General features: G+C 32.1%; 7 protein-coding genes and 1 long non-coding RNA gene across 16 annotated transcripts; 5 read left to right on the top strand and 3 right to left on the bottom strand.

Moving 5' to 3' along the window:
• Nucleotides 1-10,911: 10,911 nt before the first annotated feature.
• On the top strand, nt 10,912-11,370 carry LOC109183388. The gene has a single exon (XM_019333468.1). The coding sequence runs from the start codon at nt 10,912-10,914 to the stop codon at nt 11,368-11,370; it is 459 nt and encodes a 152-aa protein (XP_019189013.1).
• Nucleotides 11,371-12,771: 1,401 nt separating this feature from the next.
• On the top strand, nt 12,772-13,635 carry LOC109183387. The gene has a single exon (XM_019333467.1). It carries the CDS (start codon nt 12,772-12,774, stop codon nt 13,633-13,635), a length of 864 nt encoding a protein of 287 aa, XP_019189012.1.
• Nucleotides 13,636-26,661: 13,026 nt separating this feature from the next.
• On the top strand, nt 26,662-35,438 carry LOC109183376 (O-acyltransferase WSD1-like). The gene is made up of 8 exons (XM_019333457.1): nt 26,662-27,010; nt 27,400-27,969; nt 28,985-29,051; nt 30,100-30,203; nt 30,785-30,994; nt 33,084-33,221; nt 34,521-34,723; nt 35,345-35,438. Exons 1-7 carry the CDS (start codon nt 26,795-26,797, stop codon nt 34,686-34,688), a joined length of 1,473 nt encoding a protein of 490 aa, XP_019189002.1. The 5' UTR covers nt 26,662-26,794; the 3' UTR covers nt 34,689-34,723; nt 35,345-35,438.
• Nucleotides 35,439-46,953: 11,515 nt separating this feature from the next.
• On the bottom strand, nt 46,954-73,630 carry LOC109183433 (NADPH-dependent diflavin oxidoreductase 1). 6 transcript variants are annotated; one of them, XM_019333523.1, is made up of 14 exons: nt 56,255-56,507; nt 53,123-53,196; nt 52,513-52,677; nt 52,300-52,377; nt 52,054-52,158; nt 51,643-51,734; nt 51,169-51,362; nt 50,390-50,490; nt 50,071-50,145; nt 49,873-49,983; nt 49,413-49,547; nt 48,281-48,400; nt 47,943-48,159; nt 46,954-47,845 (listed from the first exon to the last, which is right to left on the bottom strand). In XM_019333523.1, the coding sequence occupies exons 3-14, from the start codon at nt 52,657-52,659 to the stop codon at nt 47,316-47,318; spliced, it is 1,905 nt and encodes a 634-aa protein (XP_019189068.1). In that variant the 5' UTR covers nt 52,660-52,677; nt 53,123-53,196; nt 56,255-56,507; the 3' UTR covers nt 46,954-47,315. The 6 variants fall into 6 exon arrangements, with proteins under 6 accessions (XP_019189068.1, XP_019189066.1, XP_019189065.1 ...); XM_019333521.1 differs by lacking the exon at nt 56,255-56,507 and adding an exon at nt 53,850-53,909; XM_019333520.1 differs by lacking the exons at nt 53,123-53,196; nt 56,255-56,507 and adding an exon at nt 73,589-73,630 and having other exon boundaries at nt 52,513-52,657.
• Nucleotides 69,091-72,118, bottom strand: LOC109183434. 2 transcript variants are annotated; one of them, XR_002054544.1, is made up of 3 exons: nt 71,790-72,118; nt 70,938-71,028; nt 69,091-69,358 (listed from the first exon to the last, which is right to left on the bottom strand). It is a non-coding gene; the product is annotated as an uncharacterized LOC109183434 (long non-coding RNA). The 2 variants fall into 2 exon arrangements; XR_002054543.1 differs by lacking the exon at nt 69,091-69,358 and adding an exon at nt 69,367-69,479 and having other exon boundaries at nt 71,790-72,117.
• Nucleotides 73,631-88,637: 15,007 nt separating the features above from the next.
• LOC109183374 (uncharacterized protein DDB_G0275933) lies at nt 88,638-91,100 on the top strand. Its single transcript, XM_019333452.1, has 3 exons — nt 88,638-88,848; nt 89,620-89,767; nt 90,810-91,100. Exons 1-3 carry the CDS (start codon nt 88,794-88,796, stop codon nt 90,892-90,894), a joined length of 288 nt encoding a protein of 95 aa, XP_019188997.1. The 5' UTR covers nt 88,638-88,793; the 3' UTR covers nt 90,895-91,100.
• A 16,679-nt stretch (nt 91,101-107,779) lies between these two features.
• LOC109183449 (protein BOBBER 1) lies at nt 107,780-111,558 on the top strand. 3 transcript variants are annotated; one of them, XM_019333543.1, is made up of 7 exons: nt 107,780-108,300; nt 109,332-109,504; nt 109,597-109,645; nt 109,776-109,942; nt 110,930-111,013; nt 111,241-111,310; nt 111,342-111,558. In XM_019333543.1, the coding sequence occupies exons 1-6, from the start codon at nt 107,895-107,897 to the stop codon at nt 111,277-111,279; spliced, it is 918 nt and encodes a 305-aa protein (XP_019189088.1). In that variant the 5' UTR covers nt 107,780-107,894; the 3' UTR covers nt 111,280-111,310; nt 111,342-111,558. The 3 variants fall into 3 exon arrangements, with proteins under 3 accessions (XP_019189088.1, XP_019189086.1, XP_019189089.1); XM_019333541.1 differs by having other exon boundaries at nt 111,241-111,558; XM_019333544.1 differs by lacking the exons at nt 110,930-111,013; nt 111,241-111,310; nt 111,342-111,558 and adding an exon at nt 110,106-110,376 and having other exon boundaries at nt 109,776-109,994.
• Nucleotides 111,559-130,505: 18,947 nt separating this feature from the next.
• Nucleotides 130,506-133,356, bottom strand: LOC109183385. The gene is made up of 4 exons (XM_019333466.1): nt 131,957-133,356; nt 131,591-131,851; nt 131,372-131,450; nt 130,506-131,282 (listed from the first exon to the last, which is right to left on the bottom strand). Exons 1-4 carry the CDS (start codon nt 133,354-133,356, stop codon nt 130,506-130,508), a joined length of 2,517 nt encoding a protein of 838 aa, XP_019189011.1.
• Between the last annotated feature and the right edge of the window lie 10,823 nt (nt 133,357-144,179).

Raw genomic sequence — 144,179 nt, 5'->3', positions numbered from 1 at the left:
TAAAAAAAACTCGTGATGCATGAGTATTCATGGTTGGTTAAAAGTGAAAGCCAAATACATGTACTAAATAAATAGTGTGACCTACTTTGTTCACTCTAACGATAGCATGAGAAGATTGCAAAATTAATGATTGGGCAGCTAGTCAGGGGAGGACCCATGATTTTATTTAAGTGGGGGTGAAGACACGAAATTAAATGAATTCAAAAATGTCCATGAAAATATATTAAACACCAATAAGATTTTTCAAATGCAAAATACAAAAGTGTCCTTCCCGGTATCCTCCTACAACTCGATCCTACGCGAGATTGAGGAATTCTCAGGTAACCAAGCGGAGTCAACAGGAGCCCTTGAGGGTCGGGCTGAGCAACGTCCCTCTGCGCCGCAACGAGCTGATCAAGAAGCGGGAACGTTTGGTCAAGAAACCTCCTCCTGGGTTCCTTCTAGCCCTTCTTTTCTGTTGGTCCCGGTTGGGTGGCGAAAAGTCTGGAGGGGGGAGGGATGAATAGACTTTTCAAACTTTTTCTAAAAAAATAACAGTTTGGTAATTTCAACTCCATGTAACAAGAAAATAGCAAGATAAGCAACTTGAAGTGCAAAACGGAATAAGTAATCGGTAAAGTGTTATGCTTGATTGTGTGGTGCTCGTGATGAATGCTTTACATGCAAGACGTTGGAAAGTCTTGAAATAAATCAAATCAGATGTATGCAAAGTTTGGTTCGCATGCAAACGTGGGAACTATCAAACCCAGACAGTTAAAGATAAGCGATGAATAGTAATCGAGTTAGTTCGCAGTGATAGGCATGCACAAATAAACGAGTAGTAAGTAAAGTAAAGAGAGAGCGATTTATAGTGGTTCAGAGGTGGTGTAATCCTCCTAAGCCACTCTTCTCTTTTCACTCTATGGAGGGAATTCACTATCTTCGATCACCCAAATACAGTAGTGAACAAGTGCCGGCTAACACTACTCGAGTGCTACGCACAAAGCTACACTCCGCCTATAAGATTTTTCACAAGCTCCTCTTGTTATTCCGCCTTCCCGAGTACTTCGCACAAAGCTATACTCCTACACCATGAGTGCTACGTGGTGGGTGTCGAATCCAACAAATTATAAATTACTTACTCTATAAATTGCAATAGTGATGAGTAAGGTCGTACCCACAGAGATTGGTTCAATTTAATTTTATACCAAAATTAAAATAAAGATAGTTCAAGTTCAAAAAGCATTAATAAAATGACAAAGAATATCAAGTAGCAAATAAAATGAATCAATGGAAAAAACTAATATCCAACCCAAGGCATAATATCAGACTTGATCCAAAGAATTGATCATTGAAATAAAGTGTAAATCATTTTATCCTACAACAAATTGGTTACGGTTATTAACAAGCTCTAACAACATATCTCTCCTTACTTTATCGGTAATCAAAACGGGCTCTTCAATTACTTCCCTAGATAATTAACAACCCTAAACAAACTCTTAGGATTTAATTAACTATCAGCATTAAGAATTAGAAAGACTACCAATTCTAGCCAACAGACTCGCAAGCTCGGTCAATTTAAACTAGATCATACATCTCCATAACATATATTGAAAATCTATTTTATAATCAACTATACTATTTTACCACTAAGGTTTAGAGCACTTGAACAATTACGGATTCAAGAATTCTAAATGGTAATTTACTGGATTGAAATTTGAACAACGGATCCTTATTGTACAATTAATCAAAGCAGTAATATCAAGATAATAGAAGACATATAAATTGTATAGCATAAAAGAAAATCAAATTAGATCTCACAATTCTAAAAGAACCAAAACTTCAATTATTCTTGAGTTGGAAAATAAACTTAGCAACACATCATAATGAAATGTTTACAGTGAAATAAAATTGTTCTAAAAACTAACTATCCTCTATTGAAAAATTCAACCCTTTTTATAATAATTTAGGCTCAAAATAACCCTAATTTCTCTAACATTCACAAATTAAATTCATATCTTAAACGACATAAAATCTATAAAATAAATAATCTTTATTTTTCTAACTAGAGGGAATTAACAAAGTAGGCTCCAATCAATGTTGCAAAAAACGTTAGGCGCCCCCTATGCGCCAAGGGGGCGCCTAGACGCTGATTTTTTATTTTTTTATTTTTATTTTTTTTAATTTTTTTTATTTTTTTTTAATTAAAAAAAAAAATTTTAAAATTAAAAATTTTTAAAATTTAGTACTAAAACATAAGGTTTCCATAGTTATTTCTTAGAAACTATTTACAAAAATGGTTGTAAAATTGTTCAAAAGATTGTTTAAACCATCTAAATACATAAAAAACTAAAATTAAGAGCTAAAGAAGCATTTTTTGATAAATTAGTGGACCAAACCGCCTTTTTCAAAAAAAAAAAAAAAAAAAAAAAATTCGCCGAACCGCCGAACCGGCCAGCTAGGCGGCCGGCCGCGGAGGAGGCCGCCGAGGCCATTCCTCGTGGCGGCCTCCTAGCGCCTAGCGCCTAAGCGCGATTTTTGCAACACTGGCTCCAATTACTCTTTGCCTCAATCTGATTTCGTTCGTTCGTAACAATTCGTAGATGAAGTTCGTAGAAACTGTCTCAACCGCGGAGTCCTTCATCACAGCAGTTTTCGGAATCCGCTCGCCCACGGATGTTGTCATAGTCGTCGATCGAGTTGTACGTTGCAGCAAATGTCGTAGTAGCAGTACACGGAAGAATTCGTATGATTGGGGGCACATTACTCAATGAGTATGGCATAAACATCACACTTCATAGGCAACATACCAAACCCAATTCTATATATTCAGAGAACATGGTGGAAGCATCATCATTGCACAATAATACTTATACAGCTATATAGATACCTACTAAGAAGTCAGAACTAAGAACAAATCACTACTGATTACTGCATAGTGAATACTTATACTGATACCTGAGCTCAATGGCAGAAACATTTAAAATGTTACCTAGCCATGAGGACTTTCCAGTTTTTCAGTTCCCATCCTCATGAGGGACATTGATTTCAATCATTGACACACATACATGATACACTGATACAGAGAGTCATAAATTTATCATGAAATCAAATAAGTAATCACAAGAATATCCCTTGTATACACTAATACAGAGAGTCATAAATTTTGGAACAGCTAGAATATCCCTTGCCATTTCAGATAAGACAGGGAACCTTTCAGATTGCTGCTTCCACCATCTTAGAATGTCAAAAGAATCCTCCTCATCCACAATAACTTCAGAGAGATACACTTCCAACTCAGTTTTTTTCCTAGACAAATCTCCACTCTCCAATTTTTGCTTCTTAATCTAAGATTTCAATAATGATTGAGGTCTCCCAACAGAAACAGAATCAGATATTGTTATTGAGGGAGAAGATTTGTCAGATTGTTCAACAGACTGGACAGGGAAACATGCAACATAATCTTGAACAACTCCTTAAGGCCAACAATAACCTTATCAAACATTGCTTTACCTTTGTCCTCACCATATAACTGGTTAAACTGAATGGGCATATACTCAATTTTATCCTTGGGGTCTAAGATATTTGCATAGAATATCAAAAAATTCATTTTTTCAGGCTCACCCCAATACTTATCAAATTTTGCCCTCATATTTTTACCCATCAGTTTAACATTATCTTCTATAACTCCCTCCGTATTTTTCAACAAGCAAGACAGATCAAAAACCTCAGAGAAGAAGGTATTAGAAGTCACATACAATGAACCAGAAATCCTAACAGTCATTTCATAAAAAGATTTTAGAATCTTAACCAAAGATTGAATGGATTCCCAATCCATGAAATCAGGTACACTTTCACCCAAATCAGATTTAAATGAACTGTCATGATCTTCATAGGCTCAAATACCTTCTGAAACAATAATGCAGTATTAAGTATCATATATGTGGAATTCCACCTTGTAGGAACATCTAGACACAGAGAATTCTTAGCTTCCACCCCAATTAGATAAGCTAGATCCCTAAACTTTTGTAACCAAGCAGGTGAGCTCCTCACATACCTAACAACATCCCTAACTTTCTTAACAGAACTGTCACATTCTTTCAACCCATCCTGTACCACCAAGTTAAGGATGTGAGTAATGCACCTCATGTGCAAATACTTACACCTAACAGTAGTACAACCCCAAGAGACCAACTTCTTCTTCAAGAATCCTAGGACAGTGTCACTGGAAGCATTATCTATTGTCACACTAAACACTAATTTTAGACCCCAGTCCAAGAGGCAACTTTCTAAAGCCTTTGCAATACTTTCCCCCTTGTGGGAATAAATAGGAACAAATGAAATGATTTTCTTTTGTAGCTTCCACTCACTATCAATGAAATGTGCAGTTATGCACATGTAGTTTATTCTCTGGACCGAGGTCCAAGTATCAGTTGTGATACTTACCTTCTGACTGCTAGTCCTAAAAAACTTCTTCAAGTTCACCATCTCATCAGAAAATATCTTGAAAATGTCCCTACTGATAGTCCATCTTGAAGGGATTTTAAACCTAGGACAGCAAACTAAAACAAACTTTCTAAAGCCTTGTCCCTCAACAATCCTAAAAGGAAGTTCATCTAAAATAATCATCTCAGATAAGGCTCTCCTTATCAAGTCTTGATCAAACACCCAAGTACCCAACACCCCTTCAGTTCCTTCACTACTTTGAGTTCCAGCAGAAGAAGGTGCAGGTTGGAATGTAAGCAGGGACTGCCTTGTCTCCTTAGAGTGAGGATTTTTAAGGCAACTTACAATGTGATTCCTTAGAGAAAAAGTCCCATGTTTCTTGGTCTCACATGCATACATTTTTGCAGAATATATACATTTTCCTTTGACGACAATGCCATCAAGGGGTGTTTGGTTCACGGAATCTTGGATTACCCCAGGTAATAAGATTACATCCAGGAAGGTAATGTGAGATTACCGAAATGTAAGATTACATTATGTGTTTGGTTTGGATTGTGGAATATAATATTACTGTGTTTGGTTAAGGATTATATTTTAAGTTATATGAATCAATTTACAATAATGTCCTCAATAATATATATATATATATATATATATATATATATATATATATATATATATATATATGTGTGTGTGTGTGTGTGTGTGTGTGTGTGTGTGTGTGTGTGTGTGTGTGTGTGTGTGTGTGTGTGTATTTATTTTTTTTATTTATATGTATGAATGTATGAATGTATGAATGTATATCAATGTTCAAATATTAAAAAACTAAATATATAAATATACACATGTATATTTTATAGTATAATAATAATAATAATAATAATAATAATAATAATAATAATAATAATAATAATATTATTATTATTATTATTATTATTATTATTATTATTATTATTATTATTATTATTATTATTATTATTATTATTATTATTATTATAAGGGTAAGGATTAATTAACAAGGGCAAAGTTGGAATAATTCAAGGTAATCCAAGATTACCTAAAAAAAATGGGGGTAATCACATTACCGCCACATCAGCTTTCATGTAATATAACATTACCAGGTAATCTCATAACTTAAACCAAACAAGGTAATGTAACATTACCAGACTCAGATTACTTAGGTAATCAAAGATGACCTGAACCAAACGCCCCCTCAGAGTCTTTGATCTTTTCAAAGTGATCCCAAATTGGAGATCTGGTGGTTTCAACCCCTTTCCTTTTCTTTGGAACAGGTGGAGGCAAAGGCTGCAGAGACTGAGGAGTAACAGTCTCTACAACTGGTGCTTCCAACTCAGGTTGGGTTCCAGTTCCAGATAGACCACTAACACTTTCCATCTAAAAATTAAAGAGGAAAGTATCAGTGACAGTGAATGGGAAATCACTCATGGAAAATCATCAACAGTGAATGGGCTTTGTCACATGTATCAATTACTTAAAGTCTTAAACAGGCAAAATTCAGTTAATTGAACATTTCATCATGTATGCAGAATTGCACATAAATGATTTAAGGGTCACATATCCATAAACTTATAATTTCACATTTTCACAATTACAAATTACAATTTACAAATTACAATGAAATCCATAATCAGGCATTCAAGCTAAGTAGATGTATGTTACTTTATATGCTCATCATTTATATGGATTTCAGTCACACACTCACACATTTATATGGATTCCACAAGAATACCAGCATGCCTAACATTGCCACAATGGCTAGGGGCTAGGGCAGTAGGGCTTCCACCACAGATTAGGTTACAAATTAGAAACCCTAATCAAAGTATCAGAAATTCACACTCAAAGGACTAGTGACATGCAATCCGGAACTTCTCAACAGATTGACAAGTATCACAGTCCACATAATCATAACAAATTAGAAACCCTAATCAATAAGACAAATAGACAATAATCTATAACAAAAATTTAAATAGGGTTTAGCAATTACTTCGTTTCTCAAAATTAATCCCTCGAGAACAAAGGGCTTCGATTCCAGCGTTCCACAGTTCCACCGGTGACCGGACTAGGGCTTCCACCACTCCACCAGACTACAAATCTACAACTGTGAGTGTCTAAAACTGAGAAGTGAGAACTCAGACACTCAGAGTCTCACTATCTCAGAGAGTAAGACTCAAAGACCAGAGCGAAAGAGAGAAGTAGAGAGAACTCAAATGAAATGAGAGCTCGGCTGCGCTGAACAAACATTCAATATATATATATATATATATATATATATATATATATATATATATATATATATATATATATATATATATATATATATATAACAACCACACAACGTCGTATTACATAGGGTAAAAAATCCTAGGGTTATTTCGGATATTCGGGCGGGTTCGGGTGGCATTTATTGCCTCCAACCCGAACCCTCTTCATCCGCCATTAAACGCATCATCGGGTCGTATCTGGGAGTTCGGATACGGTCAACTCCACGGGTTCATCCGTCGGGTTTCGGATCGGTCGGGTGGGTCGGATGATTCGGATATTGCACACCCCTACTCCTACTCTATGTTCTATGTATCTAATCTAGTCTAGCCTATTAAATAGCTTCCTACCACCAGGATTATGTGGTTTAATGGTATCCGGGTTGGACTTCCATTTGGAAGATTATGAGTTCAAGCCTCAGTGGAGGCGTTATTGGTTCTTTGTGTTTCAGTAGGTTGAGAAAGTATATGAACAGATATTACAAAAAAAAAATAGCTTCCTACCACATTTGGCCTTCAAAAATCCACCAAGGCAGTAGGTCCAACGCTCTGGCCAATCACTTATCTCTTTCACGTTGCTATCGTGAGACTTTTTGTTTCTCTTCCATGCTTGGCCTCCTAGTCTCGACTCTGATCCGCTCCATTTGCCTTGTAATGCTCCCAAGTGTGCCACCATGCCTCTTTTGAGCTCAAACCTTCCAATTCTCACAAATGCATAAAGTGTGGTGACAGTTTATAGCACAATACACATTATGGCTCAGATGGTCTAAAATGGTGCACAAAATATCATAGTTAAGCTTAAACTACACCCCTAATAGACCTTAAAACTAAGTGCCTTTGGCACTTATCACCTAGCAACCTTCGCGTCTGGTCATGGTCAGAACTCCAAAAAATGATCCAAGCAAGATTCAAACTATGGATCATATAACTAATATACCCATAAAACTTCATCCAACTTTGCTATCTTTTCCTTTGGTACATCTTGTGTTTCAAAATATTTTAAGCAAACTTCCCGCTTAATTCTTCTTAACCAAAATATAATCTTGGCCTTGACATGAACAAAAAAACTTGACTCAATCAAAATAAAATTGGGGAGTTCTAATTTTTCAAAATACATTTTGCCTCATCAAAATCTTTCAATAAATTCTTAACAATTTCCACATTTTTATGATGCCAAAACCCATACCCAAGTCATTTGGCTTCGTCAAAATTTTGAAAATAATATTTTTGACGAATTTTATTGCGACTAGCCATTTGACGGGTTTGACAAAATATTAGACTTAAAAGATAATCATAATCGCATATTGAGACTAAAACGAGAGGTTTGCTAGAATTTTATTTTATCTTGATTTTTCATCCCCTTAATATTATTTGCTCAAACATACGACATACACATATGATACTAATTTGTCCAAATAAAATCTTAGACCACAACAACCAACAAAAAAAGACAATATAAAACAAAAATAACACGGCAAAATAACTAGCAAAGTATATGAGCAATGACCGTGTACATGTAATAGAATAGATGCACAAAAATATAGCAAATGATCTAGCAAGTAGTTTACCTTCCTTTTGCTAGCATGCCATTGACGTGCTCCCTCATCTTTACAAAATCATTTTCGTAGTCAACGTTGAAGTAGTGTTCCTTGATCTGTCCGGTTACGTAAAAACCATAAGCTTCTTGAATTGTAATTCCTGGCTTCAAACCATAGGATGCACTCTTCGAAGGTTCTCCCATCACTCATTTCTTCAATTCATCGGTGTTCGGAAAATTCTTGTAGCTCTCACAACATCTGTATCTTGGCATTCTGACTAGAACCATTCCATCATTTTGCTACCACTTCCTTGACCTCATCCTTGACTTGGGGTTCTCATAGGAGATGTTCGAACAACTGGACATCGACACTCCAAGGAATTTGTACCACTTAAGTTCAATGTAACCTGAGTGCTTGGCGCACATACTCCTTCATGAGTTGATTCGGTAATCTCCGTGGCTGTGTGAGGATAAAATGAATTAAGGCTCAAGTTGTCATCTCCCATGGAAGAAGGGTACGGTTCTAAATCTACAATGCAATCAATTTCGGCACTCCGTAAATTTGAACCTTCTTGTGGAGCCCTACGAGTCTCAAGCGTAGAATTGTGTAGATCAGAGCTTGGTTGATCTCGGCTTGATCAAAGTCTCCCGATTGATCAACTAATTTAAGACACCTTCAGTACACACTCCTTTTTTGGTCATCCTGCACGCTGCAACTTTAGACATAAAAGTAGAGTTAACAAATGATAACCTCGTGGCCTTTGCGAGGTCACGAGTCCCCAACCAACTTAGTGCAAAATCCTACTTGTTCTTTGCATCTTGCCCAATTCTAGATGTCATAGTGTCATATTCGGCAAGCCTCCAATTCCTCCAACTCTTAACTCGTGCAAGTTCATCAAGCAACAAATTGTTTACTCCAACAATGGATTGTCTTCAACCTTCACACCTAGCAAAAAAAAAAAAAAAAAAAACAAAACAAAACAAACAAACAAAAAACAAAACAAACAAAAAAAACAAAGCAAACAAAAAATACAAAAATAAAAGAAAAGCTAAAATAATTTTTAAAAAAAAAAAAATTGCTATATTAATAAAACTAAGGGTGGTGTGTTTGGTTGACAGGTTTAGCTCTAAGGAATTGTTTGGTTGATAGGTTTTTAGAACACTACTATGTGTTTCAAATACCCCCTTAATTGAAAAATCCCTACCCAAATAAAATAAGAGTGTCGTCCGCTTTCATTCCCTTATTCCTTCTCATCCCCTTTGATTAGTGCTTTTAGATTTTTGTTTTTATTTTTTTTGTTCATATTGGTGTTTTGGATATCTTTATATTAGAATCAATTGTCTTGATTTTGTGCTTTTGTATTTTTAAAATCTTTATTCCCATTATTGGATCATACATAACCAAGCAGCATTATTGATAATCATTCTCATTCCACCCTACTAACAAACATGAAAAATACTTTCACTAAAACCCATTACCATTACCAAGTATTTGATACTCATTCTAATTCTGATTCCCATATGTGAACCAAACATACCATAAGTGTTCCTAATATCGAAGTCTTTGGCAACGCTGCCAAAAAAACTTGATACCTAATTTCAAACTATACTTGAAACTGCGACATACACCTCCTAATTTATGCTAATATCTTTGTCAAGAGTATTAACAACTAATTACATTGATTATCGTAATCTCTTCTAAATGATTTGTCTCAAACACAAAGGATTGATGTCATCCTATCTTTAGGGTTGCAATCCACCCCTTCCAATCGTGTGAGGTCTACACATACAAAAGATATCTCTATCACAAAATGCGTGTATCAATCAAGAATTTAATAATCCGGAATTATTAATTCAAGAACGATATAGATCAACATTGAATTAAAGGAAAAACAACATTATTATGGCAAGAAAAAAAAAAACACACAAGGTATCATCTTTGGGTTCATAGTAAATTCAAGTGCTACAACATTTAGCTTCTAAACATGGAGGCAAATACACAAGAAATCAAAGAAACTATTTGAAGAACATAGAAAATTCTATTTAATCCGCGAAGAAATCTTGATTCCTAGCCTTCTTGAGATGTAAAAATATCTTCCCAAGAGCATATGAAGACCCCAAAAGTGTCTTGGAACATTTTCTTGAAGTCTAGGGTCAAAACGTCACACCAAATAGTTAAAAACGCGTCTTAAATAGATTACCAACAATTGACACGACTGTGAAGTATGCGGCCGTGTCAAAATCTGATATGCCAAGCAAACTCTACCCACATTTTCACCCTAATTTTTCCTGAATATGTAAAAACTATTAGCATGAAAGTTATAGAAGATTGTCTTAACTTTCCAGGGACGACACTTGAATCACCTCAATTGAATTTCATATGAGAGATATGATAAAAAAATACTCTCAACATATTATAAATTGCATGTTCAGAAATTCAATAAAAAAAAAAAACAAATATTAATGAATTGAGTATCATATTCCAAAAAAAAAAAAAAAAAAAAAAAAAAGATACAAATAAAATCATTATAAATGTGATACTTAAAAATAAGTTTAGTTAAGTACTATTCAATTGCAATGGTCCGTGGTGAGTTTGTTTAGTTGGAGGGAAACGGCTTGCATGATGTTAATAATGACGAAGCTAAATGGTCACCACCGGAGGCGGGAAGGATGAAGCTAAACACCGACGCCGCTTTTGACTCTGTTCACAACATAATGGGGTTGGGGTGGGTGTTGCGTGACGATGGAGGGCATTTCTTGGCTGCAAAGAGTATTCGGATTCAAGGGCAGTACACGATTGTTGAAGCCGAGGCGCTGTGTATGCGTGAGGCGCTATCTTGGTTACGTGATACGGGTATGGACGAAGTAGATGTAGAAACAGATTCCCAATTGTATTTTAATACGCTGAGGTCTGAGTCTTTCGTTTCTACGTTTGGTTTTTTAACTGATGATGTAAAACAAGTTGCCTCAATGCTAAACAGGGTTAACTTTGCATATGTTAAGCGATCTGCGAATCGTGCGGTCCATGCACTAACTAGAGAAGCGGTTTCTATGTCAGGTCCCGAGGAGTGGTTAGATGTACCACCCAACTATTTGGTTCCAATTCTTGACTATGATTTAATGAATTGAGTTATGTTTTCCAAAAACAAAAAAAAAAAAAAAAAAAAAAAAAAAAAAAAAAAACTCATTGAGAAAACAAATAAATAAATAAATTATTGTCATCAATTAAGGACAAAAAGGAAAAAGATAAATCACTACCTAATATATTAAAATTAATACATAAATAGACATCATATGACTAATTTCGTTTACTAATTATTGTCGTTGATGTTGCTCTTGCCAACAATTAGTGAGATCATGTTGTCATGCTTCAACAAATAAATAAACTAACCCATCTATCTACTCGAATTCAGTCCATTATTTCATCCATTTATGAGGTGTGTGTTGTCATGATACTTGTCTCATCTTTATATGGAAAAAGAAATTGAAACTGATTCAAAAACAATACGTTTAATCATCTATTTTTATATTCGAAAATAATATGCTTAATACTTTTTAACATCAATTTAAGTATCAAGCTTTCTCCCACATTGCTTGTGTATCTCACTATTTCTCACTATTTAAATTACCACTCAATTTAGAAGGTTTCAAGTGTTATGAAGAGGAAACAAGGGGAGAGACCGTGCGCACCGGGCGGCGTGACACGGTGTGGTCAAAGTTTTGTCCCGCACATCTTTCCTTTTTAACTCCTAATTTTAAGGAGTTTTGACCACCTTGTCCGCACACTATTCACAAACCGTGAACGTGCATGGGACATGAGTGATTCTCCTTCACTTGCTCTCCTTCTTTGTAGCATTTCACTGGATGGGGTGGTTTTATTCTCAGTATATATAACACACTCCATCTCAGCTAATAATACACGCTGAGAACCTTCCTCCCACCTGAAAAATCCTAAACTTCCATGTTCATAGTGAATCTGTGTCTTCCTATCGAGAGCATGCGATACCCTGGTCGCAAATGCTTTTAAGGGAGTGATTTATATACACGCCACAGATATAAGTTTCCTACTTTTTCCCTATCCATTTTCAGCGCCTATTTGCAGAATTCGAAGATCATTATTACTGCATATTTCGACGCTTATATAAAGTTGGTGGATCGGAACTGCTGTTGCATTCTCCAATTTTCTGCTGCTGCTAATTTCGAAGCATATATATTGCATATATATATATATATATATATATATATATATATATATATATATATATTCGACACTGCTGAAGCTACTAGTGTTATTATTATTGTTGGTGTTCGAAATTGAAGCTGCCACACTGCTTCATTCATGCTTCATTGTTAATTATTATTGTTATGCCAAATTAAGGCTTCACGCTAATTGCAAATTTATTGCTGCTATTCGAAACCGAAGTTGCTACTCATTTTATTGCGTTTGTTCGACTCACTGTTGCTGTCCAGGTTGGTTCGCATACACGCAAACAACTTTCAACAATTTAAAAGCATTTTCTTTAATCAACAATGTCGAACACTCACTCCGACATAACGCCGGTTGAACCTCTCACTGGGGGCTTGAACTACAAGCGATGGGCTGGTAAGGTGATGATGATTCTCGAATCTAAAGATATAGACTATGTCATCTTTGAGGATTCTGAGAAGAGTACGGAGACAGTGGCGCAAGTTCCTGCTCAAACTGACAAAACGGTTGCAACAGAAAAGCAAGCATCCTCTGCAGACTCAACAGCTGAAAAAACGACTCAGGTTCAGGCCACTGCAGCGCTACAGACAACTCGAACAAAATTCGAGAAAGATAATAAAACTGCACGGGCAGAAATTCTTCAACGAGTAAGTAATCCGCTTTTTGACATTTACTTGCCGTACCGGTCTGCTAAAGTGATATGGGAGCTAATGAAAGCCAAGTTTGGCGTGGATGATGTTGGAAGGCGAAAATATGCTGTGCACAGATGGCTGCACTTCGTGATGACGGACGACAAAACCGTTACTGAACAGGTACACGACTTTGAAAACCTGGTAGCTGACATGAAATCTGAAGGAGCCCTGGTCAATGATGCATTTCTGTTGGACGCATTGGTTGATAAGCTGCCCGATTCGTGGTTAGACTTCAAGAACAAATCGAAGCACGAACTGAAGAATCAGACTCTGGAGCAGCTAATCAACACTATCAATATAGAAGAAGAGAACCGATTGGTTCAAAAATCTAGTAATTTTTCTGATAGTATTAAAGTTAATGTCGTTGAATCAGGTGGAGGTTTTGACAGGTCTAAAACTGGGGAAGGTGCCAGAAACCAAAGGAAGAGTTCAAAACCAAACAACAATAACCGTGTGAAAAACGGTAAAGTTCAGAAAAAAAGGAAAAAACAATAAAGAGTGTTATGTTTGTGGGAAACGTGGCCACAAGGCTGCTCAATGCTATCACCGAAAGGGTTCAACGAACCAGACAGGTCCAAAACCTACTGGTGAAGGGCAAAAGAATCAAGCAAACGTAGTGGAAAATTCAGGAGATACCAAAATGGTAGCTGCAGTGATAACTGAAGCAAACATGGTAGGAGATCCAGATGAGTGGGTTGTGGACACGGGAGCTACTCGTCATTTCTGCAACAACAAAGACCTGTTCAAGGTGCTCGAGCTCAACACCGGAGACGAACAAGTCTTTATGGGTAACTCCAGCATCTCTAAGGTAAGTGGTAGAGGAACAATTGAGCTAACACTTTTTTCTGGAAAGCTTCTGTTATTGAAAAATGTGCTTTATGTTCCTTCCCTGCGTAGAAACCTAATTTCCGGAGGCCTATTGAATAAGGTTGGAATAAAAATGGTTTTTGAGTCTGACCGCATGGTTCTGACTCGCTGTGGAAAATACCTGGGAAAGGGATATTTTCGTGCTGGCCTTTTTGTGTTAGATGCTTCTGTAGCTAGAAATCAGGTTGCTCTTGTAGGCTCATCTAAATGTGATCTCCTTTCTGACAATGTTGCCAATAATAAAGTTTCATCTTCTGCGTATATGGTTGTTTCTTTAAATCTTTGGCATGATAGATTAGGACACGTTGGCACTAAATGCTTAAACAGACTAAAAAGCATGAATTTACTGCCAAAATTGTCAAATGAAGCATGCACACAATGTGAAATTTGCGTTGAATCTAAATTTGCTAGAAGTTCGTTTTCTACAGTATGTAAAAGAAAGACATCTGTTTTAGAACTAATTCACACGGACTTAGCTGATTTCAAAACCACTGAAAGTAGAGGTGGAAAGCGTTATTACATCACGTTTATAGATGATTTTTCGCGTTTCACTAAACTTTATTTATTGAGATCAAAAGACGAAGCAGAACAAAAGTTTGTGGTTTTTAAAAATGAAGTTGAAAACCAGTTAGACAAAAAGATAAAAAGGCTTCGATCTGATAGAGGCGGAGAATATGAATCTAATTCTCTTAAATCTTTGTGTGAAATCTCTGGGATTATTCATGAAGTAACAGCACCATACACTCCTCAACAAAATGACATTGCTGAGAGGAAAAATAGAACTCTCAAGGAGATGATTAATGCAATGTTAATCAGCTCAGGTGCACCGGACTCTTTGTGGGGGGAAGCTGCTATAACAGCAAACCACATTCTAAATAGAGTACCGCACAAAGGGTTTGATAAAACACCCTATGAACTGTGGAAGGGGCATGCCCCAAACCTTAATTACCTGAGAGTATGGGGTTGCTTAGCTAAAGTAGGGCTGCCGTCCTTCAAAAGGCCCAATTTGGGACCTAAAACCTTAGACGCCATTTTTGTTGGGTATGCTGAAAACAGTGCTGCATATAGGTTCATGTATTTGGAAAATCGTACAATGGGTGAAGCAAGAGATGTCGTTTTCTTTGAAACAGTCTTTCCCTTGAAAACACCTTGTCCCTCATCCGATGTTAGCCTTCAACAAAATTCTACTAACTCTTTTCCGAGTTTCTCAAACACTTCAGAGGAACCAAGAAGAAGTAAAAGAGCTAGAATAGAGAAAAGTTTTGGTTCTGAGTTCATAACATACTTAACAGAACTGAAAGACATAAATGAAATTTGTGATCAATTCATCTGCCAATTGGTCCTAGAAGAAGAACCAAAAACCTTTCAAGAAGCTATGCGCTCGGTAGATTCCACATTGTGGAAAGAGGCTGTTAAAAATGAGTTAGACTCTATACAGTCAAATCACACGTGGGAGTTAGTTAATCTACCAAGAGGCTGCAAACCTATCGGTTGCAAATGGATCTTTAAAAGGAAATTGAGACCAGATGGCTCAATTGAAAGGTTCAAAGCCAGACTAGTGGCAAAAGGCTACACTCAGAAATTCGGTGAGGACTATTTCTTTACTTATTCACCAGTAACAAAAATAGCAACCATTCGTGTTCTATTTGCTTTGGCCTCTTTACACAGGTTGTTAGTTCACCAAATGGATGTGAAGACTGCGTTTCTCAATGGTGAACTAGAAGAAGAAATCTATATGGAACAACCTCCCGGATGCGTAGATCCTGGCCAAGAAGGGAAAGTATGCAGACTTAAGAGATCTTTGTATGGCTTGAAACAAGCTCCCAAGCAGTGGTATGAAAAATTTCATAAAACTTTATTAGACCTGGGTTATACTACAAACCGGTCAGATGCCTGCTTATATACTAAAGAGATAAAGTCTAGCATTGTGATCATCTGTCTCTATGTAGATGACATGTTGATTTTTAGCCCTAATATTGAGGCTATAAACGACACAAAAAGAAATCTATGTGACAAATTTGACATGAAAGATCTAGGGGAAGCCGATGTAATACTTGGGATAAAAGTCACAAAAACCAAAGAGGGTTACCTCTTATCTCAAGGTCATTACACGGAGAAACTTCTAAAGAAGTTTGGGAGCTATGATGTAACTCCAGCCAAAACCCCGTACGATCCCAGTGTAAAATTGTCAAAGAACATGGAGAACAGTGTGTCACAAGAAGAGTATGCAAAAATAATCGGTAGTCTGATGTTTCTAATGAACTACACTAGACCCGACATTGCATACGTAGTAAACAAACTCAGTCGCTATACCCACAGCCCAGGTGTCTTACATTGGGATGCACTAAAACGGGTACTGAGATACCTGAGAGGCACAGTAGACTGGGGCCTAGATTATAAAGGGTCTCCAGCTGTGCTAGAAGGGTATTGTGATGCGAACTGGGTAAACGGTGGTGATGATGCAAGCTCAACTAGTGGATATGTATTCACTATGTGTGGAGCCCCTGTATCGTGGAAATCGTCAAAACAATCCTGCATTGCCAGATCAACGATGGAAGCTGAGTTTATAGCTTTAGATCTAGCAAGTCAGGAAGCAGAGTGGCTGAGAAACCTATTGGCAGACGTGCCGTTGTGGGGGTATCCAGCACCTGCTGTGCCTATACACTGTGACTCACAAACTGCCATCAGTGTTGCGCAAAACAGTGTCTACAATGGCAAGAGAAGACACATAAGAGTCAGACATGAGTCTGTGAGGCAGTTAATGCTGAATGGGGTAATCACAATGGAATTTGTGAGATCTGAAAAGAATATAGCAGACCCCTTCACGAAAGGTCTGAATCGAAAGACCGTCCTTGATACGTCAAGGGAGATGGGCTTGAAACCCAATGTGGTAAGAAATTCGTGATGCACCATATATGTTGGGCATATGAGATCACGGAAAGACTTACAAAACTGGGAAAACCGGTGACAAATCTGTAGCCTGTTACAGGTAGTCTATGCAGAGATAGACTTGACAGATTGAAAAGTCTACATGTAGAGGTAGACGAAGCAGGGATTATCACAAAGTTAATGAGTGCAACTAAGTTCAAAACTCGAATGACCAATGAGTTCAAGATCTAATTCACTCTCGGGAAAGGGTTACTTAGTTCCACTACATGTCAGTTCAAGTTTTATACACTGATATGGAAATTAACTCTGGTGTAAACTCAGGTTGGTACGGTATAACAATGCCATCTTAAATGTGTGGGGGATTGTTGGGAACATTTAAGTATCAAGCTTTGTCCCACATTGCTTGTGTATCTCACTATTTCTCACTATTTAAATTACCACTCAATTTAGAAGGCTTGAAGTGTTATGAAGAGGAAACAAGGGGAGAGACCGTGCGCGCCGGGCGGCGTGACACGGTGTGGTCAAAGTTTTGTCCCGCACATCTTTCCTTTTTAACTCCTAATTTTAAGGAGTTTTGACCACCTTGTCCGCACACTATTCACAAACTGTGAACGTGCATGGGACATGAGTGATTCTCCTTCACTTGCTCTCCTTCTTTGTAGCATTTCACTGGATGGGGTGGTTTTATTCTCAGTATATATAACACACTCCATCTCAGCTAATAATACACGCTGAGAACCTTCCTCCCACTTGAAAAATCCTAAACTTCCATGTTCATAGTGAATCTGTGTTTTCCTGTCGAGAGCATGCGATACCCTGGTCGCAAATGCTTTTAAGGGAGTGATTTATATACACGCCACAGATATAAGTTTCCTACTTTTTCCCTATCCATTTTCAGCGCCTATTTGCAGAATTCGAAGATCATTATTACTGCATATTTCGACGCTTATATAAAGTTGGTGGATCGGAACTGCTGTTGCATTCTCCAATTTTCTGCTGCTGCTAATTTCGAAGCATATATATTGCATATATATATATATATATATATATATATATATATATATATATATATATATATATATATATTCGACACTGCTGAAGCTACTAGTGTTATTATTATTGTTGGTGTTCGAAATTGAAGCTGCCACATAATCCACATTGAAGCTGCCACACTGCTTCATTCATGCTTCATTGTTAATTATTATTGTTATGCCAAATTAAGGCTTCACGCTAATTGCAAATTTATTGCTGCTATTCGAAACCAAAGCTGCTACTCATTTTATTGCGTTTGTTCGACTCACTGTTGCTGTCCAGGTTGGTTCGCATACACGCAAACAACTTTCAACATTTTTATATTCGAAAATAATATGCTTAATACTTTTTAACATCAATTTATTAACAAGATGTACATTATGCAAATACTATAGGTGATCAACTCAAATTCTGGTTCCTTGAACATGCACGATTCCAATCATATATGTGGGACAAACAGTTCAACATATATTGGGTGGGGGCTTAAAGGATCAAATACAGTATTTTATCATTGAAATATAACATTATAAGAAAATAAAATCGTGCATTCATTATATTTTTGACATAATAATAAGTGTTTTACTAATTGTGTTTTTAACATAATGATAAGTGTTTGATATCAAAGTAGGTCACGGGTTCATATTCCAAAAGCTGAGAGAAGAACTAGAGGATAAGTCATGTTTTTAAAAAGTGGTTGGCCCGACACATACTATCTCTAATAATTATTATACAACGAACCATGGGCCACATGGACCATGGCCAAAACAGAGTCGTTTCTTTTAATAAAAAGAAATGGCAACCATTACGTCTATTATTTTCAGCAATGGGTTGAGTTTTTTTTTTTTGTTTTTTTTTTTAATGATGTAATGAAACTACAGTGTATATAAAATAAAACTGAATAACATATCTCACAAACTGAGTGCATATTGTCAGATAAACTGTAGTTAAATATGAATGATACTTTAGTGGTGTCGTAATTAAACTACATTATGCTTAAATTGAACTGAAAAACAAATATCACATATTAAATGTGTTGGTGATGAATAAGTCGATTTACAAAATTATATATATATATATATATATATATATATATATATATATATATATATATATATATAGGGGGATGGTTCAAATGATAACATACTTGCAAGTATAAAGCGAAGAATGATAAGATCCATTCTTTTGGGTAAATTAATAATTGAGGGGTGAAATAAATAATGGAAATATGGGCGGAGTCAATTTTATAAATATTGCAAAGTTGAAAGTTTACAATAATTATTAAAGCTTATTATTTTTTTCAACTTATTATTAAATTTTATTAAAAATGATTAAAAAATGTCCACTTAGCTGCCACGTAAGTAGGTAACCTGCTAAAATTGATGATAACATGTTATCAGGTGAAATTGCATATATTTGGAGTGTTCAGTGGCCTAATTGTACTTTTTTAAAGTGTTCAGTGGTCTAATTGCACTTTTTCTTCGTTTAGTAGCCTAATTGAATTTGTAAGTTACGTTCAGTGGCCAATTTAGACCTTATTTCTAAAAAAAGTGACAAATAAACCTTTAAAGTTTAAAATATATATATATTATTGAGTTTTATCAAACCTCTTAAATTCATAAAAATTAAAGAAAAAAAAAAAGAGACAAATTTATTATTAATTACTTCCTTTGTCACATTTTATATGTCTTGTTCGATTAACCAAACTTTATTAAAGTTATTTAAAATTTATTTTTATAATATTAAATTTATTTTTTGTGCAAAAAATTATATATTTAGAACTATATTAAAGTACTATTAAAAAAACAAAATTTTGAAAATTATTAAAAAATATATATTTAAGAAAAAAAAAATCAAAGAATGAAGAGTTAGACTGACCAATGAATAATAATAAGATTGATAAAATGCAATTGGGAGAGTAATAATTACATTAAGGGTGTGTTTGGAAACCAGGAAAATGATTTCTGGAAATCATTTTCCGGGTTTTCAATGTTTGGAAAGAAGGAAAATTTGAAGTCAACTGAAAATGAGGTACTGGTCAATGGAAAATGAGCCTACTTTTAAGGAAAACAACTTCCGCTTTAAAAAAGGGGAAGTCATTTTTCAGATGTTGACTTCTTCATTTCTTCACTTCAAGAGCAGTTGACTTTCTTCATTTTCATTGGCTTCTTCATCCTTTGGCTTTTGGGCTCACTGGTTTCCGACAAGTTTCCGCGGGAAACCTGAGCACTGGTTTCCTAAGCTTTGATTTCCGGCGGAAATCTGGTTTCCGCCGGAAACCAAAGGTTTTTAAAAATAAAAAATAAAAAAATATAGTAAACAACCCATCTGGTTTCCGCACAGAAACCAGATCTTGGTTTCCGGCGCGGAAACCAGATGGTTTCCTGCCGGAAGTCATGGTTTCCGACGGAAACCATGAATATTATGTTTGTTTTTTTAAAAAAAATAAATAATATTATTTGATTTTAAAAATAAATATTATTATTTATAATATTATTATAAATTTTATATATTTTAAACAAAATAATTTATTATATAAAATGTTTAATTATACAATTTTACATCATTTCCGAAAAATGAGCCAAACACCAAAAGACATTTTTCCATTGTGCAGCCAAACACAGGAAAAGAAAATGACTTCTGGAAAATGACTTATTTTCCAAAAGTCATTTTTCAGAAGTCATTTTCCTGTTTCCCAAACGGACTCTAAGACTTGAATGTTGAAGACATGAAAGTTTTAGACAAAGCAGCAGGCCAGAATTAGAAAGAAACAATAAAATTATGAAGAAAAGAAAGCAACAGCAGAATTTCGTAGAAGAAGAAAGAAGCAACAAAGTGTATCTACAACATAATTCTAGAGCTTGATTATATTTCCGAGAAGCGAAGGTTAAAAAAAAAAAAAAAAACAAAAAACAAAAAATAAAAACAAAACAAATTGATTAGAGAGCAAGTTAGAGATTCTCACACGTGAAAAATCTTGCTGTATAACTTTCATATATTTCATGCATGCCAAATATTGAAAGGCACTAAAAGGCAATAAAGTATGTTCTTAAAAGAAGTAGCGGGATTAATTTTTCAACATATCAAATCAAGGTACAAATTCAAATCAAAACTATCACTCTCCAACAAAAAGAATTTTGATCATCTATAAAGGCATGAAGAGTTGAAGAATAAAGAGTGACGGGGGATATAAGTACAAGAGATTTATTGAGAAAAATCTTCAAAATTTATTTCATTCTTATAAGCTTCATAGATACATTAGTCAGAATCATATATAGATACGCAATGATGGACGTAATTATAAACGATACTAGGTGATTTGAATTGAAATCAAATTACCTAATTCGTAATCAAAATACCTAATGTATAATTAAAGTATACCTAACTCATCATCCAATTTTATACCTAACTTATCCAATTTTATACCTAACTCATCAAAAAATTCAATCTAATTCATCAAACTAATTAATTCATATTCAATAAATAAATAAATAAATAAATAAATAAATATATATATATATATATATATATATATATATATAGAGAGAGAGAGAGAGAGAGAGAGAAAAAAAAAATTTCAATTTTGGTCATATGACTATAGGGGCTTGTTAATTTCAGCACCTGACTTTTAAAAGTGTTAATTTAGTACCTTGACTATGCAATTTTTATCAATTTTGGTCACTCTGGTCAAATTGTCGATCAAATTTTGCTGAAAAATTTTAACACTTAAAATAATGAGGGTATTTTAGTCATTTCACATCTCTACCTTCTTCTCCGGCGAATTCATTTTTTCCTGCGAATCCATCGCAGCAGCACACCTTCCAAAGCATACTTAAACTCATTCGTCCAAGCCGTCGCCAGCGATTTATTAGGGTTCAGATGGCCAAAATTCCGGTTGAAAACATCTCGCCATTTGTGTAAGGGGAGCTTGAGATATCAGCGGACCTAGAAATCTCCAAACTGCACTTCTCTTCGTGCTCGTTCAGCACACCTCTGCCAAAATTCCGGTTGAAAGCTTTTCCAGCAAAAAACATGCTTGCTCGAAGAAGAAAGCAAAATGCTAAAACTGATGGTGGTGCCTATTTATTCTAAAACTTATCTATATCAACATTATGCTAAAAATTGATGTTGAATAAATACTTCTCTTTTTAGATAATGTTGAATAAATACTTCTATTTTTGGGTAATGTTGAAAGCATCGTAGCGCACCTCATCCTCGGATTCGCCGAAAAAGATGAATTCGCTGGAGAAGAAAGAAAGAGATGTGAAATAACTAAAATACCCTTATTATTTAACTATTAAAATTTTCTGGCGAAATTTGACTGACAATTTGACCGGAGTGACCAAAATTGAAAAATTTCATAGTCAGGGTACTAAATTGACACTTTTAAAAGTCAAGTGCTGAAATTAACAAAGCATCTATAGTCATATGACCAAAATTGAAATTTTCTCTCTCTATATATATATATATATATATATATATATATATATATATATATATATATATACACGCATATATATACCTAACTAATCAAATATCTAATTATTTCATCTAACAACCTAATTTATAATTAAAGAAATATTGAAGGGAATATACTTGAGAATATAATATACCCAAGACAAGAAATTCGACCATTGAAGGAAAATAAGAGAAGGAGCCACAAGTATATTAGATAATATTAATATTATCCATAAATATATTCAAAGATACTAATATTGATAAATAATCAATATTTATCAAAATTTAAGTGTTTACAACCACATTTTATCAAAATAATAATAAAACACAAATATATTATTAACCATTAAAAAAACGTACCTGCAGCAGATTGGAGCCGGCGGCTGTGGCGTCACAAGGCACCTGTCGTCGTCGCAGGGCAAGGGAGGGGTGCAGATCGACTGCGTGGTGGTGGGTGTGCGACGACGGTGGTGTACTTGTGTGTGCGACGTCGCGGTGGGTGTGCGACGTGAAGCAGTGATGGCCGGTGTGCGATGGGTTGACAATAGATCTGAAGTTGAAGCAGTGAATGGTCGTGCGTGGGAGATTATCATATCTGAATGGGTTGACAATAGGCAACAGTTTCTCTTAAAAATAGTTGCCTATTATAAAGCAATTTTTTATGGCAACCATTTCTCTTAGAAACGGTTGCCTAGTATAAAGCTATTTTTTTATTTTTTATAAATACATAAAAAAAATACAATCCGCATCTGTTTCAGCTAACAACAGTGGCAGATTATTGATCACTTATTTACAAAATTGTCAACGCGAATTTTGGGTTAAGAATAGACAATTGTTCTTTCAACAATAGTTGCTAAATGTCAGTCTTCTATATTCAATTTTGTACTAGTGAATCAATTTCTCATTCACCCATTATCCGTTTTGAGCGTACAATATATCAATCTCTTCGTCTCACTGCGAAGAACTCGAATCCACTTTGATCCTACCCAAATTGGAAGTGGGCCCCAAATATATGTGTACCACAAAATAGCCTCTTACAATGCCATTTTATTAAAATTTTAACAAAATGTATATTGTTAAATGAAATTGTAGTTTAATTTGAATAATACTTTGATGGTGCAGTAATAAAACTACCGTGTGTATGAAATGAAACTAAATAACATGTCTTACATATTGAGTATATATATATATATATATATATATATATATATATATATATATTGTTAAATGAAATTTTAATTGAATAATAATGATATTTTAGTGCTGTTGTAATGAAAGTATATTGTGTATAAAATGCAACTGAATAGCAGGTTTTATATATTCAGTGCATATTGTCAAATAAAACTGTTGTTGAATTAAAATGATATTAAAATAGTGTTATAATGAAACTGTAGTGTATATAAAATGAACCATAACAGAATTTGTCGTCTATCATTATAAATAAAAAAAAAACAAAAAACAAAAAACTCCGTTTTGGCCACGGTTAACAATAGAATTTGCCATACAAACTCATAGCAAACACTATTTCCCAAAATGGATGGATCTCCACCTTATACTTGAAGGGTATCCAAAAAAAAAAAAAAAAAAAAAAAAAAAAAAAAAAGTACAATATTCTTCTCCCAGAAAAAAAAGTACAATATTCTTCAATAGACTGAACCCCAACTCTAAGGGTCCTCACATCCCGACTCAACAGAGTATTTGAGAGGATGTAAATCATGGTAACTCAATTGAATATAAACTACAGAGGTTAGACCTTTACTCACTGCGCATAAGGAAAAAAAATACAATATTATATTTAGTATATGTAGAGAGAGACTATTCTTCCAGAAAATTAAAATAAAATAAAAACGTATCATACTATCATGTTACTGGCCGGGACAGTTGCATGAGTAGTTAACTCATATATGAAGGTGTTGATCCCAAGAGAGTTGAACCAGAATGGCGAGACTGTAAGCGGTAAGCTTATACGCGTCAGTTCGATTCCTCAGATTTAGAAACATTACAGTTGGCCTCTATTGATTGATTGCTTAGTTTGGATAAACAAATTGATTGCTAAAAAAAAGGTGAAATTTGAATTTTTTTATTTTTTTTATTTTTTTTAAAAAACATAAACTTAATTCATTTCTAATGATAAAACATTACTGATGATAGACGGAGAATTTATCAATTACTCTGAATAATCTAACATAGAAATAAACTGTCTAGCTAACAAGTGAGCAGCTTGATTCGTATATTGTCTAACTAACAAAAGATAAACTTACATGAAAGAAGTTACCTATCAAGTTAAAGAGAATCAACATTATTTTATTAATTGAACTTTGCTAAAAAAATGTGAACTTGAATATATTAATTTAATTGCCTCAAATTCTAGTTAAAGAGAACCAAGTTCTAAGTAGAATGGTCACGGAAAGTGTATTTTAATTATTTTAATTCTGCAGTTTTTGTGATATTTCTAAGTGGAACGGTCGCGAAAATTATCAGCGTATTTTTTCAAATCGCGACTGTTTTTCTTAGAAACGGTCGTAGATTCTTATTCAAATATTTACAATTTTGTCACCGTAAGTTTTTTTAAGAATACATCACCCTTCGTTTTAGAATGATTGCGAAAAATTAGTCTCCTTTGTTCATTTTTGTACTAGTGACATAGAGTAATATACTTCAAGCGAGCAATCAATGAATCACATGTTGATACATGCTTGGCCATGATTATTTAAGAAATCGATCTTAGCTTATTACTATTACATTACATAGTTTAGATATTTATAAATTAGAAATTACTAAATAGTTATTTAACTTATTATTACTGGTCTTCGAATTAGTTTAGGTAGTTTAATTATTTACAAAATACTAAATAATTAATCATTCTTAGTTTAGGAATCTTTGTAATCAACCCTATAAAAAGGGATTATTATTCAGAATAATGGCAGGCAGAAATTTAATCCTAAAAAAGGTCTAAGGGAGTTTTGGGTCTCAAACAAACCAGTGTCTTCTTTTTTTCTTTTCCAAATGTTATTCTTTGTTCAATTTTTCTTATGCTTTCATGCCCGTGAAGGGAGAACATAACATTGGTTCCGTTGCCGACGTTATGGGCATCACTCAGTCGGAGTTTGAAGTTCTCATAGAAATAGCGACTATGCTGAAACACTTAGACAAAGTTTTACGCAGACTTGCCGATGACATGAAGGATTGGCATCCGCCGATTTTCTCCAAAATTCAGCAAATAGAGGATGAGGCTACTTCACTTGAACCATCAACAATCTTTGTTGACCATCCACATGTGGAGATAGCGCTGATGCAAGCCAATGTTTAAGCCGATCAGCCTCATGTCGATTCAGCACAAAAGGTTGCTGACTCTACTGAAATTGAGGTGGTGCCCTTTCCAAAAATCGTCCTATGTGTGGAAGTGTTATTTCACCACTCTACAACCCCATCTTATTTCCTGGTTGTGTTGTATGGTATTGGTTAGTCCTATCTTTGGTGTCTCCCTCATCATCCAACATTGATATTCCAACTAATGCCTTCAAAGGATGTCCAAGTTTGGAGTCCTCCTCACCACTATTCGCTCCTCCATTAATCCTTAAAATGTCACTTTTGGTTCTTCCATTTGCACTTCCTTTGAAGAGGCCATTTGATCGTGCAGTGGGAGGTGTTGGCAAAGCTTGAGGTCTAAGAGGGGAGTAATGATACATGTTTGGGCCATGATTATTTAGGAAATTGATCTTATTTTATTACTATTATTATATTACATAGTTTAGATATTTAGAAACTACTAAATAGTTGTTTAGAAATTACTAAATAGTTATTTAACTTATTACTCTTGGTCTTGGAATTAGTTTAGGTAGTTTAATTATTTAGAAATTATCAAATAATTAATCATTCTTAAGAATCTTTGTAATCATCCTATAAAAAATGAGTTATTCAGGATAATAGCAGGCAGAAATTTAATATAATCCCAGAAGAGGGGTCTAAGGCACTTTTGAATCTCAAGAAAACCCCTTCTTTTTCTTTTCCTTTCCAACTGTTATTCTTTGTTCAATTTTCCTTATATTTTCATGCCCGTGACCGGGATAACATAACACATGCATAACCCACTTGTTAGTTATATTACTTAATACTGCATTATTTTCAGTCGGATCCGAAGGTAGGTACGCATCCTTTTATGAGGGAAGTTTTAATTTCCTATATATAAAAACAATCAAAATAGTAAAATATTTTTTATAAATCAAATATACTTTATTGACTTCAAGCCTTTGAAGGTGTCATAAATAAAGACAGATGGACAAGGAAGAAGGCCACGATAAATATTTAAGGAATGGAAGAGGGTAATGAATCGACTCAAGCAGTGGCCCCTTCTCCCATATTTGGTCTCAAAACTCTTTTCTAGCTAGCTAGTTTAGCTTCATCATCACCAATGGCAAACCCCATCGCCATAAATGGCGAGAAACAGAACCGCCGCAACCGGGAGGCGGAGGTGCCGGCTAGCCCCGCCACCCAATTGTTTCACACAACAACTCTCAATTGCTGCATCATCGCCATTGTCGGGTGCACCACTAAAATCAACGTGGATGTAATCAAGACGGGTCTCGAGTGTACTTTAGTTAATCACCCTCGCTTTTCTAGCATCCTCGTAAGTTTCTTTTATGTCTCGTTTTACATATATGTTGGGCGGTGATCGATAAAGGTCAAGTTTAGCACCGGGTTGTTGGGACCTTGGGGGATTATTAGGAGTTGGTCGGACTTAAAAGGTCAAGTCCAACACTCATTGTCTTGGAAACGTAGAATAAAATTGGGTATTTGTAATAAGTGTTTAATCCTAATAAGTGATATTAGGGCTGGTTAATATTGGAGGGGGCCGGGAAAAGGATGGATGCAGTAAAGCCTTTAAATGGCCAAGTCCAACACATTCTTTTTTGCTACTAGCTATAACTTTTAGCATGCTAAACTTTTATTCTAGATAATATAAAATAATACAATTTGAGTAGTTAGTTTTGCAACTTTTGTGTTGTTTTATTAAAGGCAATGGACGACAAGAGAGGGAAGAAAAGGTGGGTTCCGACCAAGGTTAACGTGGACGACCATATTATATGCCTGGATTTGGAGCCGGACATGCAGTCGGCCGACGAGTTCGTGGAAAACTATGCCTCAAGTTTGACAACAAAATCGTTGGACATTTCGAAGCCATTGTGGGAAATCCACATTCTAAACATCAAAACCTCCGAAGCAAACTCCATAGCAATCCTTAAGATACACCATTCACTCGGGGACGGTATTTCTATCATCTCTCTAGTCCTTGCTTGTACCCGAAAGGCTTCGGATCCGAATTCCCTGCCCACAATTCCATCCAGCAACAGAACCCGCCCCAAAATCGGGTTTTTCCGACAGCTTCTTTTGTCGGCTTGGCTATGTTTGATGTTCATTCTTAACACCGTCGTGGATATAACGTTGTTCTTGGCTACGATACTGTTTCTCAAGGATACCGATACTCCGTTGAAAGCCAAAAATGGGGATACTTTCAACCCCCGAAGACTCGTGCATCGTACTGTTAGTTTAGATGACATAAAGCTAGTCAAAAATGCAATGAATGCGGTACGTACAAATTAAATATGTCTACAACTTTGATTATTTTTCATTAAAAGAATTTTATAATTTCTTTATATATATATATATATATATATATATATATATATATATATATATATATATAATTAAGTTCCCTTGCGGTTGAGTGTCTCCCGTGCGGTTGTGCGATGATTTAAGTGCGTGAGTTTTGTACTAAAGGTGCGTGAGGTTTGTGTTTAAGGTGTGTGGTGTACTTAATATGAGTAGTTGTTGAAACTTAAGCGGCATGAGTTTTGTACTTAAGGTGCGTGAGTTTTGTACTTAAGATGCGTGAGTCTTGTGCTTAAGGTACGTGAGTTTTGTGCTTAAGGTGTGTGGGTGTGTACTTAATGTAAGTAGTTGTTGAAACTTAAGGTGCATGAGTTTTGTGGTTAAGGTGCGTGGGTTTATGCTTAAGGTGCGTGAGTTTTGTGCTTAAAATGCGTGAGTTTTGTGCTTAAAGTGCGTGAATTTATGCTTACGGTGCGTGATTTGTGTTCTTAAAGGTGTTTTGTTTTTGTGCTTAATGTGCGTGTGTTGTGTACTTAAAGTGCGTCAGTTTAATGCTTAAGGTGTGTTCTTTCGCACAACCGCACGGGAAGCCCTTCCCTATATATATATATATATATATATATATATATATATATATATATATATATATATATATATATAAAGAAATAAGAAAAATCAATATAATGATATTATTGATTTTTTTAAACTCATGATTCTTTATATTACAAGGTATTATATGTTTTATACTTTCTCAATCTTTTTTATCCATGGACGGTCCATTTAGAATGGAAATAAATGTGTCATCGTCATATCGCATAGTAGTTGGCATATTATTGATTTTTTATTCTGATAAAATTAATAATTTGAACTCCATTATTTGTAAATAATAATAATAATAATAATAATAATAAAAGAAATATATTGTATTATTTTCTCAAATTCTAACATTTTAAAATAATTAAATATATGATCACTCTTTTTGCAATTTTAGACAATAAACGATGTAATGATGGGGATGTTACAAGCTGGAATGTCACGTTATCTCAACAGAAAATATGGTAAGTTTTCAATGAATCTTTTATTTGAATCAAAAAATTTCTACCAAAATTATTCACTACTATTTAATGTGGTAATATAAATAAGTTAAATTATTTTTTTAATCCGGGAAAGAGTAGACTAATTTATAGTAATCAATATATAAAAAGAATTTTATTACTACGTAGATTATTAAAATATTTGGTCTATGCTTTACCTATTTAATATCCAACGCATTAACCCATGGGTTGTAGATGAATTGGAGTGGGTCTTCTCATTCTTCTTCCTAAAAGGTTGAAGTCTCAATCCTGAGGGCCCTTATACTCCAACCCGACAGAACATCTAAAATGATATAAATCATGATAACTCAACTGAATCACAGAGGCTAGACATTTGCTTACTGCGCACAAGGAGCCCCTCACTTTGAGAGGTTGCTCCCACACTGCCGCTGGTAAATCATGGGTCTTCTCATTCTTCTCCCAAAAGGTTGAATCCCCAACCCCAAGAGCCCCCTACACTCCGAACCGACAGAGCATGTGGAGGGTCTTCTCATTCTTAACTATAGGTATGCTTAAAAAGCTAAATGAAAAATTCATATTTTTAAGTTAAACAAGGATTTTATACAAATAATTAATTAAATACATTTTCCTTAATATAAATTATCTTAATTGGTTTAATTTACTAAAATAATATTAATGTTGTTGTTGTTAAGAAAATCATCATTTTTGTCCCTCAATTGTTTTTCAACTGTTAATATAGTTCCTAATTTTCAATTTCAACTAATTTGATCATTGTATTGTTTACAATTTTGTCAATTAAATCCTTCAAAGGGATGAAAATGGTGATTTCTCCATTTCTAAAATTTTGTCAAATTGATCCTCGAACGATTTAATTGTTGAAATTTTAAATAATTTGATGATTAAATTAGTTGAAATTAAAAATTATAGACTACATTGACCGTTGGAAACAGTGATTTTCCATTATTTTATTATTATTATTATTATTATTATTATTATTATTATTATTATTATTATTATTATTATTATTTGATTTTTAATTATTTGTTTATAGGTATCATAAAAGGGAGTGCAACCAATAACAAAAATAATCTGCCCAAGAATGTTCGTCTTAGAGGGGCAATCATGTTCAACATCAGACCATCCACAGGAATAAAGGTCTCAATATAATTATATTATTGATTAAATATTGAATCACATTTCCTTATCTTCTTTTCTCTTTTTCTTCTTTCGTATTCTAATTAAATATTGATTAAATATTCACAAATTGTTTTAAATATCTATTTATATGCCACTAGACCACCAGGTCATTGGCTAAAAAACTAGTACTCCGTAGTTAATAAGTTAACTAATTAAAATTAAAGTGTTTGGTAAAATTAATTGTTTTATTATTAGCTGATAAATGTAAACAAAAACATAAATGAATAAACTAACATATTATAATTTTGATTAATGACGGGTAGATGGCGTCATTTTCTATTTTAGTAAAGATTTAAAAAAAAAAAAAAAAAAAAAAAAAAAAAAAAAAAACTTATTTTGAAACATTACTTGAGTTAGCGTTTCAGAATAACCATATTTTACCAAACAGTGCTTAGCTTATTTGTAACTTAAAATAAATTATAAACTCTACCCATGTGAGTTCACGAGCTGTAATGGCAATATCAATATATTATATTAAATAAAGTTCCAATTAAGTCATAATACATATAACTTTATTTTGTGGCCTGCATCATACCCAGGCTTTAGCTGAGATGATGGAGAAGAAATCAAAAGCAAAATGGGGCAATAAGATTGGATATGCCTTAGCCCCATTATTCATTGGATTTCAAGATAACCCTTTGGATTATATCAGAAAAGCAAAAGCCACCATTGATCGAAAGAAGCTCTCCATGGAGTCCAAACTTTCTTTCAGTGCTGCTCATATCGTACTCAAGCTTTTTGGGGTTAAGGTAAATACATTTTTTATTATCTCAAGCAATAACACTAATCAACATACCCTCCGTTAGGACCTATTTAAGTTTGTTTTCTTTGCTTCATGCTTAAAATTAAAAATTTAAAATTAAATTAATAAACATATCACCAAAGATAATAATCTTATTATCTTTCTTTATCATCCATCGAAGTTTGAACCTATAACCACCCATTTTAAATAATAATCGAGATGAACTTATTAGTACGACATTGTAAACATTGTTATTTACCTATATTAAGAATAACAAAAAAAAAAAAAAAAAAAAAAAAAAAAAAAAAAGAAAGATACTTTTGATCAAGTGTAAATAATTGTTATTTATTATTTAGTTTTGATAATTCAATATTTTTCAATTGTGAGACTTCCTAATAAGATTATTTTAAGGGCCAACCTCCACATAGAATAATCTTGATTAAAATATTATTTTTATTACAATATAAAAATTATTATTATTATTATTATTATTATTATTATTATTATTATTATTATTATTATATAGTATCCTTACCAATATATATATATATATATATATATATATATATATATACACACACACACACACACACACACATATATATAGGGACGGAGCCAGAAATTCAGTTGAGGGGGGGCGAAGCAGTAGGGACAGATTTAGAAATTTTTTCAAGTAAAAGCGAAATATTAAAACAAAAGAGATAATTTAAAAAAATAAATAAATTACCTAAGAAATATAGTTGTAAATATTGTTGGATATAGGTGAAAAATAAAACACATCAAAACTTTATAAAAATATTCATAACAAAATATGAAACATAATTAATTTGATAAAAAACTGTAAAACTATGTCAATGGCAAAAGATTTGAACTCTTGACCTCTACTATTATCAAACATGGGCTCTACTAACTAATCTAACTTACTCCTTAGGAGTCTTTGCTAACATTTAATAGTTTTTTTATACTAATACTAAAACTTGCACTCTATATATATATATATATATATATATATATATATATATATATATATATACAAATATTATATATGAGGTGGGAATAGGGTGAGGGGGAAGCTGCACCCCTGTCCCCTTTGGCTCCGTCTATATATATATATATATATATATATATATATATATATATAGTATCAGTGACAATTGTTGTTGCAATTTACTTATTTTCTTTATTATTTAAAATAATATTAACAATAATGTCTTCACTAAATTTCAAAATGTGGCCCCCGGGCACAGTGCGATATACCCATATAACCATATTAAATGCATCGATCTAACCTGTGCTGCTAGCTACCAATTCATGTTTATATACATTTTTATTTATGTCATTTCTACTATCTGTGGACTGTGATTGTACATGTGTTATCTCCCAAATTATCAAGCTGGACCCGGCCTGATCCACGATATAATTTATCCCATTTGAGTTGGTCTCGTTGTTGTCAGCAATTTATATCATGGACCATGGTTCACATAGCATTATGAATTCTGAATTGAAACGACAAGGTACAAAATTCATCATAGTCGTAAGGTACAAAATTTCATAACACAAAATATAAAAAATTACAACACAAGACACATACACATATTATATATTTACTTATTTTTATAATCTGATTTAGGTACATAATTTGTATTAATAGGCACTAAATTTCACAATACAAGACACAAAATCCATAAGATAAGACAAAATTAATAATTTGTTTCAGCTGCAGAATTAATACTCTTAAGGTACAAAATATCATAACACAAGACACAAATTTTACAACATAATACACATACACATGCACCAGGATCTACAGTGCACTGTGAATCCTGTCTGGTTCATGGTATAAGGATTGATTGTTGTCTCGATAACCAGAAGTTTTTTTTTTTTTTTTTTTTTTTTTTTTTTTGAAAATACAAGGTAAGTTTGAATCATTGTGGAAGGGGCTTATTGGCCTTTTCGTTTTAAACCAATTAGTAATGTACACCTTAAATTGGCTTACCGTTTAATCTGAATGATTATTAATTATTATAACATATCTATAAATTGTGAAATGCATCAAACAAAAATGTATTAATCTGCATTTTCCAAGCCATGTGCAGGCTACTGCTGCTATGATAACTAGAGTTATATGTAACACAACTGTATCAATATCCAATGTTGTTGGACCTCAAGAAGAGATCTCATTTTTTGGACATACTATGGCTTTTTCTGCCCCCGCTGTTTATGGGGTACCTCATGTAAGTATATTTTGCGTTATTATAAATCTATAATTACACAATATAAAATTATTTCATTTTTAGTCCAATGATTATTGTATTATTACCACTTTTAGTTATCCACTTTTAGGGACCGTTTGGTTCACGGAATGTTAGATTACCTTAGGGAATGTTATATTGCTGGGAATGTTAGATTACTAGGAATGTTAGTTTCCTGTGTTTGGTTAAAAACTTAAAATTGAGGTATGTAATATAATCATGTTTGGTTTAGGGTTATCTTTTATTTATTTAATAATAATATTATTATTATAATAATAAGCTAACATAAAATATATAAATAATTAGAATTAAAATGACAAAATTCATAAATATGCAAGGTTATCTTACATTACCTAACAAAATGAAGGGAATCACATTCCCTTCAAAATCCTATGTGGAGGGAATGTTGCATTCCCTGGGAATGTTATATTCCCTCAGAGAAAATGAACCAAACATAGGAATGTAAGCTCGGGAATGTCACATTCCCTTGGTTATATAATATAACCTGAACCAAACGCCCCCTTAATTTTTTTTCGAAAGGATCGACTTTTAATTTGATTGTATTTAGTCCCACAATTTTGTTGACATTGGCCCTGTTTGATAAATGGTTGTTAGTTGTTAGTTGATTGAGTTAATTAGAAGGTATAACTAGTTGATAACATTAGCGGATTGTAAAAAGGTGTTTTGTAAATTATATGTTAGTTTATAGTTGTTTAGTATAATTTCTTTTCTCAAAAAATTAATTGAAAAAATTATTTTGAGCAGCTTTTTGAATTTTAACATTTTAGAGTAACAAAAAGCTAATTAACCAAACACTTATATTAATATTTTAACCAAGTCAAACAACTAATAGTAGTTAAATAAGCCAAAATTGACCTAGACGCTGACTATTTTACCAAACCGGATTATGACATTTAGTTCTTTATTACAATTTTCGTCAAATTGACTTTACAATTTTAATCTATCTTCTTATTAAAAATATAGTTAATAAATGATATACGGAGTAATAAATAATAATTTGGTGAATTTTTTAATTACAATTTATTAGCTCTTTCTCTATGCTATATTATTTATTATATCACTTATGAGTATTTTAAAGCAAGAATTGAATATTAGAAAAAGTAGATGAGTATATGTGATGATACCATAATAGTTTTGACACAGAAAGTGAAAAAATAATAATAATAATTTCGTGACTCAAATATGATCCCCCCCAAAAAAAAATTAAAACTTATAACACTAGTTTTTTTTTTTTTAACCTTTTGCTATTTTTTTTGGTAGTCATTGACAATACACTTCCAAAGCTATTGCAACAAGATGACGATATCAATGGCGGTTGATCCAGAAGTGATTCCAGATCCATACCAACTGTGCGATGACTTGGAAGAGTCTCTTGTGATGTTTAAAGAGGCTGTGCTCACAACATCCACCCTTCATGCTTTACCTTAATTATTGCTATATTAATTCTTTGTAGTTGTTATTAAGAGTTAATACCCAAAATGGTCCCTCGACTATGCCATAATTACCAATTTGGTCCTCAATTACCATTCTTACTCAATTAAGTCCTCAACTATGTAACTTTTACTCAATTAAGTCCTCAACTATACAATTCTTACCCAATTTAGTCCTCAACTATACAATTCTTACCCAATTTAGTCCTTTGTATTAATTTGACTGTTTGTTGACTGTCAAAAGTCGGGATAAAATTATAATTTTACAAGATTTCTCCTTCCTCTCCATTTAGCAGCGCCAAACCATGCAGCAATACACTCCGATCAGATTTCGATCGTCAAAAAATCGTTGGAAATCAAATTCATGGGCTATCCGATGCATAACCACTACTTCGATACTGACAGGTTTAGAACCCAACCGGAGCTTATTACTACATGGTTTGGCGCTGCTAAATGAGGAGGAAGGAGAAAACTTGTAAAATTACAACTTTATTTCCACTTTTGACAGTCAACAAACAGTCAAATTGACAAAGGACTAAATTGGGTAAAAATTGTATAGTTGAGCACTTAATTGGGTAAGAATGATAGTCGAGGACCAAATTAGTAATTACGACGTAGTCGAAGGACTATTTTGGGTATTAACTCTGTTATTAATTATGATGGCCGCCTAATATTACATCTATTTTCTTAAATGATTTATTTGAAACTATTATTGAGATTAAAATAATTATTGTTGTCTTGGTGTTAATAGACTAACTAAAATGGAATTGCTCAATACTGATTTAGATTTGAAAGTTTGGTAATAGTGCAAAGAGTATATTTTGTGGAGTTATGATTTTAATAAAAAAAAAATCACAATTTGAGAGAAATAATTTAATTTGAATATGTTATGATATATTGAAACAATTTGAGAGAGATAACTATCAATAATGGTGTAACATCTCTGGGGGCATAGACTAACAAATTCGAGAGGGTTGGTGCTTTAAAAAAAAAAAAAAAAGCATTTTCAGTTCTCACCGTTTACATTTTCAACATTTTGTTAAATGGTCTTGACGCTTGGGTATTCATGGTTGGTTAAAATTAAATGACAAACACACAAATAAATAGTGTCACCTACTTTCTTTGCTCAACTCTAATTAATGAGAATGGGGATGGGGACCAAATTTAGAAAATAAGAACGGAGAGTTATATCCATTCTTCATGTATAACTGTCCCTCTCCCGCCCCGTCCTCAATACATTAATTTAAAGAAATTTTATATATAATATTGATGAAGTTATGAAAAAATTAAAGACTTAATATTAAATTAAAATTTGAATTTGATAATTTAAATTAAGAACTTAACGTTTATATTTTTTTAAAACTTAAATATTAAAAATTGTACTAAAATACTTGTTTGATTATGAGGTTGAGTACGAGGATGAGGAGAAATTTCCATTCTCTAGCATGGACAGTGAGCGGAGTGGGGTCGGGGACAGGGAGTATACTTCCCGCCTTATCTCATTGTCATTTTTAAGGTAATCCTAATCAAGTTGATCATAGGATTGACTTAATAACAACAAGATTTTAAGTTTAACTCCCTGTAGTAGCCATATATTGACCTCTGTACGTATTGCTTGATTGATTATTTGAGCAAAATAATTCTAGTGATGTTCAAGTCAAATAGTTGGATGGTTTTTAAACAAAATTTGGAGCTCGGTTAAATGATGATTTCTCATTATTATTATTATTATTATTATTATTATTATTATTATTATTATTATTATTATTATTACTACTACTACGAGAAATTGTACTTTTCGTTCTTAAATTATGGGGTAATTGTAGCATTCGTCCCTAAGTGTTGGTCATACATATTCACTTTTCATTCTAAGTTATCATTGACGTTGCGCTTTTCGTCCCTTTACTAATAAAACATTAGGGACGAAATTTGCAATTTTAGTATAACTCAGGGACGAAAAGTGCAACACCAGTCATAACTTAGGGACGAAAAGTAAGCATAACCAACACTTAAGGACGAATTCTACAATTACATTATAACTTAGGGACGAAAAATACAATTTTCTCTTATTATTATTACTAGTCTTTTCTATGCGCGATGCGCATAAACATATGCCCAATATTTAGAATTTTTAAAAAATAGCTAACAAATTCCTACTAATTAAAATTATATAAAATCAAATTTATTTATTATAATATCCAATATATAATGTCTACAAATATTATTATCATTAAAGAATATAATAAAATATATGGTGGATGCATGTGCATGGTAACAATAATGGAAAAGATAACAGAAGTTATAACGCTAGATGTATTTTTGTCCAAAAAATTATATAGTACAACTCTAAACGCACCATGTACAAAACGATTAGCATTAAAAACATGGACATAAATGAGGGATATAACTTTGATTGAGACTTATTATTATTATTATTATTATTATTATTATTATTATTATTATTTAATCTATATATATATATATATTAAAGCAAAATGAAATAGGAGAAAAAAATTCCTCCAAATGAGATTAGCAATATGAATACATTTATTGTGTTGGCATTGATTGGTAAAGGTTTATATTTAATATAATTTCTGTATATATATTCATTTAAACCTCAATTATAATTAATTTGACTCCACATATATAAAAATGAGAAAAATTAGATATAAAATAAACATAGTTCTAACATAAATAAGCTTTTTCAAATGAATAAGTTTTTGGTGAAGATTTTCGACAAATATTACCTGTTATTTTATTTACAAATTTTATTTAAATACGTTAACTATGTAATTAAATTAGTTATTTCAAATTCACATTCAAATAATAATACAAGTAACAATGAACTTTAAAATCAACATAATAATAATAATACAATTAAACTTTTAAAAATATTAAATATTATATTGTATAGTTATATTTACATTTTTAATAAAACTAATTATGCTTAGTATCATAACATTACAACAATACCTATAAATTTTTATCCGTGTATCGCACGAGGCAAATACTAGTCTAAAAGAATATTTAAATAAAACATAGGGGTTTTTTGATAAATAGTTGTTAGCTTATTAGGTTAATGGGTTTGACTGATTGATAGCATTAACTGATTGTAGAAAGATGTTTGGTAAATTAGTTGTTAGTTGATAGTTGATTATATGCAAAATGAATTTTTTTAAATGTTGATCGAAAAAGCTACTTTGACCAGCTTTTTGAATTTTAACGTTTTGAAACAATAAACTGTTACAAAAAGCTAATTAATCAAACACTTATATTTGATATTTAACCAAGTCAAACAGCTAACAGTGGTCAAATAAATCAAAATTAGTTGATAAGCTAATTATGTTACCAAATAGGACCTTAATCTATTTTTGGTACCATATTTTAAACACGGCTATTTTCCTATATTAGTGAAGTGTAAATAATAATAATAATAATAATAATAATAATAATAATAATAATTATTATTATTATTATTATTATTATTATTATTATTATTATTATTATTATTATTATTATTATTATTATTATTATTATTATTATTTGAAAACATTATTATTATTTAGTTTTGATATTTCAATATTTTTTATCCATAGACCTCCTAAGATTATTTTAGGGGTCAACCTCCCCTGAGAATAATTTTGATTAAGATATATTTTTAGAGAAAATTTCAATTTTGGTCATATGACTATAGGGGTCTTGTTAATTTCAGTCCTTGACATTTAAAAGTGTCAATTTAGTACTTTAACTATGCAATTTTTGTCAATTTTGGTCACTCCGGCCAAATTACCGACCAAATTTTGCCGGAAAATTTTAATTGTCAAAATAATGAGGGTATTTTAATCATTTCACGTCTCTTTTCTTCTTCCCAGGCGAGTCCATCCCTTCCTCTCTCGTTTCCGGTGAATGCAATGAACTAAGATGATGGAGAAAGGAGGATTGATGATATTAAAGATAGGGTTTAGAGGGAGAAAGAACGCCGGAAACGGGAGAGAAAGAGATGGACTCGCCGAAGAGGAAGAAAAGAAGTGTGAAACGACCAAAATACCCTCATTATTTTAACTATTAACATTTTTCGGCGAAATTTGACCGATAATTTGGCCGGAGTGACTAAAATTGACAAAAATTACATAATTAAGGTACTAAATTGACACTTTTGAAAGTCAATGACTGAAATTAACAAGACCCCTATAGTCATATGACCAAAATTGAAATTTCCTCTATATTTTTATTACGTATAAAAATTATTTTATCCATTTTATGTCTAAAAAACTAATATCAGTGACAACAATTTACTTATGTACTTTATTGTTTAAAATAGTATAAACTATAAACTCTCACAAAATATCAAATTGTGGCCCCTTGCTGGCCGGCACAGTGCGATATCCGTATTAAATGCATCGATCTAACTTGTACTGCTAGCTACCTATTTTCATTTATATACATTTTTATTTATGTTATTTCAGCTATCTATGATTGTACATGTGTTATATCCCCAATTATTATCATCGTAACACACCCAACCAACTTAGTCATGATATTAACTTGGTAATCATAAATTTACAAATTTAACTCTTAATGGGAGTTGATTATTGGCTTTTTTGTTTGACTCGACAACTATAAGCTTTTATAATTATTGTAAATTTTTGCCCGCATGGGTAGCTCAACTGGTCATAGAGGTGAAACTTTGGAAGAATGACCAGGGATCGAGTCTCACCAGCGACAGTGTGGGAGCAACCTCTCAAAGTGAGGGAGGATTCTTGTGTGCAGTGAGCACTGGTCTAGCCTCTATGGTTCATGTTCAGTTGAGTCACCATGATTTACATCCTCCCAAATGCTCTTTCGGGCCGGGGTGTGGAGGACATCTTCCCAAATGCTCTTTTGGGCCGGGGTTGGGGGTTGAGCCTTTTGGAAGAATTATTGTAAATTTTTAATTTTGCAATATTTATAAAATTGACTCCACCCATATTTTCATTATTTATTTCACCACTCAACTATTAATTTACCCAAAAGAATGGATCATATCATTCTTCGCTTTTTACTTTGTAACATGTTATCATTTGAACCATCCCATATATATATATATATATATATATATATATATATATATATATATATATATATATATATAGGTCCCGTTCATTTGAGAACATCTCTTAAGTGAGAACATGCGGACTTCATCAGTAATGCACGGTAAGTTCTTCATGAATGCGCAATAACTACAACTTCATGACTACTACATGAATGCACTACATCTACTACATGAATACACTGAAACTATTACATGAATGCGCGATATTTACTACAAGAATGCACGGTGCATTCATATAGTAGTCACAAAACTCTAGTAGTTATTATGCAATCATGAAGAACTTATCGTGTATTATTGAAGAAGCCTGCATGTTCTCACATTAAGATATATTCTGACCTGAATATATATATATATATATATATATATATATATATATATAGAGAGAGAGAGAGAGAGAGAGAGAGATTCAAATGCGGTTGGTGCGCCCTATTCACTTTTCATATTTGCAACATTATATTAAAAGCTCCTGACGCCTGAGTATTTATGGTTGGTTAAAATTGAATGCTGAACACATGTACTAATAAATAAATAGTGTAACCTATTTTGTTCGCTCTAACGATAGCATGAAAAGATTGCACAACTAATGACGGGTAGCTAATCTAGGTAGCGGCGGACCTAGGATTCTACTTGAGTGGGGGCAAAGACGCGAAGTTAAAATGAATTCATAAATGTCCATGAAAAAATATTAAACACCAATAAGATTTTTCAAATACAAAATACATTATAAATTGCAATACAATGTTTGTGATGAGTTACGGGGTGGTACTCCTCTACGCTCTCTCATATTTTTAAATTGTTGTAGAATTGTTTCATATGAAACTTGATCAAAAATATCTCTTTCAACATATGAAACTAAGTAATCATTTAATACATCATCATTCATCCGATTGCGTAAAGATGTTCATAGCAGAAAATACTCTTTTCACACTAGTAGTTGCAACCGGTAGAAATAAAGACAACTTTAGAAGCAAATACACCAACGTATAGTCCAAATGTCTTCCCGTTTCCACCATTTTTTTTTTGTTAATTCTCAATACCAACCAATTCAAAGAAAGCAGGATCAGAAATTACATCTACAAAATAAGTCTGAAGTTGGTTATCTAGTAATTCAAGTTCAATCTCAAAAAAATCAATCGGATAGAATTGTGCAAGTCGAACTAATTTATGCTTATCAAACCTAGCAAATAAATTTCTTGGATCAAAACATATTGTTAGAAAAACATCATACTAGTGCAGCAGAAGCATCAATCACTTTTTCTAGATTCTACATTTAAAAGGGAATTTGAATGTTCTTACCCTTGAAGCGTGCTTTGGCATAATTAAACACTTGAACCGTCCAATTGTACAGCCTCTAGTCCGTCCATCAGCCAGACACGCGAGAACTTACAAAGATTTTATGTGAAAACTGTTTTTCTTTCTTGGACTGAAATCTCTTTCACTTCTACTCTCTAAGAAAAAGGGGTAAAGCTATTTATTTAGCCTGGTTTTGGCCCACAGGTGCTAGCCTTTAAAAACTCAAAACTACCCAATATTGAATTAATTCATTAATTAGCTATTAATGTATTAATTAAATATCGATAACTCACTTTCAAAAAATATCGATTAGTCCTTATCGATTTCTTTTAAAGTTCTCAATATTACCACAAACCATTAAGGTGTGACTTTTTCGGTTCATAGTCAAACTAACAACAAGTAAAATTTAATAACTCATTTTTAAATAACTCATAAGTCATGAGTGACACCTAACAGTATGTCATGACTATCTAGTTGACAATGAAATATATTTTTATATATTATAATGAAGCTTTTCGTTACAAATATTATGCAACATTCCTTCCACACAACACTTGTTCCGAACCAGGTAAAGGATATGGTCAAACCTATAAACCTTGTTTAAAATGTCTATTCAATATTCTTAACCTAAAGTCCGACATTATTATACTCGCCAGAGATTCTCGTTGTAAGATTATTGAATAGACTAGAACAACCTTGTTAAACCCAAGGCGGTGGATCATCTATTGAATGCACACATGTCTCCATACAATACTGAACTAGGCCACCAAGTACACTTATAGCCCCATAAAGGAACAAAAGACACGTATTGACAAACACTATTCCACCATATGTATGAAACACCTATGTCGTCTCAAGTCAAATGATTATTGCATACTTGTAACATATAACATACAGATGACATGTAGGTAAACATCATGTGATACGTTGTAAGCAATCATTGTTCAATGACTTGTTCTCTAACAATCATCCACATATGAGCATCAAAACCATTCACCAAGTGTGGGGAAGTATGAACTAAATGAGGAGACTTTGGCATGGGGAGTCATCATCAAATAGATAAGTCAATTCTACTTTTAATTCATTCCAATTCCATTTAGTGAAATTTTACCTTTGTGATTGTTTACTTTGATATCTTGTGATTGTTATGGACTACTTGTTTGATCTTGAATTTATCTCTATTTCTACTTTGATCATGCTTTAATAGTCCTCTTTGGAGAGAAATATCAGTGTAAATTATGTTTATGGAGATGTGACTTTGAATTGATTGATTAGAAGTTATGAGACTTAGCTTGGATGATGTTGATCAACATGACCTTTGAGTGAAGGGGTTGGTTAATCTTACTTCACCTTTGAGAAAAGGGGAGTATGAGATGTCAAGAGCAATGTGTTTGATGAAATGTGTCGTAGACACTCATGAGTTATCAGAATGTTCTTGTGTGCTCTAAGAGTGTGGAATGACCTTGAGAAAGGTCTCCTCCTAGTTAAATAGCGAGCATCCATTATCAAGTCAATTGAATTTCACTCTTGAGTCTTGATCCTGATTTGGTTACGTTGCCTAAACTTAATCCAAGTCCCTATTCACTCTTTAGTCTTGATCGTTAATTGTTTTGTTATTTGCATCATCTCATCTTTGTTGAGGGCTAGATTTCCATAAGAAAATTGTGTACATTGTGCTTGAGATATATAAGCTCTACATCTATCATCATTCCTTTGAAACGACAATACTCACCTTGTAAAAGTACTCTTTATCAATTGGTGTTGTTGCCGGGGATTGGTAATGGTGTTTGAGCTTTTGTTATTTTCTTAACATAAGGGAAATATTTTCTAGGAAAGCCTACCCATTTCTTTGCTTGTTTTTATTTTTGCATTTGATGTTTTGTATTGTCTAACTTGGTTTCTTGCTTGTTTTGCATGCTATCCATTCACAATCACAATATCAACAAGAGAAGCAATATGGAGACCAATGAGGACATTCATCACAAGGAGGATATTAGAATTCTTGATCCTATGGGACTAGTCAATATTATGGCTATGGAGATTACATGCCACAACAAGGATGAGGCTACATCCAATAATCCTTACACAACTCAAATCGCACCTCCTAAAAGTCCTTATGAGTTTCTTTTCCACAAGTATGGAAAAGATTTTTCTCATCCTAATCACTAAAACCACTACAATCTTACCAATATTCTTCTGACTATTCCCAAGATCCTTACTACAATTCATATCATCAACACCACCAAAATGCTCAATAACCTTCATATGATCAATATCCTCATGCCCAACAAGCATCTCCATACTCTACCTACCCTTTGCACCTCCCAAATTCACCACCAACACCCAAGAAAAAATCTATACTCAATTATTACAATACACTTAACCAAATGTATGAAGAAGTCCTTCACTCCAAGTCCACACACCCATATTTCCAAGGATTCAATACCCTCGATATTCTCAAAGACTACAATCCAGTCCAACACCCTTACCCGTCACAAAATTTCTCTCCAAATTCATATCCCTTACCCACTCGATACACACCATAATCCCAAGACACTCAATCCCCATATGAGCATCATAATCATTCACCAAGTATGGGGAAGTATGACCTGAATGAGGAGACTTTGGATGGGCTAGACATTGGGGAGTCACCATATTATGGAATTGAAGATGATGGTCACATTAGACCAAGTGAGGAAGAAAATATCAACAACCAATCGAAACTCAACCCATAACATTACACACATACCATGCATGGAGGAATTTTTTATTATGTGGATGGTTGATAATGATACCTGTCACAAAGCCAAGGAAACCAAGTTGAAGAATATGGAGATGCAATTAGAGCAATTGCAAATAACCTTGACCGAAAGAGCCTCTGATGCACTCCCAAGCACGATCAAGAACAATTTGAAAGAGGGGTGCAAGTGGGGAAGTATGGAAATGATGAGGATGTTTGGGTGATCGATATGCCCGACTTTGTGGATAATGAGGAGCAAGAGGGGTGTGATGAGAAACTTAAGGAAGTGAATGATGAAGGGGCAAAAGGGCATGATAAAGAGGGAAAATGGGAGAGTGAACAAGAAGAAGAATTTGAACAAGGGGAGCTGAGAGTGGGGAATGAGAACTTGAAAAAGAAGTGGTTGAAAAAGAAGAGGAAGTTGAAGAAGAAAAGATATGAGAAGATGATGGTGGTAAGGAAAAGACATGGAATGAGAGTATTGAGGAAGAAATAGAAGAAAAGAATGAAGAGAGTGTGAAGCATAATGTTGACAAGGGAAATGATGAAGTTAGAATTACCTAGTTGGTGTGAATGAGAAAACACATTGTCAACTTGGGAGATTGATAACAAAAGTGATGAAAAGGGTGGTGTGTTACTTGATGTAGGTGAGTGTGAAATGCTTGAAGTTAGGAAGAAAGAGTTGAGCTTAAAGGAGGGATACCAATGAGATATTTTTAATAATATATTTTGTAACATTGATTTTATTGGCAAGTTCTTGGTCCAAGAAGAGTGAAGGATAAGGGTCTTGTTCAGCTTAAAGGAGGGATATCAATGAGATATTTTTAATAATATATTTTGTAACATTAATTTTATTGGTAAGGTTTTGGCCCATGAAGAGTGAAGGAAGAGGGGTCTTATTGGGCTTAATGGAGGGAAGGAGGTAACGGGGCCCAAAAGGTGAAGGGGGCAAATTATGATGTGCATCCGTATGCACCATGCATTGTGCATACGGATGCAAAATGACGTTGTTTTGCATCAAAACGCACGTCCTACTTAAAAAAAAAAAAACAAAAAAAAAAAAACCAGTTTCGATTCCCAGCAACAACATTATGTTGTTCATTTTTTAGTTCATTCATTCTGAATTTTTAGTTATGAAATTATGGATGTGTAGGTATGTAATTCTGGATTTATAGTTATGAAATTATGGATGAGTAATTATGCATGGTGTAGTTATGCAATTCTGAATTTTATAGTTATGAAGTTATGGATGTATAGTTATGCAATTCTGGATGTATAGTTATGAAGTTATGGATGTGTAGTTATGTAATTCTGGACGTATAGTTATGAAATTATGGGTGTGTAGTTATGTAGTTCTGGATGTATAGTTATGAAATTATGGGTGTGTAGTTATGCAATTCTGAATTATTATTTTTTTTTTAAAGTTAGACGTCAAAACGACGTCGTTTTTGCATCCGTATGCACCATGCACGGTGCATACGGATGCACATCATAAAGATTGGTGAATGGGTGAAGGAAGGCATGGCGCCACAAGTCAAGGGAGTGAAAAAGACATGTTAGCTCACAGAAAGTGGGTCATAATCCTCGAAATCCTTGTGCCGGGATAGGTAAAGATAGGTGCAACCATACATATGTTAAAGGTTAGGGGGTGTAGCAAACTGAGTTCGAACCTGCAACCTATGAGATGGCAATACTAGCCCCAACCTACGAAGCTAATTAACATCTTATTTACAAAGGCATTGCAAAATATATATACTCAATTGAAGGGCTGTTGGCAGCAAAGTATGGAGGTCATGACCAGCTACATGCTAGTCAGCGCTTGGCTAGCGGGGAGGCTCCCTAGGTTCCCCGGGGCGTGGCTAGCGGGGCCGAGCACCCCCACCCCTCTTCCACCACACCAGTGGCACCCCCATTGGCGGGAGTGGTGGAAAAGGTACAGTGAGGTGGTGGTAGAGAAGGAGGGGTGGAGTTGTGAAGGCATGGACATGGTGGTGATGGTGAAGAGTGAATACGCATCATACACTTGGCAAGCATGGGAGGGGGTCTTGACGGCCCTCCTGGCCTCATTTTGACATCGCCTATCTTATCATTACAACACTCCTGGTCCAGTGGTGCATGGTCTTGACTTCTAACAAGAATACCAAGATTTGATTCCTAGCAACTACAATATTGTTTCTAGTCCATTACTTGGGCTATAACATTATTTATTTATTATAAACCATAATCAATGATACAATCATTAACTTATAGTATTATAATAATGAACTATGGTCCATAATGTGAATCATGGTTTATGATACAATTTGCCATAACTATTTTGGATGGATTGGTTGGGCCTTTGGGTATACGTTTTTGCACACTATACGTTTATCATTTGTACAAGAAGCTATTCAGTTAAGTTACATCTCAAAGTTAAGCAATAGCTATATCATGAATCACAATGGTATCCTAAACCAATACCTTAATCATTGAACCACAAGTGTTTCTTAAACGATACAATGAATCACAATGGTATCGTATCGTGAACTCAAGCCATTCTTAATGTTTCTCTTTAAATATTTTGGGTCACTACAGTTCATAAAGTTTAAGTACATAAAAACAGTCACTACACTATTATAAGTTCATAAATTTCATAAAGCATCTATTATATGTTCATAAAATCACTATTGCAAATTCATAAAGTTATCATTATATGTTGACAAAATCATCTTCATAAAGTCATTATTGTAGACTCATAAAATTACTACTTTATGCAAATTCATAAAGTCTATATGTATTTAAAATATATAAGTAACAATTGATTATTTGAACCTCCAATATTATTTTAAGTGAAAATCGTAATTTATACCCCTTCATAATAAGTCAATTATTAATGTCACCCCTGAATTATTAGTGGTATAAATATTACCCCTCACTTTTCAAAACAATACATATAGTGTCATCCCGTAGTGTAAATGTTGCACCTTATTTTTTAAAACGGTACATATATTGCTCCTACCGTACGGACAATATATGTACCGTTTTGAAAATTAAAGGACAACATTTACAACAATAATAATTCAGGAGTTATATTGATAATTAGCATATTATAGAGAGACATAAATTACAATTTTCCCTTATTTTAACCTAAATTTTTATAAACTTGTAGTATTAATCTAAGTCCATGATACAACATTAACCTTGGTCCATAATATAATTTACCAAGGTTAAGAGAGACTAAACATTATAGTCTAAAAGCCTTTCAAAACATTAGGTCTAAATTCAAATTTCATCCCCAAAGTATTTAGATCTAACATAATGATTCTTTATGTTATGATGTAGTTGAGCATTGTCTCTTCCGATCTTCCCCATCCCTCTTCACATATACCAGAAAATACAAAATTACATGGTAAAATAAATAAATAAACACTGCTATAATTTGGAGCAGTAAATAATGTAACAAGGTTGCACCTAATTTGGTGTAGAAGTATTAGTAGTACATCCAGGTGAAAGGGCAGAGATTAAGACCAGGCTTCAACATGGTATTTACCAGCCCTTTCCAATGCCCGAAGCCACCTCGCCGCAGCTTCCCTAGAAACCCCGCTTTCTTTTGATACGATTTCCTCAAACGCTGAAAGCACATCGGAAGGCATTTTGCTTGCAGAGCCTGCAACGTAGACTGCAGCCCCCTCGGCCAACAGACTCCACACCTTCATGCTTTGCTCCTTCATCTTGTGTTGCACATAAACCTTCTGAGGTTGGTCCCTGGAGAAGGCAACAAAGAAGCCTCCTCCTTTCTCTTCAGAAAGGACCCCACCGTTCTGTTCATGAGACCGCCAAAAGTTTCTGTACAAGAAGTCGTTTTCTTCATTTCTGCAACCGAAGAAGAAAATGATGGGAGCCGTGGTGCCGGATTTACTCTGCAGAGCTCTTTCCTCCACGAATCCTCGGAAGGGTGCACACCCAGTTCCCGGTCCAACAAGAACGAGAGGAAGTGGTGGTGGTGGGGGAGGAAGAGAACCTTTATGAAACCATGCTGGTATAAGGTCTCCTGCGACACATACAAGCAAATTGGCCTAAAGGATAACATTCAATTTTTTAAATGAATTGGCCCTGTAAGAAATGGCATATCTCTGTTAATATAATACCTTGTTGAGGATCAAGTCCAGCTAACCAAGATGAGCAAAGACCGGTACGCTTCCTTTTATAAGGTGTTGTCCATGACACTATGCTTACAGTCAGATGCACTTGGTTAGGGTGAGCTTGAAGAGAGGAAGAGATGGAAAAGGCCCTTGTTTTTAATGGAGGTACCAATTGAACTAACCATTCAAATGGCATTTGAACGGAAGGGAAATCATCCAATACCTGCATCCAGTGTCCATGCCAACAAGTTTTTTGAAGCAAGACAAGATATGCGAATTTAAAGAACTGGATTTTATTTTTTTTTATTTTTTGAAAGAAAGAAAGAACAAATAAATAATTTTACCTCTAGCACTGTTCTCCTTTCCTTCTGGTTGTACTGATAGAGATCATCTCGTCCTTCTGATGAAGCAAAATACTTGAGCCTCTCCTTCTCATGTTCAGCAGTGGCAAAATAACTCATGATCTAAAGAAATAATATCCCAACATTTGTTATTAATTGAATATGTCTGGGTACGTCACAACATTCAGAAGTGAAAGGAAGAGCCATCAAAACCCAATTCTTGAATGTTTATCAAGGGACATTATTCTCATAACCTTAATTACCTCAAGGAAGATATACAACATACACAAAAGAACCCAGGAAAGCTTCCTGAATTTATTTGATGTTGAATTTATTTGACTGGTAAGATTAGTATTGAACTAGTAAGTAGTAATTAAGAAAGTTCAGAGCTGTAGCAATCCAATCCAATTGCCTGTTTGAGTCTTGTAAGCATAGACAAAGATAACGGATATATGAACACTCAGGTGGAGCCATGGAGGGAAGCAAACAGTAGCAAATACATTTGAATACATCAATTAAGAAATTGAAGAGCAAACTAGGTCAACAAGAACTTGTTCAACAAGTTCAAGAATTTCTTGTTGGAATCTCAAATATGCTTACTGATTTCTCACGGATTCTATATTATTTGGTTCTGTATCTATGCTAATTTCTCTCAGATTATGTATCTATTAGTACCACATGTAATTAGGAAAGATTTTGATTAGGACTGATTTTAGGAATCTGATTGTAATTGAATCTATTTTGCTACTCTCTTCTCTGCTCTGAGAAGAGGCATTTTCCTCTCGTATTAAATGTGAAATATTTAACAGAAAGTTCTTTTATAGCTTTTACTCTTTTAGTTCTTTAATAGAATAATGCAGCTAACCACAAAGGTGTAAAAACCAGCAATGCCCTAACTATTGATCAGCATCATTAAATGCTGGCATTCACAATTATATCATAACAAAAGGTTGATGCTCATATATCAGATTTATTTTCAATAATGCTGTTGAAGTGCTATGAATTTCAAATTAGAAAAACAAACTTCATTCCAACCCTTGGTTTGCAAAGATTTACATAATTATATGTAAACCATTTATTTAACGTGCCAAAAGTAATTTAACATATGGATAAGATATACAACACAAGAGTTTACCTCAAAGAAATAGCGTCTAGGAGAGGCTGATGCAATGTCCATAGTTAACTCCACAAAAGTTCTTAACCGCACAGGGAGCATTACAGTACTTATGGTATTATCAGCAGGTCTTTGGTCTTTATCTCTAGGTTGAACCTGGAAGAAGATTATATAAAAGAGTAAAGATTGAATAATTCATGTTACTAGTCCCTTTGGCAGATGTATTTTAAACATTTAAATTCCTGACCCACCATGCATGAATACTGATAAAATAGCTTTTTATTCAGAAAAGAACAAGTAAAAATAGAAAAACAAAGAAAAGCTAACATAACCTCAAAATGAGAATTGAAATGTATGTTTCAAAAATAGCATGGAACTATGTGATTGCAAAGGAGGGTAAGCTTACTTAATTTACATTAATCCTAGTATATCTCACAATTATTTAAAACATGAAGAGAAGATTGTAAAGGTAATAGCATACTCTGATGTATGAGTCAGGGTTCAAATTGCAACGCTTTATGAAAGCATCCACTGAAGCAACACTTTGCCCAGGTAGAACCTCAAGAACATCACCCACTTCATACTGGATTGACTGCAAACTTATAACAAGAAATTATGAATAAAGCAATGAATGTAAATTATACAATCTACCTTGTTCAGAATATAAAACATGACTTACAGATGAAACAGGTTCGAGTTCAAAATGGCGTACATCTTTCCCACAGCCTACTTCACTTAATGGATCATTTTTTACCTATGTTAAATTTGAAAAATAAATATTATACATCAATAACATCATTAAAGAATGAACATCCAAAGGGGGGAAAAAGAGAAGAAAAAGTTTCTTCAATCTATATGTTAGTTTCCATAAGTAATATGTAGACAGTAAAGCACAAGACCACCAATAAGGATACATGTGAAACTTGGGGGTTCAGGAACAAAGCATAAATTCATGGAGAAGTGTAGGTAATATACTGAAAATATGGAGCACGAAATACCATTCTTAGAAAGCAATCTGGCCGATTCTTTCCAGAATGTGTTCCTGGGAACATTGAGCGAGCTCTAACAAACTGCTCCTCAACAAAATTAAGATCTGCAACTGTGTGAAAAAGTACATTAACATAATAACTAATGCAAAAGGTTAGCCCTTAAACAAAGGTGAAAGGGACATAAATTATGCACTAAGCTCTAAATATTTGAAGCATTAAAATAGAGAATGAGATGATGTGAAAATACATGCAGACTATAGCATAAGATGCAAAGTCTGATGGTTTTTCAATTTGGTAAAAATTGGTATAAGTAAGAAAATTAGTATCCTCATGAATCAAATTCAGGTCCAATAGTGTATTTGGCAATGATGTCCATAATAGGATAAATCAACTCCTTATTTTAGGCCTCATTGGTTCTTTCATTTGAGAAGGCTAATGCTCTTTTTTCATTTTCTTTTTCTTTTTTCTGCTGATGACCTATGAGGAAATTTGTATATATCATTAGGAACTAGCAAAAGTTTCGCACAACCACAATTGGAAATAGTTAATTGAAGTCATGTTCAAATAAAAGATTTAAAGCAAAAGCAACCAATCTTCTTATTTGTACTATTTTTTCTTGTATAAAAGTTTATGCAAGTACTAATAATAGGATTAAGATCTCATGCTGTGAAACTTTGGTTCGAGAAGTTTACACAGTAATTTGGTCAGAAGGCATGACCATTCACTAAAAGAATAAGGCCTTCATTCCATATTAAGAGTGCAATTGATTATATAAGGAGCATAGTTACCTGAAGACATTGAGAATTGTTGATTCCCACCATCAGTATCATAAGCATCATGATATGTAATCTTTATTTTAGGTTGATCCAGCAATTCTATATTTAATGTCTCATATTCAGGACCATTTGGGAATAGCATAGGATTATTTTGGTGCAACACATTCCACAAAGAGGACATCCAAGGATCTAGAGCACCTTCATACCTACAATCAAAATTAGCTAGGCATTAGATGATTAGACCCTTTTTGTGCAACTAATTTTTGGGGAAGGAAAAGAAGATAATTACTCAATACCAAAAAGTACACAAAGAAAAAGAAAAGGAAAATACAGGAAAAAAAAAATACAAAAATTGATATGGTTACATACAAGTGACCAAAGTATATCAGTATCAAAGAAATTCCACATTTCATTCAAGAAAAACTGCAAATAGTTTAGTTGAAACATCAAAAAAAAAAAATTAGAGGAAACAAACCATAAACATACCCTGAAGGGTGCTGATCATCTCCTAAGCCTCTTTCAATAACCGGAGTGGCACCAAGATCTAAGAGCCTCTTATCAAGTTTCTTTGCAACAAACTGCATCAAAGAATATAGAGGAATAATGCATCTGCATTTGAAAATATGAATGCATAATTACAGGTTCCTTATATCAAACTACCACAGTTTTGAATAGTTTTGCCACTGGAAAATTGAATGTTAAAAGAAACTGTTACAGGTTCCTTATTACTCAGATTTAATATTAAAGCACTTGTGCATCAGAAAATATTATTAGAACTATGGAGATCATTACACTATATTTCTTGCAAACGTGAAGAAATTATTTTTCTTGCAAAGTGACCATAGTCTAATTAGAGAGAAATAAGTACCATAATATTAGAACTGTAGAGATCATTACATTATATTTCTGATAGCTAGAATCACCCAGTCCGAACACCGCATAATTAACTCCTTCAAGCCAAATTTGGCTAAGATTGCGTTGCAACAAAAACCTCCAAAAGACCTGAAATAAAAGAACAAAAAGTACAACTTCACTCGATATAACGTGCTGAAAATAATGAAAAAACCAAAAAAAATATTTTAAAAAATTGTATTCTCTTGCAAAACAGTGCAATATACTTAAAATTAAAGGAACATATTTGACCTTCATGGAGTCCGGAGTGTCTCCTTGACCAGTAGTTGAAACCACAAAAACAACAATCTCCTCATTAGGCAGAGAAATCTGAAAAGTTTTGCGCATAATTTTAAAAGGAAAATTATAATCCAACAATTATACTCCATTACTCCATAATAATAATATATACAGGTGAACAAAGCAAAAGAGAACCAAAAAAGCGAGGAAAAGATGAGTTCTTACTGGATCAAACTCGTCAACTGATAATACGGCTGCAGGACAGCCGCGACGCTCAGCTTCGCGGCCCAACCGTTCGGCGGCGTCGATTGCATTACCGGTCTGCGATGCATATAGTATCAGTAGTAACTTCCTTTTTGCCTTCTCCTCCATCTATCATCTATCATCTTCCTATATATTAAAGCCATAAGATTTCAGCCAATGAAATGGCTTCATTTTCCCGCCCAATAAAAGTGACGTCGTTTGGCTATTAGAAGATTGCGGTCAAATACTTTTAATTAACTTTATATTTTCAGTAATTGTATTTGTATTAATCTTAAATACTTAAGTCATGCTCAGCCACCTTTTAGATTTCCCAAATTTGTGGGGAGTTGTTCCAAGTTGAAGGCCACCGTTTGCATTAAATGATTTTATACATACAATATTGCGAATACATATCATATCAATAGAGATGAATTCAAAACACTTTGCAGCTTTTCTATTTTGGCGTTTCATTTTCCGGTGCAAACCCATAATTGCTCTTCAGTAATTGTTGAGTTTTCTTGGAATTCTAAATCCTCCAAATCTGATTTGAACTCTTCAGCTTAACTCTGTTCTATAAATAATGGCTACTAACCAGCAATTTTGCGAATTAAGGTCTGCGTGTTTGTTCTTTCTTTGCCATCTACTCCTCCTGAAAATGGCTCCGCTCTACATTTTAGGAAAACAGTCAAAGACCTCAGTCCAGGTAATTTTAAACCTATTTTAATCCTTCTATTTCATTCCTTCTAAATACAAATATGATTTTAAACCAAAAACCAGATTATGATTTACTTTTATAACAATATTTCAGATCTAATACTTTTTTGTTTTCAGATTGAAGGTTGAATATACCCCAGTTAGAATCATCAACTGTGTGTCAATGATGTCCTATGGCAACAGTACATACAATTTCAAGTCTCCTATGGTAATAAGCACTATAAAAGATCTATATGACAAAGCTGAGGTATGAATAATACATACTGCAATTGAAATATTTTTATTTCTTAGATGCTTATCTATATATTTTTCTAATTTATCTGCATGCTTTGGTTTTAAAAAGCTATTTTATATAATACTTCCTACCAATAACCCAAGTAGTTAAGTACCAAGTGTATTTAGTACTAACAGAATAGAAATAGCATACTTTTCAAAAACATAGTACTCTTAATACTTAATAAAATACTTGAACCAAGTATTATTTTAGCATTTTCTGAAGTACTAAATAGTATACATATCAACTAAAGCAGTAGGCTTAAAAATCACATTTGCACATGTGTTAGATGTAATGATTAAAATTAGTTGAAAAAATAATTAAAAGTTACCTTGGTCCAACTGCATCCAACAATATTAGCATGTCTTTCAAATTGTTTGATGGTAGGTTGAATAGCTCTAAAAATTTCTCTGGATCAAAGAACTTTTTTATTTTCAAAAGCACTACATTGCAACAACCAAAGGGTGCAATAAAAAGCTTGTCTCTAAGGGTGGCCTATAGTAATGTGATAAGTGTAGCAGAAATTGGGCTGAAGTTATTTTGAGATATCGTTTGAAAGTGAGTGTGGTCGATGTTAATGGGGATGCCCCCATTCTTCCTTTGGGAAATGGAATGTGTTGATCTAATTGGTATTACAACAGCAGAATTGAAAGCATTATATCCAAGGGTAAATATCATTTCACCATCTACATTTAATAATCTTTGAATCTTAATACTATGAGTGAACTAATGCAGACTATGAACTTGACTTAGGGAAATGGGAAGATACCTATGCAGTTAAAGACCTTGGTTTGGTCTATCATTGGTATTTAAAATTGCTGCTAGAAAGGAACAATTTGACAATCTACTTAATGCATTTCCTGTGATAAAAATTGAGAAAGACAGTGCATGATAAACATGACACTGATGATGTAAGGTTCCTAAATAAATATAATTCTAATCTATAATTAATTGTTATTTTCTTAAATGGAAGCCAGTGAAGTCGGTGAATGGAAGCCAGTGAATATAATTCTAATCTATAATTAATTGTTATTCTAATCTGATGATGTAACTGCTTTGAAGCCAGTGAAGGAATTGAGTGGTGATGTAAGTGGTTCACTGAAAAGAAATCTTCTGGATGAATTATCATCCACTAAAACCTCAAATAAGAATAAGCAAGTGAATGTGAAGCTGGAAAAAGTGACATTGACCTAGACTAGCTTGGTTTCTGACAAAATCATTTTGTACTGGTGGGCTGTGAAACAATATTCAGTTCTGTATTTTGCCCCATTTGACCTCTAAAACATGATTTTAGACTGTGGTTTTTGGCCCAAGTGCCAATGATGTCTAAGTTAGAACTATTGGTTTCTATGTGATAGATATTAGCTATCTTGCAGTTGTCTTAAGTTATTTTCAGGCGCATATTCAAGAAAGATAGTGATGCAATGGAATAAAGAAAGATTCAGCGAACATGCTGGAAAGACAAAATGTTTACAGATAGGAAATCTGACTATTATTTATATGCAATGTGTAACTGAGATTTTTTTTTTTGTTTTGTTTTTGTATCAAAGCCATGAATCATAGATTTAAAACCTCAATTATGTACATTGTTTTCATGAAACTACAAACTGGTCTAAGGTAGTAAAGCAACAAAATTGAAGGTAGGCACTTACAGAACCAAAAAAAACACTAAATCTTAGCTTTAATTTCTCTACCTTCTGCTCAAGTGCCATTTACAGAACCAAATCACAGAAGAAAACAAACACTATACCTATCAAAACTACTTAGTACTAACAATCCAGATATAGCATCTTAAGGGTACTTACTTGAGTTTTCTAAAATTACTTATGCACATGTTTTTAGAATAGCATATTAAGGCTACTTACTAAATATCATGCTTATCAAATACAACAAGAAGGCTAAAAACTACTTATGCACATTTGGAGAAAAAAATTGATCAAAAGATGTTTTAAAAATAAAAGAAAAAATTTACCTTTGAAAGCTATGTGTTCATAGTTCATATACCTTTACAAACCAGTTTGATCAACTTCATACACCATTTAAGCTATCTCTGCCTTCTCAACCACTTTAAAATTGGTTGATTGAATGTTTAAAAGCTGAAGTTTAATTCCGTAAAAGAAAATTTAAGTAACCAAAGTTAACTGGAATTCTATTATGTATTTATAAAACTCAAATTTCAATAATTATGTGTGCAGACATGTTAAAAATAAAAAATAATAATAATAAAAAATTAAAAAAAAATAAAAAAACTCGATGTAAAAATGAACTTGTAGCAAACAAGTTGCACATTATTCTATTCTATACTTTCTAGCATACATAGAAAAAATAATTAAGAATTGAGATAGAAACAAAAAATATTTTAAAGCAATCAGACAACCTAAAATTTTTAAAATACCATACTAAAGACCATACTTAGTAACTAAAGTATAACAATAAAGATTACTACACTCTATAACTATAACAGTTGTCAAAAAAAACATGAAGATAATTACAAGTCTAATGCCTAAGTGTATAAAAATCTTATGGCCTAGATCAGAGTAACTATTACTTTACAAAATGGTAATTAAATAGTTACAATCATTGAGGTATTTAAATCTATGATTAACAATTTAAACAACAATCTGGACATTAAAGCATAGAACAAACAAAAATTTCAAATTAGGACTGAACCAAGTTCTCCAAATTAGAAAATTGGTAAAATTAGATTTATAATATGTAAAATAATATAAATATTACCTGATAAAGTAGGATGTTTTACGAGCTGCTGTCCAAGAGCTTCTTTGTCGGTGGCGCCATTTCACCACAAAGGATTCGATTAAGGTTTCTACTGGATATAAGAGCTAGAAGTGATGTAATTAGAATCATACTGGTACAATTTTTCGTCGTGCATAGCTTGGATTTAGTTTTGTTGCGCAAGGGTTGGCTTGGTTTCTATTTGTGTTGACGGAGGAAGGTTTCGGGCAGAGACGCGAGGAAGTCGACAGGAAAGGGTGTTTGGTTTCTAGGGTTGGGGTTGGTTTTTGTTCAGATATTAAATGGGTCGGGTATGGGCTTAGGTTTTGGGTTTCTTTTATGGGCTATATATATATATATACACAAAGTATTTTACTTTTAAAGAGCTTTGAGATAGTCCACATACTATGGACAATCAAACTCACTAATGTATTTTTTCAGAGTAAATATTTATGATCATAATAATTTTATAATTTTATTATAGCTAATCAACATAATTATTAAATAACCAAAATTTATAAAATAATAAATTTCATATTCCCTTTGTATATATAAAATTTAATAACACTATTAATTTTTAATAACATATAAAATTTTAACGAATAATTACTTCAAATTCGTACATACTAAGTTTTATTGAAAAATAAACTTAACTAAAGGATTTACAATTTCAACTCCGTGTATCGCACGAGTGACTTATCTTTCGTACGGCTTTAATATGTGTTCAATATTACATGTCTTATAATTGCAACATAACAACATAGTCGTGCATCACACCAATACAGTACTAGATTGATGGAACAATTAACAATAGGAGTGCACCACCAATTTTTAGACTACATGGTCAAATTTTCCACTAAATGGGGAGTTTGTTACCAGAATCTGACGATAAACCAAAGTTTGCTCAATTATATATTTATGACACTGAGAATGAGATCAACAATTGACTAAGTGCGTTGGGGTTAGTATGGTCATTCAAAATAACTTAAAATGAGAATGATTCATTAGTAATCTAAATTATTCTAATTACCTAATTATATTTCGTCTATTTATTATATGTTCAACATTTTATTTACTATACGTTCAACCTATACAAGTTTTATAGCTTGCACCATAATAATATTGTTGTGCATTGCATGGGTGACATAAGGAAGTTAGATAGATAGTTGAATAAGACGGTTACGGAGAAGAATTTAAGATTGTGAAGTATTACTAATGAAGAGGAGGTTGAGAAGTTAATTAGATAGTTTTTCCAAGTGGATTGCAGATTTAGGTTATGGAAAACTTAGTGAATACAATGGTGTTGATTGCAATATAATTATACCGTCTTCCTTTGTATTGGAAAATGAGGGCGATCCCATTAGACAAATTGTTGACAGTACATTTCCTAAATACCGTACTGGAAACATGGATGCAAGACAACTCGTGAGTAGAGCTATTTTGGCTCCAAACATTAGATGTTTTCTTTAAATTCTATGAGGTTAGGAATTTAGAAAGAGAAAATTACACTTTTGGTCCTGTGACTATTGTGGTCTTATTAATTTCAGTACTCGACTTTAAAAACTAACAATTTAGTCCCGTAACTATGCAATTTTTAACACATTTGGTCCTGCCGGCCAAATCACCGGCCAAATGTTACCGGAAAAACGTAAATATTTTAAAATTATTTATTCATGGGGGTAAAACAGTCATTTCAAACCACTTTCTTCTTCTTCCTTGTCCCTTCTGGCCGGAATCGGAGGAATTGATACGATTTTTTATTTTCGCCGTCAAAATGTTGCCGTCCTTCTCTCCTTCTTTTTGGTTTTCTATCTTCACCATATATATAAGTAGTAAAAAAAAATTAATTTTTAAAATTTTAAATGGTTGTTACAATTTTTGAACCACACATGAATTTCTGCTTTTGACCATTTTCAATGGCAACCAGAGACAGAGTTTTCTCACGCGCATGCACAACACAGAGACACAGAGATCCGAAAGCAATACCAATTCGATCAGAGGAGCAAACCGGTCAGAGGAAATCGGAAAACGATCTTATTTGCGACAAGCTAAGAACAGATTCAAACTCAGATTTGTGGTTCAAAGATTTATGGCCTGAGAGTCTGGGAGAGTGTGTATATAGGATTGGCCTCCTCTTTCCAAGGATTTAGTCAAATGCCATGGAAGATTAGCTTGTACAGTGTGTATATAGGATTATCTCGCACCACTGACGGCCCTATACAGCATCGTCGCAAATTGTTGGACCATTGCAATGTTGTTCTCCGTCCGACGACGATTGACTTCCCCAGAATGGTTATCTGATGATTTCCCTTTTTTTTTTTAAATGTAAAATGACCGTTTTGCCCCATGACTAAACAATTTTAAGACATTTATGTTTTTCCGGTAACATTTGGCCGGTGATTTGGCCGGAAGGACCAAATGTGTTAAAAATTACATAGTTATAGGACTAAATTGTTAGTTTTTAAAGTCGAGTACTGAAATTAACAAGACCACAATAGTCACAGGACCAAAAGTGTAATTTTCTCATTTAGAAATTTTATTTTTACAAGCTTGGTTAGGAATTTAGAATTTAGAATTTAGAAGCTTTACTATGAGGTTAGGAATTTAGAATTTAGAATTTAGAAGGTTTTTTTTTTTTTGATTTTTTTTTAACAAGCTCTACTCAATCTTAAATTGTATATTGGTCTAATTACTTATGTTTTGTGGACTATAGTTTTAAATTTACTAAAGATGCATTATTGGTCTAATTACTTATGTTCTGTGGACTATAGTTTTAAATTTACTAAAAATGCATTATTTTTAGTAAAATTATTATTTTTTACTTACAAATTTAAGTTGTATATTGATCTAATTACTTATATTTTGTGGACTATATTTTTAAATTTACTAAAAATGCATTATTTTATAATATAAATAAATACCATAATAAACTTTTATTATAGCAATAATGTAAATTCAGTATATTAATAGTGTATACTTTATTAATGGTTCACAAATATATGTATCTTTAGTTAATGTAATAATGATTAACTTCTGTAAGATCATGCTAAATTATCATTTCTTAATAATTTTAGTTATATATGTTTTGACCAGGACTATTTGGTCTAATGGTACCCGGGTTGGACTTCTATTTGGAAGATTATGAGTTCGAGCCTTAGTGGAGGCACAGATACTACAATGTAATAGAGCCAGTAACTTTCAAAAAAAAAAAGTTAGTAAAATCATCCTTCTACCATTTTTTCGCATAAACGAGTAAATGTCATATTGAAATTAATTTACAAAGAAATATTTAATAATGTATAATTGTTTTGTTTATGGAACCTGATAAATTATATTTTGTCTATTTATTGCATCTAAAACCTTATTGGTCCTATATCTTCAATATAACAATCTTTATATATTGCATCATAATATCATGGCCGTGCAACGCACGGGGACAAATCTTCTTATATATAATAAAGCCCATAGATTTGGCCAATCAAATTGCTCCCCAAATCCCGCCCAAACTGTTTTGGAGAAATTTTGGCTTTTATTTATTTTTTGTTATTTATGGAAGGATATCTAGGTTTTTTAAATATTTTTTGGGTTTTGAATTTTTCTGATTTGTTTGTTTTTTGATTGGTTCTTTTTTATACAACTCTGATTTTTGTAATCATGAAACGTGTGTGTTTAGGCTGTTGATTTCCAATGTGATCTTTTGTGTATCTATAGACTAATTCTAATAATTTTGTATTGGTTTCGAAGAGCCCTTCTACTCCTTGCCGGCGCATGCCTAACTTTTAATCATGGGTTTTACATCTCTAATACAACTCTTTAACAGTATAAATAGGTAGGTTGTGTTAATGTTTTCTTCCACTTCCGATCATCTACTTCTCTGTAAACCACTCCAAAAGCTTCTTAGCGTTAACCATGCCTGGCTAGTTTATTCTTTGCTCTGAAATCCATCATCAGCAGACTTCTAAGGCAATGCGTTTGCGTCTTGTGCGTACCTATTTGGTATTTGAAGGAACTGAGAAAGTCATTAGAAGTCGTGAATGTGTGTTTCATGATTCGGCAGTAAGTAAATTTTGTTTTTTTTTGTTTCCTTTTGTTCAAAGCAATAATATTTTTAGTAGTTGCTATTAGTTTCTAATGTTCTTCCCTTTCTTTTGCTTCTGTAAATCTAAGGGGAGTTTCATACATGTTCAAAATACCTAAGGATCAAGTTCAAAAGTACAGCTCTTACTTTCAAGAGGGCAGTGTCTATGGGATTAGGAACTTCTTATGCATCACCAACTACTTCAAATATAAAACAAGTGATCACAAGTATATGATCAAGTTTAAGTTTGATACTGCTGTTAAGCAGTATAGGCGTATTGATTTCCCAGATTGTATGTTTCGTATTAAAAGTTTAAGGGCTGTTTTGGAGAAGGATGGTGTGAATGAGAATGAACTGTTTGGTAAGTTTTTTCTCCTTATCTCTTTCCCTATTTACAATACCTATATTTCTGTGTTATAATGGTTCTATGTTTGTTTTTTTTTATATGTAATTGGAAGGGTTGTGGAGATATATTCTCCGGTAGATAAGGTTATTGGGGGAAAATCTACAAGGTTGATAGATTTTGTCATTGAAGATGCTGAGTAAGTTCTTCTAGCACACTCTATCTTTTTCCACTTTTATCTTATTTTTTAATTTTTACTCAGTTTACTTTTCCCCCTTTTTTCCAGAAAAAAACAACTGCAGTGCACAGTGTGGGGTGGACATGTGGAGCTTCTTATGCCTTACTTTAATCTGGAGTTCAGTGATCCTGTTGTTGTTTTGGTGCAACTATGTCGTGCTAGGTTCCTTCAAAGTGAATGTGTGTCTTCCTATACTTCTATATTTTCTCTATTAGGGTACTTACATTTTATGTTTATAATTAGATGGAGAGGTCAGGATATCTAGCTCTTTTGATGCAACGCAGTTGATTTTTGACCATTCATCAAAAGTGTTTGCTGATTTCAGAAAGAGGTATTCCTATTTAATTTGTAATCTCTTATACATTTTTTTTTTTTGTGTTGCACCTATGTTCTTTATTCTTTATTTTTTTTAATCTTTTTTTGGGCAGTGTTGGCAGTGACTACACACCCCTTAGGTGTAAACCATCTGATTCTAGGTTTGGCCTTAGGTTGAATGTGCCTATGGTTGATAATGATACTGTGGTTACTCCTATTGCTGAATTATACCAGAATCAACAGGTATTATGCTACTTTTTCTGCACTTTAACTCTCAATTTCTGCTAACCTGTTCTTTGTTTTTTTTTTAATATTAATTAATCTTTTGCTGTACTTTTGTTGGTGTAGTTGGGTCAATTCTGGGTTGCTGGGAAGGTCCTAGGTATTGAGAACTACTTGGACTGGTTCTACTTTTCTTGCAAGAACAATTCTTGCAATAAAAAGGTTATCAAGTTGGAAAATGGTTTAATGCATTGTCCCAAATGTCTAAGGTCTTGGGGTGAGGGTATTATGAGATATAGGGTGGTATTGCGTGTTGCTGACCAGAGTGGAGATGCTCCTATGCTCGTGTGGGATCGAGAGTGTTCTCGATTGATTGGCATGTCAGCTGTGGAGTTGAGGTCTAAGTACTCACAGATGGTTGATTTTGTTCCAGCTGAGCTTCAACAGCTTGCTGGAATGGTAATGTTGTTTCGAGTAACTGTTACTAAGGACCAGCTAGAGAGTTTGCAATCACCATTCCATGTACTTAGTGTTTCTACTGACAATGAAGTGGTTTCCCAGCACAGTTCAAGTGTGGTGGTTGACAGTCCATTGACACAGGTTCCTCAGGGTTTAGGTCCCCAAGTGGATGAAGGTGCTGATTCTGAGGTATGTGATTATTTGATTAACTGTTTAATTTTCTAAGCTTCTACCCTCTTAATGTTCTTTAATGTTGCTGGTTTTAGGACTTCTGGGTAATGAATGATGAGGACTGTGCTGGGCTGGATGGAATTGACAGTGAAGTGTTTAATGCTCCTGATATAGTTCATCTCAAGAGAAATCTGCTGGAGGATTTTGAAGCACAAGGAGTTTCTAAGAAGTCTAAGGCAGTCACTATTAAGGAGGAGAAGTGAGAAATTGGGCAATGTAGTATTGGTTCTTACTTTGGGCTTATCCTGTTTGTTTGTTGCTTTCTGTTTTGGGACTATCTATGTTTTTTAGCTATGTTAGTTGTTGTTCTTCTTTTCAAGCTGTGTTCTGTTATTATGTAATGGTATTTCCCTACTGTTTCTGTGCCTAGAATGGTTTATGTGTCAACAAGTTGTTTAATATGCTACTAACAATGTCTTAGTTTGAAGTGTGATGGTTACCTTTAGTCTGATTTTTCCATCTTTTGGTTTGTGGTATCCCCTCCTTATTTGAACCTTCTTTCTTGAATTGTGGTTGCCTTTCTTACATGAATGTTCTTGAGATTGCTCTACATTCTCCAATAAAAAAAAAATTGTTATTTATAAAAGCATTCATATTTGGCAGCAATGTTAATCCTCTATTTGAAATACAATACATTCATAAATGGAGTCAACTTCTTACCTTATTACTTTGCCCCTTTCATTTTTGGCCTGGCTATTTGTCCTCTGGATTCCAGTGTTCTTCATATACATGTAACTTATATGAAAATAAGAACAACATGTTGTTAATTTCTTTATTGGAATGGAGATAGTAAGTATAGCTTATATTTGGAGTTGCAGTCTAAGTTTTTTAAAATACCAAAGAATACAGTTCTTGTCTGCCAGCCTACCAGTCTCAACAGATCCTTTTTCCCTTTCCTTTTTCTTGGCCTGCTAATGCCCTTGATAGTCCAGTGTTCTTCACTTAGACATGTCTCATACATTTAAAAAAAATTAAAAAATTGACACAAGTTAGTAATTATCTAAGTTTTACAAAATACCACATCAAAGAATACATTTGTTACCTGCCAGACTAGAGATCTGAATGTTCATTTTTTCACTTCGTTTTCTTGGCATGTTAATCGGCTTGATAGTTCAATGCTCTTCATTTATAGGTGTCTCATACAATAAAAAAAATGACATCAGTTTTGTTATAAAAACTACATTGTGAATGTAAGAGTTGATTGAATTATTCTAAGGTTTGAATGTAGTAGTTGATAGGTGGTATTTGAATTGTCGACATGAGAATCCAGGTAAATTGATGTCTTGCATTCTCTAATATTGATGGCTTTCTCTCTCAAATAGTCCATTTTAATAAGGTTAATGCATAAAACACATAAGGAACATAAGGGTGTATGGTCAACATCTCCACCACAGAAAATGTAATTTGCCTGATTGCAAAATCTGTTTTCCTTTTTATAATCTCTTTGGCTTCATGTGTGGATTTATTGTGATCTACCAAAATCAAAGTGGGAGGCAGTATTACAGATTCTCATATGTGAGTCCAAATAGACTATCCATATACCAAGAAGATATATCACACTAATATGGTGTTACTCTTTACTCAGATAAAACCAGCAAATGGTCATCTTTACATGGTGTTATCTTAGAAACAATAAACTGAGTTTGAGAATAAGATATCACTGGAACACTGTGTTTCTATTTGCAGTTAGCTGATCAAGCTTCACATAATTATAAATCTCTTTTTGGAGCTAATTAACATATACAGGTTGAGAGGGATATCAATTAAAACATGCACATCTTGACTAATGTGCTCTATGAATCTGAAATCAGTGGACATAAAACTTGCTCTAACTTAAAAATTTGGAAAAATGGTTTTCAATGGTTGCAACCCCTAAGCTGTTTTGTAGTATGGTTACAAAATGCACATCTCTTAATGTTGATTATTTGTTTTGGGACAAAAAAATGAATGCTTGACATAAGGAGACTAGCACTTCTTCCTCTTATGATGTGCATCTATTTTGTGTTCAACCCCCATTGTCCTGAAATATGATAAGCAAATCAAAAATGCACAAGTGTAGGAGTTTAGTGTTTTGAAGAAGCAACTAAGTGTGAATATTCCCAGTAAAGTATGGGAGGAATTAGTAAATTGGTTAAAAAATCAAGAAAAATGTTTGACTTGAAGTTCATTCCTGCTCTAGGCAAATCACATAGTTTCTTAGTATGAGACCTTATTGTCATCTAGAATTTAGAAGACCAAGTTACCATAATCACCTTTGAATATTAGAGTAAAAATATATATATAGTTATACAAAATTATTAGAATTCCTCTAGATACAGAAAAGATCACATTGGAAATCTACAGCCTAAACACACACCTTTCACAAAGAACAAATGATTACAAAAATCAGTCTTGTATAAAAAAGAACCAATCAAAAAACAAACAAATCAGAAAAATTCAAAACCCCCAAAAATATTTAAAAAACCTAGATATCCTTCCATAAAATAAGAAAAAATAAATAAAAGCCTAAATTTCCCCAAATAAATGTAATGTTTTCTTATATACTTTTCAATATGAATTTGGTCTTAACATATGACTTCTATCTATTGCCGATAGAAAGAGATTAGTAACATCATTGAAGTCTACAGATACACTTTTCCCTACAAATCTCTAACACCTAACAATCCAAACTCATATCAAATCAGTGTATTTATCAGATAACCAAATGGTTAAAGTAGACTAAGATTGAAGTAATATCTCTATAAAATTTATACTACCAATAAGATAGGTCATGATTTTTGCTTCCAGCCTATGGAATAGTAATCATTGTATTGCTATTATCAATGCTTTGTAGGTGTTATAAATTGGTATCTTTCACATGTGTGAATGAACCATATTCATTTCCATTTTCAAATTTCAAATGTAGCTAACAAGTTACAAATTAAAGTCAAATGAAGAAGATAGAGAATTCTACAATAATCACTACCAAGAGAAAACATGAGCATGAAAATAAAGGTATAATCTCATTTTTACAGTTATATATATTTTTTAATTCTATATTTAAGTCACTCTCATAGTATTTGTAATATAATACTGAAAATAATGTATGTGTAGAAGTAAATTATAGTTTTCATTTTAAAAAAATGAACTTATAGCCTGCAAATTGATATCAAACAAATAATGGATGCTGTTAAAAATTTAAGGAACAAATTCATGGAATTATTAAATATTCTGAGAGTGAACCTAGACACTAGAGAAATTGAAAAAATTAGAACTATATTTCTATGAAGTAATAGAAGCAATTATTCAATTCAATTTGAAGATAAATATACATGCATGCCCTAAAAACCATCAAATTCGAAAAACCTAAACATCATATACAAATTATAGCTGCTCATGTTACATATTTCCGCTAAATACACAGGAAAATGCGAGTCAATACTTATCTTTGTTGGTTTGTTGCTTTCTCTTCCAATTCGTGCTGTGCTGCATAATCTTGGAGTGTTTTTGCAGATAGTTTCACTGTGGTTTTATCTACACTTTGAATTGAGAAAAAAAAACTAGGGTTTGTATGTAGATAGGTACAAAAAGATGCGTAGATTGAAGAATGAAATAAAAATTACCTGATAGGGTAGGTTCTTTCCTTTGCCGCCGTTGATAATCTTCTTTCTCCGGTAAACTGTGTGGTAGTAGAGTTTGGATCTGCTGTGTTTTTGGTTTGAGAGATAGAAATGATGGAATTGCGACAATATTTGCACTATGTTGGACCTGTTAGAGCTTTGATCGTAGGTTGTTGTTAGTGATTTGGCACAATTTCCATTTCCGGTGAGCTTAGCTGTTCGAAGTGACGAGGAAGACACTGGGAAAAGGGAGGGGAATTTGGTTTCTAATTTGGGGGGATTGGTTATATCTGGGTATGGTTTGGGTCGGGTATGAGCTGATGGGTTGGGTTGGAATACTGGTAAATATATTTATACATAGGGATGGGTTAGTTGGGCTATTTAGGCTGGTTTAGTTTATATATATATATATATATATATATATATATATATTGTTTTTAGTATATGTTATTTTTAATAAGATTTGGATATGGAAATGTTATTAGCGAATATTATATTTTTACTTTTATTTTTTGAAATAATTTGTTGAGATATTATTGTTATTAATTTGTAGTAATTAGTAATTATTTTGATTTGTAATTTATTTTTATTTGTGCAGCTTATTTTTTTTTAAATGAATTTTAATATTAAATTTGTTTTGTAATTTTTTAAAATTTATTTCATGTATTAGGCATTTTTTTTTAATTCGCTGAAGTATTAAATTAATATTTTGTAAAAATTTAAATTAAATTTAGGTGAGTATATGGTTATTAATCAATACTAAAGTATTTTTTTTGAATAAAAAATCTATATTTGTTTTTTATAAAAAATAATACAGGATTGATAATGTTATAAATCATCTTATATTTTTTTGATATGTATTTTTGTTCATTTTTTTGGTATTTTTGTTCATTTTTTTGGTTTGTTCTGATTTTTTAAAAATTTATTTCATGTATCACGGTTTTATTTTTATTTTTTTAAATTCGTTGAAGTATTGAATTAATTTTTGTAAAATTTTAAATTATATTTAGATAAATATATGGTCACTAATCAATAATAAAGATAGTTTTGTAAATTTAAATTCCGATATTTGGTTTTTATAAAATAAATACAAATTTTAAAATGTTATAAATCATCTTATTTTTATGTTCTTGGTTTTTTTTTTTTTTTTTTTTTTTTTTAATGCTACTAGCTCTATTAGAATGTAGTATCTCGCCTCCACTAAGAACCAAACTCACAACCTTAGAAATGGAAGTCCAACCCGGGTACCATTAGACCACATAATTTTGGTATGTGTTCTTGGTTATTTATTTGTTTTTTGATAATTTTTTTTGAATGTAGAAAACATTGGTGAAGATTTATGTAATGAAAATTATCCCAAAAAAAGAAATGAACGGGGATTACAAATGAATAGGCATGTGTTGGTTGGAGTTTTTGGGGATTCAATTAGTAAGCCACTTCGTATTTTGAGAAATGGTACGTGTATTTATATTTTTTATAATGTATAATTTATTATTGTGCGTAAGTGTTCATATATTTGATATATTTATATATTTTTCAAATTTTATAGATAATATATACTATATATAAAAACAAAATCCTGAAATTTTAACTTCCCGCTCAATTCCTAAAAAATCTCTCTACCTAATAAAATTTATTGATTTCTACTTTTCCATTCGTACAATAATTCTGCGTTAAAATTCTATTCTATTATTATTATAAAAGAGTGTAATACAATCTATACTATATATAAAAACAAAATCCTGAAATTTTAACTTCCCGCCCAATTCCTAAAAAGTCTCTCTTCCTAATAAAATATATTGATTTCTATATACAATCTATACTATTCCTATTCTAATCTATATCTATTTTATATATCAGTGTTGCAAAAATCGTGTCGCTGGCCGCGGCGAGGAAGGCCAGAATCGGCCTCCTCAACGGCCGCCTCGCCGGCTGAACCGGCCTTTAATTTTTTTAATTTTTTTTTTTTAAAAGTTGTAAAGTGTCAAAAGTTCGGCAAGGCATAACTTTTGACTCCGTTGTCCGTTTTGGACAAATGTTTTTTTTTTAAAAATACTTTATTAAAGAGTTTCTAAGAAAAAACTATGAGAACCTTATGTTTTATTAATGAATTTTTAAAATTTTTAATTAAACAATTGTCCCGTGCATTATTTAATAATCTTTCTTTATAATTGGTCAAATTATTTAATTATGGTAAATTTGGGAATAATTAATGATGGTAATAGAAATCCTAAAAGAATATAGAATTGAACAATATTTAATTACTGTTATATTATTATTATGACTCACGAAATACAAGAGTTAATGCCATTTTTAACTCTGGAATACAGTACACGAATATTTAATTATGATTATATTATTATTGTGCTTCGCGACCATTATATACTAACAGTACTTGAAAAGAAACTAATAATAATAATAATAATAATATAATAATAATATAATAATAATATAAGTGGTAATAATAATATCTAAAAGTAATTAAGTGTTAATAATAATAGTAAGAATATTAACGTAAGAGTTGTAACATAGAATAAATTGTAATAATTAATAACTATAGTCTAGGATTAAATTTGGATTTGTCAGGAAACATAAACGACCTCCGGTGAAATTAACTCTTAAATAATTATATATCGATTTAAATATTCTTAATATATTACAACAATTCCATTCCGTGCATCGCACGGGTGAAAATACTAGTGTTGTTAATAGCACAATATGTTGCGACGTGGAATTATCTGAAATGAATTACTTCAATATGTTGGCTTGCTTCTTAAGAAACCAGTTTTTGTTCATGGACAATTGTATGTTGCGGTCTCTAGAGTTAGTAGTCGATGTGGCCTCAAAATACTTGTATGCGAAAAAGATGCTAAGGCTGGGGCCTCAACTACAAATGTTGTATATAAGGAAGTATTTAATAATTTATAAATTTATAAATATTGGAATAAATGTAATTTTTTTTTATTATAGTTAAAGTGCATATGCCCAATTGTATTTTGTATTTTATAATTACATCTCTATCTATAATACACTATTGATAGATAATTGTTCTCATCATATTATTATATCGTGCATCGCACGGGTTCAAATAGTAGTACTGGTTCAAATAGTAGTACTAGTTATAATAAAGCAGTAACTTTAGACATACAAAATTTTCCCGCCCACCCAATACTACACCGTTTTGGAGATAGAATATCTGGCTAAATTAAATTGTTTCATTTATTGCTTTTGGTCCTTTGCGTTATCCAATGTGTATTGGGTTTAAAACTTTTTTTCTTTCCAAAATTCATTAATTATACAAAATTTAAACGTTTGAAATTTAAAAGGTTGCATATCAGAATATGTGAAAGCAACTTAAACAACTTTTGCAATCCCCAATACTAAAACATTAAATACACAGGAGTTTCTAACACTATAAATAAGTCCTCACAATTCAGACCCATTTTCATGAAGATGAAGTTGGAGAGTAGATAAAAATGATGGAGATGCATACAGCATGCTGGGAAAGCATTCACGAGGAAGAAGGCATTTTCTTGAAGATTAAGCATCCAATAGAGAACGCTTGCACATTTGGTAAATCTCTATATCATCCTTCAACTTTCATTTGAAAAAGAATAAAATTCTACATATATAAAAATCACACTGTAAGTTGACAGGATTCAAAATGACTAAATGTAGCCAATCCTCATGACTTGTGAGCTTGATAAATGTATGTGCTGAGATTATTCTTCACATATCAGTTGCTGCAAAAAGGTGAGAGGTGAATGTTTATCATTATTAGTTGATTGAACAATCAATGCTTAGTTGGGCAGGTACTAAGCTTGAAGAATTTTAGGCTTAAAACAACTACAGAAGTGCTTAATAGACATTAAAAGGTTTTCAGTTTGAAGCAAGCAAGTCAAAATGTGATTATGCAGTACAAACAGTCATGAAGAAGATTAAGAGATCAGTTATCATAGGCTGCACAAAGAAGAACCATATAGATGTAAATACAGGTATAGTTCTGAGCATAAATAATTTCATCTGAACAAAAAAGTGTCTGTTTTGACTAAATATTTTACAATTTTTGCAGGTTGGTGATTTTGTCATGTTTACAGGATAAATAGAGTGAAATCTATACAATCACTTAGCTGCAGTAAATGAACTCTTAGTGTATGGAGAGGAAGTAGTAACTTGCATATTTGTAGTTTTATAGCAAGCAACTCATAGTTATAACTTATAACTCTGGCATTATTGGCATGCAAAAGAAATCAAGCCTTTTTTAACCCTTAATAATGTGAATGCCTAATAAACCCTAAACCCTTTATCTACTCAAATTACTTTAAAAAACCCGATTGCCAATGAAACACTAGGAAACAACTCTGCTTTCATTTTGGAAAAAAATAAACTTGAACCAAGTAATAGGCAACATGTGAGATTCTTTATAAATGAAGATGTGAAATTTTTTAAAAAATACAATTTAAATTTGCTAGACATGATTAACGATGAAACACTATTTTTAGATCTACCAGTATCAGAAAAACACTATTGTCTTAGAATGTACTTTGTAATTCATATATGAATTACTACTGTAGAAGATAAACCTAAGGCATTAAAATAATAGTTTTTTATATAATAATCAAGTCAAAAAAATTTCATCCATCAAAAATTAAGGTTTATAATCTGATGTCAAAAAGAAATTATCTCCATATAAAACTGTGTGTATTTCTTTTAAGAAATCTGAACTACATTTTTTTATGTCAAAAACAGGGGGAACATCATTATTTGATGACAAAAAAGTAGCATGCTTCATTTGAAAAAAATGAAATAGTCATACAAAATATTATATGCAATACACACAATTTGAGTAGGCTAACTTTCTCCCAAAAAAAAAAGACAAGGCTACAACTTACACAGTAACCAATACACACAATCTATTTATTTTGCCCTAATTGTCAGTTATGACTGTTAGGTTACCAATAAAAAGTTATCATCTTCCATGATGTAATTATTCTAAAGACAGAAATCTCACACATGTTTATAAATACCAAACAGGTAGCCAAGTAAACAGATACATATATCACTCTTCTTTTACTATCACAGATTATCAACATCTAATATAAACTACATCAAAGAAATACGGGGAAGCAAAAATGATCATTTATCATTTGTGTCAAAAGAAAGCAAGCAGAGGAAGATTAATGATAGTATTTGAAACGTACCTGTCATTGTCAATTCATACTTGCATTACCAGTAGTTATTTATGTTGTTCGTTGAGACATGTTTACCTCCTTTGAACTATAGATAGAAAACCTGTTAAGCATCATATTAAGATAGATAATGTTAGAATATATTGTATTTTATATTTGAGGTAAGCAAGAAAAAGAAAAAAAACTTACTCGCAATTTTATACTATAAATGTTTTTTACAGAATATATGACATAACTTTTGTGATTCTTAAAATTCAAATCCAATTTTCACAAAAATATTTTATTTTAAAGCTTTAAAATTTTCCAGTGTTACTTTTTATTTGTACATAACACTTTATATTAAATAATAACCAGAAAATTAATTTTCTTTTTTTTTAAAAAAAAAATCCTTTCAAATTAAACAAATATAAAAATAATTTAAAAGCAATTTACTATACCACCTAAAAATATCAAATTTGCTTTATAATATTTTTACAGATACATTAAATAAATTGAACAATTAATTGTTTCCTTTACAGCGTATAGTGTTAATTTTACATTTCGATAGTAGGATTTAATTAATTTAGAACCGTAACACTTTACATGGTTATTGAAATATTTAAATTGTCGTATAATCTTTAAATAATTCAAGTGTACAGAGATTATATAATTTTTAATTTTTAAAATTTATTACTTTAAAAAAATATGTATGCATGTATTCAAGCATAAAAATTTAACAAATCTTAATTGAACACGATACATATTTCAAATGCCAAAAAATTAAATTTAATTTCATATTATTATCTAACTTTATAAAAACACAATGTAATGCGTATAGTAATCAAACTTTTTAGATCGAAGAAAATGAAAGATTACAAGGATTACCTTTTATTCTGTTTGAAATCGTGATTTTAAACTTTCGCGATCTACGGTTTGTTCGTCCAAAAACAGTGATGACTTCCGACTCAAACGCATGTAAGAACTAAAACACTTAACTTTTGTGTAATTTTTGGGGTTTTGTGGATTATTTGGGAAGTATAAGGACGATTTAGGGTTTGATTTTGGAAGGATGGAGTGAAATTGCTCGAAAACGAAGTAGAGAGCGTAGAGAGATCCTCACAGAGCTGCTGAGCGAGAAATTAGGGTAATAACAAATGGGAGATGAGGGAGACGAATCGGCTGGCCTTAGTGAATTAGGGTTTGATTTTCTAATTATATTTTTGGGCTAATGGGTTCGGGTTATGGGCTATTAATATGCTATATATATCCGGGTTAATGGGTACGGGTTATGGGCTATTAATAGCAGGCCTGGTATATATTTTTAATGATACTTTTTTTGGGATCATAGTGTATGTTTTGGGTATTATACTTGAATATAATTTTAGGCCTTATATGTATAAATACAATCATTATTGTGTGGACCATGGTCCGCACAAGTTGTATAGACCATATTTTGTATACTGTAAAATAATATATATTCAGTACAAAAATAATATACATTGTATTCAGGGAATGTACATTATTTTTGTACTTAGTGTACATTATATTGTATAATGTACATACAGTATAAAAATAATGTACATTCAATATATTAAAAATGTATTCTTGTTATGGTCCACATAACATTGTGTGGACCATAGTCTACACAATAATTTGATATATCTATATTGAACATATATATATATATATATATATATATATATATATATATAATTTATAGATTTCTATCTATACACTTTGTTTAAAAATTAAATTAAATATAATGTATTATACTCTAATAATACATATTTTATTATTAAGTATATCATAGTTTAAATTTACAATTACTGCATTTGAGAAAAAAAAATGTGTGACAATACTAATTTAAGTTTATTTATTTTTTGTATGTTGTATACTTTAACTATTTATACTATACTTTTTTATATCAATTTTTTACAGATGAAAATCATTACGTCCAAGATGTAAATATGCTACCTAAACTGTTACAAACAAACACTATATATATATATATATATATATATATATATATATATATATATATTACACGTAAACAGTATTTTTTCTTATTAAAAAATACGGCAAACAATCGCGAAATAGAGAAAAAGCGCAAAATAGAGAGTCGTCTTAATTCTAAGGATGTCCTTAACACCTTCTGATCCAAGATTGTCTTTGAAGTTCCAAAGAAAGCAATTTCCGATAATGTTGTCATATGACATGACAATAAATAAATGTCAAAGGTCAAACACTGTCCAACTTTGGGTTGTTTTTTGAAAGACTGGTTTTTAATCATGGTCAAATGTATGTAGCAATCTCAAGAGTTAGTAATCCTAAGAGATTAAAAATACTTATTTGTGACGAAAATGTACAATCTCACAGTACGACTACTAATGTCGTATACAAGGAAGTATTCAATAATGTGTAATAACATTTTTTATGTGCTGTGTTTTTGTATTTTTTACAAGATTTCACCATTTTTTTTTTATTATATGATACTGTATATTCTATATATTATATATATGGCCGTGCATCGCACGGGTGCAAATACTAGTTGTTGTCAAACGTCAAGTGTTTGTCTTATTGTCTTCAGCTTCAGCTGAGATTTCTTGTCTGGACTTTGGGAGATATAGTTCATACATGATACATTGATACATCATATGAGAATGGGCTTTCTAATGGGCCACTCCTTCGGCATATTCTAAGAACTCTCCAAGCCCAACCTTTGTTTTTGCAGTCGTTATACTGTGCACAGGGCGCACAAACGACGTTGTTTTTATTGTTTAGATTTTATGTGTATTATGTTAATAGTCTATGTATATTTTTGATAGGGGATACCCCGATCGACCTAGGCCCTCTCGACCAGCATGCCTTCGTCTCTTTCCTTCTCCTTTTGCAGGTCACAAGGCGGATTACCTAAGAAGGATCCGGTCGGTTCCCGACCGGATGTTACCTGACCGACCTGGTCGACCCCGAGCGATAGCCCTTCGACGAGAGAGTTGAGGAGAGACACGTGTCGACACTCGGCGTTGACAGCAGGGTGCCAGGGAGGACGACACGTGTGGGGCTAGCCGGAAAGCCGGGTTTGTGTCTCCGGCGCCGCGACTATAAATACCCGTCGTAGCAACAGTGTGAGGGACTTTTGGACGATCGACAGGTTGTTATCAGAGCATCCCGACCGCAGTCAGTCGGCACTCGAACAGCCATCTAGATTGTACTTAGGACCTTCACCACGATCAATAAAAAACATTTAGTTGCTTTAATTGGTCTTGTGTTAATTTGATTACCGCTTACGTGGCAATTAGCACTATCAATTTTGTTATGAGTTTATATGTACTAGTTTTTACCCCGTGCGATGCACGACATAAAATTTAAGTAACTTTATTGTTGATAATATTTTAAAAACAATAAAATAAAATATTAATTATGAAATCAAAATTCATTCTGAAATATATTTTTCTTTAACAATACTAAATTGGTTGTTATATCGAACATACTATTAGCATATATTATAAAGAATTGTGTTATTAGATAACACATGAAATTTTAAAATTTTACATTAAAATAATTATACACACACACACACACATTTTTATTAAAAAAAAAAAATCGGGTGACCGGAGCATATCTAAAACAAACTAATAAATACAGTATCATCTTCAGGTAAAATTGATTGTTTTCAACGAAATTAAGAAATACATCATATTTTCTAATTACTTAATATCAGTTCAATAACTATTTGTTTAAATTTATTCGTCTCTCCAATATTATTATTCATGGAACTGATTTAAATTCTTAAAATCTTTTTTTTTTTTTAATTTAGTAACTGATTTAGTAACTTTTTCACATTGGTATTTAATACCTTAAAACAATGCAATTTCATTTAGGCGGGAAATTGATGTGGCAAAAAACATTTTGCTATTATATATAGTAAGATTATGTATTATGTTAATAGTTTATGTGTATTTTGTTATGAGTTTATATGTATTATGTTAAATTATGTATATTTTGTTATAATTTTGTGTATTCTATTAAGAGCTTATGTGTATTATGTTATAAGTTTATGTGTATTATGTATTATGTTATAAGTTTATATGTGTATTATGTTATAAGTTTATGTGTATTCTGTTATGAGTTTATTTACATTCGAAACAGAGAATTTTTATTTTTTTTTAATTTAACAGTAGAAACAGAGAACAGAATTTCTATAAAAATTAAAAAAAAAAAAAAAAAAACATGATCAAAACAACGTCGTTTTGACAAGGGCGCACAATGCATTGTGCGCCCTAATACACGGTATAATTTGCCTTGTTTTTGCAATCTTTATTGCATGGACCATGGTCCGCACAATTGTGTGGACCATAAATAAAAAGTACATTTTTAATATACTAAGAGTAAATTATTTATGTACGTAACGTACATTTTTTGAAAGTACATTTTTAATATATTAAGGGTACATTATTTTATATAATGTACATTCACTAGAAAAATAATGTACCTTCAGTACAAAATAATGTACTTTTAATATATGGAGTATTAAAAATGTACCTGATATTCATGATCCACACAATTGTGTGGACCATAGTCCACATAATAATTTGCCTTGTTCTTGTCTTTCTTTCTTTCTTTTTCCTTTTTTTTTTTTTGAAAAAAAAAAAAGAATTGAACAAATTGAACACCAAAATTTATACCTTAGAATGGTAAAAGAAGGATATTGATAAATTGAACCATGGTCCACGTAACTGCGTGGACCATAAATGTAATATATATTTTTAATATATTAAAAGTATATTATTTGTGTATTGAATATATATTATTTGATAATATATAAAAAAAATTATGTACTTTTAAATAATGTACTTTATATATACAAATAATGTGTTTTTAGTATTAATTTACACAAATGTGTGGACTATGGTTCGTGGAAGGATATTATAGAAGCTTATGTGTCATCTAGGAATTGGTTAATTTGTTAATAATCTACTATACTAATAAGAGACCAAGAGAGTTAGGCAGGCAATTTATATCCTGCACCACGGCGCACGTTGCATTGTGCGTCCAGATGCAAAACGACGTCGTTTCAGTTTTTTTTTTTTTTTTTTTTTTTTTTTTTAAATTTCGCTACCCAGTGTTTGGCGGTTAATTTTCCTTCTAAAAAAAATCTCATGTTCAAAAATGTACATAATGTTATACATTGAATGTACATAATTGTATAACAAAATATACATACTGTTTTTTAAAAGATAATACACATAATCTAACATAATACATAATAAACATAAACTTTTAACATAATACACATTAACTCTTAACATAATACACAAAAATTTCTTGATTCGGATGTACATAATTGTATAAAAAAAATGTACATAATAAAAAATATACATAATTGTATGAACAAATATACATAATTGTATAAACAAATATACATAATCACACCAACTTCCTACCGCGCCTCCCAAAACGACGTCGTTTTGGGAGACGCGTGGCGCACAATGCTACGCGCACCGTGGTGTAGGGTATAACGATTGAGTTAGGCATATATCTACTATACTAATAAGAGCCCAAGAGAGTTAGGCCTATAATGGGTAGAAAAAATGGCGGTTAAATTTTTTAATAATTAATGGCTCAAAATGATCATATTTTAATTTTTCTTTAAAATTTCCTAATTTATCATTAATGAATATGATTATCCGTTAACTTTTCTGTTAATTTCTGTTAGTTCACCGTTAACTTACTCATTGATTTTAATAAGAAAGATCTTAGGTTCGAACCTCATCCCAATCAAAGTTGGCCTAATTAGTGCTCTATTGTAGATAATAATTTAGTAGCTACAACAAAAAATAATACATATGCATTTCTTTAATTTAGAATTATGTGTCTACAATGTCTTTATTCAAAAAAAATTATTCATTATAAATAATTTAAATAAGAGAAATAATTTCATTAATTATATTATATTTATTTTTCTCCAATATAAAAATTCTTTACATTCAAATTCATCAATTGATTATATTCGCTACATTGTCCCTACAATGTCTTTATTAAAAAAAAAAGTATTCATTATCAATAATTTAATTGACACTGCTGGAAACTATGGAATTTTCGACTACATGAAAGTGATCTTAAATCAAGTCGAAAGATTTGTTCCGACCATTTTTGGTATCTGGAAAAACCTTTTGTTGCTATTTTTGACCACTTTTTGGTTTCGACTTGATTTAAGATTACTTTCAGGTGGTCGGAAATTCCATAATTTTCAGCAGTGAAAAGAGAAATGATTTTATTAGTTATATTGGCTTTATATTTCTCCAATGTAAAAATTCTTTACATTCAAATTCATCAATTGATTATATTCACTACATTGTCTATTATTTTTTTGTGCACTATTTTTTAATTAAATATCAAAGTTATAATACAAAATAATGCTATATATTTATTTACCAAGTATTTTATTAATACCATGAAAAATTTAAAAATATATAATTAATAAAGTCAATCATATTACCTACTTGAGGGATTTGTTGACAAAGAGAATATTCAAATCACACAACAAATTGAAGTGAGAACTACCTCGCAATGTCCTTGTTTGACAATCAGCACTTAGGGGTTAGCGTTAGCGGATTATATTAGCGAATTCGACCAGCGAATTATATCAACGGTTGGTAAAAAGATATTTGAAAAAAAATAGCTTTTTAGATTAACATGTAAAATGACCTAAGGGTATACATATATTTAATAATAATAATAATAATAATAATAATAATAATAATAATAATAATAATAATAATAATAATAATAATTGTTTTAAAAAATAAAAAAATAAAAAAATATAATTAAGCCAATAATATTAACTACTTGAGGATTTATTGACAAAAAGAGTATTCAAATCACACAACAAATTGAAGTGGGAAACTATCTCGCAATGTTCTTGTTTGGCAATCAGCAGTTAGCTCTTCAATATTAGTATATATTTAATATTTTATGCCCTAATTTTTATTTGCTTTCCTTTATGTCCCGTATTTGGTTTCAACCATACCTATACAATTATTTTATTGACGATTATAATCAATCTTGACTATATTATCTTGCATTTGTAACCTTAGAATTGCCTATTTAAATACGCAAATTTAACATTCAATTATCTATGCATGAACAATTCCAATATAATTTTGCATTGATATACTTTAAAGTACTTATTTTAAAAAAAAATATTGGGCATTATCCCAATCGAGTAATGCGCGTAAATAACTAGTTATTAAAATATAAAGGTAGTAAGATCAAATAAGTTCATCTACTCCTCCGCAATGTTCAACTTACACCTTCATCATCTAAAATAAATGTAATCAGACACATTAAGAGGGTGTTTGGTTTGAGAGGAATTACAATTTCCTCCATTTGTGGATCTTAATATAAATGTCTACATCAAGATTTTGTGTGTGTGAGAAAATAGGAGTACACATAATATCTCTTGAGTTTCTCGAAAAATCACATTGATATTAAAGTTAGTATTGCAGGATTTCCAGACTGGAGAATGACTTGTTATTATGGTTTCCCGGAGCGGCATAGAAGGAATGAGTCGTGGGAGTTGATTAAATTGCTTGCTTCAAAATCTGACTTGCCCTGGGTGATGATTGGTGATTTTAATGACCTCTTGTACCAGCATGAGAAAAGAGGGGGTAATCCACACCCGAATAGGCTCCTACGCGATTTTGGGAATACTATTGAGGAATGTGGGTTGTCTCAAATGTCTATGGGGGGTTACTAGTTTACTTGGGAAAAGGGTAAGGGCACAGCATCCTGGATTGAGGAAAGATTGGATAAGGTACTATCTAAGGATAGTTGGAATTCTATAGTGGTTGGAGCCAGAGAAACTAATCTGTTGACCCGTAAGTCTGATCATTCGGTATTATTTCTGGCAATCCGGGAGCCATGTGGAGAGAGGAGTGGCAGGGGAAGGGGTTTTCGTTTTGAATCTGCATGGTTGTATGACGAGGGGTGTAGGCATGTGGTGGAGGAGTCGTGGGCAGAAGGGAGAGGCAGGGGCTTTCAGAGCTGTGTTCGGTATTGTGGTCATCGATTATCTAGATGGGGGGGGGGGGGGTGATCGATTCCATAAATTTGGGGAGAAAATAATGAATTTGAAGAAGGCACAAGAGTGTCTAAAAGGGTGTACGGACCCAGCCTCTCTCCTTGAGTACCAACAACTTGAGGAACACTTGAGTCGGCTGAGGCTCAGGAGGATGCATATTGGAGACAGAGGGCCAAGCAACACTGGCTCAGAAATGCGGACGCTAATACAAGGTTTTATCACAGGTATGCCTCTCACCGAAAAAAGAAAAATACTCTTACTACTCTTATGAATGATGCTGGGGATTGGGTGGAAGGGGATGCCATGACTCAGGTCATATTACAATACTTTGATAATATTTTCTGCACTAGCCACCCTGAGAGTGGCAATGTTGTATTTGGGGATGTGACACCTCGGGTCACACAGGCTCATAATGAATCCCTCATGCGTCCGTTTGAGAGAGAAGAGGTTAAGAATGCACTGTTTTCAATGTTTCCGGATAAGGAACCTGGCCCGGATGGGATGAGCCCAGGGTTTTATCAGCATTTTTGGGATGTGGTAGGGAGGGATGTGTCAGATTTTGTGGTGGACTGTTTGGATGCTCAGTCCTTTCCACCTGGTTTGAATGAGACGGATGTAGTTTTAATCCCTAAGAAAGAAATCCCGGAATTTGTGTCTGATTTGAGGACAATAGCTCTTAGTAATGTGGTGTATAGGATCATGGCAAAAATGATGGCGAATAGAATGAAACCATTAATGGATGAAGTAATTTCGGAGTCTCAGAGTGCATTTATACCTGACCGACTTATCACTGATAATATCCTAATAGCTGCGGAGGTGGGACATTTTCTGAATAGGAAGCAGTGTGGAGCTGTGGGTTGGGGGGCCTTGAAACTGGATATGGCGAAGGCTTATGATCGCATGGAGTGGCCTTTTCTCCGGGGAATGATGCTTGCCTTGGGTTTTGATAGTAGATGGGTGGATCTGGTTATGCTATGTGTTACATCTGTGTCTTATAACTTCTTGGTTAATGAGTCACGCACTGTATCTGTCACGCCTACCAGAGGGTTAAGGCGAGGTGACCCCCTGTCTCCCTATTTGTTTATTATTTGTGCAGAGGGGCTATCAGTGTTGTTACAACAGGCGCAGAATAATGGCTTTATTCATGGCTGTAGAGTTGCGAGAGGTGCTCCCCCCATCTCTCATTTATTTTTTGCTGATGATAGTCTGTTGTTTTTTAAGGCAAATGCTAACGAGGCTGGGGCAATTAAAGATTGTTTGGCTGTGTATGAGAAGTTATCGGGGCATGTGGTAAACTATCATAAGTCCAGCATCTGTTTCAGTAAGAATACAGGTGTGGAGGATAGGGATGAGGTGTCGCAAGTTTTAGGTGTGGTGCAGGCACCGAATTTTGGTAAATATTTGGGACTTCCTTCCTTTGTTGGAAGGAATAAAAAGACAGCTTTCTCATACATTGAAGATAAGATCAGATAGAGGATAGGGTCTTGGAATAAGAAATTGCTATCACAAGCTGGTAAGGAGATTTTGTTGAAAAGTGTGGCACAATCAATGCCTACCTTTTCAATGAGTGTATTTTTATTGCCTATATATGTTTGTGTAGCAATTGAGAGAACTATGAATCGATACTGGTGGGGCACTGATTCTGAACGTGGCATCCATTGGAAGGCGTGGGATAGATTATGTATCCCTAAAAAATATGGTGGTCTGGGTTTCAAATGCGAGCCTTTAATTTAGCAATGTTGGGAAAGCAGGCATGGCGATTATTGACCAAGGGAGACTCGTTGGTAGCCCGTGTATATAAAGCCAGGTATTATCCAAAGGATTCTTTCTCTGAATCATGTTTGGGGAATAATCCTAGTTTTTGCTGGCGAAGTATTATGGCGGCGAAAGGGTTAGTTTGTGGAGGTGTAAGACGGAGAATTGGAAATGGAGAGTCTACTTTGACTTGGGACCACCCCTGGCTCCAGGATGGTCAGGATCCTATGATACAAACTGAAAAACCCCCCAACTTGGTAGGAGCCAAAGTAGTGGGTTTGATTGACAAGGATACAAGAACATGGGATCAATCAATTTTGGCAGATATATTTGATCCGATTGATATACCCCGGATTATGAAAATACCTATTTCCCCAAACTATGATGATTCTTGGTATTGGCATGGGAATCCAAGTGGCTGCTATTCAGTGAAGAATGGATATAGGCTCATTGTTGGAGATTATGAGAATAATGGTGGTAATTTTAATAAATGGCTTTCACTATGGAGGCTTAAAATTCCACCCAAATGGAAGACCTTTTTATGGAGAGCTTTAAGTGATATCCTCCCAACTACGCAGAAGCTAATTGAGAAGAGAGTAGAGATTGATCCCACATGTGCCATGTGTGGCACTATGACTGAAGATGTTATGCATGCTTTAGTAGTATGTGATTTTGCGAAGGCTACATGGAATGAGTCCTGCCTCCCAATCCCCAGTATTGTGACATATGTGTTTTATTCTTGGTTTGATGGAGTAATGAATAACTTAGGCACTAATGATATTATGTTCACAGCTGCAATCTTATACCACATATGGAGGGCAAGGAACAGAGCAGTATGGGATCACTGCTTACCAACACCGAAGAAACTTGTGGCGACAGCTGCGGCTACAGTACAAGCATGGCGGCAAGTGCATTCCGAGGCCGACTTGTACCGGCACCCCACCAACCCGCAAGCCCCTGTGGAGAATCCGACGACTGGAGCCACGCAACCTCCAGCACAACTGAGCATGTGTTTTGTCGACGCAGGTTACCTGCCCGCAACGAACAAGGCATCCGTTGGAGCTGTCTTCTTGGACCACACCGGAGCCTTTCGAGCGGCCTTCAATGCCGAGCTACCAGATTGCTTTTCCCCTTTGATGGCAAAATTGTTGGCATGTAAGGAAGCTTTATCGTGGATGAGGAATCGGGGAGAACAAATGTTTGTGCTGCACACAGATTGCCAGCAGCTACATCGTTATTTATCAACTACTACGGACCCTATTCGGTCCTATGTTGGCTATGCCATTGATAGTTGTAGGACTTTAATTTCTTATTTCGATTACTGTTTAGTTACTTTCGTCCCTAGGACGAATAATTTACTAGCTCATTCTTTAGCGACTATAGCTTTTAATCAGTCTACTGCTATGTACTGGGATGATTTCCCACCGGATGCTATTTCAGCTTTTCTCTAATATATGCCAATTAACTTGGTTTAAAAAAAAAAAAAGGAGTACACATAATATTTTTCTGGTTAAATTAACATTTTTCTTAGGTTTTTCTCTTGTTGCCCGTTAATATAGATGACATGGAATTTAAATTTTTTTTTTAAATGGTGACATGGAAATTATTAGTGTTACTTAAGGCATCCCCAATAGGAGCTTTTACATGAATTTTAGAATAGTAAAAATTAGATGTTGAGTTTTTAACAAATGTGGAGTTGAATTTTGAATGGTGTTTTTCTCCTGCTATACATGGATTTTTGTGGGACCTCAATTGGTGAGAAAAATGGAAAGGCAGTATTGCTTTGCGTGTTAGGCGCACTTATCGTGCCCAGTAGGCGCGTAAAGCGCATCTTTTAATTTTTTTATTTTTATTTTTATTTTTTGGCAATTTTTTTTTTGTTTTTTCTTTTTCTTCCATTATTTCTCCATCATTTCTCTCATAGTTGGCACTTAAAAAATCACAAAAAATCCATTACTATTGAAGATGCTCTTAAGGGTTTGAAATATGAGTTCTACTATGGAGACTCCCAAATTCTACTCCATCAATTATACTCCCTCATATGGCAAGCATTGATAGGACATTGTCATCTTGTGGGTTCAGAAAAAGTTATCTACATTCAAAATTTGTGAGAGGGAATAAAATTTGAGGGTACAAATAGTATTTTCTTTGAAATATCTCTACTTAAGGGTTTGAAATATCTCTCGTCAATGGCTGCCAATAGTTGTGAAGCACCGGGATTGTCATTGCGAAGCACCGTCGAATATGTTAGGCTAGGGATTTGAAATTTTGGGGATTTTGATTTGTTTTGTTAATGGCTGGGAACGTAAAATGGTATTTCCTACTCTATATTTTCAGTATATTATTTACACTTCTCCGTGAAATTATGTTTTGTTCCCGAACCTCCAAGTTTCACATGCAGGCCCGGCCCTGGGCAAGTGCAGCCTGGGCCCTTGTCCAGGGCCCATGCTTGGAAGGGGCCCACCACTCCCATTACCTCTTATATATACCATAGCATTTCATATAATTATTTAACATACATTAATGTTAAAGGTTTCTATGTTAGCTTAGTTGGTAGGACTCTCCGTTTTTTGTGCATATGGTCTTTTCCATAACATTTTCCTTGTAGTTTGTAATTTTGTATGCTAATGGTCCCCTCATATGTATTTTTTTACCTAAAATCTTCCCTCCCTACTCTTTAGTAGATGAATTTAGGGATATTATTATATTATATTATATTAAATAAAAATTGTAACTTACTAAATTAATTTCTATTTCTAATTTGTATTTTTTAAATTTAATTTGTAATTTTGTGATTTTTTTTTACCTTTCTATAATTATAGTGAGATTTATAATATAGATTGATTTGTGATTCATATCAAATTTTGAATCTATTTCTATTCGACTAATTTACTACTTATATTTAGAATTTGTGTTATTTTGTGAACTTTATAATGAGTTATGTATATGTAATATATTTTATGATTTAATTGTGAAAAATATTTTAAAAGATAATTTAATTTTTTTTATGAATTATCTAGTCAATGTTGTTTAGAAGTTCTATTGTTTGTCATCGTATTCAAATTAATCTATAAAACTTTGAAAGTGATCTAACTAAAAAAATTATAAATATGATATTAATATAGAAGATGTGTGATTTAGTACGTGTTTTTTATTCAAACTATTTTATCCAATTAGTTATGTTTCATATTTGAGTGTTTTGATTTATTATTCCTAATAATTAAGATTTTATGCTATGCTCTTTTTTGTAAGTTTTGTTTTATAAATTGTTATTAATAATTACTTTATTATTTATTATAATAATAATGTGATTCTCTATAAGCTATATTTGGTTTTAAATTATTTATTTATTCATTTTATAAATTATATAATTCTTTATTTATGAAAGCACTGGTGCGGTTATTGATTATTTTGGATTCACGAATGCATCTATAATTGTTTTCATGTGTATGTAATATTGTTAAAAACTTGTGAATCTTATTTAAGTTATTGGACATTACTATTTTTATTTTTTTTTTTGAAAATCAAATCTTAATGCATTAAATCACGAGCAATAGTGTTTACAAGAAAGAGGGGTGGGTTGTCAAACCACTCCCCGCAACCTGACTCAGAAAAGGCCTCCCTAGCAACAATGTGGCCGGCACTATTCGCAGATCGTCTTACAAATCTGAATTGGACATCGTCAATCTTAGATGCCAAATCTTTAATATCATCAATCAATAAACCAAAAGCAGAATAAAAAGAAGTACTGGAAATAGCATTAAAAACAACTTGGGAGTCCATTTCCTCATCAACACCTCCCATACCAGTATCCTTTAGCCAACTCAAAGCTTCTCTCAAACACAACGCTTCAGCCTCCCTGACATCAAAAATGCCATGCACTGACACATTCTTCACGGCCATAAACTTCCCTTCATCATCTCGTAGAACCCATCCAAGACCCATCATATTATCTGTTGAATTTAGTGCTGCGTCTGTGTTTAATTTCAATCTCCCCTGGTTTGGCACAGTCCAATAGTCCCTTACGGTAGGTGGCTTAGGCGTGTTTGGTTGCTCATTAGCTAGCTTAGCTTCCAATTTGCCCAGTGGCTGAGCGTTCTGCGTAACAACACATGCATGTCAAAAGCAAGCCCTTTCCAAACAAAGTCATTCCTAGAAGCCCAAATACCCCAGCAAGTACGTCATTATGAACTTAGATAGCAAGTCACCCTTCAACATCTTAATATAACCAAATAGCCATTCGACCACATTATTACCGTAAGCAGTTGATGATGCCGGGAGCCCTACTAAGTTCCAAAGCTTTACCACCTCAGTGCATTGAGCAAATAAATGACATGCCGTTTCATCTTCCCTCCTGCACATATGACAGATCAAAGAACAGTGAATATGCTTCATGTGCAATGCATCTCTCGTTGGCAAAAAGGATGAAGCCAACTGCCAACAAAATTGCTTCACCTTGGGAGGCACATCTAGGTTCCAAATAATAGACCATGGTCTATCATCTTGTGCTATGCCGGTCAGCCGTTTATAACACGACTTTACCGTGTAGTCCCCTTTATGATTCCAATACCAAAACCACGAGTCATGTGGTTTTCGCATACTCAAAGGGACTTTCAAGATTAGATTCACATCCCGGTCAATAAAAGATCCCTTAAACGATTAACATCTCATCCCGTACCTTGAGTATTAAATAATGTTGCAACAGGAGCATCATACTCAACCTCTGGCATAGGCGTACGTACATAGGGCTCCTCCTCGTCCGGCAGCCATGCATGCCGACCAATTTTTGTGTCTAGGTCATTCCTAATGCGTCGCCTACAACCCTGCCGTAACACATTCTGTACCTCCAATAAGCCCTTCCAGATAAAAGATGGATTTCCACCCTGAACTGCATCAAAATAGGAGCATTTAGAAAAATACTGAGCTTTATACACCTTTGCCACCAATGATGTTGGCTTGGTGATTAAGCTCCAAGCTTGTTTACCCAGTAGTGCCAAGTTCATCTCCCAAAGCTTCCTGAAACCCATACCTCCTGCAATTTTTGGAACCGACAAACCGCCCCAGGACTTCCATCTCAATCCTTTTCCTGCCCCCACAGTTCCACTCCACCAGGCACCAGTACTCATTCATAAGAACCTCAATTTCCTTGCACAAACCTGTCGGAAAAAATAGTAATGGAATAAATATAATGTATTATATAAATGTATATATTTAATTAATTATAATTTTTATCTATCAATCTATCAATATATATATATATATATATATATATATATATATATATATATGTAAATAAAAAAAAAATTAACTGTATAAGGTAGGAATAAAGTAGGAATTACAATTACATTGTTTGGTAGAGAGGAATAATGGAAATGAGAGAAGTGATATAAAGATTAAAATACCCTTGTATAATAATATTAGAGTAAATAGAGTAAATACCACCTATGGTCCCTCGAGTTTGGTGGCATCGCCATCCATGGTCCCTAACTTCCGTAATTACCATCCGTCATCCTCCGAGTTGTCAAAAGTTACCTTCTAGCGTCCTTCCGTTACTTCCTCCCGTCTCAGCCGTCAAAATGGAGGGTAATATTGTCATTTGACTTATACGAAAAGAGTTAATACCAGCCAAGGTCCCTCGAGTTTGGTGGTTTGGCCATCTTTAGTCCCAAGTTTCCATATTCCATTATTTTCCTTCTTTCATATTCTCTTCTTCAAATGTATTATTATTACTATTATTTATAGTTATTATTAAATTCTTATTATTATTATTACTATTATTTAAAGTTATTATTGTTATTATTAAATTATTATTATTATTATTATTATTATTGTTATATTATTAGCATTAAATTATTATTATTATTATTATTATTATTATTATTATTATTATTATTATTATTGTTATTATTGTTATTGTTATTGTTATTGTTATTGTTATTGTTATTGTTATTGTTATTGTTATTATTATTATTATTATTATTATTATTATTATTATTATTATTGTTATTATTATTATTGGTGGTTTGGTCATCTTTAGTCCCAAACTTGGCCAAACAATATTAAAGAAAGTTGGAGGTTCCTCAACTTCCAATTCGAACTCCCTCTTCTCCTATACAATATGAAAGAAGGAAAATAATGGAATATGGAAACTTGGGACTAAAGATGGCCAAACCACCAAACTCGAGGGACCTTGGCTGGTATTAACTCTTTTCGTATAAGTCAAATGACAATATTACCCTCCATTTTGACGGCTGAGACGGGAGGAAGTAACGGAAGGACGCTAGAAGGTAACTTTTGACAACTCGGAGGATGACGGATGGTAATTACGGAAGTTAGGGACCGTTGATGGCGATGCCACCAAACTCGAGGGACCATAGGTGGTATTTACTCAATAATATTAATAATAACATTCAAAGACAAATATGTCATTTTCCCTTCTCATTATATGGATGAATTCATTGAATTACAATTCATAATGGGGACCTATGAATTGCAATTCAATGAATTGAGGAAATTGCAATTCCCTCTAACTAAACAATGTAGTTTATCATTTCATTGAATTGCAATTCAATTCCAATGCAATTCATGCTAACCAAACACCCCATTCATTCTAAGTGAATCAATTTCCTTCTCTTTCTTCACATCTAAGTTTAAACTTAAATATTATGGAATTTAAATATTCTAAGTTTTGCTTCCAAAAAAAAAAAAAAAAAAAAAAAAATTCTAAGTTTTAAAAGGTTAATAATATTGGGGAAAACTTCATGCAATTTTGTTTGGTAATTAGGCAATTGAAATAAAGTGAGAGATTTTTTATGTCTTTAAAGTGGTTGAAAATGTCATTTTCAATTATATTAACATATTTAACCTTTTTTTTTTAATGCTACTGGCTCTATTCGTATACTTTCTCAACTTACTGAGGCTCGAACTCACAACCTTCTAAATAAAAGTTCAACTCAGGTACCATTAAACCACATAGTCTTGATAACATATTTAAACTTAAATATTCTGGAAACTTAAATATGAAGAAAGAGAAGGATATGGGTCTGCTAAGAAAGAAAGGAAAGAAAAACTGTCAAGCTAGCAAAAAAGAAGAAGAAGAAAAAAAAATCGCGAGTTAACAACTTTTAAAGTAGGTTAGTGGGTTGAACCTTGGGTTGCATTTTAAAAGTCACAAGTTTAATCTAGGCTCTTGCAATCCTTTAATAATTTTATTCAAAAAAATGAAAGTAAAAATAAAATTATCATTTTAACCATACTAAACGGTGTCATATAACGGGTCGTTAGCGGATGGGCAATATATACAACATTTTAAAAATTCAGGGACAACATTTACACCACTTAAAATTAAGGAGCGACGACATTGATAATTAGGGTATAAGTAAGAGACATAAATTACAATTTTTTTTTAATATTTATTGATTATTTCATAGTTGAATTGCTTTCTCTTCCTAAGTTGTTACACAAGAATTATCCTAATAGCTAGTGTTGTACTTGATACACTCAAAATACCTGCACACACATAGTCCGTAATTATTATCCATCTATACAAATGAAAAAAATAAGGGAGAAAATTTTAATTTATGTCCATCGCAAATATGTCAATTATCAGTGTCATCTCTAAATTATTAGTAGTGTAAATGTTGCCAATTAATTTTCAAAGCGTGACATATACTATTCTTTATCTGAATTATTAATGGTATAAATGTGGTTATCTATCGTTTTTCCGATTTAAAAACCACGTTTTTTTTTTCTCAATTTATCTTTCTTCGTTTGTTCTCTTCCCTTCTTCGAGGGTTAAAAAAAAAAAAAAAAAACTGAAAGATATTTTTTGAGTTTCCAAACTTGCCCTTAGTAAGCTAATGGCATTTATGACCACATTGACGCTAAATTTACACAACCCAAATCACGAATTAGGGTTTAGTACTTGCAGTGGAAAACCCCCCGAAAGACTCACACGATAGCTGAACAGAGAAGTGCATTTTGTTACCTAATCTATCAACAGATAATTGAATTTGCTGCTGTGCAAGTTTCTTCCAGCAGAGACAGAATTCATGGGTTACGTGCAAGAAGCAAGAGAAAATCACGTCAAGAAGAAGGTTGAAGAAGGTACTCGCACATACATTTCATAATCTGTGACCCTTGTGTTTCGCAATTACTATTAAATGATTTCGAGAAATTTTGTTATTTTACAATTACCCAATTTGAGAGGCTTGTTTTAATTATTGTTTTCTGTTATTTAAGAAACAATGTGCAAATTGCGCCGGCTTAGAGTCTTGGAGATCATCTTTAGGGTTGCCAGGCTTTGTGGTTTTTATGCAGTGGAGAACACCGTAGTTGAATCTTGAAGAATTACATGGCCTCATGGATTATTTGCTTCCCCTGTTTCTTGTGGGACTTTGTAGAGTTATGAAATCTCATGGGTATCATGTGCTAAACGCTGGGGAATCACTCCCAACTTTATCTTCTGAATAAATTGTCATTTTATGATTTTGTTTTACTTCATAACCATATGGAGTTGAAGAAATTGTATATGACATATGCAGTTTAAATTTCTCTAGTTGTGTGAAATGCATCGTCTTATAAGAAAAATTTAAATAAATCCTGAAGAGGTATATGTGAATGGATCAAATATGGTGTTATCTTATTTAGTTTCTTTTACCTATGATTTTTAGAAACTCACTTATGACTTAACTGGATGGACATTATTATTATTTGAGAATAGATAGTGTATCATGGGTGTTGGTTTTGACCTATGCCTATATAATGAATTGCATACTTCAAGTGTTATTTCATGTTTTTCCTTTGGACATTCAGTTTTTCCCTGGTCATCTGGCACAGGTTCGTTATTTTTGACATGCAAATATTTCAAAATTTCAGCTTTACGCAGCAAAATGAAGCAGAAGGCGCTAAAGGAGTGTGATGAATATGCTGCGAAATATGCTGAATGTGCAACTGGAAAAACAATATCTGTGGTTTGGCAATGCCGCAAACAGGCTAAAGAATTAAATAATTGCCTTCATCAGTAGTAAGTTTGCTTATATTATGGTCAAATCTTGTTTGTTGATTTTTCTTAACAAAGATATTGAGCTTTATTAGCCTTAAAAGAGCTGGTTGTACCTACACGTTCTGCTTTTCTGTTATTGCCTTCTTGGCATATACGTTAGAACTATAGGATATAGAAAGAGTCATGATTATGAACTATCTTCCAGTGGCATTACCTTGGTGTAATGCCATTCTGATGCTCTGGAAGTGTCATCCCCCGGTATATGCATGGCGTATCCATTGTTGTTAAGGCGGACTTTCAAGGCGAGGTGCCACCGACCGCCTAGTCGCCTAGGTGATTAGGCGGCCACCTAGGCAATGAGGATATATATATATATATTAGCAGGATATAAACATATTCTCAAATCTCAACAATAAGTACTAAATTATGGAATAATTTAGCATTTCCAGCATTGGTCTTTAGATTTAGCATTCCTTTTAGGATCCGTTGATGGATCATAATTGGGGTTATTTTCATTCTCAACCATAACCTGTCTTAAAACAAAGTAAACAACCACTAAGGAGAGGCTGGGAGGGGGGAGTCAGCGTCTTTGGCTCTTAGCTACGTATTAGTAGGGGTTTTATTTTTTTTAAGGCTTGGCGAGCTCGTTAGGCGACCAGTCTCCACCGACCGGACGCCTAGGCGACTCCTTAACAACAATGGCGTAATTGTCTTTGCCATAGTTTACTCTGTCAACATGCATATTTGTTTGCCATCTATGTGATATGCCCCGCTTTCCAAACAATAAACCTTGATTTGAATCCTATTTTCGCCCAGCAAGCATACCAACGAAATCTATCTGATGGTACTGTGGTATTTGAAAATGTTATTGACATTAGAAAGTTGCCCTTGATAAGATTCAATTGATGGATACTTGCTAATGTGAAATAGCCTCGGTTACTTATTTCTTGCTCAAAATTCAATAGGGATATATAATATAATTGCATGTGTAGTTCCAATGATTGAAAATTTCACCTAATTTTTTTGTAAATGTAAGGAAGACTGGATATGTTTTATTATGCAGTACCAATGACTCTGTGTTGGAAGAAATGAAGAAAGAGTATGCTCTTCAGCAGGATGGAAAGGAGCCAATGACTATGAGAGTATAAATTGTGCGGTTGGGATTTTACCTGGTTCAGTAGGCAGTATTTGGGAGAAAGAAAATATTTTTCTTCACCTGCAAGGCCCAACATTGTGTCGGTTTCTAGTCTGTAAGATCTTGTTTAAGCTAAAGTGCTTTGTAACTTTGTGGAGCCTGATGAGAATTCCAAGCTAAGCAAGAATAAAAAGACAAGAAAACTGGTGTTTGTTGACCTTGTGACTTGGTGCTTAATTGCTTATTGTTTTCACGTGTATATCCGAGATATCATACATCCAATGTTATGATAAAAAAAAAATTAAAAATAAAAATAAAAATAAAAAATTGTTTGAACTCGAGTTTCCAACATACAAGTATACTATTTAGGAAGAAGGGTCGATAAAATTGCCAACATTTTGTGGTTAATGAAGGATGCATATTAAATATTAAAAATAAAACAATAGAAATGAAAAACAGCTTTGTTGATTACTTACATTTTCATCTTCAAGAATGGAGAGTATATACATCTTTCTCGCTGTTTCAATAGAACATTACAACTCCATCCATCACTTTGGGTGTCAATATCAATCATCTTTAGTGCAGTTGTCATGATTAATAACATAATACCATTCAAAATGTATTGATAAATAATGGTACCAAATAAAATACATCAAATAGAAATTAAATGTAACAATTGAAAAATTACAGCAAATACAAATGTAAAAGTTTTATTAACTACTCCCTAACTTGCTATCATATTTGTGATGATGAAGGTGACTACTTCATCCACTGCATTTTCTTATTCATTTTTCATGAGAATTCACATGAGATTTGAAATTCATTTTGTAGATTTTTTTTAATTTATTTAATTATATATATTGAATTTGAGCTTATATCTATATATATTTATATAATATATATTTTTTGTTCTTGATTGATTTTGAATTACAATAGTAATGTTTTTTGTACATTATACTTTCTTTGTTATACTAACACAAATAATTTCTCATTTTACCTTTTTACCTTTTACATTTTTCCTTAACATCGTTAAATCTAGCCACTAAATTATAAGTGAAATTAAAATTACGAAAAGTGGTCAAATAAACCCCTAAACTTTATTTGAAAAGTCAATTAGCCCTCTAAACTTTTAAAAAGTGTAATTAAACCCTTTAACATGGTATATCGAGACAACGAAGTTCAAAAATCGATAAATGACCTGCTATTAGGGTTCCAGCATCAATTTTATCCATCTTCGCTGACAATCTGGTGGCCTTCAACTGGTGGCCTTCCGTCGGGGAAGTCGACGGGGCTCCAACAGAAGGCGACTCAACTGGTCACTTTCCATTAGGGGAAGGCGACCCATGGAGAAAGCGACCACTATTCACCTTCTCACTGCAAGGAGACCAACTGGGCGCTCCATCGGGGAAGGCGACCAGTTGGTCGCCTTCCATTTGAGAAGGCGACCAGTTGGTTGCCTTTCGATGGAGAAGGCGTGACCAACTGGTCGCCTTCTCTGGTAGACGACAACCGACGACGATTCGGCCGTTGCCAGCCGCCGGAGATAGATAAAATTGATGCCAGAACTCCAATGACCTGTAATAGCAGGTCAATTACTGGTTTTTGGACTTCATTGCCTCAATATAACATGTTAAAGTGTGTAATTGCACTTTTAAAAGTTTAGAGAGGCTAATTGGCTTTTTAAGCAAAGTTTAGAGGCTTATTTGACCATTTTTTCTTAAAATTATATTAGGATTCGTCTGGAAAGCAGGAAAATGACTTCTGAAAAATATTTGTTGGAAAATGAGTCATTTTCTAGAAAACATTTTCCTTTTCAGTGTTTGGTTGCATTTTGGAAAACTTGGTGTGTTTAGTTTATTTTCTGGAAAAATGAGTAGAATTATATATTTAAACATTTTGGCGGAAAATGACTTCCCTCAAATTTTGGCGAAGTCATTTTCCGCCATAATGACTTCATTTTCCCCAGTCAACGGAGAATGTTTTCCGTTGACTGAATTTTCCTTATGCATCCAAACACTGAAAACGTGAAAAACATTTTCCAGAAGTCATTTTTCGGGTTTCCAAACGGACCTTTAATTTAATTGGTTGCATTGGTAGCTTATACATTAGGCTTTCTTTTTTGTACTTTTGCTTATCTATAATAAATATATAAAAACAAAATGTTCTCATACAAATATAAGACTAACATTATCCCTGCAAATATCTCTCTCTCAAAAATGAATCGCACTTCCACATCATATCATTTGCAAAACATTTATTATTCACACTACATCTCTGCAAATCTAATATAATTTTAAAAGTGAACCCCAATATCACATCATTTTAAAACATTAATAAATAAATAAAATAAAAAAAGCAAAACAAAACAAGCAAAAGTACATAAATAAAATAAAAAAGCAAAAAAAAAAAAAAAAAAAAAAAAAAAGGTACAAAGTTGCCACGATTGCAAATTTGCAATCCAAATAAGCAATAAAAAGAAAATATAAATGGTATATTATTCCACATCATTTTGCCACATCACTTTGTCTATGGGTCCTTTGGAGGGATTTGTTCAGCCTAATGTATCATTTTCTCGCCTAAAATACACTTTCTAAATCAAGAAAAAAAAATCTATGGTGCAGATTTATTTATCATGTACTACTCTTAGAGCATTCACAATGGTTGATGGGGTGTTTGGTTGGCATGAATTGCATTGACATTGAATTGCAATTCATTGAAATGATAAACTACATTGTTTGGTTGAAAGGAATTGCAATTCATAACGCCAGATAACTTCTCCTCTGACTTTATTATTATTTTAATAACTTCATTTACAGATGAACTCAAATCCTCTCTCCTATTTTCTCTCTTCAATTTGTCAGAAATATCTCCATGCTCTTAGAGCATCCACATTAGTTGGGAAGAATGTGGGGATAATATAAGAGTGATTAGGAAAGAGAAAATGGGAGGGGGAGAGAAAAAAAATAAAATAAAACAAAACTGAATTTAAAAAAAAAAAAACAAAAAAAAAAAATATGAAGTCAGGCGCGCCAGTCGGCGAGCCTGACGGCTTATGGCCAAGCTGTGCGCGAAACGCGCACAGCGTTTCTTTCTTTCACTTTTTCTTTTCTTTTATTTTCTGACATTATTTTGTAATTTGCAGGAGGATTATTTCATCTAATAACTCCATTCCACACTTGTGAATAACTCTACCCAAGTGATTTATTCTGACATTAACTCTCTATTATTCACTGATGTAGATGCTCTTACATTTAAGAGAAAGCAAATAGGCCTGCATAATAATTATAGGTATGCAGAGATTTGTTCCTGTGCCAACTCTTGGTATTCTGAAAAATATTGTATTTAAGCATGCATAATAATGTTATTGCAATTAATGCATGTCTGGAAAACCTAAAATTACTTTTGAAATCCCCAACAAACGAATTTGGATCTTGCGCCAAAGCATTCTGAATTGCTTTTTTTTTTTTTTTCTTAAAAGAAAAAGTCTGTTGGTGGAAACTACACAATTTCGCAATAGTTGGAATATTTAATTTTATAATATAAATATTATTAATGGTATTTGTTCCGGAATTAGATTTTCTAGGCAAACAACATGTTTATCAACGTGTCTTTTATATCTCTAGACTAGAAAAAGTTAGCTGATAAAGAGTAATTGATTAAATGTTATGTCCAAGGTTCCTTTTGAGTTCTCTAGTGCATTGTTTGCATGTTCTTTGCATTAAAGTATATAATCGTACATATATTTATGAGATAGAATCATTTCGTTTTCCAATCAATTGGGAAGGAACTGCTGAGCCAGTGAGCCTCATCAGCAGCTTGGTGAGAAGGGGCTACTGAGGTTCATTGAGGAAAACCCTTCACCGGGAAAGTAGGAACAATGAATTCCTGGGTTAGATATGAGCCAGGTGAAAAAGCCGATGTCGAACCCGTTTGAACTCCCTATGCTTACTACTATAAAAAATAACATATAAAGATGAATTTCTACTACACCTATTAATAAAGATAATAAAGATGCACAGTAAAGTTTATAAAAAAAAAAAAAAAAATAGTATGGTGGTAAAAATGTAAATAAATGCATAAAAAAAACACTACACCTATCTCTAAAAGGCGTAGCGTTTTTTTTTTTTTTTTAAATTTTAAAACATGAACATTTTCCGCTACACCTTCTTCCAAAAGGTGTCTCAAAAAATATAACTAATAAAATAATAAAAACACTTTATGAGACACCCGCCACCAAAAATGTCGTGGAAAGCACTCAAAATTTAAAAAAAAAATTAAAATTAAAATTATATATATATATATATATATATATATATATATATAGTGAAAGGTTCCCGTGCGGTTGTGCGGTTATTAATGTGCGTGAGTGTTGTGTCTAATGTGTCTGAGATTTGTACTTAATGTGCGTGAATGTGTAAAATGCAGCAGAAAAGTTCAGTTACTCCTCAATAATGAAGATACACTGCTCTTACTTTCTCACTGCCATCTCTCCATAATTTCCCTCTTCAAGCTTCCCGTACCACAATTCATCATGGTATAGAGCGGCGACACGGTAGCTACGCAGCCGCCGTCTCCGGCAGCGGAGAATCAAGCCAAAAGACGCATCCGATGACGCCGATCAACCATTCTCCTGCTCGCACTACATCTGTGATCAGTCCACAAAAAGATTTGGCTTCGCAGAGAAGCAATAACCTGGAAAATATAGAAAACATCAGTCCACAGAAGAATTTGGCTTCGCAGAGAAGCAGCAACCTGGAACTACTCACGCACATTAAGCACAAATCTCACGCATATTAAGCACAACACTCAGGCACATTAAGCACAAAACTCACGCATATTAACATCACGCACATTAAGCACAACACTCACGCACATTAAGTATAAACCTCACGCACATTAATCCACCGCACAACCGCACGGGAAGCAACAAATGCACCTGATCCATTCCCTATATATATATATATATATATATATATATATATATACACACACACACACTTTCTGCGACACCCTCCACGCGGGGGTGTCGCGGAAAGTTAATTTTTTTTAAGCACCCCATAACTTATAATTTTACACACACAATTTTATTAATTTATATAAAATAATAATAATAATGATAAATAATAAACTATATGTATGGTGCTAATGACCTTGTGGTCTAGTGGCACGAAGTGGCCGGGTAGTTGAAGTCTTGGGGTATACTACATTGTAAACACATGTATGATAGATAAATATAAAAAGTATATATATATATATATATATATATATATATATATTGTAAAGACAAAGTATAAATTTTATCAAAATTGTTTACATTATTATTAAACAAAATATAAATTCTTTATTTTCAAATATGATGATTAAAATTTACTATCTTAATGCATTATAAAATATTCTTTTTGTCTCATTTTATCTATCATACTCACTATTCATTGGTCAAATTAACTATTTCTTCTTTAATTTATTTATTTTATTTAGTATTTTTTATTTATTTAAAAAATGGGTTCTTCGTGTTTAATAGTACTTTTAGTGTAGTTTTTAAATATATAAAATTTGTATACTAATACTAAACTTAATGTTAAGAAAAAATTGAATTAAAAATAACTTATCAGTTTTTCAAGTTGCTATTTTTTTTCGAGTAAATACCCAAAATGGTCCCTCGACTATAGCTAAATTTACAAATTGGTCATCGACTTTCAATTTCAACCAATTAAGTCCTTAACTTTGCAATTTTGACACGATTTGGTCCTCTATCTATTTGACCGTTTGTTGACCGCGATCTTTGAGGGTATATATGTAGTTTCACGTGCAAAGCTCAAGAGAACACTCTTGGAGGTGAGATCGTTGTTTCGGAGGGGGAAGTGTTTCTCAGCTTGCTGCTTGGGGATCACGAGCCGGTTCAGCTTAGAGAACGCTCTTAGAGGTGACAACACCGTTTAAGAGGGGGAAGTGCTTCTTCGCTTGCTGCTTGGGGATCCCGAGCCAGTTCAGCTTGCCTACATCGCTTGGAGTCACGGCTTTCTCGAAGAGCCACTCCAGGGACTTCGGCGATCTATCTATCAAAAGCTATAATCTCTCCGGCATGGGGTGCAGCGCCGGCAGAGGATTCAAATGTAACAGTGCGGTCTAGAAATGCAACCGGAACCTTAAAAAATCGACGATGAACCACGAAATTACATATATATCCTAAAAAGCGCAGTCAACAAACGGTCAAATAGACAAAGGACTAAATTGTGTTAAAATTGCAAAGTTAAGGACTTAATTGGTTGAAATTAAAAGTCGAGGACTAATTTGTGAATTTAGCTATAGTCGAGGGACCATTTTGGGTATTTACTCTTTTTTTTCCTATGTTGGTATTGTTATTAATGTTTGCAAGGCTCTTATAGCCTCTTTCTCACATTGTTTAGTTAGCTTAGTGCCTAGATCGGCCAACTCAGTGGTTCATACTCTAGTTCATGCGGCCTTCAACCAGACTAGCTCTATGTACTGGGACTCTGTCCTTCCTGACTCTATCTCTGCTTTATTTTAGTAACCTATGATACATTTGCTTTAAAAAAAAATAATTAAAAATAATTTCAGTTAAGTCTCGTTAACTAAACTAGACACATAAAATGAGACGGGGAGAGTATAATTTAAACTAAAATTTTAATTACTTTTATTTATTAATATTTTAATATTGAGCATGAATTATTACTCATAGCGCGTATAAAATACAGTAAATAAATAATATAAATCTACAATCTACAATTCTAATAAGAGTAAATAATGTTAGGCCTTACCAGGACTATGTGGTCTAATGGTACTCGGGTTGGACTTCCATTTAAAAGGTTATGAGTTCAAGCCTCAGTGGAGGCGTTATTGGCTCTTTGTGTTTCAGTAGGTTGAGAAAGTATGATTCATATTATTTTGATTTTAGTATTTTTTTTAATAATTTTCCTTATTTACCCTCTATTATATTATTTTCTTCCTTTAAATAACTTAATTCCGTTAGTATAAACTTTAGTAACGGAATATTCCGCTAACTGTTTATTATTTTTAACTTACTCATTAATTTCTATAAGAAAGGTCTTAGGTTCGAACCTCGTCCCAATTAGAGTTGGCATAATTTTTAAACATATATTACGAATATGTTAAAATGTATTAAAAAAAAACTAGTTTTTTTACGCGCTTTGCGTGAATGAGATAATGCCCAATGATTATTTTTAAATAAGTAATGTTCATGCAGGTAAATAAAAGTTGAATTTGTTTATTTGAAGTATATAAATATAATGAAGGACTTTGTGGTTCACTGGTATTTGGTAATTTTTTTATGTAGGAGGTCTAGAGTTTGAGTCTCAATGTAGGTGTAGATAAATACTAACCTTTTGGTTTAAATTTTTCTAATTCTTCTTAATTCTCTTTTGGGTAGCATTGCCATTACTTTCGTATTCTTTGCAACTTTGTAATAACGCTAGTCTAAAAATGATAGTTTAAATAAATACTACTTTTAGTTTAAATTTATCTAATTCTTCTTAATTCTCTTTTGGGTAGTATTGTCATTGTCTTCATCTTAAGTGCATGTCCTTTTTTTTTTTTTTTTTTTTTTTTTTTTGTGTCATGTGCAATTGGGTTATTGGTGGTAACATAGAGGGATTCATCGTGCAATGAGATTATGATGTAGGAAGTTTTAGATTTGCCTTGTTGTGTATATGATGGGATCTTAGTTGTACTATGGAACTCTTTATCATACAATTAGCACCTATTGATATTTGGTAATGGTAGTTTTTTTCCTACATGTTTCATGCATTGTGAGATGTGTGTCGTAAGTTATCATGTGAAAGTATTGAACAAAATATTAATATTTATTATATTTATATAAAATACTTGGTAAATAAATAAATATAACATATTTTGTATTATAACTTTGATATTTAATTACAAGATAATGTAAAAAAGAAGAAAATTGACAATATAATAAATTAATAAATTTGAAGGTAGTGAATCTTTGAATTGTAGAAAATAAAGATAATATAACTAAAGAAAATAATTTAGCCATGAGGTTGAGTTTTAATGGCAGTTTGAAATTTAGTAAATTTAACAGAGAATTATAACACTAATAATGGAGAATATAATTTTAACGGGAAAAGGAATAATATAATATTGTTAAATATATAGAAATATGAATTTTAATATTGTTGTATTGCTAATATTATGTTTGACTATTTTACTACTCAATCATCCCTTTCTGGCTGACATATGTTCAAATATTATATATATGTTATAATAATGATAAAATTAACAATAATTATAATATATGTTGCTTCCTATTTCTAGCGTTTGTACTGTCAGATTTATTTATCACGCACGGAGTATTATAATAGTGTTTTAATATTGTCCTATTGTATTACAAATATGAATTTTAATCAGGGCCGGTCCTATCATTTTATAGGCCCGGGGCAGGACAAAAAAAATGGGCCCCCAATTAATATATATTTCATGCCTAAAATTTAAATAAAATAATTTTTTATTATTATTATAAAGAAAGGGGATACCCTACATATACACACTATTGCCTCAATAGAGGTTCAAACCTTACACCTCCCACTTAGGGGAGCAACCCGATATCAATGGACTACAAGCCACTTGGTATTAAAAAAAAAAATTATTAATACCAATAACTTTAAATAAGATTAACAAGTTTTTAACAATTTTACATACACAATAATAATCATTGAAAAAAATTCTAGGTGCTTTTCTTAATGTAAAATAATAAATAATCGTAAGTGCCTTCATAAATAAATAATTATTATAGTTTATAAAAATGAATAAATAATTTAAAATTGAGTAATTATAAACAATAACATTGTTAGCATAATAAATAATAAATTAATTATTATTAAAAATTTACTAAACAATAATTGCAAACATATATGAAGCTAAAAAATTTTTTTTGACTAGGAGCAAGAAATTAAAATATTTCATAACGCAATAAAAAATGTAAAAAGATATGAAACATAATTATCTAGATAAAATAGTTTGAACATAAAGCATATAAATCACACATCTTCTATATTATTTATATGATTTTTATAAATACTTTTTTTTAAATACATAAAATTTCAAGTTTTTTAGAATAATTTGAATACAATGACACATGATAGAAGCTTCTATATTACATTGATTAGATATTCATAAAAAGGTACGGAGTAAATTATCTTTTAATTTTTTTTATAATTCAATCTCAAAATATATCATATAACCCCCTCCGTCCTATTTTTACGTGTCTTGTTTGATTAACATGAGTTTATTGAACTTTTTTTAATTCAATTTTTTTATAATATGTTTAGTATAAGTATATAAAAATTTATAAATTTAGAAACTGCATTAAAATTTTAATATAAAAATTTATATATTTAATATAAAAAATTTTCATAATATGTTTAGTATAAATATATGAAAATTTATATATTTAAAAACTACATGAAAAATACTACTCTGTATTAAACACAAAAAATCAATAAAAATAATTTTTTAAAAGATACATTAGAATATAAACAAAGAAGTAAAGTTGAGGAATTCTAAAATGTGAAGGGAAGGTTTAGATCACCAGCCTTTGATTAAATGAGGTTAAAATTCAAATATCTTACCAATCAAACTAATTTACCATACTGTAAAACATATGTATATAAATTACTTACACTCAATGCATATATACTATATATATAAGAGATAGGATGGGGCCCTCCCCCAAGCTGGGCCCTGGGCAAGGACCCAGCCTGCCCTTGCCCCTGGGCCGGCCCTGATTTTAATATAGAATTATAGTACGAATAGAAAAGTAGAAAAATTCTATTAGGAATTGTATTACACTATTTTACAATTATAATATTAGAATAGGAATTTTAATGTAGAATTATAGTACGAATAGAAAAGTAGGAAAGAATATATTCAATTAGGAATTGTATTACACTATTTTACAATATTAGAATATAATTTTTTAATGTAGAATTATAGTACGAATACGAAAGTAGAAAATAATATATTAAAATTTGAGAATTTTGGGCGAGAAATTAAGTTGAAGATTTTGTTTGTATATATAATAATATAGAAATATAAAATATAGATATAGATTATTAATAGCTTATTAATATTATATATTTTTTTATGCAACTTGTAATTCTATTTTTAAATTCTTTATTTGATCAATTCTTTTATTATAAATTTTATTGTTCAATATTGTTATGAATTTCTAATGAAATAGTTTTTTTTTGTTGATGTTTATTAATATGGAGTAATATATATATATATATATATATATATATATATATATATATATATATATATATATATATATAAAAGTAATTAGCATATAAGTCTCAGCATACTATAGATAAAAATAATAATGTTGAGAATGCTGATGTAGGTGAAAAACTATATAATAAGAAGAATTTTATGATATATTATAAATGTTTTATAAGAAAATTCTACTATTCTATCTACATCTATCTATCTACACTTTTAATAAGAGCGAATAATGTTAGGCCCTTAACTGGAACAAAAAAATGTCGGTCCTATTGTTTCTTAAAATAAATGATTAATATTATTTTGATTTTAGTAATTTTTAATGATTTTCCTTATTTACCATCTATTATATTATTTCCTTCCCTAAAATAACCCTAAATTCCGTTAGTATAAACTTTATTAACGGAATATTCCGTTAACTATTTATTATTCTTAATATACTCATTAATTTATATAAGTAAGATCTTAGGTTCGAACCTCATCCCGATTAGAGTTGGCATAATTTTTAAACATATATTATGAATATGTTAAAATGTATTAAAAATATATATATATAATATAAAATTAAACATAAACTTTGATCAAGTAATTAGCCCGACTAAATACATAGCATTCAAAGTTGAGCATCAAAGATTATAAATCGGGAACTTTACAAATCATTTGATTTTCTTGATTTAAAAAAAATAATAAATTTAGGTTAGGTTTTTTTTTTAAACGTTTAATTAATCTTTTTTTGATTATTTAGAACAAACTTAATATTTCAATTATGCTTTTGCATTATTAGAATGATTTAGGTCATTATGATATTAATATTTTTTGTATTTTTTTTTATAATGGTACAATTGTACATTACTTTACAAATATTATACTATTATTTTTTTATCAGATAAAATTGTTCTTACATCATTGTCCATATTACAACTAAAATCTCAGTCATATACACAACAATGCAAATCTAAAGCTTCCTACACCATAACCTCATTGCATGATGAATCCCTCTATGCTGCCACCAGTAACCTAATGGCACATGACACACTACCAACAAAAAAATAAAAAAGAAAGAACATGTTCAGTGCATATAGCCCTGACATGACATCGCAACACTTATAACCTGACCCATGCCTTTAGCAAGATAGTCTAAGGTGGGTTTGTGCCTATAACATAGTAACCGCTAGGCCTGTACCTTCAGTACAATGACCGGACACTCGTTGTGCCAACCACCAACATTTTCTTTTCCACCAATCACATCTCATCTTTTCTCATCATGGACAATCAATCATAATCAATCAATGATCATCAACAATCACCAATCAACAACGTGCACAACAACAGTAGTGGCCACCACTCAATATCAACAACAACCGATCCACATTAACACATAGCAAGGGGATGATCAGGGGAAGAGCACAAAAATCATATTTCCACATTAACTTGTTTGGGTTGACTTAGCGTTCTTGGAAGTTCCTCGGGGGCTCGTAGGCAGCCAGCCTCGCCCACTGAAGATGAAAACAATGACAATGCTACCCAAAAGAGAATTATGAAGAATTAGAGAAATTTAAACTAAAAATAGTATTTATTTAGACTATCACTTTAAAACTAAGTATTTAGACTAGAGTTATTACAAAATTGCAAACATTTATTTTAGTGACAATTATAATCAATCTCTCATATATTATTTTCAATTTATATACTTTAAATTACCGATTTAAATAAACAAATTCAACATTTATTTACCTATGCATAAACATCTCATATATAATATTGCATTGATATACTTTAAAATACTTATTTAAAAATAATCATTGAGCATTATCTCATTCGCGCAAACCGCGTAAAAAAACTAGTATTCTAATAAGAGCCCACAATGTTAGGCTCTTAACTGGAATAAAAATAAAGTCGGTTGTAATTGTTTCTTAAAATGAATGGTTCATATAATTTTGATTTTAGTATTTATAATGGTTTTCCTTATTTACCATTTATTATATTATTTTCTTTCTTTAAATTCCGTTAGTATAAACTTTATTAACTTAATATTCCGTTAACTATTTATTATTCTTAACTTATTAATTTCTATAAGAAAAGGTCTTATGTTCGAACCCCATCTCAATTAGAGTTAGCATAATTCTTAAACATATACTACAAATATGTTAAAATGTATTGAAAATATATAAAATTTAACATAAACTTTGGTTAAATAATTAGTCAGACTAAGTATATAGCATTCAATGATTATAAATCAAGAACTTTGAAAATTATTTGATTTTTTTCATTAAAAAAAAATTAAGTTAAGTTTTTTTTTTCCGTTTAATTAATATTCTTTTGATTATTGATAACAAAACTTAATATTTCAATTATGCTTTTATCAATGCATAAAAACTCCTAAAGAAATTTGTAAGTTAATTTTTACTATATTATTATAATTATAACATACAATATATTGTAACCTTATATTTTGAATTATTTATTATCATTCTCTATTGACAACAATTGTCATTGACAAACTCTCAAAACAATTTGTCTCAACAACGAATGGAAATTAAAAAAATCATTGATTTCATTATTGTGGATCAAAAGTATGTACGCCACTTTACTGCTCTTATTAAATTAAAAAATAAATTAATAGCTACAACAAAAAATAATATATATGTATTTAATTAATTTAGAATTAGATGTCTATGATGCCTCTATTTAAAAAGAATTATTCATTATAAAAAATTTAAAAATTGATATAATTTCATTAGTTATATTATCTTTATGTTCTACAATTCAAAAATTACTTACCTTCAAATTTATTAATCTATTATATTCACTACATTGTCTATTGTATTCTTTTTACATTATCTTGTAATTAAATATCAAAGTTATCTCCTTAAAAAAAATATCAAAGTTATAATACAAAATATGTTATATATATTTACCAAGTATTTTATACAAATATAATAAATATTAACATTTTGTCAATACTTTCACATGATAACCTACGACACACATCTCACAACACATGAAACATGTAGCGGAAAACTACCACTATCAAATATCGACATGTGCTTGTAAGATAAATAGTTCATAGCACAACTAAGATCCCAATCATATACACAACAAGGCAAATCTAAAGCTTCCTACACCATAATTTTATTGCATGATGAATCCCTCTATGCTACCACTAATAACCCAATTGTACATGACACACTACTAATAACAAAAAAAAAAAAAAGAAAAAAAGAAATACATGTATTGAAGATGAAGACAATGACAATGCTACCAAAAAGATAATTAGAAAAATTTTAACTAAAAATAGTATTTATTTAGACTATCGCTTTTAGACTAATTAAGTACTTAGATTATCGTTATTACAAAGTTGCAAACATTTATTTTTGTGACAATTATATATAATCAATCTCTCTTATATTATATTGCATTTATATACTTTAAATTACCAATTTAAATAAACAAATTCAACATTTATTTACCTATGCATGAACATCTTCTATATAATATTGCATTGATATACTTTGAAATACCCTTATTTAAAAATAACCATTGGACATTATCACATTCGCGCAAAGCGCGTAAAAAAAACTAGTATACATGATAAGAATCAAAATCATTGAAAGTTTGTAAAAATGTATTCAATTTAGAATTTTAATGACTTTTGTAAACTTTTTAAAATAAAAAGTTGATAAAAAGTTTATGAATGTTTTTATATAGACTTTTATAGAGTTGAATAGAAACATGAATTTTAATATTGTTGTATTGCTAATATTATGTTTGACTATTTTACTACTCAATCATCACTTTCTGACTGACATATTCAAATATTATATATAGAGTTTTTTCCCAAAATGGTCCCCCGACTATTACTCATTCTCAATTTTGCATTTCAACTTTTAATTGCACCCAATGTGGTCCCTTGACTTTTAAAAACTCCCCCAAATTGGTCCTCCGTTAGAAATTCCGTCCATTGAGTGTTAAAATGAAGGGAATTTTCGTCCATTTACCTATTATATGCCTAATATATTCTGAAAAAATAGTCAAGGGACCATTTTGGGAATAGTCGAGGGATCATTTTGAGAAAAACTCATTTATTTATTTCATTTTTTTGTTTATTTCCATTTTTGTAAGACTATCAAATTAGAGTTTCTATACATTTTTTTTTTTTTTTACAAATATCAATAGTTAAAATCCACAATCAAACTTCAAAATTTTAAACTTTCTATACAAATTTGTTCCTTCTGTCTAAACATACAAACTTTTCCTCTAATCCTATCAAGTTTTACAACAAGTTCTGTAAATTTCAAAAATATAATACTCATGTCTAAACATACAAACTTTTCATATTACTGAAACACAAAGAGCTAATAACGCCTCCACTAAAGCTCAAACTCACAACTTTCCAAATAGAAGTCCAACCCGGGTACCATTAGACCACATAGTCCTGATACAATCAATCACTATGTATCATATTAAATATTATTTTTACCATTGAAAATAACATTACTATTTTTATCAGTTTAGACACCCAAAATGTACTCTTCACTTCTCGGTCACTATGCCTTTTGAAAATAAAATTATTATTTTTACAATCAATCGCTATGCTCTGGCACTTCTTCGAACTAAGAAGTACGCGTCACTTCTCGGTCAATGACAAAATCTTAGAAAATATTTTTAGAAAGTTGGCTTAACTTAGCCTGTAAGGCCATTAGTTTAATTCCAAAGTTAGTACAAACCATAGCTACCATTTCCAAATGCCTATCTACCCAGAAGTACTACATCATGTTAAAGAGAGTCTAGAACTATGGCTATCAATTTTATGTCTTAAAGGACAAGTAAAATAAACCAAATGCAAAAATAATTAGCACAAAACAAACAATTCTAAACCTAAAGTCTCATCATTTACCAATATTACAAGTTATTGTCATTTTGAAGTTTGTTTGTGTTTTATATATGAATGTTAATAAACTTAAATTTGAAATTTAAACTTGTTTACCAAAGTACGTAAAAAAATAATAATTTTATTTTAACTATAAAAATAATATTTAATGTAATACATAGTGATTGATTGTCTTTTGAAGTTTTAATATGATTATATATATATATATTTTCAAAAATATATATATATATATATATATATATATGAGTATTTATGAATGATATGAAATTTATTGTAAAACTTGATAGGGATAGGGGAAAAATTTGTACTTTTAGACAAAAGGAAAAATATTGTAGAGAACGTTTAAAATTTTGAGATTTGATTGTGAATTTTAACTATTTATATTTGTAAGAAAAAAAATGTATAGAAATTCTAATTTGATAGTGTTAAAAAATGGAAATAAAAAAATGAGTTTTTCTCAAAATGATCCCTCGACTATTTTTCAGAGTATATTAGGCATATAATAGGTGAATGGACGAAAATGCCCTTCATTTTAACACTCAATAGATGGAATTTCTAACGGAGGACCAATTTGGGGGAGTTTTTAAAAGTCAAGGGACCACATTGGGTGCAATTAAAAGTCGAAATGCAAAATTGAGAATAAGCAATAGTCGAGGGACCATTTTGGGAAAAAACTCTTATATCTAAAAACATAATAAGTGTGAATGAAAGTTATACCCCTGATTTATGTCCGTTTTTTCTGTTAAGTTTTTTTGTACATTATGCTATAAATGTTGTACATTAAAATATTTTGGACAAACATACCCCTATCGTTATAACTTCCGTTATCTTTTCCACTATTGTTACCATGCACATGCATCCACCATATATTTTCTTATCTTCTTCATTAATAATAATATATACACATTAAATATTTGAGGTATATGTTAATTATTACATAAATGTAAATATCAAATTTATAAAAATAATTTACATTATTATTATTATTTAGAATAATTTAAATATCTAAAATCTAAATAAATTTAAAATTTTAATATAATGTATTAATATTGGGCACCTATTTTTTGCGTATCGCGCATAAAAAAATACTAGTATATTATATATATGTTATAGTAACGATAAAATTAATTGATTTCAAAAAATCAATAAAATTAACAATAATTATAATATATGATAATATATGTTACTTTATATTTCTAGTATTTGTACTGTCAGATTTATTTATCACGCACTGAGTATTTAATAGTGTGTTAATATTGTCCTATTGTATTAGGAATAGGAATTTTAATATAGATCTATAGTACGAAGAGAAAAGTAGGAAATAATATATTTTATTAGGAATTATATTACACTATTTTACAATATTAGAATGAAATTTTAATGTAGAATTATAGTACGAATATGAAAGTAGAAAATAATATATTAAAGATAGAATTATACTACGAATAGGAAAGTAGGAAATAATATATTAAAATTTGAGGATAGAATTATACTACGAATAGGAAAGTAGAAAATAATATATTAAAATTTGAGGATAGAATTATACTACGAATAGGAAAGTAGAAAATAATATATTAAAATTTGAGAATTTTGGGCGGGGAGTTAAATTGAGGATTTTGTTTTTGTGTATAGATATTGATTAAAGAAATAAAAATTGTGTTATAATTGGAAAAATGATGAGTTGTGATATTTTTAAAACGTTCAGGGAGCATATGTGCAATTCTAGCGGTTTGTGATCTTCTGGAATTCTCCATATACTCTTCATATTTGACACTTTACATACTTCCTTCAAGTCCTCTTTCAAACCACGCAAAACCCTAGACTCAGTACTTGCTACAGATTCCATGGCAATTCTTTCCGAGTACGAGGAGCCGGAAACTAATACGTCTACTTCTTCAGCTGCCGCAGCGAAGCCGTTTAAGGCCTCTCTTGATCCAGCTAATCCGCTTGGATTTCTCGAGACGGCGTTGGAGTTCCTGGCGCGCGAGTCTGATTTGTTCAACAGCGATTCGTTGATCAACGATGTGAATGCGGTGGTTCGGATGGTCAAGGACAAGGTCGACACCGAGGACCGAAAGCGGAAGGAGAAAGAGAAGGCCGCGAATGGGAACATTGAGAAGAAGATGAAGGAGCCGCCGATCGCCGCCGCCGCCGCACCTGCTGTTCCGGTGAAGGAGGTGGAAGCTGAGGCTGATAAGACTACCGGAACTACGGAGGGAACTACGGAGGGTGACAAAAAGGGACCTCGAGGTATTGGTTCTTTACTAGTATTTTGGTTTTTAAAATTTATTTGTATTGGTCTTCTTTTAATTTTATTAAATATATATAAACGTGTCACTTTGTATGAACGTCTTTGCACCATTGTTGTATTTGCAAGCATGGATGTGCCTCTTTGTATATCTGATCTTTAGCGCACCAGGGTTATCCCTAACTTCGTTAATATATGGTTTGAACAATGCATTCCCATCTGTTTGTGTTTGTAATGTTTTTATGGACCATAGTTTTCTAATGGCAGTTTCATATATTGTGTCCTAAATTAAATGGAGATGTAGGAACAAAGACAAAATTATTAGAGATTGGCCCAATGGTTGGAGGGTGAGCATGAGATGAATAGATTGCTTTTGAGTCTCAAGTTTGATATGGATCTGGGATTAATTGATTTAATTCTTGATTTTCTGGACTGGGGCACACATTGTGGCACCCCAGTAATGGTTAAGACAGGTGAATATGGAACTAGAAGGATAGAGAGTTAGCTGCTATGCAAGTTCTGATGTGTAGTTTTAAGTGAAGAAGATTACTAATCGGTTATGATTAATTGCTGATGTATGATGAATTTACGTTTGTGTAATTGCTGAAGAGATTTTTTATACTTCCTATTAAATGAAAGGTCAAATGGATACTTCATCCATGATTATCTCCCATAAATGCATTGCAGTTTCCATAATTCTCTAGTGGGGAAACCATAATGCTTAAATGCTAAAATTTGACTGTTAATGCAAGTCTGTAGTATTATGTTTTGATGTCACGATATCACCTATCAAAAGATTGAGTCCACTTTAGGTTCATTGACTATAATGGTATATCTGCTTTTAGTTATCAATTTTGAATTTGGTCTTTCGACTTTGGTCACTGCTTCAATACTTTTTCTTGTTTTATAAATGTTGGCTGTTTCTCTGGTTGTATTTCAACTTTTCAACCCTCAAATGCATTGTTCTCCTGTCCTTAATTCAAGTTGTATACTAATACCATCCTATTATGCTTTCCATTTGATATGTCAACAGCTCCTAACAAAGGAAATGGCCTTGATATGGATAATTACTCTTGGGTTCAAAGCCTTCAGGAGGTCACTATCACTATTCCAGTACCTCCTGGAACAAAGTCTAGGTTTATCGAATGTAATATAAAAAAGAACCATCTTAAAGTTGGACTTAAGGGTCAGCCACCAGTAATTGATGTAAGTAATCCAACTGTTTTCAGTTATTACAGTTGTGCCCTTGAAACTAATTGTTTGGATCAGTTTTAATATTTGTTTACTTTTATTTCCAGGCTGAACTCTACAAGCCTGTCAAGGTTGATGATTGCTTTTGGAGCCTGGGTAAGTCTTGGCAATAGTGGGCATAAGTGCATAACTACTGGAAATGTGTATATTTTTTTATACTATAATTGTGTGCCTTATTCTAAATCATATGGTGACAACTCATTGCATATTGCTCATGTTTTTGCAGAGGACCAAAAATCCATCTCTGTGCTCCTAACCAAGAGTGATCAAATGGAATGGTGGAAATTTTTGGTGAAGGGTGAGCCTGAAATTGATACCCAGAAGGTAGAACCAGAAAGCAGTAAACTATCGGATCTAGACCCTGAGACAAGGTCAACAGTGGAAAAAATGATGGTAAGATTTTCAATTCTCATGTGTCCTGTTTATTGTTCTTGCACACAATACATTTGTTAAACCAAACACATGGAGTTTCTGCGATGTAAACGTCTCTGATGGGACCAGAGTTAGGTCATAAGGGTTAGACATTTGCACACAGGAGAAATGCACATACAATATGTTTCATTTGCTAAATCAAACTCATGAAGTTTGTGCTATACAAGCAAGTAAATGTCTCTGATGGAACCAGAGCTAGGTCATAAGGGATAGAGTGGGGATGTGATTTGAATAAATGTTCCTATTGGTAAAGTAGTCTTTAAAAAAAAATCCTGACAGATAATGGAGAAGGTTTAAAGGCCTTAAAGAAAACTGCATTGCTTTGTGTTTGCATGCAAAAAGGGGCATGTTAACGACAAATGAAGAAATGAAGAAACTTTGCATTGGATTGAATGTAAAATGTGTTTTCCATTAGTAATTTGAGCCCTGATTTATGTTCATTAGTTTCAAAATAAGATAGGAAATAATAAGAAACTAGACGTTGTAGACTACAGACTTAGTAGTATTCAAGTATGACGGACTTTTATGACTAGTGTATTATACGTAGATTCTTTCTTTGCTTCATTACACAATGTCATCAACACTTATGTCAGCAACATGTGTTATCAATGTATTAGATTATTATTATTATCATTAAATTATTAAATTATGTGGACTCTTTATAAACTTATTGTTGGCTTAACTTAATTCACATTTACGCAATGAAAATACAAAGTTTTTTTTTTTATAAAAAATATAAATATGAACTTATAAATTATAATGCCACACTAGGGAGTGAATATTATGTAGTTTTCTAATTGAGTATACTTTTGATTATATTACTTTCTTTATAATTTAGGATTATGCTGGTTAATTGCTTATGCTTTGAATTGTTTTATGATCCTTTTGGTTGCTTGATTAGTTAACTAGGAACTAGTGTTTTTAATCTATGAAATTGCTTTTGTTCAGTTTGATCAGCGACAGAAATCCATGGGTCTTCCTACAAGTGACGAAGTGCAGAAACAAGATATCCTGAAGAAATTCATGGCTGAGGTGGGAACGTAACTCTTATATATATATATATATATATATTTATTTATTTATTTATTTATTTATTTATTTATTTATGTGGTAGAGGGTTTGCAATTGGAATTTATTTATTTATTTATTTATTTATGTATTTATTTATGTGGTAGAGGTTATTTATTTATGTATTTATTTATGTGGTAGAGGGTGTGCAATTGGAATTTATTGACCTTGATTTACTCTGAACATTGCAGCATCCAGAAATGGACTTTTCCAAGGCCAAGTTTAGCTGAGTGCTTATTTTGGTTTTGGTGGTGGTTGGTGGTGGACTTTTCTAAGGTCAAGTTTAGCGGTGGTGGTGCCTAGTAGTAGTATAGATTGCGTTTTTTGTTTTGGGCTAAAAACCATTTTCTTCACTGTGGATATGTTTTTTCTTGGAGTTTTGTAGTGCATATGCTCAATTTGTTTGTTGACATTTTATTCGATGGAAATTTTGAACTGCTGATATGTTAGTGGAATTATATTGAATGACTAGGTAATACTCAATTTGTGGAGATCGTCACCTTCACCTTTAACAAGGTTTTGTGCCTTCACCTTTAACAAGGTTTTGTGCACTGGTGTTTATATTGTTGGGAACAAAATTTTCTATCGAGCTTTAATTATGATGTGTATGTATATTTTGTTTTGAATGTATGGTCGATAGTTGTATTTTGTTTTGAATGTATGGTCGATAGTTGCTTCTCCGGTTGCAAAAGTTCTTGGAATCTAAAAACTAACTTTGTCATTCTTGGAATCTAAAAACTAACTTTGTCACAACACGTGACTGATGTTGTCTTGTTTTCACACTGACCTCTCTATCAAAAGTGGAATGGGCTTGATATGTATGTTAGTTCAATTTTAGTGGAGGTGTGTGACCACCCTTGTCAATTTTATAACAACTCAGTTTCCTTATCATGCTTCCTTACCATTAGTTATTGTGATTGTGATTTACACCGTGGCTATATTTATCCTTATATTTATGGAAAGACATCAGAACAACTCATTGATAGCGAAAAAACAATTTTTTTAAAATTGTGAAATAAACCGTGTTCCCATACGGAAAAAGGTAAAGCATGGATGAGGCAGCCCGGAACTTGGATGAGGGTGGTGATTAACATTTTATAAAAATAATTGAATAATAGTGATGGTGGTGCTTTTGATAAATGACTTACCATATAAAAGTTTAAAGTTTTACACAAATAGAAGATCTTTTTATTGAGAGAAGTGATATTCTTCCCACTACTAACAATTTGCTAAGAGTGTAGAGGTTGATCCTATTTGTGCCATGTGTGGTATCATCCATGAAGACACTATGCACTCATTAGTATTTTGGGCTAAATCCAACCTTACACTTTCCAATATTATGACAAATGTTTTTCATGTTTGGTTTAGTGCAGTCTTCAATATTTTAAACTCTAATGGAATTATCTATGCAACTGCGATTCTATATCATATTTGGAGGGCGCGGAATGGAGCGGTTTGGGATGCCTGCTTACCAATGCCAAAGAAGTTAATTGCCGCCGCTACAGCCACCATGCACGCATGGCTCCGAGTGCATCCAGTTACTGCCGATTTACTGCCGGCCGTAAACACTAACCATGTCGCTACTGCCAAAGCTGCATCGCCACCAGCGCTGCTACCTACTGCCATGGACCATGTTGCTGCTATTCGGTCGAGAGCATGCTACGTCGACGCGGTATCACCATGCAACGAACACGACCACGGCAGCGAAAATGGTTATATTTCGGCCTACAACGCCCCCATCTAGAGTTGTTTCTCTCCACTTATGGCCGAGTCGGTTGTATGCAAAGAGGCCTTGTCATTGCTAAGGGCCCGTGGAGAACAATCTATAGAGCTTTATACGGATTGTCATACACTTCAGAGTTATCTATCTTCCGTAGGTGCTCCGTTTCGTTCGTATATTGGTTATGCTATTGATGGTTGCAAAGCTAACATATCTACTTTTCAATACTGTTTGGTTAAATTTATTCCTAGATCGCAGATCTATTTAGCTCACACTTTAGCTTCTACAGCTTTTGATTATGCTACTGCTTGGGACACAATCCCACTTGACTCTATTTCAGTTTATCTATAATAAAAACCCCATTGGTTTGCTTTCAAAAAAGATTAAGAATCTAATTTAGAGAGTATATCGGAATAAATGTATGAAAAATGCTATATTTTAATATTGAAAAAGATGATTTAAAAGACAATTATCAAATATTTCCATGATTTTACCACCATATACCACCAAGTCATGGAGGAGGAAAATGTCCATCAAGAAACCTTATTTGAGATCCCAAAACCACCCCCACGAGTCTCAATCCTTAAATATGCATACCCTCATAAATGGTTTTCTAGCCCAATGAGTAGAAATAGCTTCACACGGGTATGAATATGAGGCTCCCAAAACCTTGTCTGTGGAAATTAACTATCCGACTCACACCGATATGTAATAATGAGAATAACCTTTCTGTGAGTTTACTAGCTCACACCTGTCCAAGGTACACATCCATGATCCACCAAGACCAAATATATTTTTATACTTATACATTTATTTGCCAAAGCATTTGCCAATTTCCAAAATTTCAGTTTATATCTACTATATATTATATATCTACTATACTAATAAGAGCCCAGGAGAATTATGTCTATAATAGATAGAAAAATGGCGGTCAAATTTTTTAATCAAATGAATAGTTCAGATTGATCAGATTTTTTTTTTTTTTTTTTAATTTTTCCTTGAGATTCCCTAATTTATCCTTAATGAATATGATTATCCGTTAACTTTTCTGTTAAATATTATCTTTTCCGTTAATTTTTGTTAGTTCACAGTTAACTTACTCATTGATTTCAATAAGAAAGATCTTAGGTTCGAACCACATCCCAATCAAACTTGGCATAATTAGTACTCTATTTTACTCTTATTAAATTAAATAATAATTTAGTAGCTACAACAAAAAATAATATATATGCATTTCTTTAATTTAGAATTATGTGTCTACAATGTCTTTAGTCAAAAAAAATTATTCATTATCAATAAATTAAATAAGAGAAATAATTTCATTAGTTATATATATTGTCTTTATTTTTCTCCAATATAAAAATTCTTTACATTCAAAATTCAAATTCATCAATTGATTATATTCGCTATATTGTCCCTACAATGTCTTTATTAAAAAAAATATTCATTATCAATAAATTAATTAAGAGAAATAATTTCATTTGTTATATTGTCTCTATTTTTCTCCAATGTAAAAATTCTTTACATTCAAATTCATCAATTGATTATATTCACTACATTGTCTATTATCTTTTTTGTGCACTATTTTTAATTAAATATCAAAGTTATAATACAAAATAATGCTATATATTTATTTACCAAGTATTTTATTAATACGATGAAAAAATTTAAAAAATTTAAATTAATAAAGCCAATTATATTAATTACTTAACGGATTTGTTGACAAAGAGAGTATTCAAATCACACAACAAATTAAAGTGAGAAACTACTTCGCAATGTCCTTGTTTGACAATCAGCAGTTAGCGGTTAGCGTTAGCGGATTTGACCAGCGAATTATATCAACGGTTGGAAAAAGATATTTGAAAAAATTAACTGTTTAAATTAACATTTAAAATGACCTAACAGTATACATATAATAATAATAATAATAATAATAATAATAATAATAATAATAATAATAATTGTTTTAATAGTAATTTTTTTTTTTTAAAAAATATAGATTTTTTTTTTTTTGGGAAAATCATTCTCAAAAACGTTAAGTGAAAATATTATAAATTGCAATGTTTGTATTTTCAGTGGTTTGGAACAAATTGTTGCTTCAAACTGTTGAATAACCAAAACACGTTCTTTAGCATTTTGATCTTTGGGTTACCAATCGTCCAATATCTTTGGTTACATTATAATTAAAAAATTTTAAATTTTTACTACATCTAAATTTTCTAAATTAGGAATTTCTTTATCCATAATAATTTATTCAACGATAATGGTTGAACTAAATGAACACGGATCAAAACACCTAAAGGACGGGTACCGTTGATTCATTCATTGATCTTGTATATATGTGCATTCATTAAATATATTAGAACCCTTTGCAACAAAAATACTTGGTTACTATTTAAAAAAAGTTTAGTAACAATTATAATGAATCTCTTATATTGCATTGTATTCATATACTATGAATTACATATTTAAATAAACAAATTATACATTAAATTACTTATGTTGAACTTCTCATATATAATCTTGCATTTATATACTTTTAAATATTTATTTAATTATAAACATTGGGTAGAAAAAATGACCGTCAAATTATTAAATCAAATGAATAGTTCAGATTGTTCAGATTTTAATTTTTAACACCGGGTAGAAAAAATGACGGTTAGTCTAATTATAATATTAAAGTCTAATATAGAATTATAACTACAACATTAATCTAATTCTAATATTAAAGTCTTAATTGAACTCTAACCACAAATTCTACGTGCCGGAATCTTCTCAAACAATATTAGTATATATTTAATATTTTATGATTTAATTTTTATTTGCTCTCCCTTATGTCCGTATTTGGTTTCAACCATACCCATACAATTATTTTATTGACAATTATAATCAATCTTGACTATATTATCTTCAAGGCCGTTCCATTAAATATAGGGGCCCTGTTTAATTATTTAATTTAGACCTTCATTGTTTTTGTTACGAGATGCAACCTAAATATAATAGAGTAAATAAACAAAGATAATAATAGGTAGACAAAAACATAGGGAGAAAGATTTTTTTAATACTTAAATTTCTCTATAATGATAGAGTTTTCTGTTTATAAAGGTAAGAAACATAATCTCCAAAGACCTAAATTGAAAATAGATGTTTAGAAGATCTAGAAAATCTCTATGTAATTGAGTCCAAATTCATTTGAATTCTATAACAAAAATAAAAATGTAATTACAATTATTTGTCCAAATATAATGCATAAAAATTTAACAAAGAAAGAATACAATTCAAAAGTTAATTTAATAGTGCCATTTTTCTTCCATATTTAAAAATAAAATTATTCACCAAAATTTCAATGTCAATTCATTCTAAAGTTTTATTTTCAATTACAATTAAGACCAATCTATGAATTAAAAAAAATAAAAATGATCAATTATAAAATATAATAGACTATATCTATAATATTTTTTAAAAAAATTGGGCCCCGAAAATTGGGGGCCCTGTGCGGTGGCGCCAGTCCGGCATGGCCAGGAACGGCCCTAATTATCTTGCATTAGTAAACTTAGAATTACCCAATTTAAATACGCAAATTCAACATTCAATTATTTGTGTATGAACAATTCTAATATAATCTTGCCTTTATATACTTTAAAATACTTATTTAAGAAAAACATTGGGCATTATCCCAATCGCACACTGCGCGTAAAAAACTAATATATATATATCTACTATACTAATAAGAGCCCAAGAGAGTTAGGACTATAATGGGTAGAAAAAATGGCGGTCACAGATTTTAATCAAATGAATGGCTTAGATTGATTAAAAGATTGATAAGATTTAAATTTTACACTAAAATTTCCTAAAATACCCACACACCGTTACTAATTCCGTCAAAATTTTAAGAATTGCCGTTAGTTCACCGTTAACTTACTCATTGATTTCAATAAAAAAAAGGTCTTAGGTTCGAAACTCATCCCAATCAAAGTTGGCATAATTAGTACTCTATTTTACTCTTATTAAATTATATAAATAATAATTTAGTAGCTACAACAAAAAATTATAGATATGCATTTCTTTAATTTAGAATTATGTGTCCACAATGTCTTTATTAAAAAAAAAATTCATTATCAATAAATTAAATAAGAGAAATAATTGTATTAGTTATATTGTCTTTATTTTTCTACAATATAAAAATTCTTTATATTCAAATTTATTAATTGATTATATTCGCTACATTGTCCTTACAATGTCTTAATTCAGTGAAAAAAAATTATTCATTATCAATAAATTAATTAAGAGAAATATTTTCATTAGTTATATTGTCTTTATTTTTCTGAAATGTAAAAATTTTTACATTCAAATTCATCAATTGATTATATTCACTACATTGTCTATTATCTTTTTTGTGCACTATTTTTCTAATTAAATATCAAAGTTATAATACAAAATAATGCTATATATTTATTTATCAAGTATTTTATTAATACCATGAAAAAATTAAAAAAAATATAATTAATAAAGTCAACCATATTAACTACTTGAGAGATTTTGTGACAAAGAGAGTATTCAAATCACACAACAAATTGAAGTGAGAACTACTTTGCAATGTCCTTGTTTTACAATCCGCAGTTAGCGGATTATATTAGCGGATTTGACCAACGAATTTATTTAATTATTAACATTGGGTAGAAAAAATGACCGCCAAATTATTAAATCAAATGAATGGTTCAAATTGTCTAGGTTTTAATTTTTTTAAAAGTTTTTCTAATTTATCCTTAATTATATGATTATCCATTTAACTTTTCTGTTAAATACCGTTAATTCACCGTTAGTCTAATTCTAATATTAATGTCTAATATAGAATTATAATTACACCATTAATCTAATTCTAATATTAAAGTCTTAATAGAACTTAACCACAAATCCTAATGTCGAAATCTCCTCAAACAATATTAGTATATATTTAATATTTTATGCCCTAATTTTTATTTGTTCTCCCTTATGTCCCGTATTTGGTTTCAACCATACCTATACAATTATTTTATTGACAATTATAATCAATCTTGACTATATTATCTTGCATTTGTAAACTTAGAATTACCTATTTAACCCGTACGGGCTTAGCTCAATGGTTTAGTGGGCAGTATTTGGGAGAAGAGACCAAGGTTTGAACCTCGGCGGCGGCAGTGCGGGAATTATGTCCAAAGTGGGCAGATTCCTTGTTTGCACTGGCATTTGGTCCTGTCTGCTGAACCATTGAGTCACCGTGATTTACAACTTCCCACAATGCTCTGTCGGGTCGGAGTGTGGGGGGCCCTTGGGGTTGGGGACTCAACCTTTGGGAGAAGAATTACCTATTTAAATACGCAAATTCTTAATATACTTTAAAGTACTTATTTAAAAAAAAAACATTGGGCATTATTCCAATCGCGCAATGCGCGTAAAAAACTAGTATTCTAATAAGAGTCAAAGAGAGTTAGGCCTATAATGGGTAGAAAAAATGACGGTCAAATTTTTTAATCAAATGAATGACTCGGATTGATTAGATTTTAATTTTTCTTTGAGATTTCCTAATTTATCCTTAATTATATGATTATCCGTTAACTTTTCCGTTAAATATTATCTTTTTCGTTAATTTCTGTTAGTTCACCGTTAACTTACTCATTAATTTCAGTTAGAAAGGGCTTAGGTTCGAACCCCATCCCAATCAAAGTTGGCATAATTAGTACTCTATTTTACTCTTTTTAAATTAAATAATAATTTAGTAGCTACAACAAAAATAATACATATGCATTTCTTAAATTTAGAATTATGTGTCTACAATGCCTTTATTCAAAAAAAAAATATTCATTATCAATATATTAAATAAGAGAAATAATTTCATTAGTTATATTGTCTTTATTTTTCTCCAATATAAAAATTCTTTACATTCAAATTCATCAATCGATTATAATCGCTACATGTTACTTACAATGTCTTTATTTAAAAAAAAATTATTCATTATCAATAAATTAATTAAGAGAAATAATTTTATTAGTACGTTATATTGTCTATATTTTTCTCCAATGTAAAAATTCTTTACATTCAAATTCATCAATTGATTATATTCGCTACATTGTCTATTATCTTTTTTGTGCACTATTTTTTAATTAAATATCAAAGTTATAATACAAAATAATGCTATATAGTTATTTACCAAGTATTATATTAATACCATGAAAAAAATTAAAAAATATATACAATTAATAAAGCCAATCATATTAACTACTTGGAGGGATTTGTTGACAAAGAAAGTATTCAAATCACACAACAAATTGAAGTGGGAAACTAGCTCGCAATGTCCTTGTTTGAAAATCAACAGTTAGCGGTTAGCGTTAGCGGATTATATTAGCGGATTTTACTAGCGAATTATATCAACGGTAGGTAAAAATATATTTGAAAAAAATTAGCTATTTAAATTAACATGTAAAATGACATAAAGGTATACATATATTTAATAATAATAATAATAATAATAATAATAATAATAATAATAATAATTGAATGTTGATTATCTTTGGGATACATTATGAACACGGAGCAAAACACCTAAAGGACTGGTACCGTTGATTGATTCATTGATCTTGTATATATGTGCATTCATTAAATATACTAGTATTTTCACCTGTGCGATGCACGGAATGGGTTTGTTATAATATATTAAGAATATTTTGATCGATATACAATTATTTAAATTATAACATCAAATACTCCGTATTATATAGTACAATTGAAGATATGGGTTGGATCGTTTATGTTTGTTGATGTTATCATTTCTTGAATTCGAGCAAGTAATTGCCCAAATTAATAGTTAATGTGTAGATGTACGCATGCGGTGCTGTAACTTTAGAGATTTTTATATACCATTGTTTAGGATTTTTATAAATTGGGCAATTGGGCAAGCATCAACGGGAATTGTTTTCGCTGGAACTTGAAGGGCAATCTCATATCAAAAGGAGTGAGAGACATTCGTGAGATAAGAACTTTGGTTCATTCATGTGTCCCATTAACTATTTTTGCTTCGATAATGTGATCTACCAAAGACCAAGAGAGTGGTCTATGTTCCACAATAACATATCAGGTGCCTCAACCTTTAATGTCCATGAATGATTATGAAGACCCGACAATCTCAAATTATTTAAGAATTCAGGAGTTAGGAGTGTGTACTTCTGATAGATTTTCACTGTCTGATTCTTCCTTACATAAAGAGTCACAACTTAAATATATTAATCCTTCTGCAGTATTCATGTCGCACATGTACTGAATAATTTGATCAATGGCATCTAAAGTCGGCGAGAAGGTCGCTCGGCCTTCAAGATGCGATTCATCAAGCATGTCATTTCTTGAGCTTGGGAATGTGCTTTCCACTATATATAGTTGCTATGAGATTGTGTCCACATTTCAACAAAAACTGTGCCGAAATATCGATATCAAATGAACCGTTGTTTACAACCCTTGCAATCTCATCTCCGATGTCTGCAATCCATTTTGAAAACCAATCAATCGTCTATCTTCCTCTTAAGCTAAGGTCCGTAATCTCAAGTTCTTGGTGAGCCTTAATACCTTGCAATTTGTCCACATGTATGAAGAATTAATATTTGCTCCGACAACAATTGGTCTTGTTGCTTTCGGAATAACATGTAGGCTCTGTTTAAAATCGCCGCCCAAAACTATTGTCTTTTCACCAAAAGTCTTTTTAACACTATCCAATATAGCGAACCTCAATAGATCCCTCATGATTTTGTCTAAAGCCTCAAAATAATATCTGTGCGTCATCAGTGGTGAATTTTCCTTTTTCATTAATTAGTGAATTTCGTTTCCTTTTCCATTAATTAATAAATTTGGAATTTTTTTAATTTTTTATTTTTTTGCTGCTAACTTTCTTACTTATTATTATTATTATTATTATTATTATTATTATTATTATTATTATTATTATTATTATTATTATTATTTAGTAATTTTTGATATGATTTTCCTTTTTCATTAATCAATGGATTAATGATTTTTTTATTTTTGTTTTCTACTACTAACTTTTTTACTGATTATTATTAGTATTAATTAGTGAATTCGGTTTTCTATTCCATTTTCAGTGAATTAGAGATCCTTTTTTATTTTTATTTTTTTTACTTCTAACTTTTTTTTAATGATTATTATTTCTATTAATCAGTAAATTCCGTTTCATTTTTCCATTTTCGGTGAATTAGGGATAATTTTTGATATTTTCATTTTGTACTGCTAACTTTTTATTATTTTATTATTAGTATTAATCATAATAATAATAATAATAATATTATTATTATTATTATTATTATTATCATTATTATTATTTTGTTTTTAATAATATTATAGATTATATTATTACATAGAAATTGTATTACACTATTTTATAATATTAGAATAGGAATTTTAACCTAGAATTATAGTACGAATAAGAAAGTAGAAAACAATATATTTTATTAGAAAGCGAGATTTTTTAGGAATTGGGCGGGAGGTTTCAGGATTTTGTTTTGTTTTGTTTTGTTTTGTTTTTTTTTTTATATATAGTATAAATTAGAACCCTTTGCAACAAAAATACTTGATTACTATTTAAAAAAAGCTAAGTTTAGTAACAATTATAATGAATCTCCTATGTTACATTATTGTATTCCTATATGAGTTACATATTCAAATAAACAAATTCAACATTAAATTACTTATGTATGAACTTCTCATGTATAATCTTGCATTGATATACTTTCAAATATTTATTTAATATTAAACATTAAGTATTAACTCATTCGTGCAATGCGCGTGTAAAACTAGTACATATATAAAATTCAAATAGTAGTTGCTCAGGTTTTCATACATATATACACAGAAATTCTATAATATTACCAGCACAATAATTGCAGAATATGTATTTAATATTCATATAAAAACTTCACAAATATCATGAGCTATGAATTTGGGTTTAGTAAAGTGGTGAACATAAACCTTATCTCAATCAATGATTCCAAAAATCTACCACACACCAACCACATAGAATTGATAACTCTTGATCGCTAGTTCTTGAATCAATATGACGAGAGAAGAGACTAAACCAATAATAAGTACCGAGAAGGCTGTTGTTGACAAAGGTCTGAAAAATATAATAATAAGCCTACGAAAAAGGATTATTATATTCTTGGAAATTTATGGCATAAACAACCCTAAGGAAGAAAGGTGATAAACTTAGTACGAGTCGAGTTGCACTCTCTCCGTAAAACCTTATTTACTGCTTACCAAAGGTGCTAGGAGCGTTGCAATCTAGGTTTTTCAAGATAAAACATATTACGATTCTAAATTTTGAGCACTCAAACTTCTAACCGGGTGAACAAGAGCGTGGGAAGAATACAAGAGGTTGAGGAGAATGAAGAGCAGGGTTTTGAGAGGTAAAAACATGTGATTTTTTTTTCTTATAAAAATCGCCTGCCCAACCACAACTTATATAGGAGTTATATGATTAAATAACATTTAATTCATTACATTAAACTCTAGTATAAAAAACTGAACTTTAACCTTCGAAACTGACAACTATTAACCGGGAGATTAATTCTGAAATTTAAAATTGAAATTAATATGAAATTAATTTCGTAACATAAGAATTAATACTCCAAAACGGTAACTTGAATGGTACCTTCGAGCTATGCCTGAATGGTAATTTGAAAGATTACAATCGAGGGGTTAGCCATTTGGTCAAACGTCTTTGACCGAATGGTAGTGTAACAACCCAAAAATTTTCCTTTCAAATTAAACCCAATTCAAAAAAACTAGTCAAAATCTTTTCCTAATATTTTGTTCCTAAGTTGACAAGTGCCTTTCATAAATAAAGTATTTATTCAAAAACCCTTATGGTGAATAAATAAATACAAAAGTATCTTAGTTTTTGAGACTCAATTTGGGAAAAAAATATTCTTCTATTCAAAAGTCAACGTAAAAGTCAATCTGAGGAACTGTGAACCTGATAGTCATGTTTTCTTTCAAAACTTGATTTCCAAAATAAACCTATCTTATTTCTATATCTCTTATATTGTATTCTAATCCGAATTTAACCTAACTTTTGACCCAAAATTATAACCCGAGATTTTAAATCGCGAAAGGACCAATTTGCCCTCTTTTAGCCGTCCGCTTCATTCCCAACCTAGGGTTTTGTGCCCTCCTATTTAAGCCTCATGTTCTATGTGTATTGGGTGTCGTTGATGATGAATGAGCTTTGATAATGAGTTATATCTTGTGTTTGAGGTGTGGAAAATGATATATAATGTTGTATTGTTGATGATTTGCCTGGATGGCATGATTGGAGGTGTTACGTTGTATCAGGTTGGAAGTGGGCAAAATGCCCAAGTGTGGAACAAGAACAAGAGACTGCCTCGTCTCTATCTCGGTGGCGTGCGGGCTCAGCCGCGAGTCCCGGGTTCCCCCGGCCAGCCCGCGTGCTCGGTAGCAGGCCCTTCGCAGCCTGCTACTTCAAACCGGGCCACATGGTAGTCGTGGCGGGTTTCATGAGACTCGCCACCCAACTCGTGGCTTAGGGCCTGTGAGTATTTTCGGGACCGTCACTTGTGTTTTGCGGGTTTTCGTGACTCGTGGGACCTGGGGACTTGTTCTAAAATGCAATGTAATATGTGATACGTGTACGGAAATTATTTTCTCAACCAAAGCATGATTTATTTATATGTTGGTTAATAGTCTTGACATACAATCCTGCATCGTTTTGACTAAACTTTATATCCTACATGCTTATCCCGTATCCCTAATTTTATCAAACTACATTTAGGCATAGTATGCCACTTATGTGCTATATTGTGTATATTATGCGAGAAAAACCCTTGTACTTCGGAGGTGGTGCTTGATCTTCGGTTACTTGAAAGACATGATGGAATGTTATGATGAGATGAGAACCGGATGGAGGATCCCCAGTAGTTTATGCTAAAGTGGCCTAGTAGAAAAATCCTGGGTACACTTTGGGGCTTGAGCTATTACCCGCCGGGCTTGGAATCTCGGTTAGGGGGTGTGCACACTAAAGGTAGCGGTCCCGTTTTCACGTCTGAGATATGTGGATGAGTCGTTGTTAGGTCAGTAGTGAGTTACTGATCCCGGATAGGTTCTTTCACACATGGTGAAGTTCCTACCTCCACACCATGATATGATGAGATCGTGAAATGATGAGATTGATGGCATGACTGTGATTCATGGGAAGTATGAAGACCCCTTCCATACCTATATACATACTTATTCATATGAAACACCATTTTATTGAGAAAGTGCTTAATGATAAGTTCATGCCCATTTTATTTCCATTATTATGTGTGAAATGATATTCCATCTTCTTGCTATGACTTGATTGTTCACATGATTATATGTTTCTTGATCAAACTTTGAAATTGCTAAGTTAACTAGATTGATGTCTTATTAATAGGTAATAAGCGTATATAAAGTTGAGTAGAAATGACATGAGTACATGAGTATGGATTACACTTGCTTGTGAACTGTTTACGTATATGCTAAATACTATTGTTGTATATGTATATCTATACACTTGTGAGCCTATTTGATTTGCATACGATTTGATTGACTCAATGTGCCAACGTGTAAAATTAACTATTTTCTAAAATCTATATCTATATATATTTTACGGGATAGAGTGGTTTATACTTAGCATTTGCGCTAACGGGTTATCTTTTGTATGTTTTTACTTAACCCCTTTCAGGATTTGTCTGATGATTGCTGAGAGCGTTAGATGGAGCTAGATATTATAGAGTTTTGGATTCTAGTTTCTAGTTTTATAAATCCTCGTACTTTATCTTGATGCTATACTCAGGTTGTTGACTTATTCTATCTTTATGCTTTTGTAGTGCGTGACACTTAGGTAGGCCTGTGAGCCTTGATTCCTAGTTTGAGCTTAGACTCTGGTTTTGTATGGGTGTTATGGAACCCTATGAATATTTGATGTTAATTTTTAGTTATTTCCCGTGTAGTTACCTTATTGATGGTGACTACGGAGTAGCATCCCCATTTGGTTGTATGGTTGAGTAGTTAGCATCCAACTTATCCTTTCTTACTTCTGCAATTACTACCCTTTAAGTATGATTAATACTAGGCTCGAATGTATGAAAATTGGCGGTGTTACAGGTAGTCCTCCAACCGATTAGTGCAATCGAGTTGGTATGAGTGGGCAACCATTGGGCAATGCTTTCGTTTGGTAGCATCTTGAAATCTTCAAATTTTTTCATAGCGATTGTAAGCTTGTTGTCTTTTCTTGTTTGTCTCCTTCGCCTATCTGGGTCAAAACTTCCCATACTTCTTTAGCTGTTCTGCACTTTCGGATCTTTGGGAAGATTGTATCGTCAACGGCTTTGAATAATATATCCTTAGCTATATTATCTAAGTTGCTTTAAATTCTATCGTTGGGATTCCACTCGAGCTTTGACTTTAGGATATACTGTGGAGCATCTTGACTTAGCATTGATGCAACATTATTGTAATAGGACCATCTGTAATAACTTCCCACATTTCATCGTGGAGAGTTGATAGATGTACCTGCATGCGTATTTTTAAATCATCAAATTTATCTAATGAAAATAATAAGTTTTGAGCTAAACCTTTCTTGATCTTGAAGTTTAAGATCTGTCCAGCAGTCAAGTTTAACTCAAATAAACAACCAATCTGATACCACTTGTTGGTCCTGAAAGGGTGGTGAAAAGTCTAGAGGGGGAGGGGGAGGGTGAATAGACTTTTCAAGCAATTTTAAAATTTATAACACTATGAAATAACTCCAAGTTAAGTAGATTAAGAATCTAACTTAGAGTGCACAATGGAATAAATGTACGTTAAGTGCTATATTAAAAAAAGTGAAGTACTGAAAAGATGATTACTTCATGCAATACGATAGAAATGTATGTAAGCAGACAATATGCATGCAAAGTAGTATATACGTGAGAATAGTAAATAAATGAGAGAGAGAGAGAGAATTTTTATAGTGGTTCGAATGTGGTATCACTTCCTTGTAGTCCACCTTACTCCTTTCACTCCAAGGAAGAATTCACTATTTTTAATCACCCAGATACAATAGTGAACAACCAAGTGCCACTACAAGAAATTACGCATTTGCCGACGTTTAAAAACGTCGGTAAATGAAAGAAAAACGTCAGTAATAATTATTAGTGACGAAATAAAAACGTCACCATGGTCGTCGCGCTTGCGGCGTATGGAAAGGTATTACTGACGAAACTAAAATTTCGTCGTTAAATGTTATAATTGCCGACGTTTTTACATACTCTAAATTATGTCATGCAAAAGCGAAAATTTGTGACGAATATATAATAAAACGTCAGCAAAAGTATACACGACGAAATTTAAAAAGCTTCGTTAATTAGAGCTTTACTGATGCTTTATATTTTGTAATGCTTGTCATCAATAATAACGATTGGCGACGAAAATTGAGAAATCGTCAAGAAAAGTTTATTGATAAAATCTTAAATGCGTCACAAATATACATTTGCTGGCATTTTATATATTGAAATCTTTGTCATGTATTATGTTATTGGTGACGAATATTATGAATTGTTCCAAAAGAATTTACTGATGAAATTCAAAATGCATCAATAAATATTATGTTGTTTGGTGATTGTAAATATTTTTATTTGTAGTGCAATTATAAACACTAACTATCAAAAAAATACAATAGTATATAATTAATAAATTTTATATGACTAGCATTAAAAAATTAAAATATTGTAATATAGTACTGAATTACAAGGATATAGTTCAAGTAAGTATTCTAATAGATTTTGCTAATAACTACAATACAATATAAATTAAAAAGAGCATTGAATTAGACTCGGCAATATGAAACTTCCAAGTTCTGCATCAGGCTACCTGGTTCCTTTTTTGATAGAGAAAAACACAAGTTAATATGCATGACATTAATAACTTCATTAAGCAATAATTAAAAACACAAGTTAATATGACATATTGAATTTTAATGATACCTAAGGGGAAACAACATACTTTTTCTATCGTTCAACTATTGTGAACAAGTTCAAAATATATACCATAAAATGTAAATCAAAAAATTCATAAGCCTACACACTAACTTGCATACAATTTTGATAATTGAGTTATTCTCCATATAATATAATATAAAAGTAAAAATAATTTCTGAAATAGAGAAAATTTCAATTTTGGTCCACTGACTATTGCACTTGTGTTAATTGCAACACTTGACTTTCAAAAATATTAATTTAGTACTTCGACTATGCAATTTCTATCAATTTTGGTCACGCCGGCCAAATTGCCGGCCAAATCTCAAAATAGCCGGCCAAATCTCACCGGAAAAACTTAAACATTTTAAATAAAAAGGGCAAAAGTGTCATTTCATGTTATTTAAACATCCTTCTCTTCTCCGACATCCTTCCCCTCCTCCGACAGCCTTCCCCTCGTCGCCGGCATCAACAGGGAACATCCAAAAAAAGGCGTTTCTATTACTTTTGTCCATGACCCTCACCGAAGTGTAATCTACGTCAGGAGCCTCCCCCCAACGTTTAGCCTGTACGGAGTTTCCATGGCTGTGGAGTTATCAAAATGGACATCACTTATTATCTGATAATTATTATTGTCGCCTCTAAAGTATAAATCAGACGGCATGGACACAATTTCGATTCCATTCACAAAGGCATAAGGAGAAGGTGAGAAAGTAAGGTTCAGTTGCTGTTCGATTTGGCCGGCGAGAACTTCGACGGTGAATTCCTTTTTGCTGTTCGAATGCCGGCAAGAACTTCGACGAGAAGGTGAGAAAGTAAGGTTCAGTTGCTGTTCGAATGGTGGAGGCGGTAAGTATCGACTTCGACGATCACGGCGCCTCCGAGGAGCAACTCCTCTTGTCGGACACCAACACCGGCGCCGACCGGTCTTGGCGCTTGAACTCCGACGGCTTCCAGAAGGTGTTGAGGAAGAAGAAGAAGTAAATAATTTTTTAATTTTTTTTAACGTAAAATGACTGTTTTGCCCCCCTAAATAAAAAATTAAAAAATGTTTAAGATTTTCCAGTGAGATTTGGCCGGCGTGACCAAAATTGATAGAAATTGCATAGTCAAAGTACTAAATTAACATTTTTAAAAATCAAGTGTTGCAATTAACACAAGTGCAATAGTCAGTGGACCAAAATTGAAATTTTCTCTTCTGAAATATATTGAGTTATCAAAGTAAGAAAGCTTACCCAAAATAATAGGAAGTTGTGTCAGTCTGTTATAGCAAAGTTTTAAAACATGGAGTCACACCAAAAGCCCTGCAATTGATAATTCTAATGTAAGACTCATATAAATTATTGTTTCAAAAACATGTTCATATTTATTAGTTTTTATTCACATTGACAAAAAATTGTTAATTAAGAAATTATTATAAGTACCTCCAATAAAATTTGCTTACCGAATCATTTAAATTCTGGTTAAAGTTGGTGACCGGGATAATAGCTTCTTTAGCAAAAAGTCGGGTACTAAAGATGTTTCAACTCCTTCCAGCAATGATACAAAAGATGCTCCAACACCAAAAGTACTAAATAATACTGGTTTGTAGCTGGCTCACAGTCCATGCTCATAACTTTTGACTCCAAAAGTTCAAACTATGTCCAAAATTATACCCAGGCAATTAAAAAATAAAAAGTTTTACTGCAACTATCATAAGACTGTTTAAAAAAAAAATCATATGACTGAATACTTAAAAATAAATAAATAAATAAATAAACTTAAGTTTAATTGTGTATCTTACCTTGTAATTCACAAAAAATGGTTACCAAGATCTGCAATTCTAAAATTTGTATGATGCATTAGAGTTAGAAGTTCAATTCAATAATTAATAATACTAATTTTAATAATATATTGATACCATTCTTGGGTTGATCTCTCTGCAGCTAATGCAGCAAGTAACTCTTCATACTTTTCATATCGTTCAAACTTCATCTTCAATTCTTGAACTTCATTCTTTAGTTGAGTGTTTTCTTCCATTGTTACTTTCATTTTCTCCTCAAGATGGGAATTATTTGCTCGAGTAGATGTAGATGTCACCGGTTTCGGTCCATTCCCCATTCCCTTAATATATCCTCATCTTTTGCCCATTACGGCATCATAAACCTGATCAGCGGTCATGGGGTTTCCTTCTAACTCTGAAGTCTCTAGCATGGCCACCATTTTTTCTGAAAAGTTGACAAACTCACTTAAATGAAAAATGTTATAAAATATTATAGATCATAATAATAGTTGAAGATTTGTATTGCTTAATGTTTCTAAAATCACTTACATAGTTCTCCTCAGCTTCATTTGTAATCCACTTCTCACTCTTACAACGTGTGAATTTAAACAAAGCAATCCTATTAGGCATAAAACATCCCTCCTCTTTTTGCCTCTACGGTAAATAAATAAGCAATAATCAATTAAATATATATCTCAACTGAACCATAAATGAAATTTTAATACATACGAGTTCATTAAAGACCGGCACAAATGCTGTCGATCCTTGATTATGAGGCATTTTTTGTTGGCTGCGACACCAAGAGTTTATCATGCATTTCACCTATAATATTAAGCATCAAAACCATATAAATATTTTTATCAAGCCAAAAGTATAACCATATAACTATAATATGAGGAAGAAAAAAACTTGTACATCTCCTTTAGACCAATAATCACATAGCTCATTCCAATTATCAGTTGTTAGACCTTTAGGGACATGTAACTTTGCCTCAGTTGCAGAGTTATATTTCAAGAACTCTTTGTGCAATGCATGCTTGTAGTTTCTATAGCGAACTTTTAGAATGTTCTCCACACATTCAAAGACTCGAGAATCTTCTCGAAAGTTTACAATATCTAACCTCATCTGCAAAAACAAGGAAAAATATTGTAAACTTTAGAAGTTAGGTACATTATTAAATACTGCAAACAATTTATATATTAGCAAAACAATGCTTTTAAAGTTTGCAAATTTTCAATATTGTTAGATACTTACAAGAAGTCGTTCCCAAGCACAAATTCTTTTCTTCCTCAGTGAAGTTAGAATATTTTATTGGACATGGAATGTAATATCTAACTATTTGGCCGAGTTCATTGGATAACTTAGCTGATTCAATTCGATTTAAAGGACGCCCATGCTCTACATCAACAACAACTTGTAGCTTCTTTCCGGCAACCTCATTCCTTTTAACCAATCCAAATCCCCTTGTCGGTCCTCTACATGGCTTCTTTTTGGATAACCCACCATCTAAAAAGCAAATGTGAAATAATAATAATAATTACAACAGTGTTAGAAAATATAATATATTTCTATTGATATCATTGGATTTCTTATTTTCAAATTGTAACCTGTGTTTGGTGTTGCATCTGGTGATAAAGAGGATGGCATGCTTTGATTTAGTTGATCTACAGATTGTGTATTGTTCACTTCAGGATTAGATCTTGGAAGAGAAGTTGTAGAATCCATCACTTCAGTGTTAGTTGTGAGCGAAATCCTATTAGTGACTTCAACAGCTGATGATGACGAATTTCTGTGTTTTTTTGATTGACCAGGTGCCATTTAATAACCTGCAAAAGTGAGAGAAAAAAGTAATTAGCTTAAGTAATGGTTTGCTATTTTTTAATGTCAATTCATACTCTTTAATATATTAACATACTTTGAGAAAACAATTAAACAATTCACTTATGAATCTTCAATTTCATCAGAATCATCATTCATTTCTTCCTCATTACTATCATACTCAATAGGAGATTCATCTTCATCATCTGATATTACAAAATCTTCTTCAACTTCAATTCTTTCGGATGGCACAATAATAGCTTTCACAATGTGTGATTCTACATCTACTCTATGCAAGGATGTAGAAATGTCATCAGATAGTCCAACAGTTATGCCATTACTAGATACCATCTCATTGTCTTGATAAACATCATTATTATCAAGTGTGTCATCTTTATCATCTGGTATACTATCAACTTCATTTTCATCATAAATATGTCTATGTTGAAATTGTTGAACAACTCGCCAATTTAATCCAAACTTTGGATCATTTAGGTAGAAGACTTGCTTTGCTTGAGAAGCTAAAACATATGGATCATTTTTATACCAAAAGCTTGAAACTTTAATGCTAGTAAATATCCCATCATGTTGAATAAATGACCTTTTTCCAATATCAAACCAATCACATTTGAAAAGAACAATGCGGTATCCTTTAATGTATTCCAACTCAATTACATCGTTTAACACACCATAAAAATCAATCAATTCATTTTCATGATTTCCTTGCACAGAAATTCCACAATTTTGAGTTTTATGACGACTATCACGATCTTTTGTATGGAATCTAACTCCATTCACTATGCAAGATGCATATTTTCGAACACACAGTTGAGGTCCACAAGCTAGTGAGTATAAGTCATCCATAGCTTTAGTTGCATGTGCATTATGTAATTGGAATACCTAACAGTTCAATTACAAAAATATCAATAATAAGAATAAAGCATATTTTAGGTATTGTTTAATAATATTAATGTTGCACTAACACTAACCTTCTCCCTAAACCACTTTGGGAACTTCATCTTATGTCTGTCATTGACATTAGTCAAACTTCCCTTCTCAAGTAAACCCCTACGAATGTTGGAAAGAATAAGAAAATATTAACTAAAATGAATTAGCTTTAAATTTCAAATTTAGTTATATGATCTTATGTCAAAAAATATACTTACTCAATATATGATTCAGCTTCATCACAATTACTCAATACAAACCATTCAACCTTATTAAGTTCTTCCTTGGTTAATTTTTCATAGTTCCAAGCACCAAACGAACGAACCTTATGTGAAAATATTGACAACCCATCATGTGTTTCTTGTCTATCATTATTTCTATCTGGTTTGTTGAAACGAGTCTCTACTCCATTAAGGTATAGAGAAAGAAAAGTCAAGCATTCATTTGCAACATAACCCTCAGCAATTGATCTTTCTGGATGAGCTTTATTTCTCACATAATGTTTAAGTGAGCCTAAGAACCTACAACAAGAATATAATGATGTTTTTAGATTATATTACAATAGTATAAGTGTTGGTAAGGTAAATAGAGAGTTAATGAAAATTATTATATGAAATATATATCACCTTTCAATCATAAACATCCATCTAAATTGTACTGGTCCACCTAGGGCAGCTTCTTGTGGAAGGTGAATTGCTAGATGTACCATGACATCGAAGAAAGCCGGTGGATAAATCATCTCAAACTTACAAAGTATGATAACAATATCATTGCGTAGGACATCTAAATCTGCCAGCTTTAAGGTCTTACAACACAACTTCCTAAAGAAATCCCCTAATTCAGATAACACAGTAGTAACTTCTTTTTCTAAGCTTCCACGCACTCCAACAGGTAATACTCTTTGTAATAAAACATGGCAGTCATGGCTTTTTAAACCCATAAGTTTACCATCAGCATTCACACACCTAGAGATATTAGAAGCATAACCATCTGGAAACTTTATAAACTTCAAAAATTCTGCAAATTTCAATCTCTCTTCTCTTGTCAACATATAACATGGATGTGGAACTTCATATGATCCATTTGATTTCTTAACCAAATGCAATTCCTTCCTAATATTCATATCATCTAAATCTTGTCTTGCTTTCAAAGTGTCATTATTTTTCCCATCAATATTTAGCAAAGTTCCAATGATATTATCACATATGTTTTTCTCAATATGCATAACATCAAGATTGTGCCTTAATTTCAATTTTTCCCAATAAGGCAGCTTGAAGAATATACTTTTTTTACACCAGTTAAGGTCTTCAAGATTTTGTTTCCTTTTTCTTTTGTTTGGATGCTTACCAAATGGACTGTCACTTATTTCATGTAGTTGCCTTAACACATCCTCACCTGATAACTCCAAAGGGGCACTTCGACTCTCCACTTTCCCATTAAACTTCTTGCTTCGCCTCCATGTGTGATTAGTGGGCAAGAAACGACGATGGCCTATATATCCCAACTTACTCCTTAATCTAACAGAACATGGGTCATCATTGCAAACTGGGCAAGCCATGTATCCTTTAGTAGACCATCCAGACAAGTTGCCATGAGTTGAAAAATCATTTATAGTCCACATGATAGAAGCATGTAATTGAAAATTTGTTAAAGAACAAGCATCATATGTTGTCACACCTATTTCCAATAGTTCTATGAGATCTTCAATTAAAGGTTGCAAATAAACATCAATATCTCTTCCAGGTGCTTTAGGGCCAGGTATAAGTAATGTTAGCATAAAGAATGGATCCTTCATACACATCCATGGCGGTAAATTATAAGGGATTAATATAACAGGCCACATGCCATAAGAATTATCCATATTACCAAATGGGTTGAATCCATCCGAAGCTAAACCAAGCCTAACATTTCGTGCATCATTAGCAAACCATGGAAACTCTTGATCAAAATCCTTCCAAGCCTTAGAATCGGCCGGATGACGCAAATATTCACCATCATCAATTCGTCTTTCTTTATGCCATCTCATATCTTTTGCAGTTTTTTTTTACATAAAAAATCTTTGAAGCCTAGGTTTTAGAGGAAAGTATCTCAATATTTTATGAGGAAGATTCTTTCCTTTACCATCCTTAACTTTCCATCTAGAAGTACCACAAATAGGACAAAACTCATGCTTCTCTAATTCCTTCCAAAATAACACACAATCATATTTGCATGCATGAATATTTATATATCCCAATCCCAAACTACGAAGCATAGCTTTAGACTCATAGTGAGAACGTGGAAGTGTATTTCCATCAGGTAAGCATTCACTTAGTAATTCAAGCAACATGTCAAACGATTTATTACTCCATTTATTATACACTTTCAAATGAAGCAACTTCACCGTTAAAGACAATTTTGAGAATTTAGTGCAACCTGGATATAATTCTTGTTTTGCTTCCCTCAACATGTTCTCAAAACCATCAACTTCACAAATACTTTTTATATTGGGATTTGAATGAGAGTTGAAGTCCCCAAAATTTTCATAATCATTTAAGAACTCTTGGACTCCATCTATGTGTTCCTCACTTAAATCATCATCCTCAATATGAAAATCATTTATAATTGATTCTTGAAAAATTGGTGGCTCTCCATGGAATATCCAACGTGTGTAACCCGTGTCTATACCATTTTGGCGCAAATGCATGTATACCGAACTTTGATTTAAGAAACATGTGTTTAAGCATTTTTTACATGGACACCTTATCTCACAATCATGTCCATTGTTCTTAACCACAAATATCATAAATTCCTTAAGTCCTTCAATATATTCATTGGACCTTTTATTTTGTGTCATCCATGCCTTATCCATAGAGAAACACTTTACCTATTATATAATACAAATAATGACTTACAACATAAATTATTTAAAGCTATAATGCACAACTATATTATCACATACGTTAACGCATTTTCTCAAAAAATAAATGACAAATGGCAAACATAACATTATATTATACTGTAGAAGACAAACTGACATGATGCATTTACTTCATCTTTTTCCATTCATCGGTCTTCTGTTTCAATTTTTACATAGACTCTCTCTACTACAGTTCAGAATAAATGCTTGAGTTGGTTTAGTTTATTTTTAAAAATATAAAAGCATTTTCTCAAAAAATAAATGCTCACATGACTAACATAACATTGCATTATAGTGTCGACCACAAAACATAATGCATTTACTTCATCTTTTTCTATTCCTTTGTCTTTTGTCTTAATCTATATTTATTTTTGCTTTCTATTAAAATTAATTTTCTTTAATAGAAAATTACAGACATAGACATATACCATTCAAATGCAAATTAGAAGAATCATATGAATAAGGAACAGAGAATCCAAACAATGCAAAATAATAACAAAATGCTTCGTATTTCAAAAATAAAAAATATATATATGGATGAAAAAGAAATCCGCATACAGTGCCGAATTCTTAAATAAGTGAAACATCATTGGAAACTAGCATTCTTAAACCAAACACATGCCTAATAGTATTTTAAAAAAATCACCTCTGTATTGCAATTGCGCAGTTGATGTTCTTATCGAAATTAGTAACTGCAAAAAAAAAAATAAAAAATAAATCACTTATCATTGAAAATATGATTAGTTCAACATTATAAATTTCTTTAATACAAACATATATAAAAAATGAAAAAAAAACTTAAAATTTACAAATCCCAGAATCTGATCTCCTTCCATTTTTTTTTTCTAATTCATTCTTCATTAACACACATAATCCAAACTTACCACTTACAGAGTATCACATGGAGAGAACATAAAATTTACAGATTCCATCTGATTTCTTTCTTCAATTTTTTTTTTTTTTCTGATTCCTTCTTCATTAACACACATGATACAGAGGATTTCAATATATGATTTATCATCTAACATTGATACTTCAAAAATATAAATTAATAGGCCATATATATATATATATATATATATATATATATATATATATATATATATATATATATATATATATATAGAAGAGCGCTCATATGCGGCGGGGTCTTACGGTGCGGCGGTGCGATCAAATTCCAGAATACACCAACAGTGTTAACAATATGCACCAACAGTGTAATAAAAACACACCCCAATGAAATGTAACAAAACATCATAAAATACACCACAGACTCAAAAAAACACACCATATAACTCACCACCCCCAATGGTGTATTTCCGAACAGTGTATGGTGTTTTTACTCACACCTAATGGTGTGTGTTTGGTGATGCAGGGCTCTGTTTACTCTGTTTTGTGTGGTGTATTTCCTAACGTTGATGGTGCATATTTGGTGAACTATTGGTGTTGCCGCACCGTAAGAAATAACCGCACCGTAAGACACTGCCGCACCTGAACCCGCCTATATATATATATATATATATATATATATATATATATATATATATATATATATATATATATATATATATATATATACATTTTTAGAGAGGGAAACAAAGAAATATTCTATACCACCTACAGAGTATGACAGGGGGAGAATACAAATGGTAAAGTCAACTAGATAACCACTAATCACATACATGATGGTCTTATCTCAAGTTTTCATTTAAAACCTAAAGAAACAAAAAGAAAAACAAAAAATTTTTTTTTAATAAATTTTATTAAAACTAGAACCAAGAATAGAAGTAAGAAATTAAAAGGTCAAAACTAGTTGAATAGAAAAGCAAGAACAGATAAATTTGGGTGAAGATTTGTAAGTTAGGGTTTATACTCACCTAGGCATACAACCTCTTCTTCTTCACTGTGTACGATTTTTGATGATGTATTGCAACACTATGAAGCTTTCGAGTTCAATATGGTGAAGAGATGAGAGCTTGCCTGAGATTGTGAGAAGAGTTCATCGCGAAAGATTGTCTGAGGGTAGAAAAATATGTGAGGCTCTGGATAAAAGAGAATTTTTACATATTATTATTTATTTAGTTATTATGAGTGGAGGGAGCTGAGTGGAGACAGTGGAGGGAGTGGAGGGCGCGAAATGAAATTTTTTCCCGGTAAAATTAATGTTTCAATTTTAGTGACGTTTTATTTCACATCACATTTGTAAAATAAAAGCTTTGGTGACGTTTATTATATAACGTCGTCTATTCTATACCTTTCCCGATGAAAAAATTAAAATTTCGTCAGTAAAAATAATGCAATCTTAATTATTCATAAAAGTATAAATAGTGACGATATGCAATATAACCGTCACAAAATGAGACGTTTAACGACGTTTTTTATAGCGTCGTTAAATCTTTCGTCGTTAAATGCCAGATTTCTTGTAGTGTGCTAGTTTACAAACTCAGCACTTCTACAACACCGAGTGCTTCGCACAAAGCTTATACTCCCAGGGTTTTCACAAGCTCCTCTTGTTACTCTTCCCTCTATCTACACTAGTATAAATTTTGATTACAAGAAAATATAATTCTCTTTTCTCTCCAACTCTTAGATACATTAGAGATTAGTCTCTTTTCTATAAGGATCTATGAACTTGAAGTTTTTGATTTTGAGCTCTTTTCACGTATACTTTGTTATTCTCAGACATCTCCACACTTCTGTTCTTGCTCTTCAAGTCTCCATGCCTTTTATAGGTGATCAAATGTAACCGTTGGAGCGAGATAATTTGATTTTTAAATCTTGGAATTTGTAGCCTGATATGATAATTTGACAACTTGATCGTTTCTTTCGGCTTCAGTTGCAACTTGATTCTAACAGGTTGAAATTTTCTTCTTTGCAACTTGGTTTGTATCTCCAAGCTTTGTTGACTTTGTAGTTCCTTTCACATTTGACATGTCTTCTTCTTGTAATAATCATAGAAGTAATATTTGAGTTGTAGCAGATGACCCTTATCGTATTCTCCTTCGCATTTCTATTGGTAGTGTGTATTAGTCTTCTTGATTTCTTGATTTCTATTTGTTGTGTGTATTGATCTTTCTTGATTTCTTGATTTTGGTTGATCTTCACTAGCAGTTATTGAGTTTTTGTAGATTGATCCCAAATATATTCTAAGCATGAGTTTTATCTTTCACTTAGTATTCTCGCTATTTTTCTTCTAGTGACCAATGCTACTTCTAGCAAGTTTGTTAGCATCTTCTTCTTTGCATTCAGGCCACTTCTTAATGCTAACTTTAGCAACATTAATAAAATGTTTTCAAGACGATTTGAGCCTTGTACCTTGATATCACTTTCCTTGCTAACAAGTAATAACTCTTCAACTCAATTAATTTGTTGAGAGTGTGATTCGAACCATGCCTTTTCTTTCTTCAAGACTAATTGGCATCCCTCCTAACAATCTTGCTACTTCATAATCTTTCTTTTGCTAGGATTTGAACTCATGACTTTCCTTGACCATCCTTACTAACATTTTACCTTCAAGAAATTCGAATCATAAACCATATCTAACCTTTTAACTTTGCTAACACTTTTGGTAGAATTTCTTCTAGAATTCACGCCATTTTCGTTTTAAAATAGCATCAAAGACTTAGCTATTTTGAGAATGAATTCACCAATGCAATTTTGTTCCTTTGTTTAAATAGAGTGTTCATCTTCTTTCTTGGGCTGAATTACGAGGCTTGAACACAGCAAAACTCTAGACACAAAAATAAAATGAATTTTGGGGTTTAAAATGTTTTTTTTTTAAAATACATTTTAGCTCATCAAAATCTTATATAACTAATCCGGACAGATTATTTACTGTATTTGATTAGTACATCGCAATAACGTTGCCCTAGGAGTGGTCCGACAGTTTATGAAGTGAAATGAAAAGGAATTAGGATTTGTCTGAGCATTAAAATGATAAATAATAAGAAAAAAAAAAGACCCCCATAGCCCATAAGTCTTGTTCTAAATTATTGTATGTCTTTTCTTTTTTTTTTTTAAAGGGAAAATTGTAAAAAAATGTCCCTCTATAATATGTCAATCATTAATATAATGTCACCCCTGAATTATGAGGGGTGTAAATGTTGCCCCTCAATTATCAAAATGGTGCACATATAGTCCCTCCCGTAACGGACCTGTGGTTCCCCACCGCTGTCCATCGCTGGAACTTCAAATCGAGGGAGAGAAAAAACAACTAAATTACATATTTACTCTGACTTAACGGTGTCGTACACTAACAGGGAACCACATGTCCGTTACGGGAGGGGCTATATGTGCACTGTTTTGATAATTAACGGACAATATTTACATCACTTATAATTCAGGGATGACATTGATAATTGACATGTATAATATAGTGGCATTTTTTACAATTTTTCCTAAAATAAACTTAATGTCTTGTACTGTACTCACTTCACTTGGACAAGGATTTGAGAAGCACAAGCATTCACCACACACATCCAAAGTAGTCTGCCATTTCTTACGATCCTTATACTATGGATCATGATTTTTACACTGCACTATAGACCCAGCCTGGTGCATGTGTATGTCTTATGTTGTGAGTTTTTGTTTCTTGTATTATGAAATTTTATATCTAAAACAAATTAGTAATTGTGTCTTATGTTATGAATATCTATATCTTGTATTTTGAAATTATGTGTCTATGAGCAGAAATCATGTACCTAAATTAAATTTATGAAATCTTATACCTTACGAATATGAATTTTGTACTTTATCGTTTTGATCTAGGGTCATTAATAATACTACGTAGATCTTAGTCCGTTCCCTTTTCTTAATGGTCCAAATACATCACCGTCACTTATGCTATGATTCTCAAAAATATTACATAGAACTTTAAGTGGGAATTTCATCCAAATAAATTAATTGACTCAAATCTATTTACAACCCAACTAATTTTTTTTTAATATTTTAAACAAGTAAATCCCATTTTTAGTCATTGACCATTATCACATTGGTAGTGAAAATGACAACTGAATAGAATGGGGAGTATACTCTCCATCCATGTCCCTGTAACCCCGCCCCGCTCCCCATCCCTCCCCCTATTGAGGAATAGAAACTTCTATATGTAGAACAAGTCCATTGGGGGACAAAGGCAAAGCCTTTATAATTTCATTTTTCTCAACTCAAACATGTTTATTTTGAAAATCAATTTTAAATTCATCAATTATCCGTTTTCAGTGCATTATATATTGAATTAAAGCTCTTACTTAGGAGATTTCAAATTCCCTTTGACCCAACCCAAATTAAAAATTAGACTCCAACGTCTCCCCATCCTGTCCCCGCTAGGAATATTTGAGGAAGGGGAATCCCTGTCCCTGATCAACTATATAGTCAAACTAGTAGTTTAATATAATTTTTATTATTTATGTAATAAAATTTAAATATTAAATTCTTATTTTAAATTACCAAATTCAAATATTAGTCTAATATTACGTCTTTAATTTTTCATAATTTATCAGTAAATAAATAAATGCACACACACTTTACATTAATGTTCCCCGTGGGGCGGGGGGGGGGGGGGGGTGGATATCCTCGACCCCATTCCTATTCATGTTTATGGGGATTGAGGAGAAATTTATTGTCACATTTAGTCATAATCTTTTAATTTTTACTTCATTACATCATTGATTTTTATTTACTTGCAACAATTAATCATTCATTTAAATTTTTTGTCATTTTAATATTTAATAAAAATGGTTAACATGTAATTTTTTCATTCAAGCATCTTGTCCCGGCCAACATGTAACTTAATCTCACTTTTTTGTAAATTATTTTAATTGAATGGTGAAATGTTAGCCATATTTATTAAATGGTGGAATAACAAAATTTTTAAAATGATAATTAATTGTGGAAAACAAATGAAAGTCAATGATGTAATATGGTAAAATTAAAAGGTGAAACGATTTAATTGATCATGGCGTATATTTATCTCATCCTGAGCAACGAAGAAGATCTGAACCATGATATCCAGTTCAAATTAATGAAGATATTGTCTACGGACAGAAGAGCCGCAATAGTTACTCAGGTGGTATGCAAGACTTCTCAAACAAAGTCAGTCTTGGATAGCTAGATCATTACCAACATCAAAGAAGCTTCAGGTTCCTCCAATGAATTCAGCTTCAATATTGTAACACAGTTTGCGATTCAAGTTTCTTTCAACATTGCTAGGAAAGTTGTTTCTATGTCTGACTGTAAAGAATGTTTTATCATTCTATTGATCTTTATTGTAATTGTTTCAACTTATGATTAATGAATTAGCTCTTTATTTAAAAAAAAAAAAAAAACAATGCTACAATAGTCAGAGACAAAATGCGAAATTTTCTCAAAAAAATCATATTACTTTGATTTTAATTTAATATTTAAAAAATTAGTTGACACAACTTGGTATATATTTCTACACTGTCGTATGTGCATCAACTAATCTCTCTTAATATTTTTATCAAATTGAAATTGAACATTTTTATTTAGTTTCTATTCTCCCTTTTAAACTAACTTCAAACTAGGCTAATATCAAAATCAAAATTGAACCCTCAAACTAACTTTAATGTAATTGCTCGCTTTTGTTTATATTATTGTTACTTTGAGATTTCATTTATTTATTTTGGGTGAACCACAACCACAATCCCAGAGTGCGTGTGTTAGGTAAATCTCGTCTTATAACCTAGCCGCCTTGAATGTTGTTGAAATTTTAAGACTATTTATTATTATTATTATTTTTTTATTTTCATAGTGTTTTATGTGTAAATACATGCCTTTTTTTTTTCTAAGGTATGATCATTATAAATTGTACTTAAAACAATGATATAAATATATATGGTTACATCAAGTACTGTCATCGTTACTATCAACAATGAACCAATAATATTCAAAATAATCAAACATATCTACAAAACTATATCAAATAATATAATGTGACACCTGATCAATACTATATACATATATAGTATAAAGAAAGTTGCCAAAAAAAGACATTGGACAATATCAAAGAGAAAAAGAAGAAAATGGGCATAATTTCATGTCACGACATCTTATCTTGAGTATGGTTCCCACACCATGCACACTCCAAATATGTTCCGAAGCGACCCCCCATTAACCATTATTTCTTTTCATTTCTATCGTTTTGTTTAGTAGGATGCATACACCAATCAATTAAAAAAACAGTAATTGTCATGTGACATTTCAATTGTACCTTGAGAGACCGGGATATATTAACTCGATCCATAACTAGGTTGTCAATGTGTTCAAAGACTGCATTAAGATTATGAACATGGAACCCGCACGGGTTTAGCTCAATGGTTTAGTGGGCAGTATTTGGGGTAAGAGACCAAGGTTTAAACCTCGGCAGCGGCAGTGTGGGAATTATGTCTAAAGTGGGCAGATTCCTTGTGCGCACCTGCATTTGGCCTTGCCTACTAACCCATTGAGTCACCGTGATTTACATCCTCCCACATGCTCTGTCGGGTCAGAGTGTGGGGGACCCTTAGTGTTGGGAATTTAGCCTTTTTGGGGTAAGATTATGAACATGGATTGGAGTGTAAAGATTTCTCATATTTTTAGAGAACAGAATTGAGTAGCTGAGGCCATGACCAAGTTCTCAATCGGACATGACAAGGATTTCAGAGTGTTTAAGGATCCACCTCTTTTGATCCAAAGGTTTGTGCATGACGATTTGCAGTGCATCCCGAGGGCGCACAGTACTATCGTTGAGCAAACACAAAGATGATGATTCTTTCCGGGGTCCCCCTCCTCAGCAATGCAAAAAACAATCAATAAATGTGACTAATTAAAATTCACTCAATAAACAATAGGAAACTAAAAGTTCATTTGCTTAAAAATTTGGATATATTTATGCAATTTTACACTTTCATATTTATTAGGTAAAAGTGTTAAATATGCTCTCGAACTTTATCTAAAAAGTCAATTAGGTGCCTAAACTTTTTAAAGTTACAATTAAACACATTAACATTTTATTTTAATGCAATAAAGTCTAAACAACTGGTTTGTGACTGTGATTAAATTCCCCTTTACATGTCAATATTTGATTTAATTTATTCCCTTCGTATTTGATTATTAAAGAAAATTTAATTTTTAACTGGAGGTAGGATCAACAAATTTACGTAACATCAACGAATATAAAAATTTTATTAATATGTTGACAGGTGAACATTAAGAGATAAATTCATGATGGGAAAATATATAGCATTATTTTTTAGAAAATTATACCTCTATGCTCATTTCACTTGCCCTTAAGCTAGATGTAAAAATATTCAAACTTTTATACAATATAATATAATAATTAAAGGGAAGTCACTTTAAATGTAATAATTTGAGCACAAAATTTTGTATTCTTTTATTTAAATAATGAACTTCGAATATCTTAAATAAATTTATTTCCACATTTGCTTCCTGCTTCCTATGCAACTGGACTGGTTGTCTATTTTGCCAACAAGTGTAATTAGTCTTGGAGTAATCCAACACAGTCTTAGAAAGTAACAAAAAGTAAACATAGAAGAAAAGATAGAAAAAATATATATTATTGATATGAAGTATGTAGAGTGTCTACCAAATCTGATGATTGATAATATAATCATATTATTACTTGTTGAATATTTTGAGACATTATTAATGAAAACGATGGGCAAGTAATTTGTAATGGCTAATTACTCGCATGATTAATTAGCAGTGCGTCAAATTGACAATGCATCATGTTTTTTTACTAGTCAGTAGTCAGAATATAATAATTATTAGGATTAAAAAAATGAAATCATATAGTTCAGTGTACAAGAAACTTTTTAGTGAGAACTGAAGAAATAATTTTTTTTTTGAATGATATAGTATGTGTGATAACAACAATTTTGGGAAGAATATTGATATTGAATAGTTTAGCTATGCAAAGTACATGAAGCGATTATTTATAAGGATACAGATAGTCCTAGTTAAATGATGAATGATAAAAATGATATTCACAATAATACAGAGAGAGGGAAAGGGATTCTAGTGTGATTAGAATATAGGGTCCTAATACGCCCCCTTTTAAGTTTGAGGTTCTCTAGAGAAAACATTGAGCATGTTCCTGAGATCATTGAACTTTGCTGTGGTTAGTGGCTTAGTGAAGATGTCTACTAGTTGGTCTTTTGCGGAGACGAAGTTTACTTGTATATATATATATATATATATATATATATATATATATATATATATATATATATATATATATTTTTTATGGTAGTTTGTCATGAACAAAATGGTAGTTAATTTTGACATGTTTTGTTCTTGCATGAAACACAGGATTTGCACAAAAATAGGTTGCACCAAGATTGTCACACCAAAGTTTTGGTGGTTTTTGCATAGTGAGACCGAACTCTTTAATTAAAGCAACTAATCATGTTACCTATGCTGAGATATCGGTTATAGCTTTGTATTCTGCTTCTATTGAGGATCTAGCAACTGTCTTTTGCTTGCGGCAAGCCCATGAAATTAGATTTTAATCAATAAAGACAACAAAACCACTAGCGGGCTTGCAGTCATTAGGGCATCTCGCCCAATCAGAGTCTAAAAATGCATAAATGTCGTTTGAGATTGATTTCATAAAACGTAACCCATAGTCCAGAGTAGCTTTGACATATCTTAGAGCACGCTTTAGGTCAACCCAATGGTCATTGGTTGGAGACTGCATAAACTGACTGAGTTTGTTTACGACAAAGGAGAAATCTTGGCGTGTGATGGTTAGATATTGAAGTGCTCCAACTAAGCTGCAGTATTGTGTGGGATTGTCATATGGTTGAGATGAGTTTGTTGCACTTAACTTGCTGTTGACGAGAATTGGAGTGGAGATTAGCTTGCAGTGTTCCATTCCAAATCTTTTGAGCATTTCAAGCATGTACCTTCGTTGTGGTAGGATCATCGCTCTT

Source organism: Ipomoea nil, unplaced genomic scaffold (genome assembly GCF_001879475.1).
Source record: "Ipomoea nil cultivar Tokyo-kokei standard unplaced genomic scaffold, Asagao_1.1 scaffold1125, whole genome shotgun sequence".
Lineage (NCBI taxonomy): Eukaryota > Viridiplantae > Streptophyta > Magnoliopsida > Solanales > Convolvulaceae > Ipomoea > Ipomoea nil.
The sequence above is the reverse complement of the archived record's forward strand: the minus strand, read 5'-3'. Positions and strand labels throughout refer to the sequence as shown.

Bases quoted from the DNA above. Each gene is read 5' to 3' on its own strand.
- LOC109183449 (XM_019333543.1), top strand. From the start codon at position 107,895: ATGGCAATTCTTTCCGAGTACGAGGAGCCGGAAACTAATACGTCTACT. The intron at 108,301-109,331 runs GTATTGGTTCTT...ATATGTCAACAG, and splicing joins TGACAAAAAGGGACCTCGAG to CTCCTAACAAAGGAAATGGC. The intron at 109,505-109,596 runs GTAAGTAATCCA...TTTTATTTCCAG, and splicing joins GTCAGCCACCAGTAATTGAT to GCTGAACTCTACAAGCCTGT.
- LOC109183433 (XM_019333520.1), bottom strand. The intron at 50,146-50,389 runs GTATTTCGTGCT...AATTTAACATAG, and splicing joins CAGATTGCTTTCTAAGAATG to GTAAAAAATGATCCATTAAG. The intron at 47,846-47,942 runs GTATTATATTAA...TATGTGTCGCAG, and splicing joins TGGACTTGATCCTCAACAAG to GAGACCTTATACCAGCATGG.
- LOC109183387 (XM_019333467.1), top strand. From the start codon at position 12,772: ATGTCGAACACTCACTCCGACATAACGCCGGTTGAACCTCTCACTGGG.
- LOC109183388 (XM_019333468.1), top strand. From the start codon at position 10,912: ATGAAGCTAAACACCGACGCCGCTTTTGACTCTGTTCACAACATAATG.
- LOC109183374 (XM_019333452.1), top strand. From the start codon at position 88,794: ATGGGTTACGTGCAAGAAGCAAGAGAAAATCACGTCAAGAAGAAGGTT. The intron at 88,849-89,619 runs GTACTCGCACAT...TCAAAATTTCAG, and splicing joins CAAGAAGAAGGTTGAAGAAG to CTTTACGCAGCAAAATGAAG. The intron at 89,768-90,809 runs GTAAGTTTGCTT...TTTATTATGCAG, and splicing joins AATAATTGCCTTCATCAGTA to TACCAATGACTCTGTGTTGG.
- LOC109183376 (XM_019333457.1), top strand. From the start codon at position 26,795: ATGGCAAACCCCATCGCCATAAATGGCGAGAAACAGAACCGCCGCAAC. The intron at 27,011-27,399 runs GTAAGTTTCTTT...GTTTTATTAAAG, and splicing joins CTCGCTTTTCTAGCATCCTC to GCAATGGACGACAAGAGAGG. The intron at 30,995-33,083 runs GTAAATACATTT...AGCCATGTGCAG, and splicing joins TCAAGCTTTTTGGGGTTAAG to GCTACTGCTGCTATGATAAC.
- LOC109183385 (XM_019333466.1), bottom strand. From the start codon at position 133,356: ATGAGATGGCATAAAGAAAGACGAATTGATGATGGTGAATATTTGCGT. The intron at 131,451-131,590 runs GTTTGTATTGAG...CAACATTCGTAG, and splicing joins GAACTTAATAAGGTTGAATG to GGGTTTACTTGAGAAGGGAA. The intron at 131,283-131,371 runs GTTAGTGTTAGT...TTGAACTGTTAG, and splicing joins CAAAGTGGTTTAGGGAGAAG to GTATTCCAATTACATAATGC.